Source organism: Bos javanicus, chromosome 11, assembly GCF_032452875.1.
Source record: "Bos javanicus breed banteng chromosome 11, ARS-OSU_banteng_1.0, whole genome shotgun sequence".
NCBI classification, from domain to species: Eukaryota; Metazoa; Chordata; class Mammalia; order Artiodactyla; family Bovidae; genus Bos; species Bos javanicus.
In genome coordinates this window covers 98,517,932-98,636,202 of record NC_083878.1, presented here as the reverse complement: position 1 = coordinate 98,636,202, position 118,271 = coordinate 98,517,932, and the positions used below count along the sequence as shown (strand labels likewise).

Sequence of the window (118,271 nt, the reverse complement as noted above, 5' to 3'; positions counted from 1 at the left end):
TATGAGTTACTTAAAGCAGACCTTCAAAGGGCCAGAAGATAGAATGGTGGTTGCCAGGGGCTGGGAAGTGGGGAGTTCATGTTTCATGTGTATAGAATTTCAGTTTTGCAAGATAGAAAGAGCTATAGAGAGGGACTTCCCGGGTGGTCCAGTGGCTAAGCCTCTATGCTCCCAGTGCAGGGGGTCTGGGTTCAATCCCTGGTCAGGGAACTAGATCCCATATGTCGAAACGAAAAATCAATCCTGTGTGCTGCAATTAAGATCCGGTGCAGTCACATAAAAATTTTTTTAAAAAAGTTATAGAGATAGTTCCTGGTTTGATCCTGGGTTTTGGCACCAACACACACACACACACACACACACACACACAGCAACAGCAACAGCAACAAAAACAAACAAACTATAGAACTAGAAAGTAGTGGCATTTGCATAACAGTGTGAATGTGTTGGGTTGCATTGGATTTCCAGAATGGAAAAACCTGAACAAACTTTTTGGCCAGCCCAATACTTAATGCCACTAGATTGTACACTTAATGATGGTTAAAATGGTTAATTTTATAAGTACCTTATGTATATTTTACCCCCCAGTTTTCATTCCAATCCCAAAAGAAGGGCAATGCCAAAGAATGTTCAAACTACTGTGCAATTGCACTCATTTCACACGCTAGCAAGGCAATGCTCAAAATCCTTCAAGCTAGGCTTCAACAGTATATTAACAGAGAATTTCCAGGTGTACAAGCTGGATTTAGAAAAGGCAGAGGAACCAGAGATCAAACTGCCACCATCGGCTGGATCATAGTAAAGGCAAGAGACTTTTGCTTATCCAGAAAAACATCTACTTCTGCTTCACTGAGTATGCTAAACCCTTTGACTGTGTATTAGTAGTGAAAGTTGCTCAGTCATGTCCGACACTTTGCGACCCCATGGACTATACAGCACATGGAATTCTCCAGGCTAGAATACTGGAGTGGGTAGCCTTTCCCTTCTCCAGGGGAAGCTCACAGCAAACTGTGGAGAATTCTTAAAGAGATGGGAATACCAGACCACCTTACCAGCCTCCTGAGAAACCTGTATGCAGGGCAAAAAGCAACAGTTAGAACCAGACATGGAACAACAGACTGGTTCAAAATTGGGAAAGGAGTACATCAAGTTTATATATTGTGACACTGGTTATTTAACTTATATGTAGAGTACATCATGCGAAATGCTGGGCTGGATGAATCGCAAGCTGGAATCAAGATTGCTGGGAGAAATATCAAAAACCAGATATGCATATGATTCTACCCTAATGGCAGAAAGTGAAGAGGAACTAAAGAACTGCTTGATGAAGGTGAAAGAGGAGAGTGAAAAACCTGGCTTAAAACTCCACATTCAAAAAACTAAGATCATGGCATGCAGTCCCATCACTTCATGGCCAATAGATGGGGGGGAAATGAAAACAGTGGCAGATTTTATTTTCTTGGGTTCCAAAATCACTGTGGACAGTGAATGCATATTCATTCAATGTTACTTGTTGAATGAATAAACATCAATATCCAGATAACTGCAGTTTTCAAGATATGAGTTTTTTTACATTTCCCAGCTCACTCTCCCTGCCCCCCACTATTGTACCAAGAATGTTAGCTCATTAAGGCCCCACTTTGAACTATAAGGACCTTACTTTCCCAGAGGAGCCAGGAACATGCCTAGCACACACAAATGTATCATTGTAAGAATGAGCTGACATTTGCCTATTTCATTATGGTCATTAAACCAGCTTTTATATCTGTGATCACTTGTGAAGTGGCCACAGCAGGTATTATTTTACCTACTTTATAGATGTAGAAACTGAGGCCTGGGGTGTTCAGCCACTGGCCCAGCCTCCCACATCTGTCTATACGTGCCATGGCCTGCTGAGCATTAACTCTGTTTGGCCACAGAATAAAAACAAATAAAACCCGGTTTCCACCACTGTATCATCACCTGATTTCTCTGCAATATCCTGTCCGACCCTGACTGATCCCCCTGCTTTGAACACTTCAGCAGGAGGCATGGGACTCATCTGGAGGTGGGCTGGTTAGGCAGAGGGACCGATATTAGTCACTCCAAGAAGTTCCCCTCTGGGTGAAACTTGGCTCACCATGCAGTGAGGGCGGTGGAGGTTGACTAAGAGAGGCAAGCATCAGGTGGGTGGTCAGGTGTGATGGTTGGGTGATGGGCTATCCCAGGGCCTTCTAGCCTCCTCAGGGGTCTGCAAAGCAGCCCATGATCAAATTGACCCCTGTTGCCCAGCTTTCTTCTCGCTGACCCCAACCCTATCAGTACTTCCTGATCCCCTAGCAAATCAGAAGCCAGAAGAGCCCTAAGATGGCAAAACAGGCCGCCGAGTTCCTCCCAGGTAAACCAGCTGGGCAGGTCTGCTGGTGCCAGGGTGAAGGGTGGAGCTGCAGGTCAGCTCCAGCCCAGGAGCAGAGCTAACTAATGCTGGGCCTCTGGGGAGAAGCCAGATACAGTCTCACCTGGTTTTGATCCAGGGCTGGCTCTTAAGGTCCAGTGGCTCTCTAGATGAGTTGGAAGATGGCCAGTTTGGAGGTAGCATTTGATGGACATCATTGCTGGTGGTTAGAAGCAACTTGTCAACTATCCAAGAACACTAACCGGGGAGCTCATATATCAGAAACACTTTGGGAGCTTGTTAAAAAAAATACAGCCCTGTTTCAGGCCTGCCAAAGTGCAATCCCTGAGGAGGGGTTAGAGACCCAAATCTTTTTCTTTAAAATCCCTCTCAGGTAATTGTGACACTCAGAGGTTTGGAAATTATTGTTGTTCAGTTGCTAAGTTGTGTCCCATTACTTGCGACCCCATGGACTGCAGCATGACAGGCCTCGCTGTCCCTCACCATCTCCCAGAGTTAGCCTAAGTTCACGTCCACTGAATTGGTGATGCTATCCAACCATCTCACCCTGTGTTGCCCTCTTCTGCCTTCAATCTTTCCTAGCATCAAGGTCTTTTCCAATGTGTTGGCAGTTTACATCAGGTGGCCAAACTACTGGAGCGTCAGCTTTAGTATCAGTCCTCCCAGTGAGCATTCAGGGTTGATTTCCTTTAGGATTGACTGGTTTGGGGCTTCCCTGGTGGCTTAGCAGTAAAGAATCTGCCTGCCAACTCAGGAGACAAGAGTTCAATCCCTGAGACAGAAAGATCTCACATGCCACGGAGCAACTAAGCCTGTGTGCCACAACTGTTTAGCCTGTGCCCTAGAGCCCAAGAAGTGCAACTATCAAGCCCATGGGCTGCAACTGCTGAAGCCTGCGTGCTGTAGAACCTGTGCTCTGCAAAAAGAGAAGCAACTGCAATAAGAAGCCTGTGCACTGCAACGAGAGAGTAGCTCACTGCAACCAAAGAAGAGCTGGCGTAGTAACGATGACCCAGCACGGCCAAAAATAACAAAGAAATAATTAAAAAAAAAAAAAAAAAGATTGGTTGGATCTCCTTGTAGTCCAAGGGACTCTCAGGAGTCTTCTCCAGCACCAGAGTTTGAGGGCATCAATTCTTCCGCGCTCAGATTTCTTTATAGTTCAGCTCTCACATCCATACGTGACCACTGGAAAAACCATAGCTTTGACGAGATGGACCGTTGTTGGCAAAGTGATGTCTTTGCTTTTTAACACCCTGTCTAGGTTTGTCATAGCTTTTCTGCCAAGAAACAATCGTCTTCTAATTTCATGACTGTGGTCACCATCCGCAGTGCAGTGATTTTAGAGCCCAAGAAGAGGAAATCTGTCACTGCTTCCACCTCTTCCCCTTCTCTGGGAAAGGAGCAAAACCTCCTACTCAGAGGGAATCAGGACAGAGGGGCCAACACCAAACTCAAGGCTGAGTGAGGCTGTTCATTTTTGGTCACTGGCCTGGCCTCTAGGTCAGATCTTTGGTCAGATATGCGCGTGTGTGCTGAGTTGCTTCAGTTGTGTCCGACTTTTTACAACCCTGTGGACTGTAGCCCACCAGGCTCCTCTGTCCATGGGATTCTCTAGGCAAGAAGAATGGAGTGGGTTGCCATGCCCTCCTCCAGGGGATCTTCCTGACCCAGGGATTGAACTCATGTCTCTTAAGTCTCCTGCATTGGCAGGGAGGTTCTTTTCCACAAGCGCGACCTGGGAAGCACTTGGGCAGGTATAACCTTTTCTTTTCTTTTTTTTTAAATATTTATTTATTTATGGCCATGCTGGGTCTATGTCACTTTGCACAGTCTTTAGTTTTGGCATGAGGGCTTCTCATTGCAGTGGCTTCTTTTGCTGCGGAGCACAGGCTCTAGGCACACAGGTTTCAGTGTGTGACTCGCAGGCCCTAGAGCTCAGGCTTAGTAGTTGTGGCTCAGGGATCAAACCCGTGTGTCCTCCTTTGGCAGGTGGATTCTTATTCACTGCGCCAGCAGGGAAGTCCCAGGTACAACTTTTAAGAAGCGCAGCAGAGATCTGTGGCTAAGACCTTGGGCTTAAAGGCTCAGAGTTCTGGATTCAAGTTCTGACTCCTTCTGTTAATGCGTGACCTTTGGTGAGACTCAGCTGGGAGGCAGGACAGCCCACCATCGGCTAGGCTTTGGAGCCAGACAGTTTGGTTGCTTCTTGGGTCTGTGACCTTGAGCAAGTTGCTCCACCCCTTGGAGCCTCAGTTTGGAAATGGGGACACTTGCCTCCTGGCAGTCTGGTGGGGAGGTGCTGGAGACAAGTTCTTATCTCCCAGCTGATCCAAAGGGTTTCAGAAGTGTTAGGTTGTTACTGCTGTCAACCCTGCTCTGGGGAAACCTTCAGCTTCTGACTGGTTTGGGTGGTGGTTGTCACCTTTCCCCTGATTGGCTACCCACATGCCTGACGGTAACCAGCACTTTCATCACACTGGGTCCAAGCATCAAGCCTGGGGCCCCACAGGCTCCATTCTCCCATAGAGGAGGGCCCCAATCTGGCCTTCCTCCCCTCCCCAAAGTGTCCTACTGTTTGGTGACACTGCATTGGTGAGGTCAGGCTGCCTGGAAATGACCCCTTTCAGCCCTCAGGGATGAAAATACAGATTGCCCTTTGTTAGTGTTTTGAATTCCAGTGGACATGTCAAATGACAAATGTTTTGGGGTAAGGTTTACACTGGAGATGATCAAACAACATTTCCACACTCACAGCGTCAATTGTCCTTTGCAGCCTATTCCCTAGCACCATCTGGGCACATTCTGAACAATGGCACCCGTCACTGTCCGCATTCCACCACCAGTTGGCTCCCTACTGCCTGGGATGACAGTTGGGATCACTTCAGACTCGGGGCGGGGGAGTGCTGCCACAGAGAACCCCCTCTTCTCTGTGGGGCACTCTGAGGATCTGCGGCCAGTGGCTTGGTAGGACCTTCCCAGCCAGGGCCCTTCTAGAGGCAGCATCCCTGGCAGTTGGGCATATCTCTGAGTAGACACTGCCCCCTTGAGGCCTCTTCCCACCATGACACCTGGGAGTGCTGACCTCACACAAACGGACCTGGGTTATACTTTCCAAGCCAAGGGTGCCTTTAAAATTGGCCCCAAATGCAGAAGTCTCTGGAGGACTGGCGGTGTAGTCCTTCTCAACTGGAGAACTTGGAACCTACCTTAGTGCCTTATATTGCCTTCCGGAAGAAATACAACTCAGGGCAATCATCAGAAAACAGGCACACAGGACTTCCCTGGTGATCCGGTGGTTGAGAATCCTCCTGCTAACTCAGGGGACACAGGTTCGATCCTTCACCCAGGAAGATCCCACAAGCCCTGGGGAAACAGCCCGTGTACTGCAACTACTGAGCCCATGTGCCTAGAGCCCGTGCTCTGCAACAAGAGAAGCCACCGCGACGCGAAGCCCAGCCACTGCAACTGGAGAAAGCCCATGGGCAGCAACAAAGACCCAGTGCAGCCAAAGACAAACAAACAAAATACAGTCTTAAAAAAAAAAAAAAGAAAACAAACACATAATTGTTAGAGATCTATAATTTGCAAAGAGACAGGGGGAATTCCCTGGTTGTCCAGTGGTTAGGGCTTTGCGTGCTCACTGCCCAGGGGCCCAGGGTTCATCCCTGGCTGGGAAATTAGGATCCCACAGGCTAGTTGACGAAGACATAAACAAAAGAAAATACGACAAAATGTGAAAAGGCAGGCGTTTTAGTAGACTAGGGAGAAGTGTCCTTACTTTCTAGTAAGTTTTGAAATTGAAGATAAGGTTCAGTTCAGTTCAGTTCAGTCACTCAGTCGTGTCCGACTCTTTGCAACCCCATGAATTGCAGCATGCCAGGCCTCCCTGTCCATCACCAACTCCCGGAGTTCACCCAGACTCACGTCCATCGAGTCGGTGATGCCATCCAGCCATCTCATCCTCTGTCGTCCCCTTCTCCTCCTGCCCCCAATCCCTCCCAGCATCAGAGTCTTTTTTCCAATGAGTCAACTCTTCGCATGAGGTGGCCAATGTACTGGAGTTTCAGCTTTAGCATCATTCCTTCCAAAGAAATCCCAGGGCTGATCTCCTTCAGAATGGACTAATTGGATCTCCTTGCAGTCCAAGGGACTCTCAAGAGTCTTCTCCAACACCACAGTTCAAAAGCATCAATCCTTCGACGCTCAGCTTTCTTCACAGTCCAACTCTCACATCCATACATGACCACTGGAAAAACCACAGCAGTGACTAGACGGACCTTTGTTGGCAAAGTAATGTCTCTGCTTTTGAATATGCTGTGTAGGTTGGTCATAACTTTTCTTCCAAGGAGTAAGCATCTTTTAATTTCATGGCTGCAGCCACCATCTGCAGTGATTTTGGAGCCCCAAAAATAAAGTCTGACACTGTTTCCCCATCTATTTCCCATGAAGTGATAGGACCAGATGCCATGATCTTTGTTTTCTGAATGTTGAGCTTTAAGACAACTTTTTCACTCTCCACTTTCACTTTCATCAAGAGGCTTTTTAGTTCCTCTTCACTTTCTGCCATAAGGGTGGTGTCATCTGCATATCTGAGGTTATTGATATTTCTCCCGGCAATCTTGATTCCAGCTTGTGCTTCTTCCAGCCCAGCGTTTCTCATGATGTACTCTGCATATAAGTTAAATAAGCAGGGTGACAATATACAGCCTTGACGTACTCCTTAGAGTTAAGCAAAATGACTAGTATAAAGGAAAGAGGTAAAGATATCTTGTTATAAGATTTGAAATTAGATACCAAAATGAGGTGAGAGAAATAAAAGGATCAATTAACTACAGAAAGGTCAACATGAGCTAGACTAAGAACTTAGCAAGGGAGAAGTGGTGAAGGTGTGGAGACATGGTCCTGCAACTGCTGTACTGGTGACAGTGTAACAACTTTGCATGCTGTATGTGGCACTTGGGATCTTTAGCTGAGGCAAGCGAACTCTTAGTTGCCACATGTGGGATCTAGTTCTCCAAGCAGGGATCAAAGCCGGGTCCCCTGCATTGGGACCACAGAGTCTTAGCCACTGGACCAGCAGGGAAGTCCCTGTCAGTGCTTCTTCCTTCCTGCTGGCAGATAAGCGCTGTGTGGCAGAGACCCAGGTCCTTTGTGTTCAGACAGAGGCAAGACAAGCCAACTGTCTGCAGTCTGCAACAGGACCAGAGTGTGGGCCTGGGTCATGCCGTCCTCTGAGCAGGACAAGTTGCTGTCCAGCATTAAAGGGGAGCTGGACTCACGTTCCCAGGCTCTGGGTCCTAGGCAGTTGCTCATTAAATCCCTGAAGCACTCTTTGGAGGTAGTACTTGTGGCTCCAACAGCAGCAGCTGCTGCTAAGTCGCTTCAGTCGTGTCCGACTGTGCAACGCCATAGACTGCAGCCCACCAGGCTCCCCCTTCCCTGGGATTCTCCAGGCAAAAACACTGGAGTGGGCTAGTCCCCATCAAATATCCGGGTGCTCAGCTTCATTTCCCAGGTGCCTTCAGTCAGTTTAGACCACATAGCTAGCTCTGGAACATTTGTCTGTGAGCAAAAGTGACGTCTGCCCATTTGGGAGTGAGTCAGTTCAGAGCTGATGTGTCTTCTCCATCTCTTTTACCCCCACTGTGGATTCCAGCAGTGAAGCTCTGAAATGTAGGAGGGCTATCAGACACTCATCAGACTTTGTGAGACAAAGGAACCTTGATCACATTCAGCCAAGGAGTCTGGTGGCTCAGATAGTGAAGAATCTGCCTGCAATGCAGGAGACCCAGGTTCAATCCCTGGGTCAGGAAGATCCCCTTGGAGAAGGGAATGGCTATCCTCTCCAGTATTCTTGTCTGGAGAATCTCACTGACAGAGGAGCCTGGCAGGCTAGCCCATGGGGTCGCAGAGTCAGACACGACTGAATGACTAAAAGGAGGTCTGACTGTTAAGGCAGCTGAGGCAAATTGCCTTGATGCGTACAATACTATTATCATTTCTACTTATGGAGGCCAAGCTAGCTGCCTGTGGTCACACCGCTTGTAAGTGGGCAGAGCTGGAATTCAAACCCAGACCTGACTTGCATGGCTGGTTTTTATTGATAGAGACTATACTTACCTCATGACAGCCTGTCCCTAAGCACTGCTATTGCATCTGAAATCTTGAGAATGTTCAGCATGGACCGGGCAGAGGGGCAGTGGGAATAGCCAGGGTAACTAGTTAATAGTGAGATCCTGCTATTCTTGTTTGCACTGAGCAGTCACAACACTCAGGCTGCACTTCTGCCAGTTGATGGCTGTTCATGGTGAGCATCGCGCAATGAAGAAACGACCACGGCTCACCCACGCTTGGCAGAGGGTTTCAACTGGGGACTGGAACCCCAATTCTGTGGATTAGGGACGAAGTCCTCCAAATGTTGCTATTTCACTCTCAGCTCTTACCTGCTCATTTCCCAGCTCACAAAGGCAGAGTTGCACACTAGAAACTCCAGAGTTAAGACTTGGGCTCAAATCCCTGTGGCCACTTACTGGGTGTCTAACTTTAGGCAAGTCACTGTGCCTTTCTGAGTCTCAATTTCCTCATCTGTGAAATGGGGATAGTAATACTAATTCCTCTTAGGATGGATTGAAGCATTGGAGGTAATGGATATAAAGCACTTAGCACAGTCCCTGGCATGTGGAAATCTGTTACCACATAGGGCAGGCTCTCTTTTTCCAGGTTAGGATCAGGGGGCTATCAGAAGAGAGGGAATCAGCATAGAGATTTGAACCAAAATCACTCATGTTTATTTATAAACAGGATACACATACACAGGTATCATTAGAATGTTTCAGGAAACTTGGAGCTGGTTCGGCTCCTCCTGACTCGGCTTGGGCTCTCTAGAAAAAGGGCTGTTGATGTTTTCTTGCTGGAAAGCCTGTGGGTTCGCTGGTTGGGCTTTCACTGCTTCTTATGTCCACATCTGCCTGTCCCAGTGGGCCGTGGACAAAGGGCTGTGAGCTCAGTCATTCATGTCTAGGCCAAATTCTGGATACAACTCCTTGGTGGTGACACCTCGGATCACAGCTGGAAGGAAGGAAGGATGTCCAGTGAGCGAAGTGGGAGGGAGAATGGCCAAAGCCCTGGCCCACCCAGGACCTCCTCCTGGACTTTCTTCCTGCTCCCCTTGTTGGCCACATAATCTTCCTGCCATTCCTTCCAGGCTCCTCCACTGTGGGCCCTGTCCACTCACTCCAAACTGGACTCACTGAACCCTCACCCACTTGGCAGAGGAGGCAAAGCTCCCCAAGAACCCTTTCTCCACACAGAGCAACAAGAGTCACCAGCTGCAAATGTAAATCTACACTGACACTGTGCCTGTGACTAGCTGCAAACCCTGCCCATGTGCATGTCTGACCACTGTGTTTTTTTTTAATGTGGACCAGGTGCCACTAGTGGTAAAGTGCACTTGCCAACGCAGGAGATTTAAGAGATATGGGTTCGATCTCCAGTATTCTTGCTTGGAGAATCCCATGGACAGAGGAACCCAGAGGGCTTACAGTTACGAAGAGTCTGACGTGATTGAAGCAACTTAGCAGAGCACACAGCACATTTTAGAAGTCTTTATTGAATTTGTTACAATATCGCTTCTGTTTTATGACCTGGAGGCATGTGGGATCTTAACTCCCCGGCCAGGGATCGAACCCGCACCCCCTGCATGGGAAGGTGAAGTCCTAACTGCTGGACCACCAGGGAAGTCTCTGCCCTTGCCATTTGGTGATACCATTCCTCCCGCTTCCTCAAAGACTCGTCTCTCCTCCCATGGAAAGGGGTCTGTCTCCTGAGAGGCCTGCCCTGACCACTTTCTTTCATCCCCACCTACAACCCTGTGAACACTTGAGTATTTTCCATCTCTGACCTTTGTTTCCTTCATGGCACTTCACGCATTTTATAATTCATTGATTTGTGTTTGTTTAGTTCGTGACTATTCCCCTTCCCAACTCCAACATCAAAACATAGTCACGTGAGAACAGAGACATTCAGATGTCTGGTTCACCAAAGTGTCCCCATATCCAGTGGAGTAGCACAGAGCAGGTCCTCAGGAAATACTCACTGAATGAATGAAAGACAGTAGGCTGCCTGCTTCAGGTCCTATGACCCAGAGGGACAGGTCTCAAGTTGGGTTCTGTCTACCGAGAGCTTACTCCCCTCGGCCTCTAGGCTACAGTCCCCTCGCATTCCTTTCTTCTTTTTTTTATATTTGGCTGCGCCAGGTCTTACTTGCAGCACATGGGATCTTTAGTTGCAAACTCTTAGTTGCGGCATGTGGGATCTGGTTCTCTGACCAGGGATCGAACCTGGTCCCCCTGCATTGGGAGTGTGGACTCTTAGCCACTGGACCACCAGGGAAGTCCCCACATTCCATTCTTCTTGGGCCCAGGTCATCCTCCTCTCTTCACTTCTTTTTCCCTCTTTCCGTTTTCTCCCTCCCCTCCTGTGGGACCCATTCCCCAGTGAAATACAGAGAAGCCCTTCCTGCTGTGGAATCTCAGATGTTGACGGGGAATTCTGCGACAAGTGCTACCAATGAGGCAGCCGGTGGGCAGACAGCCCAGCTCTGAGCACTGTCCCAGATGGTCACTGGCAGTCAAACATCAGCGTGTCCAACAATGGAAGCCAGGTGATGGGACCGAGGCCACGTACACATTTCCTTACCTCCAGGTGCCTGTGCCCTGGCTCAGATCTCCGGATAGTGGGTACTGTGCTCAAAGAAGAACAAAATACCCCTTTGAGCCAAGAGTCACCCTTGTACTTTCGCCTCTGTACCATGCCAGCCACTTGAGGCAAGGCTGGGGTCTCCATTGGTCTGAGTAGACTCTGGGGCACTAGGAACCCTAGTCCTCAGGCAGGCGGGCGAGTCCCAGATTCCAACCTGCCTGCAGCTCCAAAGCAGCCTCTACATGAGGGGAAGAACCCCAGGGACTCAATGAGAGCCGTACAGCTGCTCTGCTAGGAAGGGCAGGGGCGTTCGGGGAGCACAGCAGCTGAGAACACTGCGGGTGGGGGTGGGGTGAGGGATGGTAAGTCAGAAGACCCAGGGGCAAAATCCCACCAGCCTGGCCCGTGGGGACTCTCTCACCTAGTCTTCCCAGCAGCATCTGGGCCGCATCCTTGATGTCATTATACTCGTGGAGCTGGGAGATGTGGTCCTCCAGTTCATCTACACTGTAGCCTCTGGGGTGGGAAATGGGGAGAGAGAGAGAGAATCGTTAAGAAAGCTGATAAAGCCCCCAGCTTCAGAGGTAATAAGGCCCTTACTCACTAAGGGCCTACTGGGTGCTCAGCACTGGGAACACAGCAATGCCAAGACAGACCCCGCCCTCGTGAAGCTTAAGGTACGGCAGGGGATCTGCCCACTGTCTCACTCCTGGCAAATTCTCCCTGTATCCTTAGGGAGGGGTCTCCAGGCACTACTGGTACTATGTAACCCTGGTTAGAGCTGAGGGATTCACAGATGGGCACATGAGTGGTTAGTCAAATCCCCTCAAGCGTAACACGGCTATTCAAAGGTTCCTTGGTCTGTGCTCTGTGGCTGGAGCAAGAAGCGTGGGAAAACCCAGGAGGTATGGAAGAGCCAGTGTCCCCTTGGCACTGAAAACCCACTTTCAGAGGGAGGGCAGGGCCCACGTGTGGACAGAAGCAGAGGCAGAGACCGTGGGTTCCAGACAGAGAGTGGGAGACCCATAGCTTTTCAGCTCCCAGTTCCCCTGGTCCTCCCAAGCCTGACCACGCCTTACCTGAGGCAGCTGCTGAGGCTGCTGGATGCCAATGGCACAGTCCTGTTTTTATGTTAAGGTAGGTTTCAGTTACTATTGCTGTTGTTCAGTCGCTAAGTCCTGTTGGACTCTTTGAGACCCCATGGACTGCAGCAAGCCAGGCTTCCCTGTCCTTCACCATCTCCCTGAGTTTGCTCAGACTTATGTCCATATCGAGTCAGTGATACTATCTAATCATCTCATCCTCTGCCACCCACTTACCATCAGGAAGCTTGCACAAGCCTCTTATCCTCATCCATGAGTTACTGGGCACTAGTTAAAAGTTTTCTAGAGCTTCCCGGGTGGTCCAGTGATTAGGACTCAGTGCTTTCACTGCTACGGCCTGGGTTTAAACCCTGGTAAGATCCCACAAGCCACATGGTATGATCCCCGCCCACACACACACACACACACACACAAGTTATTCTAAGCACACTGAGGAACCCAACCAGACTTACTCTGATAATAGTTGGGAGATCTCCTTGTCCAACATGTCCTTCTTCTCCTTGAGTTTCTGAATGTCAAGCTGTAGAGAACCCTCGCTGGTCCTGTCAGCCTGGCCAGGTTTGGGAGATGGCCGCTGAGTGGCACAAAAAGTCAGAAGCTAGACTAACCAATTATCTACAATTCAGAACCTCCACATTGTCCCCCCAAAAGCCACTCCCTGTTTCAGTGTGGTAACAGACAACCTCTACCCAGAATAAGACTACATTTTCCAGCTTCCCTTGGAATTAGATGTGGTCCTATAACTAAGTTCTGGCAAGTGGAACTTAATCAGAAATAGTGGATTCTATGTCTGGGAACTGTCCTTCCGGGGAGGGGATACACCTTTCTGTGGCCCTCTTCCTTCCTGCTAGTGGAGGGACGATGGAGTTGAACAGTGTCTTGGATGATAGAGGCATGGGTCCCCGATGACTGTTTTAGCCACCACTATTCAGGGTTTCCTTTCACTTTCAGCCAAACCCAACTTTAACTAAAGGGCTCTTCCTGGTTCCCAATCTGACCCTAGCGCATCCACTTCAGGTCTACCTCTTGGATTCTCCTCTCCAGTCTACGATTATAACCTCGCTGGGGGATTTCCCTGGTGGGCCAGTGGCTAAGACTCCATGCTCCCAACACAAGGAACCCAGGTTTGATCCCTGGTCATGGAATTAGAACCCACATGCTGTAACTAAGACCTGGTGCAGCCAAATAAATAAATAAATATTCAAAAAAAATCTACTTGGGTAACAAAATGCTTCCTTGGGGCTACAGTTCATCTTTGTCCTTTCTGCATCTAAAAGCTGCGAAGGCAGTGCCTGACATGCTGCCAATCTTCAGGAAATGTTGGTTGGGGCCACATTGGGGTTTTTAACCAGTCAACAAATCATAAGTAAGTACTAGCTGCCAGGCACTGCCTAAGGCTGCAGGGGTTTAGCAATGGAGAAGACATCAAGCCCGGCCCCCTGCCTTCATGGAACATAGAGCCTAGTCCCAGGCATACAACACCCAAAATGATGCTCTTCCTCCAGATAGTTCCATGGAAAGCTGGACTCACCAGTCACACTTCATCAAAAAGACCTTCCCTGACCACCCCATCTAACCACCTCACACACTACCCCTTGTCCTGATGTTTTCTAACATCTATCACCACCTGGCACGTTGTACATTTCATTAATAATATTATTTTCACTGATGGCCTTATACCACTGGAGGGTGAACACCATGAGGGCAGGGACTCTGTTTTTTCACAGCTGATGGCCTTGTGTCTACAATAGGACCCAGCACGTAAGTAAGTCGCTTCAGTAGTGTCAGACTCTGTGACCTCATGGACTGTAGCCCGCCAGGCTCCTCTGTCCATGGAATTCTCCAGGCAAGAATACTGGAGTGGAAGAAAAAAAAAAAAGAATACTGGAGTGGAAGAAAAAAAAAAAAGAATACTGGAGTGGAAGAAAAAAAAAAAAAAGAATACTGGAGTGGGTAGCCATTCCTTTCTCCAGGGGATCTTCCCAACCCAGGAATCGAACCTGGGTCTCCTGCATTACAAGTGGATTCCTTACCGTCTAAGCCACCAGGGAAGCCCAGACCTGGCACATAGAAAGCACTATTTCAAATGAATTCATCAAATGAATGAAGGAAGGAAAAACAACCAATCAACTAACCAGCCGTCTGGAAAGTGTTTTGAAGTTGAAGTACCGTGTGCTAAGGGGGCACCTAACAGAGCAAGTGGCCTGAGCCTGAAGTGGAGCTGTGACTCCTCCAAGGAAGCTCAACTTTAAAGGCTGAGGAGGCATCAGTTTGGCAAAAAGCTGGAAAAAAGTATTCCACACAAGGGACAGCATATGCAAGTGCTGTAGGGCAGGAGAGAGCACCTGTGTTTGAGGGAATGAGAGTGGTTTCCATGTAGGTGAAATGGGTGAGGGAAGGAGGGTGGTGTGAAAAGCACAAAACCAACCAACCACTTGTGGCGATGTCAGGGAGGAGGAGAGACAGAGCCCCTTTGTAGGGTCTGGGGTAACACTGACAAAGGACAGGAACGCTGTTTCTTCTCTGAAGCCTGGCGGGCAGGAGGAAAAGATGATGCGGAAGGACAGAGAAATGACCTGGAGTTTCTCTGTGGAATAAGGTCAGCTGGGGGGAAGACCCTGAAGAGGGCTGGTGGGTGGGTCAGCCGCTGTTAGGGAAGGAGGGAAGGGCTGGGAGCAGCATACAGGGTGGAGGGCAGGGAGGGGGCACAGGTATACTCACAGGGGATCGGAAGGCCCCGCCGCAACTTTTGGAAAGTCCTGGTTGAATCCTGGAGAGGAAGCCGAGGGAAAAAGTCTGATTGGACCTAGAGGCCGCCTGGGGAGGAAAGGGGTACTGTCGGGGTGTGGAGAGGAGGAACAGCTATGAACCGGGACTGGATCCGGTTGGGAAGGGGACAGAGAATGGTTCTGGGATCAGGGTAGGGATTCTCGGAAAAGGGGGGGTTTCTGACAGGGAGGAGTGTTGGAGGAGTGGATGGCGGGGCGGGGGGCGCGTCTCTGGAGGTATCTGAGGAAAGTCTGAGGCAGAGCTACAGGGGCGTCACGAAAAGGGACTGGGAAAAGATGTGCTTTCCCCCTGCTATCAGCTCCTCGCCCACCTCCTCAGCCCTGGCGTCCGGGGCCCCCGACTCGGGGGGCGCTGCAGAGAAGGAGGGTCCAGGGCGAGGACGGAAAAGAGCCTCCTCAGGTCTGCCAGGTACTTGGAATCCTGTGACGGAGACTAAGAACGTCACAAAGCGTAGCTACGCACGCACTTGGCAAGAGCCGGCTCAGTCCTCTCCGCCGCGGTGGGCAGGACAGAGGCCGCTTACTCTGCGGCTGCGCCTTTAGCCTTTTTTGTGACTCCACCCTCTCTTTCGGGCTAGGCGGCGGCTTTAGCCGTGCGTCTCCGCCCCGTATCTTTTCCACTATCCAATGGGGCTAGAGAATTGAGGCCACCCCCCAAACACCGCGGCCTCCTAGTACCGCCCCGGTACCGCCTTCTCTTGGCTGAGTGGCACCGCGGCGCGGTGGCTGCCGGAAGCGATTCCGCAGAGGTTGACGGGATCGTGCTGATGTGGCCCCCCCTTCCCCCGCCCCGTCCCGGGATGTCGGAAGAAACCCGACAGAGCAAATTGGCTGCGGCCAAGAAAAAGGTAAAAATGTGCGGGCTCGCGGCTCCCTGACCCCTCCGAAGGCCGGGCCATGGCCAGAGTTTCTGTGCTGCCTCCAAGGCACACGGGGTGAGCCCCTCGGCGCCCCTTGGCGCCCCCCCCCCAACCAACAAAGTCTTCGCAGCCAGTCCCGCCCCCCCCACCCCTCCACCCCCCGGCTGCCCAGTCTCCGCCGCCTTCACTCGTCACCCCCAGGTGACTTTGGACCGGTGACCCCCGTGGCTTCCCACACCAGGCTTGGCCTTCGTCTCCTGTCGCCCAGAACCGGACCTCCGCAGCTCCCTGGTCTCCCTAACTCCCTGAGTCCGAAAACCTTGGTCCTGGCCTTTGCATTTTCCCCCCACCAACCGCCCCCTCCCCTCAACGCGGAGCGGCTACTCGGGCGTTGCTAGGGATGAGTGCCATGTGGCTACGTCATAATGCCCCTCGGAACTGTCATTAATGCCTAGAAAACTCGGTGTTAAATTTTACCACCCAGTTCCCACTGTTTTCACATCCTTTCCAGTGTCTCTGGGTCGTGGCAGCAGCTTGAAAAAGGGGACTCGGGGGGCTATGGGACCTAGGTTTCAGAGGGACCTGGGTTTCAGGCTCCCTCACCTCTAGACTTGTTCCCCCATCGTTTGATGCTGATAGTGTAAAAAGCCTACATTTCCCCCAGTGATCTCCAAACATTGACAGTATCTCTGGGTGACCATGGGAGGTGTTTGGTTTAGTTTGGTTTTCTCCCAGGTCTCTCTATCCAGAGAGACTTTAACATTTTTAATCGGAAGTTTCTACTTCACATTGTAATTTTCTGTGATTCTGAGACCAGAGGGCCGGTCACTCAGCATTTAGTGCTCCTCTGAGGAGCACATCCAGGGAAACTGAACTTCACAACTGGGAATCTTTCACAAGTCATCACCTCAACGTGGGGCAGCCCAAGTGCCACAGGATAAATATGGGACTGATGGGTCAGTTTTGCTTGATTTTCTTGGGAGAGAAAAAGCCTTTTATACTCAATATACTTAGGGATGACATTTGCATAGATCGGGATGATTATAATGGACTTCTCTCTGAAATGTGTTTGGGTTGTCCTCTTTCTGTTACATTCCCAGATTCACTAGGGATGTGTGTCTTCTCTACCTTCTGCCATTAGGATACATTGATGTAAAATTTTGAGACGTACTGGTGTGAAGCTCTAATAGAGATGGAGGAAGGGACCCTGATGCCTGATTAAATGTTTACTTTTCCTCTTCTGCTGCTGATTTTGCCCCCTAGCAGCTGCGGATTGATGTTGTAATCCAGAACTCAGTCAGAAGGCTGAATTTAAATTCCGTTGTTGCCTTTTATTGCCACCTTTTGCTCCTAGCCACGATATCAGTCCATTTCAAGTCATTGAGGATGACAGCCCTTGGAGGGTTGTTGTGGCGTTAAATCAGAAGGCGAAGAGTATTTTGTAAACTTTGAAAGTAGGATGTGGATCCAAGGGGCGTATAGTTCTCATGAGCCTCACTGCTTTTCCTTTTTACAGTTAAGGGAGTATCAGCAGAAGAACAGCCCTGGTGTTCCTGCAGGAGCTAAGAAAAAAAGAAAGATCAAGAATGGCAGTAGCCCTGAGACAACCACTTCTGGTGATTGTCCGTCACCTGAGGATGTGAGTCTTGCCTGACCGCCTTCCGGGGATGAGGCACTCACGGGGCAACAGTAGAGGGTAGTGGTTAAGATTGTGGAAGAAATGTCAGATATTGGCTAAGAAGTTTGGGTTTGAATTCTCCCTCTCCCTCTGCAAGGGATATGGTTTTGGGCAAATTGTTTAAGCTCGTTGGATCTGTGTCTCCACATTAGTAAAATTGGGGTAATACTGTCTTACACCAAGGAAGTTGAAATGAGATTGTCGTCGTTTTTATAATAATCCCCTAAAATAGAGCCTGGTGCAGAGTAAACTTTCAATAAAGCGTAGTTGCTAGTTGTCTTAACTGCTCTGGTGATCTTCCCCAGCCTCATGGGGAAAGCCAGGCAGTGAAAACAGCTGCTTGCCCTCAGACTTTCCATTTAGAGGCCCCAGTAGAGCCCCAGAGTGTGTTGAGGAGAGGGCCTCAGGCACTTGGATTAGGAGACCATCTGAGTTTTAAAACCATCTTTGCCACCAGCTTGCTGGGTGGCCCTGGGAAAATCACTTCCTCCCCTGGGCCTCAGTTTCCTCATCTGTAAAATGATACTGGTGGATCAGATTATTGTCTTTCAAGCTTATTTTTCAGCTGTAGCCCCTCTCCCCCAACTTTGTTCAAATGAACCCTTTTTCTGAAGTCTGGTTTTTAAGAGTCTAGGCCTGATGGTCTAAGAAGCTTTTAAGAGCTGCATTGTTCATCTGAGGAGCTATGTGACTGCATGGTTCAGGGGACTTTTCCATCTGTTTGTTTCCCTTGATTTCTGCCTTTGGCAAGGCAGCAAGTGGCTACTTGGAAAAATGACCCAGGCGGGTATTGATCCCTTTTGACCCCTTTCTCTCTTCTCCGGCATTCCATTGCCCCAACCCAGTGTCTTCCTTCCTTCCTTGACTCTCTTGCCTCTCTAAGCCACTTTTCTCTTTCTCCCCTGCCCTTGTTTTTCCCCTTTCGCCTCCTGTAGATTCAGGACATTCTGGAGGTGCTGGTGTCCGACCTTAACCGCTCCAATGGGGTAGCGATCCCCCCATTGGACAAGTGGAAGGTGAGGCAGTGCCAAGACCCCCTCTCTGGCTTGCTCCCTCCCAGCTCTGCATGCCCTGAGGCGTCTTTGTTGTGGGGGAGACTTTGTCTCTGGCTTATTTTATGTTGCTGTCATTAACCCTCGGCCTGTTCATGTCTGCTTTTTCACCTGCTTGGTTGATTGGGTTCTTCCCCTTGCCTCCCCCCCACCCTGCCCCCACCATCTTTTATCATCTTGGAGAAGGTGAGATGCTCCTTGGAGGTTAAAGGTAACTTGGGAATAGTTTCTGGAGCAGGTGTGTGGGATTAGGGCTCTTTGAGCCTTCAGTTTGAACGCCCAGTGGTGGTCTCAGACTAGGAGAGGTTAAATAAAACCATACCTTCAAGTCTTGCCCCCTGGGCATCTGTCCCCAAAAGACCAGTAGACCACAAAGCAGTTTGTGATTTTTTTTTTTTAGTTCCTCAGTTCCTTTTGGTTTGGCAGTAGGGAATGTAGGGTTAAGAGAAAAGGAGCTTACTTTATAATAGTTACAAGGATTGAGGTTATTTTTTCAATGGAACTCACTGTAAGGGATATGAGGTTCATCAAACACATGAGTGATCAAGACATTCTGCCCCTGTTCTCTTTTAAGAATCCACTGGACACAACTGTATTCAGTGGGCCATTGAAAGCAGACAGCTAGTGCTAGGTGCTGGAGAAGACAGGTGAAAGAAGCAAGCCAGGACGTGGCGGCATTCCAAATGCTCAGCGGGGGCAGAGGTTCATTCTAAATGGATTCCAGGCTGGAGAGGGTGGCAGCTGGTTTGAGGATTAGAAGTGGGGAGCATTCATCCATATTGCAAGTAGGGGACCCAGGCAGAGGGTGTGGTCACAGGTAACCGCCAGGACTATGAGCTCACAGAGTACTTTCGGGAAAGAAGGGGAGCCTGGGATGCACGTGGACTAGGAGATGACCTCCTCCAGACATGATGTTGGCACTTCCTCCTTAATTAACTTCCTCAGGGAACATCTCCCAGGCCAGAGGAGTAGGACTGGAAGGGGGCCAGGTCCTGCTGGAGGTGGGCAGGGGGAGAGGGGTGGGGCCAGGGCCCTGGTGGCTGGGGTGAGAGAGTCTTCAGTCATCAGGCCTGCTCACACCCAGTCACTCAGGTCTGTCCAGGTGCTGTGACTCACCCTGTTGGCTCTCAGAGGAGACGCTGGGCGGCCTGGGGAGGGAACATGGGCCTCCAGGAGTCCCGAAGCCCTGGCCCGCATCTGTCTGTCCTGGAAATGAAGACCCATAACCCCATGTTCCCTTCGTGTTTTATTTGTCTTTTTTTTTTTTTTTTTTTGCTGCACTGCACAGCTTGTGGGATCTTAGTTCCCAACCAGGGATTATTAAACCCATGTCCTTTGCATTGGAGGCATGGAGTCTTAACCACTGGACCACCAGGGAAGTTCCCTTTCTTGTTGTTTTAAAATCCTCTCTTATATCAGTAACTGTTTCCCACTTAAGTTTTCTACTCTAGTAAAAAAAAAACAAAAAACACTAGGCCTGTGATTACAGTATCCTAGGCAGAGTTGATGACATTTCCAGAAATGAGGAATAATGGATAGAAAAAAGTGTGTTTTTTTCTTTTTTAATGGAATAGGACATTTGAGGGGAGTGGACAATGTGTTTTGAAATTCCATACTTAGTTTTATGATTCAAAATTATGAAATAACTTGGTTGTTCACTGAATTGTCATATTTTGTATATTTCAGTCTTCAGACAAGTCCTTTTTTCCCCTTCTGAGCTCTCTTGTTTCTAATGCTAGGGATCCCTGGGTGCCAAGATGCCAGGAGGGGCCCAGGGCTCCCCAGGGCCCATGGCTAAGTGTGCTCCCCCCACCCCCGAAGTCTCACACCTCGCCAGCTGCCGAACCCCTACTCTTACCCATTAGATTCAGGAGTACAGGTTGGCAAGGCAACACCAGGTTCTGGGGTCAGAGGTTGCAGTGTGGACAGTTACCATGCCGACAGTTTGATTCTTCTTCAACTCCCCAGGCTCTGTGGTGCTTGCTTTAAGGCGGACAGTAGATTTGAGTTTTCAGAGGCCAGGGCTGCGGCGTCCAGAGAGTAGGCTGCCTTTTCCCTCAGGAGAGGTGCAGCCTCTCCCTTCCAGATCCACCTTGGCTGCCTGGCACTCTTCCCTGGTCAAGCTTCAGCTGGTCAGTCTTCTTCAGTCTCACCTGTTGAACGTTAGCTCTCAGGAGCCAGCAGCTTGGACTCAGTGTCAGTCAGGCCTGAGCCTGGAGAGAGGCCGAGTGGGGCTCTGGTCAAGCAGGTGGATCCACCTGGGTGGGGGAAGAGGGGACTTCTCTGTGGGCCCTGGTCCTCAAACCCACGATTCTTCTCTCGGAGGCCAAGAGTAGATGTCTTCTCTCTGGTTTTCAGCTGTTCTCGGTTGGGTAGGTGTTTAGGAGCTAGGAGCTTGGGGTGGGGTAGTGGCCAGTTTTCTTTCCACCTCCAGGAGCAGGAGGAGCCTTCTTGTTTGGCGGCTTCTTTCCCAAAAAAGGCATGACTCAAGGACACGCCCAGTGGTTGGGAGGAGGGATGGAAGGGAGAGCAAGAAGGAGGAGGCAGATGCTCTCTTCCTTTACCACTGCCAGGTTCTGCACAGCAGGGTCCCTGGGGAGGGTCACTCTGGCACAGACTGACCCTCTGGAAAAGCAGTGTCTGCCTCTCCCTGACCCGGCACACCTTCCTCTTACCTGCTGCGGCTGCCACAGGGCAGCCTGGCACTGCCTCTGACTGAGCTCCACAGAGGATGACACCCCATGTTCAGGAAGCAGGCCTCACGGCCCTCGCCCTGAGCCTTGGTCCAGGAGGCGGCAGAATGGCCCGAGTTCTAGGCGAGCCGTAGCCACACCCCTGCGTGGCTCCCAGCACGTGTGACTGTCACGACTGCACAACACCAGTCCTGCCGGCTCTGCACCCCTGCACTCATGACAGCGAGGCGCTCTTTGCCCTGCATGGCCCCCTAACCCCCTGCTCTGTTCTGTGACAGGCGCCCAAAGACCGCGCCGCTCCTGTTACACCGTCTGCTGATGACACCGTGTCACCTGGCGGTGTCCCTTCCCCCAGAGCTAGTCCCCCCCGTGTCACTAGCATGGCATCAACTCAGGTTTGTGCCTCTTCCCCCTTGGCCAGCTCTGTGTTTGCCCCCCTCCTATCTCCCGGAGGACTGGACCTCCTGCGGACCCTCGTCCTTTTTTTCCAGGTATCTTGGCTCTGTGAGCCAGGTGCCCTTCCTGAGGACTGGGATGGGGGAGCCCAAAACCAGACTCCCCTTAAGCTTCAGGGAGATGGAAGGTGGTTGGAATGAGCTTGGTGCCTGTGGGTGGTTCTTACTAAAAATTGAATGACCAATTCCTGTGTTTCTTCCCAAACAGAACCATGATGCCGACAACGGTTCTGGTCCCATTGACGAAAGCACGTGAGTGTCTCCCACGAGGGCAGCAGTCCCTAGGCCACTGTCCCATGACCCCCTCTTTCCCATCGAGCCTCCTGCACCCCTGACTGCTGTGTTCATCCCCAGATCCTTTTCATCCACCGAGGGCCTGCGACAGCTGTCTCAGCAGCTCAACGGTCTTGTGTCCGAGGTACCCTGAAAACTGGAGCTCGGCATGGGTTAGAGTAGGAGGGAAAATATGCTAGAAAGAAACTGAGGCAGAGACTCCCCAAAGGAAGGGAAGATCCTGGGACCAGGCAGCTTGGCTGGATAATGTTTAGCTGATCATTACTTCTCTGAGTCTCCTCTTTGAAGCCATGCAAATGAAGGGGTTGGATGATGAGATTGGTTACATCGTTTGATCCTGCAGATAAGAGCTCTTTGGGAGGGGAGGAACAAGGGGGAACTAAGAACCAGGAGAAACTGGCACAGGGAGGGATTAAGGGGCAGGAGGCAAGTTAGGCGGAAGAGGAAATGTTGCCAGTTGATGGGGAAGGCAAGGTGCTGGAGGAGGTCAGAGAACATCTCCATGTGAGCCCTTTCGTCTCTCCTAGTCTTCATCTTACATCAATGGGGAGGGCCTAGCATCTCCTGCTAATATAAAGAATCTGGAGGTAAGTGGGCCTACACTGTGGCCCAGTGACCCTGCAGGCCAGCCCTGCCCCCTACCTCCTCCCATGGCGGGGGCTGGGTGCCCCACCCAGCTGACAGCCCAGACACCCCCCAACCCTAATGATTGCTCTCTCTACCTCTCCCCCACCCCTCCTCCACCTCCTCCTCCTCCTCTCTGCATGCGCCTCAGAGCCGGTACCAAGAACTATCAGTAGCCCTGGACTCCAGCAATCTAACAAACAAACAACTCAGTAGCAAGATAGAGGAATTGGTAAGAGTCCGGTGTTGTCCCCTGATCCATGCTGCCAATATGGGGCTCCGGTCTCACCCTGGGGCTCTTGAAGAAAGGGGCTGGGGATCCCTGGTGCCAAGGGAGAAGGGGGTGCTGGGGGGCCTAGGTCTCAGCTGGAGGGACCCCGGAGCATGGCATGCAGCATGGCTCTCTCTGTGGCTGCCCTCTTTGCCTACTCTGTTCTCCAGACACCTCTGCTCGAGTCCTCCCCACCTTGCCATGGGTCTGTTGCCTGTAGGGGAGGCACTAGCTTGACTGATGTGTTCCAGCCCTGACCCAGCCCCTGATTTGTTCCCACTTCGACCTTGGACAAGTCACCTCTCCTCCTTGGCCTTTAGTTTCCTGAGGAGGTAGAATCAGAGGGTGTCCAAGGTCCCTTTTAAGCTCAAAAAAAGATTTCAGGGTCCTTTTCATTCATGTCGTATCGGTGTTAAGAACAGAACTTGGCCAGTGGTGTGTTTGCTCAGCAAACATTCCTTGAATTCGAGCTGGCAGAGGGTGGTCTTCACCTTCTCAGACTCCATCTCTAGAGGTTTATGTCATTGTCCCTTCAAGGGAATCAGATCCAGACTCTTGCTGCTGTAGCCATGAGCAAAACCTGCCAAGGCTCAAAGTCTCTTAGCTTGAGAAGCATTCGTTCATTCATGTCCCCGTGAACCCTCCCTTTCTAACCCCTTCCTGGCCCCTGCCTGTGGCCCCTCCTCCTTGGTCTGAGGATCATGGGGGAGAAGGACAACCTCAGTCACCTTCCTTTGCCTCTCCCCGCAGAAACAAGAGAACCAGGAAACTTTGGATCAGCTGGAAAAAGTAATGCGATTTCTTTGTTTCTTCCATGGCTAATGGGGCTTCCCTGGTGGCTCAGTGGTAAAGAATCCATCTGCCAATGCAGGAGATGAGGATTCAATCCCTGGGTCAGGAAGATCCCCTGGAGAAGGAGATGGCAACCCACTCCAGTGTTCTTGTCTGGGAAATCCCATGGACAGAGGAAGCCTTTTGGGCTGTAGTCCATGGGGTCGCAAAAGAGTCAGACATGACTTAGCGACTAAACAATCCATGGCTGATGGGTTTGGGGGAGGATTCAGATGTAGAGGACCATTCTCCTCTAGGCTGCTTACAGCCTGGAGGAATAGGTGGCTTCCCTCTTTCCCTCCTCGCCCGTCTTCCACTCCCTGGGTGCCGATTATCTGTTCTCATTGGTGGGCCTGTCCTGGGCCTATGGTGGCATCCCCGGGCGGGGCACATGTCCTTTTCTCGTTCACTTTTGCCTCCTCCCAGTAAGAGTTGTTTCTTCTCTCTTTCTGCAGGAAAAGAAGGAATTTGAGCAGAAGCTTGCAAAGGAGCAAGGGGCTCTGAGAGAACAGCTCCAGGTGAGTGGACTCTTCCAGGGTCCCTTGCGGCCCCCAGGAAACATTGCTTTTGCACATTCTCAGCACTCGTTTGGCCTTTCTCCCAAAGGTCCACATTCAGACTATCGGAATTTTGGTGTCAGAGAAGACAGAGTTACAGACAGCTCTGGCTCACACCCAGCAGGCAGCCAGGCAGAAAGCAGGTGGGAATCTAGGCACCCTTTTACCCCTGGGCTGGCTAGGCCTTTGGTGGGATTCCTTCTCTGGACTTCCCCTCTCTGCTGTCATTTTAGGGGAGTCAGAGGATCTTGCTAACCGCCTGCAGTCTTCCAGGCAGCGCGTAGGAGAGCTGGAGCGGACGCTGTCTGCAGTCTCCACGCAGCAGAAGCAGGCCGACAGGGTGAGCCCGGCAGCCTGCGCATCCCCTGGAGGTCATGTGGAAGGGTTGTGAGCCTAACGGTCTCTGCGGCAGCATGGAATGACTGGCTGCCCACACGGCAGCACTGTCCGTTTCTTGCTGCCTTAGAGTTGTGTGGTTGTGAAATGCGATCTGGACACGAGTTGGTTGCCGTGGGCGAGTTGTGGCGAGGGGTGGGGGAGTGCCACCTAGAGCGAGCACTAGATGAGCCCAGAGCCTGAGTGCCAGCCAGCCCTGCCTTTAACTGCATGGGCTCTGGCTCAGGTGCTGGGTGTTCAGGCTGTGAAGGTTCAGATCAGTATTTTTAGTCCATGACCACACTAAAAAGGGAGAAGTACATGTGTGTAATATATATGACATGTTGGAAAGGACTCATATAAAACCCAAGGAAGGAACTTCCCTGGTGGTCCAGAGGCTAAGACTGTGCTCCCAGTGCAGGGGGGAGCTAGATCCACATGCTGCAACTAAGACCCAGCGCAGCCAAAGAAAGAAATATTTTTAGAAAGCCCAAGGGAGAGGAACAGGGTGCTTAGAGACCCGTCACTTTTGTACCTTCTGAGTTTGGGGTTATGTGAGCGTCCCATCCATTCAAAAAATGAACAAAAGATTACAGTGCAATTTAATCCATCCCTCGTAGTCATTCCCCAACCCCAGGGCAGAAAACAAGGTTGAAGAATCCCAGGTCTAAGTGATTTTAGGCGAGCTCCTTAACCTCTAATATTCTGCATTCACCGATAAAATGGAGATAGTAGCTGCCTTCCACGGTGATTGTGAGTTGGAAATGGGAATGTTGGCTAAGAAAGTGTTCAGAAAAGGTTCAGATGTGATGCTGCTAACAGTGAGAACGGTGGCCAGCCCAGAGTCAGACTGCCCCACCTGTCTCTTCCAACCTTCCCGAGTTCTTACTAAAACCACAGGAGAGCATGAGCTTGGATGTGCTTTGAAAAAACGTAAAGCCTCACACCAGGTGAGGATGTGTTGCTGGGAGTCGTTCTGTTGCTGTTGTTGGTCTGCATTTTCCGCCTGCCTTCTCCTGACCTCGCCTTTCTGTGTTCGCAGTACAACAAAGAATTGACCAGAGAGCGAGATGCCCTCAAGCTGGAATTATACAAGAACAAGTAGGATGGGGAGTGATGGGGGGGACTGGGAAGTAGGGGAGATCCAAGGGAGTGGGGTGAGAAAGAGGGTACATGTTTGGACGTGTGCAGAGCCAGGCTGTCAGTCAGCCATGCCCCTAACCCCTGCTATGGCCTCAGGCAGCTTGTGTCTTCTCTCTGGGCTGCCACTTGAGACTTCTGGTGCTGGGGTCCCTTCCAAAGTGACTTTTATGGCAGGAGTAGTGGGTGGATCACGGGAGCATTCCTCTCTGTTCAGTACTCACACCTCCCTCCGTCACCTCTGGCCACAGTAAGAACAACGAGGACCTGAAGCAGCATAACTCAGAGCTGGAGGAGAAGCTGCGGCTACTGGTGATAGAGAAGTCAGCCATGAAGCTGGGCATTGAGGAGCTACAGAAGAAGCTGGAGATGTCGGAGCTGCTGCTGCAGCAGGTAGGGCTGAAGCCCTGGGGTGTGCGAGACCCACCTGGCAGGGCCAGGGCCTCTCGGGGTCATTGTGGTGCCCTCCGACCAGGAACCAGAAAGTGTGGATCCTTGTTCTGGTTCTGCCATAGACTTCTCTAGAGACAAGAGAAAGAGTGGGACCTTGCCCAGATCTCAGGAATCTGATATGGCTTATTTGTTTATATATATATATTTTTAAAGCATCCTAATTGAAAACCGTTGTTTTATGGATGATATTGGGTTGGCCAAAAAGGTCCTTCGAGTTTTTCCATAACATTGCATGGAAAAACCTGAACAAACTTTTTGACCAAACCAATAGTTGTAAGGCCAGCCCATGAGTTTCTGCTTCCTTCCTCTTGAATGCCAAGCCTCCAGGTAGACAGAGTGCCCAGGTCAGTTTCTTCTTCATTGTTTTGGCATGCCCAGCAAATTTCTGCCTTCCTGCCACCTGTAAGGGTATGACACATTCATATATTGGAGTACTATGTAACCATTATAAAAACTTAAAGTTATCTTGTTTTCAGCAAAGTGAAATTAAGTTGCGGAACCATATATGATACTATCCCTGGCACTATGCATCAATGAAGCATGTTTGCATACCTGTGGAAAAGGGTCAAGAAGGATACACACTAGATTGGGGAGGCTGGGAGAACTTTGAACACTTACTATCAGAATTGTTTACATTGAGTATTTAGTGAAAATAAAGCTATTTTTTAGTGAAAATAAAGTAGACATGGTACTAACAATATTAAGGATAACCCTGAGTTGTATGTTGACCTTTTGGGGGTGGGCGTTGTGTGGATCAGCCTGGGCCCCCCAATCTAACTTTGTTTTTCACCATCCAGTTTTCTAGTCAACCTGCCCCTGATAGCAGCCAGCAGTTACAGCAGGCCCTGGAGGAGAGGGCACAGCTGGAGACCCACATGGAGCAGGTGAGGCTTTACACACAGAGGGGTACAGGAGTCCCCAGATGACCATGAGTAGGTGAGGCCCCCCCTGTGACAGCCCCTGCTAACTTCTGCACCCCTCTTGCAGCTGAAGGATTCGCTGAGGCAGCTGCAGGCAGAGAGAGACCAGTATGCGACAAATCTGAAGGAGGAGAATGCCATATGGCAGCAGAAGATGCAGCAGGTGTTGGAACAGGTGAGGTGTGACCTTCAATGCCCCCCGCCCCCCCACCTTGGATAGGTCACTTGGTCTTCCTGGGCATCGTGTCATTTGCTGTGCATAGCTGGAGGTGGACGTGTGTATCTGGAGGCGGGGGTGGACAGGGCTACGGTCAGCCAGCCCTTACTTGACCTCTCCTTCCATGTGCGTCCCCACCCCCATCTTGGTGCTTTGAGCAGATGAGCAAGTTGAAGGAAGAAAAGGAGCGCAGCGTGTGTCAGGCTCAGGAGCTGGAGACCAGCTTGGCCGAACTGAGGAACCAGATTGGTGAGCTGGGCCCCAGGGACCTGGGGATGGAGGCCGGCGTTGGGGCTGGTGAGGGTGGCCGAGATTGGATGTGGGTGGATGGAAGGGCATCATGGCCCAGGGAAAGAGATCCATACCAGCAGTTGGCAAGGCTTGCAACTTCTCTGAGCCTCAGTGTCCCCATCTGCAAAAAAAGGGGTGAAGTGTGCCCACTGTGGTCTGAAGCATAAAGAGTTCTGAACGTGTCTTGAAAGATTGAGCCAGGAAGCCAAGACTGGGGGCAAGGAGGCTGAGTTAGGAGCTGTGGACCCCGAAGAGGGTGCTTTGGACGTGGCCCAGCCAAGAGACCCTGTTGGTGTGCTCCCTTCCTCAGCTGCGCCCCCGCCCCAGGAGCCCCCGGCAGGGCCCTCGGAGGCAGAACAGCGGCTTCAGGTGGAGACTGAGCGGCTCCAGAAGGAACTAGAGAGCCTGGCTGGGCAGCTGCAGGCGCAGGTGAAGGATAACGAAAGTCTGAGTCACCTGAATCAGGAGCAGGAGCAGCGGCTGCTGGAGCTGGAGCGGGAGGCCGAGTGCTGGGGGGAGCAGGCGGAGGAGCGCAAGCAGATTCTGGAGACCATGCAGAGCGACCGCACCACCATCAGCCGTGCGCTGTCCCAGAACCGCGAGCTCAAGGAGCAGCTGGCCGAGCTGCAGAACGGATTCGTCAGGCTGGTGCGCGGCCCCGCCTGCCCAGCCCTCTCTCCTCCCTGGCCAAGCCCTTTGGGGGTGGGGTGAGACTTAACCCCTCTGGTGGCCTTGGTTTTCCCACCTGTAAAATGGGTGATATGGACCTTTCATGACTGGTGCCCACAAAGGCACCCTGGGAGCCAGAAAGCCCCGCTTGGAGGGACGTGGGAGGGTATGAAGGTGGGTGATCTTTCCTACCTGGCTCCACACTTACCTGAGCTCTGTGAGCTCCACACTTCCACTTCCCCCGTGGACAGATTCTGGAGTCTCCAGCTGCGTAGGGTGGCCACTCACTGCCCTTCTCTCTGTGCAGTCCAATGAGAACATGGAGGTTACCAGCGCGCTACAGTCCGAGCAGCACATCAAGAAGGAGTTGGCCAAGAAGCTGGGCCAGCTGCAGGAGAAGCTGGGGGAGCTGAAGGAGACGGTAACCCCTGCCCCCAAAGGAAGGGCTAGGAGACAGGCACCCCTCCAGACAGGTGGGTGGGGGGCAGCCAGAACAGGTGACCCTGGGGTCCTTCAGAGCCTGTGACTGATTACCCCCTGGCCTCTGACTTTCAGAGTTGGGTAGCCCTATGCCGTAGGTCCTTGTCCCTGCTAGAGGCATCAAGCCCCTAATTAGAGAAAAGAGACATACGGTGGCTAGCTCCTTGGGTTCAGCCCTGGATTCCAACCTCGCATCTCTAAGGCTCAGTTTCCTTATATTAAAAGGAAGTTAGTATTTTTCTCCTAGAAGCATTGGGGGATTAAAGGAGAATCCTGCAGGGAAAGCCGCAGGCATTCAAGTGTGCACCTCACAGCTGTTGGCTGGAAAAGCTGTTCTGCTTTTCCACTCATCCACAGCCTCGAGTTAAGATAGAAAGAAGCTTGCTATGAGGGGTGAGGCTCGGTGAAGGCGGCACGGGGCTCTGGGCAAGGAAGCCGGGGCACAGGCAGCCGGCAAAGCCCTGCACAGTGTCTGTCTCCGACCGAGGGGTCTGTGCCCGGCCTCCCCGGCCCAGGGGCTCAGACTGTGGAAGCAAGCCACCCCCCGCCCTCACCCCCCGGGGTCTGCCCGCAGGTGGAGGTGAAGGGCCAGGAGGTTCAAGATCTGCAGCAGCAGCGGGACGAGTACCTGAACCACCTGCAGTATTACGTGGCCGCCTACCAGCTGCACATGGCCGCCTGCCAGCAGCTGGCCTCGGATAAGGAGGCGCTGCACAAGCAGGTGCTGCTGCAGACCCAGCTCATGGACCGGCTGCAGCACGAGGAGGTCCAGGGCAAGGTGGCGATGGAGGCGGCCCGCCAGGAGTTACAGGAGACCCAGGTGAGGGCGTCGGAGCACTGGGCCCCTGAGGGAAGGCCTGTGGCCTGTGTCCCTCCTCACTCTCTTCCCTGGCCCCTTAGGAGCGCCTGGAAGCTGCCAACCAGCAGAACCAGCAGCTTCAGGCCCAGCTGACCCTCATGGCTGTGCCTGGGGAAGGTCAGTGGGGAGGCCTGGAGGGAGGACACCGGCCCGAGGAGCAGGGGGACGTCTGGCAGCATGGCACCGAGTGGTTGTTCATTCCTGAGTTACATGAGGCCACGGGGACTGCGGGTCCCCTTCCCCCCGGCCACTGGCTGGCCCAGGGCTGCAGAGTGAGGTTGGGGGCAGATCTGGGCTCCGAGCTTTCTTCCAGGCCTGCTCCGCCTCCGTGATTGGGGGGCCTGAAGACCCCCTATCTGTCCCCAACAGGAGATGGACTGGAGAGTGAGGAGCAGGATGAGGAGGCTCCGAGGCCTAAGCTGAGCGTGCCGGAGGAGCTGGAGAGCCGAGAGGCCCTGGTGAGGGCCTGTCTCACTCCCCCCACCGCCACCCCACCCCACCCCCAACGGTTCCTCTCAGACACCCTTTGCGGTTTCCTCCCTCCATCTCTGGTCATCCCCCAACCTCCCCTGGGAGCCATGGTCAGCCAGCGTGTCATTCTCCAACCACAGGCGTGCACCCCGAGACCCTGAGAAGGGGCGTGTCTCTTTGCCTGCCCGCCCACCCCTCTCTGGTCCTGCGTGTCTGCCAAAAAAGCATGTGTGCCCTCTCCCCCGCAGGTGGAATTTTTCCACTCGGCCTTGGCCAGTGCTGAGGATGAGCAGGCCCGGCTACGCAGGCAGCTGAAGGAGCAGAAGCTACACTGCCAGCGCCTCTGTCACCTGGCGGCCACAGCCCAGGATGGGGTGGAAAAAGAAGCCCCCGCCCCCAGGACTGGGGGAGACAGTGTGCCCGCGGAGGCCCACCAGGCCCTCCAGGTGGCCATGGACAAGCTGCAGGTGCGTGAGTTGCCCCCCAGTGGGGTCCAGGAAGGGTGGGGGGCCCTGTGGGCAGGTCGCTGCTGAGCCCTGACCCTGCCCTTCTGGCCTCAGGGCCGCTTTACAGAGCTCATGCAGGAGAAGGTGGATCTGAAGGAGCGGGTGGAGGAGCTGGAGCATCGCTGTATCCAGCTGTCTGGAGAGACGGACACTATTGGTGAGTGGGGAGGCCGGGCCCGGGGTGGGGGCGGGGGGCTGGATGCGGGCAGTGCCACATCGCATCTGAGCCCGTCTGCCCTCCTCGCCTCCCGCAGGAGAGTATATCGCCCTCTATCAGAGTCAGAGGGCGGTGCTGAAGGCCCGGCATCAGGAGAAGGAGGAATACATTAGCCGGCTGGCTCAGGACAAGGAGGAGATGAAGGTAGGGGTCCTTCTGCCTGTCTCTGCAGGCCAGGGTGGGGTGCGGCAGGGCTGCTGAGTATCTCTCCCTCCAGGTGAAGCTGTTGGAGCTCCAGGAACTGGTTTTATGCCTGGTGGGTGAACGAAATGAATGGTATGGCAAATTCCTGGCTGCCCAGAACCCTGCTGGTGAGCCCACTACAGCGCCCCACACCTGCCAGGAGCCCAGCACTGCTGACAGTGAGGGTGGTGAGTAGCACCCTTGGGGGAGTGGTGGGCAGGCAGGGGCGAGCTGGTACACCACTCTAAGCTCTGCCGCCCTCTCTCCCCAAAGGTCTCCAAGAGGTGAGCCTCGCCGACACTGTGGAGCCCCAGCAGGGGACCCTGCCGGGCCAGACCACCCCTGAGAACCCCACCGCGCAACAGATCATGCAGCTGCTGCGTGAGATCCAAAACCCCCAGGAGCACCCAGGCTTGGGCAGCAACCCTTGCATCCCCTTCTTCTACCGAGCTGATGACAATGACGAAGTGAAGATCATGGTGATCTAGTGGCCTGACACTGGCAGGCAGAGACCACAGCCGTGGGGCCCGGGGGCTTTGCCCCCACCTGTCCCTGCCTCCCCGTCCCTCCTTCCTGGCCCCCCCTCATCCCTAGACTAGCACGCTGAAACCCTTGAAGAAAGGGGTATAAGCCCCCCATCCAATGAGGGGAGACAAACAGGTGCAGACCCCTTGCCATCTTGGCCAGGGCTGTGTCTTGATATCTGGACTGTTACTAGTTCCAGAGAAACAAAGAGCCAGAGGCTCAGTTAAAGGCAGTTTATTTAAGAGGTGGGCCTTCTTGGGGAGCAGGGGCTCCCTGGTGGCCTCCTCACCCCTACCAAGCAGTCCTTTCAGAGGGGCTCATCCATCCTCTATTCAGAGGCACTTTGGGGCCAAGTGCCCCCTCCTTGCCCAGCTTGACAACTGGGCAGCACTCTCACAGGCCTTGGGACAGTTGGGCAAATTGAGGCTAGGCAAGGACATAAGCTGGTGGCGGAGTGGGCTCCCTCCCCAGTGTTTATACTGTAACTGTGTAACATTTTGTATATTCTGGAGGTAGGGCAGCACCCCCGTATCTCAGCAGAGGTTGGAGCTGGTGAATGGGGAGGAACTTCTATTAAATATTTGGGGCTGGGGAAACTTATTTATTAATAGTATAGGGTAGAGAGAGAAGGTGGAGGCGGGGACGGGTTTGTGCCCGGGTGATTCGACTCCTGTTTCGTTTCACTTTTTATTTCTGAATAAATGAATTTAGCCATACTGCTTGTCCTGGTGTGTGCCTTTTTTATGTCACTGGGCCCTGGGGTCTGTGCCATGAGCACTGAACAGGGAGCAGGTCCTGCCAACAGAGGGCAGGCTTCTGGTTGTGCCCACCTCCAGGGTGTCTGGGCACGTCCAGCGGGGCTGAGATCTTTTGAGGCCTGTCACCCACTGCCGCCTGGTGAAGCCTGGGGGACCCCAGGGGGACTCCCAAGGGGCTCTCAGGGGCCGTCCTGCCTTAATAGCGGAGTGACTCAGAAGCTGGATCTGATCTCAGGGAGGGGAAGCAGAGTGCCACAGCACCAAGTGCTGACTTCTGGCTCAAGTGTTGTCCATTCCATCACCCTGTCCCTCCACAGTGCCTAGCTGGCCCGTGCCTCTCCTCCCGGGCCCCCTGGTGGCCAGAGCAGGGTTCGCAGGATCAGCTGACTCCAGGTGCTTTCCCAGTAGGCCTCGGAAAGGATGGGGCTTTCCCTGCCCCCAACATCTTAAAGCATCGTATCAATAGCTGGGCCCCTCAATCCCTCACCCCAATGTTGAAACCTTTACCTCCCCCCAAGCACCACAGCGAACACAAGGCTGCAGAGGACACGCTGTTCCCCATCGTCCAGAAATGGGTTTTATTCTCAGCTGAGAGACAGCAAGACTGGTAGCAGTCAGAGAACCATACAGCTGCCAGCACGGTACCCCCACGCTCGAGGAGGGGGTTGGGATGGGAGGATGGCAGAGGGGGGCTGGCTGCCCACAGGCTGGGCATGACACTGGGGCTCATTGGAGGTGGCACGCTTTGGAGGGGGATGTCAGGGTGACAGGTGTTCCCTTGTAGTTGGGCTGCAAGACTCCTCAAGGACAGCACGGTGATTGATTCCCGACACCAGAGGCGAGGCTTGGCCATAGATATGTTTGTATATATATATATATATGAGTATTTATAGATATTTATAGAACAGGGCAGGAGCAAGACCACAGAGGGGCACAAAATTTCACCAACGTCACGCCTGGATGTGTCAGCTCACCACTACAACAGACTAAGTCACAGGTGGAGGGGAGGCTCTGGGGTTGGGTAGCCACTGTCAAGTCACAGAACAGCCGTCCGGGCAGGCTTGGAAAGGGAAGTCTCCGAGGAATATGAGGGATCTGGTTAGAGGTCGAAGGGGGGCCTGGGGCTCTCAGGACGGGATGGACTTGCCTGACCCGATCGGCTGGCAGTTGGAGAGAAAGCAAAGAGAGAACGGGAGAGAGAAAAGCAGGAGAGAGCTGGTAAGGCAAAGGCAGCCAAGCCCGGAGGTGGCGGGGGGAGATGAGGGCATGGGCAAGGGTTCTGGAAGAGAGGAGAGAGACGAGAGAGGGAAGGTGGAAGGGAAGAAACGAGATGGGCAGGGGCCAGAGCTTCATGGGGGCCTGGGGTAAGGCTGGGGGCAGCCCCCACCCCACCACTCACGCTATTCTCTCACACACCACCAGGCAGTGCACCCATAGCTCCAGACACGTGCTTGGCCCCCTCTGACATCCCTCTTCTCTGGTCTCCTCCCCCATGTCTTTCAACTCACTGGCCTGGGGCCATCCCTAGCCTCAGAGCATGTGGGACCCTGAGCCCCACGCAACAGCCCCCAGGCCTGATGGAGAAAGACAGGAAAAAAAAGAACACTGTTTGAACCAGGAGGCTAAAGCTAACAGCATGGCTGGAGGGAGCACTAGAGGCCCCTCTGGGTGGGCAGAAAGCCCGAGAGTCCCCCGAAGGGGCCCTGGGGAGGCAGGGAGGGCAGGCGGCCGGATGCCAGTGGCCACAGGCTTATAAGTCTAAGAGGGGAGCCTCGGCTGGTCGGGGGACCGCAGGTCGTGTAGGTGAGGCTGGGCCCTTCCTGCTGGGGAAAAGCAGAAGAGCGAGAGTCAGCGCAGGTGCAGAGCGGCAGGTGGTTCGCTGGGCGAGTTTGGGGGGGGCCCAGCCGGGGCAGAACTTGGAGAGGCCGACTCGCCCAAGTCCGCAGACACTGTCACCCCTGTGGCCGAAATGGGTAGGTCACCTCTAGGAGCAACAGGTCCAGGTTGGGGGGAGCCTGCGGGCTACCTAGCATGCTCCACCTGGGGCCGAGGAGGACGCTGGAGTGATGAGACCACGGAGGCCAGGGAAGGGGCTGTGAGACCTGCCTGGCCTGTGAGGTGTGCTCTGGGCTGACAGTGTGGATGGGACACCTGGGCCCTCCAAAAGCATTCGACCGTCAGAGCCTTCACCCCCAGCTGCTGCTCGGCTGCTGGCATGCTTGAGGAGGTGGGACTTGGACCGCCCCTGCCCTGAAGCTCTTCGGGTCTGAAGAGCTCCCAGGCTGGGATCCGGCTGCCCGTCTTGGCAGCAGGGCTCACTCAGGTCGGGGAAGGAGTGTGGCACCCCAGGGTGAGGTTCCAAGGCCTCTCTGCCGCCTGAGTCCAGCCCTACACACCACCCTCGCCAAGCTCCCTGCTCCTGACACCGTGAACTATGAGCTCTGAGCTCTTTGTGACGGCTCCAGAGGGCACCCCGGGGGGCTGCCAGCTTGGGTGTGGAGCCTGACCCGGGACCTCCCCAGGCTCTTGCCAAGGAGCTCGTGGGCGGCGGCACTGAGTCCCGAGGCTCGCTGAGAAGGGAGGTGAGAGAGCCAGCTGGCAGCGAGGACAGGAAGAGGAAAGAGTAAGTCTGGAGCTGTGGAAGGGAGACGGAGGAGGGTTGGGGGGGTCCTGCCTCTGAGGTCCCAGGTGCGCCCTGCAGTGCGGAGCTGGTGCGGCAGGGGGCAGACACACCGTTCATGCAGCAGGCGGAGAGGCCTGTACCTACCGTGGCTGACGCTCCTCAGGGGTCACTGATAGTGATTCTGAAAGACAGCACGAAATCAACATGGCAGTTCACACGCACAGACGGGGCGGGGCCTGGGGCTGGGGGACACGCATACGCACACGCCCGGGCGTGCACACACATGCGGTGAGGCCCCACGGCCCCGCATGCACACGCTGACACACATGCCCACAAACAACACGCATACACCGCCCTCCCCCCACCAAGGCCCAGCAACCTTGCTGGCTGGCGGCACGTGCAGCGTGGATCTGGGGCATGCAGCCACTGGGCACACTGAAGCACACGCGGGGCTGCGGTCACAACACAGAAGCTTGCTCGCCTGCCCGCACACAGGAGGCAATTTGCACCAGCTCCCTGCATACTCCTGCCTGGCGTGCTCAGAGGGCCACCTGCATTGCTCCAGAGGGGACAGGCCTTGCTTTCTTAGGGTCCAGCTCTCACATCTCCACCCAAGAGCCTTATGTGGCCCCCTACTGCCCACGGCATTGAGTCCCAACAAGACAACCTCTTCAGCGGACTTTGAAGTTTCTCCAACCTGCTCCACCCCACCCAGAGCAATCTTTTTCGATTCTTCCTCATTTTATCTGCACTCTGCTCTGGCCAGCAGCTCTTAATGCATTCCACACTAAATCTTTGCCCACCTGCTGCTCCTTATCCCAAAGCCCTCCCGGCTCCTCACCACCTGAACCTTATCTCAATCAGCCCTGGGATCTCACTGAAGTCAAGCTGCCTTGAAGCTCCCCAGATTGCTCTCTCCCTGAGGCCATGACTTCCCATGTGTCAGTCAGATCAGAGTTGTAGCAGGTACCAAATATTACAGCTCTCATGTCACACCTCAGCACAGGCCTGGGCATCTCAAATACCCTTAGGGATCTGAACTCAGGTTGGAAGTTGGCAGAGAGTTTCTATGGCCACTTTTCCAGTTAATGTGGTATCTCTATCTATAGTCACTGTCTCCCCTGATCCCGACTCCAACCCTGGGAAGGAAGAATGTTAAATATCATTTCGTAGAAGGGAAACTGAGGCCCTGGAAGGGAAAGCGACTTGCCGAAAGGCCTACTCCAGTCCAGTGTCCCTGAACACCACCATGCTGCCTGCTTTAACCCCTCCACCTTGGCCCTCAGGTCATCACAGAGCAAGCCCCATCTCTGCTCCATTTTAGATCCATGGATGTTAGACCCATGGCCCTCCTCTCCAGCCATCTGGAAACATAAATGGATGCTATTGGTCTGATGAGTTCTTCCTCAGAGAACATGGCCAGTGGAGACAGGGCAGACTGAGTTAGACACCAGAGTGACCTTCCTTGAAAGAAGGTCATGGGTCAAGAAGGCAAAGGCAAGGGATGACACAGAATCCTTTTCCCTGGAAATTTCTGGGAATTGGCAGCCTTTACCCACTCCTGCTCTGACACCCACCACCTTGGTCCAGGCTGGGTGGGGCCAGAGGCAAGGGGAAGCAAGAAAACCATCAGGCTCCCATGGTTCCCAGACCCCTTTCCCAGCTGCTCCATGCCCTACCACATGCCTGGGTGCCATTCTCACACTCTCACACCCGTGTGCACGCCCACACATACATATCCCACACCTTGCTGGTCACACAGTCACAACCTGGCCTCTTTTCCTGTGGGACAGAGGCCGGACAACCTCGAGGACAGGTCCAAAGGTTCAGGACTGGGGAAGTGGGGGCACCAGGATAGCCCTGAGTATAAGTGAACAAAATCTACCCATCCAGATAGGATTTGGGTTCAGATCCTCAGACCTGAGGTAGGCTCCCTAGGGGCGGGGAGACAGCAGTAAAGGATGGAATGGAGATCGAAGGACAGCGGCTAGAAAGGAAAGAAGGGATGCAGTGTGGGGGAGAGAGAGAGTGAAAAAGGAGGGAAGCGCCATGCAAGTGCTGGAAAGAAGAGGGCAGGTGGGATGAGCCCCACGGCCCCCTTCCCAGAAATGACCACCTGCGGGACTCAGCGCTCCCTGGGGGCAGGCTCCGCCAGCCCTTGGCCACACCCCCGGTGGCTCTGGCACCCACGGTCCGAGTGACTTGGACGGAGAGGCCCGGCTCTGGCGACCAGGCCGATGCTCCAGGATTCGGCCCCACCTCCCTCCCGGCCTCGCCCGCCCGGCGATCTCTGCCACCGCTTTCAGCCCCTACTCACCTGGGGACCCCGGGCGGGGCGCGGTTGGGGCGCGAGGGCACCTGGGGGGGAGGACCGAAGGGGTCAGGGGAAGCCCCCGGCCTGGAGGGCACGGGGGGCGCTCCCCCCAGGGCGGACCCAGCAGGCGGAGGCCCAGGAGCAGGGCCCCGCGACCCGGGCCGGGCTGGGGGCACGGCAGGGGCTCGGCGCTGCGGCGTGGGGCTGGACGTGGGTGACCTGCGGGCGACAGAAACAGAAGGACAAGCAGGGGAGAGATGAGCTGCTCTGCCCCACACCGAGGCCCCGCCCCCAGGCTGGTGCCGGCCACGCCCATGCGCGCAAGCCCCCGCCCCTCTCTTCCCTGGGTTCACTCGGGTGTTTAAGCCCGCCCCCGCTCGGAGGCTCCAACTTCCCTGCTCCACCCTGCCCGGCAGCCAGCGTTCCACGGCAAGCCCCGCCCCGCGACAAGCCCCGCCCTCTCTAAGCTCCGCCCCTCGCTCCAGGTGGGAGCCGCCCCGGTGACGCGGGCGCGCCACTGCCCGGTCCCGGCCCTCCTCCCGCGGGCCCCGGGCTGGGGGGCTTTGGGGCCGTGGGAGCCGGCCCTGATACCTGCGTCCGGTCGGTACGCTCTGCACCTGCAGCCAGGAGTCGTCCACAGGCGGGGGCATGGGCGTGCTGACGGTGGTCGTGTTGATGTCGCCGATGATGCTGAGCGCCTCTTTCAGTGCGTGGTACATGCGCAGCATCTCGTCACGCCGCTGTGCCTGCTCGGCCGACTCCTCCATCAGTGTGTTCTGGTCCCCGCACGAATACAGGTTGGCCAGCAGCTCCGAGAAGATGAATTCCTTGGTCTGCGAGTGGGCAAAGAGAGGAGAGGGTTGGACCCGGAGGCCTGTACCAACCAATTTGCCCTCCCCTCCCCGGCCCTTCTAGGAATCGGAGCTCGGGTATGGGGCTCTGCCACTGCCTAAACTTAGAGATCTCCCGTGCTTCCCCCACTCCCCCACTTGCCCTTTATCTCAGATGATCCAGAGAAGAAAAGTGAACTGTTCAGGTCATAGATCTAGGAGGGACACCCAAGGGCTATTAATATCACGCATCAGGAATGATTACTCCGCTTTATTCAGCCTCAGTTTCCACATCTGTAAAATGAGGTGAATGAGTACTAAGTTGCTTCAGTCGTGTCTGACTTTTGGCGACCCCATGGACTGTAGCCCACCAGGTTCTTTTGTCCATGGGATTCTCCCGGCAAGAATACTGGAGTGGATTGCCATGTCCTCCTCCAGGGGGATCAAACCTGCGTCTCTTATGTCTCCTACATTGGCAGGCAGGTTCTTTACCACTAATGCCACCCGGGAAGCCCCAAATGGGTAGTTACACCCTTTCCAAAGACTTGTATGTTCCACTGGACCAAAATAAGGAAGATGACAGTTTAAAATGTTCTGAGCCCTTGAGTACCAGGTGTGAATGTGGGCCAGGACTGGGTGAAATGCCAGTCTCTGTGTTTAGGAGGTGGGTTAACGTTCTTAAAAATCCCTCATTGTTACCGGGTCCAGGCTCTGGAATATTTGTGGAGAGAATATTTGTGGAGGTTTTTTATGCCATTGGCTTGTGTCTCATTTATTCGTTATTTAAATATGCGTTGAGCACCTAGCACATGCTGGGCACCGTGTTGTTAGGCACTCTATACTCATTTAATTCTCAATTCTATTATTATCCATATTTTACAAATAAGGAAACATAGGCTCAGAGAGGGTAGTTGTTTGCTTAGAATCACACAGGGAATTTGTGGCAAACCCAAGATTTCAACTCAGTTCTAATTCCCCTAGGGCCATGCTTTTTCATTAAGCTACAGGTGGAAGTGGTTCTGGGGGGTATGTATTTCAAAACATGGTCTGGGAGTTCTCAAAAGATGCAGATTCTGAGCCCTTTCTGGAAAAATTTAAGCATGTCTGGAACAATTTGGTTGTGTGAATCTACAGAGTAATATGTGAAGCTCACAGGACGTTTCTATCTGACAGCTCTGGCATGGACCCCTGCCTCCCTCCCGATTCAGTCCCACGTGGCTGGCCTGTGTCTACCTGAGGCCAAGCCAGCCACCCACTTCCCGGGTCCTACTGCCCCCCACATGGTGGTGAACCCACATTGTTGATCATGAGATGCATGATCGTCTTGGGCATGAGGTCCCGGACAGTCTTGTTGACGATGGCCATGTATGAATCCACCAAGTTCCGGATGGTCTCCACCTGCCGCTCCAGCTGTGGGTCCATGGAGTGCATGAAGCTGTCCGAGCCGTTCTCCTCCGTCTCACTGGCCTGCAATTAAGAACAGAGGGCATCAGGGTGGCTGGGCCCTCAAAGCCAGGTTCGAGGCATCCCCAGGGTCCCAGCCCCTTCAAGGATGGCTAGAATGCTGGAGCACAGAGAGATGCAGCTGGCCTATATACAAAGACACCAGCTCCCCCATAGCTCTGGGTCTCTGGGCACGAGTGCCCACCCTAGTGCCTCTCAGGACCCCAGGCCCTCATTCAGTCTCGTCTTGGCTCTGACTCTAGTACCTAGAATTTGCCTTACTTTTCCAGTCCGTAAATTAGGAAAAGGACATCTCCAAGGTCCCTTTGGATTCTAAAGACCTGACCAGATCTGGCCCTAGGCTAGAGATGCCTGGCAGAGGATGAGGGAGGGGCACACTCACTTTCTCTTTGTCCTGGGAGGCCCACACCAAAGCCACAGAGGTCACCACATCAGCATTGCCACCACCGCCACCGCCACCAGTGAGCATAGCCGAAGCAGACACACATGGAGAGGAAAGAGGAGGGACTGAGTAAGCAATCTGGGCACTGCACCTCAATTCGAAGGCAACTCTCGACTTTGTCACAGTGAAAGAGGGGAGAAAAGTGAGGGCAGTCACAAGGAACCACCATTATATGAAAGGCATACAGGAAATGCCATCTGCAGCAGAAAAAGGGTCATGTAAAATGGCATTGGAGAAGGATGGGAGGAAGGCTTAACTGATCCCACCCTGGGGCAGGTAGGGGGAGGATTCCTGCTATTTCTGAGCCCAATATCTTGAAAATATGGCACGACCTGGCATCACTGAGGGTGGCTCCACCACAGGACCCCTTATTTAAGCAGCTTGCCCCTCCTTTACTTCCCCTGCCACTCACCCCAACACGCTCAGGGTACACGCCAGCCCTTAGAAAGGAGGCCTTCCAGCTATCCACCTCCTCCTGTGTCTCGCAGGCCAGCTCCAGCTGCCGATAATCCTTGTAGACATTCCTGCAAGGTGGGGCCGGTGGTGAGGGGAGACAGGGCAAAGCCCTTTCACCTTGGTAGTTAAGGGCACGCGTGGACAGGGGTCATCATGCCTGCAGGGCCAGTCCTGGCTTTCTTATTTCCCAGCTGTGGCAAGTCCCTTCCTCTCTCCCAGCCTCAGTTTTCTCATCTGGAAGATGGGTTAATAATAACAATTCCTGGGACTTCCTTGGTGGTCCAGTGGTTAAGACTCCATGCTCCCAATACAAGGGGCCCAAGTTCAATCCCTGGTCAGGAAACTACATCCCACATGCTGCAACTAGAGAACTTGTGTGCCACAAGATCAAAGATCTTGTGTGTTGCAACTAAGACCCAGCACAGCCAAATAAATTAATAAAAAGTTAAAAATAGTAACAAGTCCTGCCTTTTAGGGTCATTTTGAGAATTCAGTGAAATAAGCAGTAAAATACTCTATTAGAAAGGGACTGAGCCCTCATCAAAGGGGCACCCATGACAGTGCAGTCCTTGGTTTAGATAGCAAGCCCCATTGCCCCCTCCCTGGCTTTCTCCTCTTGGCAGCTGTATTGAACCCACATCTCTGAGTGGGAGAAAGGCCCCTAGAGTCAGCCCTGGGTTGGGAGGTGAGAGGCCTGGTACTGCCAGTATCTTACCCAGGGCAGTTACTAACCAAGTGCTTGCAGAAGGGGAGGAAGGAGGGAAGGAGAGACAGAGGGGGAGAGGGAGGGAGGTCAGGTGGGAAGGAGAAAGGAAATGGGGGTGGGGAGCACAGACCAGGAATGAGATCTTGACATGAGTCTAGCACAGAGGAGAAACTCAACAAATGTTTGTCAAATGAATGACTTGTTGGGGGGCTCGGGGCAGGTCCCTCTCCCTTCTGGATCTGTGGGCCCCATGGGGGAAGGTGGGCACCTCTGCTCCGTGTTGAAGAGGGCAAAGATGTGCTTGCTGGACATGAAGCCCTTCTCCACGTCCCGCAACTTCAGGTTATCCACGGACAGCATGTACTTCTTCTCTTTCTCCTGAGGGAGAGCAAGGAAGGAGTGATGGTGAGGTTGGCGCTGTTCTCTGCCCCCCCTCACTCTGTAAGGATGCTCTGCGTTGGGGCGAGGGGTTGGGGTGGGCACCTGGGACTAGGGACCACCAGCCCCCTAGAACTGTGCAGGCTCTATCTGGTAAGAGCCTGGCCCCAGAGCTCTGGGCCTGCCGGACACCTTGGCTCAAGCCCTTCCCACCACCTCTGCATCTGTGCCAGAGCTCAAGAGCCCGGGGTAGTGAGGCTGAGCTTGGCTCCCACATCCAGCCCCAAGCAAGCCCTGGATACAAGCCAGGCCAGCCCCAGCCAGGGACCGCCACACTCAGCCTCTCTCGCCCCCGGCCTGGCCAGTGGGGCCTGCGTTGGATAAGCCTCTGACTTCATTTCCTGACTAGAGAGACAGGGAAAGAGGGGGGGGCCACCAGGGCCTGGTGTCTTCAAAGGGCTGGCTCAGCAGCCCCCCCCACAGCCGCCCATGTGTTAGCAATCAGACAGACACACAGCACAAGCCTAGAAGTGGTGAGTGTGTGCAATGTGTGGGGTTGTGTTTGTGCAAATCCATGCCCGCCAGAGCACGTGCCCTCTCACCATTGTCCCTGTACCCGTGTGTCCTTGTGTGTGCATGAGGGTGCCTGAGGAGGTGCCAGTCCGACCATGTGGGTGAGTATGTTTGTATGTGTGCACAGTTTTTTTGGTGTGCACGGCAGTTATAAATATCTGTGTGTTTGCACAAATGTGCCTCTGGGACATGTACATATCGTTTACATAATGGGCTGAACCTGGTTTATCTGTATCGTCTAGGAGGAGATATGCTTATCTGTGGGTGGCATGCGGGTGGCAGGCCTATGTGCACATGTGTCTGTAGGCTGCTCTGTCCTACAGACAGAAGGGAGGAGCTCTGGAGTCTGCAGAGGAGGTACCCGGGGATGGGGCTCTGGGAGGAGGGGAAGGGTGTCTGCTGCCTGTACCCCATTAGCCCACCCGACTCCTCTGGGCCCATGCCCCCGGGTGGGGCGAGGTGTCTGTGTGGGTTTGGAGGACTCCGGGCCTCGCCCAGGATCTTGGGCGGCGGGGTGGGGTAGGGGAGCTGGGTTTAAGAGGACCCTGCTCCCGGTCCTGGTGTCATCCTACCCACCTCCCTCTGCCTGCCCCCACCCACCACCCACCCGCCTGGACCGACCAGCCACATAAAGCCCTCTTTATGCCAGGCGGGTGGCCGGGAGCCCCGGAGGGCGGCTGGGGGAGGAGAGGAGGAAGTCACACACACGGCCAGGGAACATCTGGAAGCATTCGAGGGAGGCCCCGCCGCCACCCGCCCTGGGGTTGGATCCAGTGAGGAGCAGCCTCCTCCTTCCCGCAGGCCGGCCCCCTCCCCAGGCCCCTCCTTCCCAGCCACAGCTCCCGCTCGCCCCTGCCACGTCAAAAGAGGCAGAAGGGGAGTCGGAGCAGAGAGGGGACCCCGGACCGGTTGGGCTGGGCTGGGGGGCCTTGCATCTCCGGGACACGGGGCCGAACTCACACCCGACGGACAGACACTGCTGCCTGGATGGATCGTGGGACCCCCTCCACTCCGTCTACCCAGTGTTTAGACTATCTGTTCAGGACTCCCAAATTGTACAGTAGTCTGCACATTGGTTAGGCTGGGCTGGGTTAGACCCTCGGCGCCGCCGCTGGAGACCTGGACCGACCCCCGGCCGCCATCCCACAACCGGAGCCTGGAGCCGGGGCAGGGGGCTTGGGGGGCACAGGGTGGAGGCTGGGAGGAGGCACCGAGGGAGGCAGGGCGGGGGGGGGTGCCACGCTGCTGTGGGATGGGGTGGGGGTGGCGATGGGTGGCGGAGGGAGACTGAGAAGATGGGGGGTCAGTGAGGGCTGGGCTGTGGGCGACCGCCTGTCTGCCCAGAGGGTAGACAAGTCCTGAAGAGCAGACGGCTGGTGGCTGGGTGGAGAAGGGGGACAGATCAGCCTCCCCCCAGTCCGGACCACCTCCGTGACCCCAGCAGTTTTAGTGCAAAAAAAAAAAAAAATCCACTCACATCCAACACACACAGGCACCCTCACCTCAGCACCAATACCCCACCCCCAACTCAGAAACATACATTCCTGCATTCAAGTTTTAAATTGCACATCCAATGTCCCACACACATACAAGTGCACACACACACAAGCTCCCACAGACACACACTCATATCCACTCACAATGGAACTCTGGTCCTCTCCCATCCTTACATCCCCAGTACATACGATACATATTCTCAAACGTGCCACACGCACGTCCTTGCTCCTGGAGCCCACTCGCCGCACATACACACCGGCATTTACACACTGAGCACGGGCACACGTGGTCTGCCCCCAAACGCACACACAGACCCTCACATACCAAACACGCCCTGATGCTTATAACCCAGATGCTCTCCTGTCAAACACCCACACGCCGCGTCCACCAGGCTCCCACCTCCCGGCATTCTCTGCCCACCCCCTCCCACCCCCACAGACAGGCCAGCATCACATGTGACTCAACTCAGATGTACACACAAAGCTCCCAAAAGACACCCCGCCACGTACACATGTACAAGGACGGGGTGGGGGGGCCCTCTCAGATACACTTCTTTCTCCCCCACAGTGTAGACAGTCGCTGGCCCTCAGCCCCAGCTCACAATGTCCCCCGGCCCTGTGTAAGGAACTGCAGCATAGGGGCACCAGTTGTGGGGGCCAGCAGTCGGCACCCCCCCATCCACGGCACACGTCTAGGGAGCCTCCCTGGGAGGCAGAGCAGGAAGCGACCCCCCCCCCCCCCCCCGCATGCCCCGCCACCTCACGCTCCATCCCTTCAAGGGGCCCCGGGCTCTGGGAGAGGCCAGGGTTGGGGTAATGAGGTCCAGATGGCTTGGCGCCCCTGCCAGTGACGACAGAGGGGGCCCGCCCAAGGTGGGGAGGGGGGCCCTACCTCGGGCAACTCAGAGGGGGCCAGGGATCACCGAGAGGGGTTTGGAGACCAAAATCGCAGGCCACCACCCCAAGCTCTGCTCCCCGCTGTCCTTCAACGGCCCCCTCAGGAAGAAGAGGGTCCCCTCCCCCACTCCTTGGCCAGCTGGAGTTCATTACCACAAGCCATCCCCCCACCCCCCTCCCCACTCCATCCCAGCCTTCCCTGCTCTCTTTGGTCACCTCTGGAATCCAGATGTGGAAGCCAAATAGACTGGTTCTTAAAGGAGACCAACAGCAGGGGAGGGAAGTGGCAGGGGGTCTATGCCTGGCGGGCAGGGAGAGGTTCGGTGTGGCGCCTCTGTGGGCCCCATGGGTCTTGGACCCTCCGGCTGGAGGCACCCTGGGCATCTTGCTTGGACTGCGGGGCCTGGGGGACTGGGGTGCAGGGGTTAACACTGTGTCTGGCAGCTGGACTGTGTGTGTCATGGGCCTGTGGGGGCCACAGAGGAGCAGGCACGCCCTGGAGCAAGAAAACAGGAAGGCTGCGGGCCTGGTGGGGTCAGAGAGGGACGCTCAGCACCCCTGCCTACCCTCTCCAGGGCGCTCAGCCCCCAAGCTCCCCCATCCGGCCAAGCCATCTTCCCCATCCTGCCTGGATGAGCCCCCAGAACTGCCTGCTTATGGTCCTTACTTCCCAGCTTCACTCAAAGCTCCCTGTTGGGAGACTTCCCTGGTGGTCCAGTGGTTAAGAATCCGCCTTCCAAGGCAGGGAACATGGGTTTGATCTCTGGTCAGGGAACTAAGATTCCACATGCCCTGGGGCAACTAAGTCCTTGCACTGCAACTAAGTACTGGACCCAGCCAAAAATAAGTCAGTCAGTCAGTGAAATAGATACCAAATACTCCTATTTGGTGGTCCAGTCCACTCCAAGCCTGTGGTAGGATCTAAACCTGACTCTGGCCATCAGACAAATCCCTTGATGACAAGTGTCCCTTTACTTACCTCGTCATCCTTGTACCAGGACAGATTCTCGGCAGTCAGCACAAACCAATACTCCTTGGAGCCTCCCTTCATGATGCCGATGTTGTTGATGGTCAGCCAGCCCTTCCGGATGACCTGAAAGGTGGTGTGGTGGGGGGACAGGAAGTCACTGGACAGAGGCCAGGATTCCCCATGGAAGATAGGTAGGCAAAAAGAGACACTCAAAAGGCCACCCCTCTCTCAGCTCTTGGAGGCCTGGCTGGTCAGGGACGGTAGGGGCCAGATCTACCCTGGTTTGAACCACAAGTGAACAGAGTGGAAGACAGAGGTCAGTTCAGGATAAACAGCCTCTGTCAGTTGGAGCCATCTGAGTAGGCAACTGGTGGCCTTGGGAGGGGATGAGCTCCCCAGCACTAAAAAGTGTGCAAGCTGAGTTTAGGTGGCTGACTGGGCAACATGAGCCAAAGTATATCTTCTCAGCTTAAGAGTCAGCTTATTCAAAGACTTGTCTCAGGGACTTTGCACATGCTGATGTTGACTCTGCCTAGAAAGCACTTCCCCCTGTTTGTCTGACAAATCTGACTCCATCCTCAGGGTATAGGCTCAGAAGTCACATTCTCAGACAGGCTCTCCCTGGCTCCCAGGATAATCAGAACCCATATTATAATCTTTCATCATTCCCTGAAGTTTTCTTCTATGATGATGACTGGGATTTTGAATCTGTGTGTGTGTGTGATTATTAGTTCATGTCGTCTGCCTTGCTAAACTGTGAACTCTCTCCTCTACTGGTGTATCCTAGTACTTGTCAGTGTGCTCCGCAGACAGTAAGTGATCAATAAATATTTGTGGCATGAATACACAAAGGCTGCCACAGTGGGATTCTAAGAGTTTTTGTCTCCAGGTCCCAGACGGGGGGTGGTGGTGGTAGAGTGGGAGGCGGGAGTGGGGGGTTGCTGAGCACAAATTGTCTAGACTCCTCTTCCCCGGGGAAACCCAGAGTAATGGGCAAAGGTCTCTTTTCACAGCAGGAAACAGCTGGCCCTGGGACCGTCCTGAGCCATCAACACAGATCTGGGCCTGTGGATTCTGGTTCAAGGGCAGGGCCATCGACTAGACCCTGGTGGCGGGCCAGACTGAGGGGATGAGGGAGCTGCTCCCACTCCCTCCCCCAAGCCCTGGCCTCCCTGGCTTCTCCCCTGAGAAGACAGAGGAGACTTAGGCTAGCAGGAAAGCCCTCTGGGGTCAAGCCTGCTTGACCCTCTGGCTTCCCTGAGAAGCCTGAGAACCCAAGTCACACAGCAGATCACAGCTAATAGCTGCCTTAGCGGTTAACAGGGACGAAGAGCCAGGCGCCTCCATGAGCCCTGTCCCACCCTGTCCCATCTGGAGAGGACCCCCTTGGCATCTTGTCACTGTCTTTGGAATTGAGTCCAAATGCTGTACCCTGGCTCTCCATCTGCAGCATCTGACCAGCAGACCTCTCTGCCCTGCTCCCGCCTTGACTCCCAGCCTTTGTGCTCCCTCGGCCACCGCAGCTCTGCCCTCCTCCCTGCTCATTCAAAACCCCTTTCCAGAGCCTGGGCACCGGGAACCTCCTGTTCCCCCTGGGGCCTGACTGCAAGCCCAGCCTACAAGGGGCAGGACTAGAGTCTGACTCCTGTCTAGGGGCCAGCACAGTGTAGGTCCCAGTGAGTGTGTGCTGAATCAAATTGCCCTGGGATATTGCATTCATGAACTCCTTCCTTCTAATGAGCACCTATTGGGTGCCAGGCACTGCGCTGGGGGCCAAGGATTTACTGGTAAACAAGACAGACCCAGCCCTTCCCCTTAGAGGGCTCAAGAGGGAAGTGATTATCACAAAGACACTATGGCCTCTGGAAAAGCTCGGACTCTATGGCTTGGGGTACAACTGGGGCTGAGAAGTGATGTTTCAGCAGAGATCTGAAGAACAGAGCAGGTGAGGAGGCCCCGGTTTCTTGACATTTCATTCATCTCTTTCCTCAACTCTCTGGTAGGGATGCCAGCTTAAAAACATTCTCTCTCATCCATCCATCCATCCATCCATCCATCTGACAGATATTAAAGAGCTCCTACTCAATGCCAGGTCTCTGCCAAACATTTTGGCCCACTCCAGCCCATGTGGTCTCCCTCTGGATGAAGGAGATGCTTAGCTCATGCACACCAAAGGACAGATTGGTAGGACTCTGTGTGTGGCTAAGCCTTGCCTCTGGCCTGAGTGCTTGTGTGGACACCCATGTGTTGCTGTGTGCAAGCAGCTCAAACCAAAAGGTGTCCTCTTGACCCCTGAGCATCCCCGCTACAAATGGGTCCCCTCCTCCCCCTCACTATACAAACCAAGAGCCCCAGTCCTGGTACTCACCAGAATCTCATCCTGCAAAGAGGTAACCATAGCAACCACGAGAAGCATCGGGAGAGAGGAGAGAGGGTTACTGAGGCAGAGTGGGAGGCTTGTGGCTGGCATCTGATAGGCTCCCTGGCCCCTGTGGGACCCTTCCCCTCGGGGGAGGGGGCTCTCAGAGCTTGGCGTCCATCCGGCACCCTCCATCCCTCCGGCTAGGGCACTGGAGTTCACTCACCTGGTTCCCTGAAGCCTTCTTCTTGTTCATCTGGTTGCTTCTCTGCTGAGCACTAGTGAGGAGAGAAGGAAGAGTCCCAGAACCTCTCTCCAGAGGTCCAGCTTCATTGCTACTGTTCAGTGGGCACCAGACCCAGAGGCTTGCCCCAGCAGGCCTGGGCCCTACAAACACACACACACACACACACACAGTCACACAAACTGTCACCTTCTCTGACCAAGGAGCACTCACTTGGCAAAGCCTATGAAGTCCTCATGGTTGGTATTCATGTAAGCCAGCTCAATATCGATGAGGAGCATGACCTTCAAGGATACACAGGTCAGCAGGCAAATGGAAAAGATACCATAGAGTTTTAAAATGCATGAACATCTGGGAGAAGCACACTTGCAGCATATATAGAATCCATAAGAAATAAATCTATAAACCATAATAAACAAAGATATCCATAATAGTATCCATAATAAATAAAGAGTTCCTAGAAATCAATAAATGGAAGACAAGAAACACAAACCAAAATAGTCAAAGAACCTGAATGGGTAATCCATAGAAGAAATGCAGATAACCAATAAGGATATGTAAAAAATGCTCCCTCTTGTTCACAAAGAAATGTAAATTAAAATGGGACCCTTTTTGACCTTTCAAATTAATAATAAATATTGGGACCAATGTGGGCACAGTTGTAGGAAGACATACCATAGATGGAAGTATAAACATGTATCATCTTCTTGGAGGGCAGTTTGGCAATATATGACAACATTAAAATGCATATACTTGGGACTTCCCCAATGGTCTAGTGGTTAAGAATCTACCTTCCAATGCAGGGGATGTGGGTTTGATCCCTGGTCAGGGAACTAAGATCCCACATGCTGTGGGGCAACTAAATCCTGTGTGTCTTAACTACTGTGCCCATGCGCCGTAGAGCTCATGCTCAACAAGGGAAGCCTGTGCATGCCACGACGAAGATCCAGCACAGCCAAAACTGAAACTGAAAAAAGTGGGTGGCTGAGGACAGCACCATTGTGGAGAAGGAGTGTATAAGGATGAGGCTGGGGACTGGGAGCCAGAAGTGGGTACAGATGGAAGGATGACAGGGAGATGGACAAGGAAAAAGGACTCACCTGTGAGCTCTGTGAGAGCTGTAAGGGGGCCTGCTTACTTCTGTTCCTCTCAACCCAGAGGAGCACTCAGTGGACATGCCTCTTACTGAATGAATGAATGAGTATTTGATAGATGACTACATAAAAGGAAGGGAGGGTGCCTAGGAGGGGGTGTATGGTGACCCAGAGAAACAGGAAATAGAGAGAGAGGCCCAAATAGGGGTGACCAGAGTATAGAAAGTTGAGAAGCAGATGGTAGGATTGTAAAATGGAACAGCTTCTGTAGAAAACTCTATGGCAGATCCTCAAAAAATTAAACATAGAAGTACCATATGATCCAGTGATTCCATTTCTGGGAATACACTCCAAAGAATTGAAAGCAAGGTCTCAAAGAGATATTTGTGCACCCATGTTCATAGCAGCATTATTCACAATAGCCCAAAGGTGGGGGGAAAAAACCCAACTCAAATGGATACGCAAAATGTGGTCTACCCAAACAATGGAATATGATTCAGCCTTAAAAAGGAGAGTTATCCTGACACGTGCTACAACATGGATGAACCTTGAGAACATTACGCTGAGTGAAGCAAGCCAGACACACAATGACAGTTGTTGTTTGCTTCCATTTATACGAGGTACCGAGACTTGTCAAATTCATAGAAACAGAAAGGAGAATGGTGGTTGCCAGGGGCTGGGAAGAGGATGGGATGGGAGTCATTGTGTTTTGTGTTTTTTTTTTTGCTGTGCCATGCAGCATGCAGGATCTTGGTTTCCCAACTGGGAATCAAACCTGAGCCCCCTGCATTGGGAGCGCAGAGTCTACACCACTGGCCTGCCAGGGACTGTTTAAGGTCGAGGCGGGCAGAGTTTCATTTTAGGAAGATGAAAAAGTTCTGGACATGGATGGTGGTGATGGTTGCAATCTGAATGTCCTTAAGACCGCTGAACTGCACGATTTGAAGTGGGTAAAACAGTGAAATGTATGTTATGTGTATTTTTTTCTCACAATAAAACAGAGTAAGAGAGACGCATAAAGTTAATATGGGGAGAGAACGTATACGAGAGACTGAGACAGAAGAGACTAACGGGGAAGAAGGAGGTGAGCCCAGGGGCAGGAGTTCAAGGCCAGGAAAGAGTGGGCAGTGCCAAGTGGGCTCACCTGCTCCTTGGTGCGACCCTCGCGCTCCCGGATGTGGGTGGTCACAATGCGCTCCATCTCCTCCCGCAGCCGGGGGTACTGCTGGAGCTGAGAAAGGGTGGCAGGGTAGAGAGCCAGGTACACAGCGGGCACAGGCAGAGGGCACCCAAAGCCCACCAGAATCCAGGGTGGGGTGGGAGGGACACACCAAATGCCCAAGACTTGGGGGCCCAGGAAGCTGACGGCACCAAGCCACGGCCACCCCTTTCCCTCAGTCGTGGGAGCCAAATGGCAATTCAAGGGTCTTCCCGGGTCTGGGCCCTCTTTACTAGCCTACCTGGGCAACTTCATGGGGGCTGGTAGTTCCCATGCGCACAAGTGCCTTGGGAATCAGCCTGCTCCTCGGCAGCCATCTTGCTGGCAGCCATCTTGGAAACAGACCTATTCGATTGAGGCCTTTGTTTGGGGGCACAGTTAGCTCCCCAAACGTTCACTCATCCTCAGGGCTATGCTTTGCCTTTTCAAAGGCTTGCAGACACGCTCAAGTGGGGAACCAGGCAGGTAACAGCCTGCAGATTACTGTCCGGGGAGAATCTGGGGAGGGCAGGGCCCAAGGTGCCAGCTGGCCTCCTGAGTCAGGCTGGGGACAGGCAATGCTCCTTGTAAGAGCTGGGGGAGGGGAGGTAGGGGAAAACCAACAGTCACACAAGGGCCATGCAGGAGGCACAGGCATGCTTGGGGGGTGGGGCGGCATGCGGAGTTGGGGGGGGGGCAGCAGCATGAGCAGTACCCTGCGGGGGGCCTGGTTGGGCCCCAGGCCTTCATGGTAGAATCCACCCAACTCTTCTTCCCTTTGCATGCCTTGGCCTGGCACTACCACCCCCCAGACACATTTGCCTGGCTCCAAGCTGGCTGGCCAGCCTGCCTGTGTCTGCCCCACTCCTTTGGGGTAGAAGTTCAGCAGCACCCCTCTTCCGCTCCTAGTTTTTAATCAACTGAGGCTAAAGGGGAAGTTGTTCCAAATCCTTGGCCTATGAACTCTGTCCCCAGCTCAGCCAGGCTCTGGACAAAACCCAGATGGACTCCCCCTTCAAGATTCTGTTGAATGTCACCTCTTCCAGAAAGTCCACCATGATAACCTCTATGTCCCCTCCCCCACCCCCTGCAACACACACCCTCTTCCCTCACCAAACTGGACTGTAATTGCCCTGAAGGCAGAGGCAGGGTTGGGCACACCACGGTGCTCAAAGAGGGCAATGTTGACGGAATGAGTGAATGAATGAAGGATGGATGTCTCTGCCCTCCTTGCCAAGGTGAGCAGACATGGGCTCCTTTGCCCTGTGGCTCATGAACCAGCAACTCCTCAGAAAGGGGGACTCGCTGCACTGCTGAGGACAGGAGTCTACTCCCAGGGACCTGCTCCTCTGCCGGGCGGGGCTCAGGCCGGGCAAAACTAGACCCACACCTTGTCCCTCTTCCTATGCCTGGCTCAGGTCTCTCAGGCGGATCCCCCTCTGTGGGAAGAGAGTTGAAGGTTAGTGTGCCTGGGTCACAAGTAGGGATTCTGAGGGCAAGAAGGAGGCCAAGGAGATGGGGTGAGGTCTTCCGGAGAGGCAGGAGGGTGGGGAAGAAAGCAGCGTCCTGGGTGTCAGCCCAGGAGAAGCAGCCTTGAGAGGTGCCACATCCTCCCAACCATCCCATGACTGTGCCAAGGGTGTGGCTCATGTGGCCAAGCTCAGGGGACCTGGGAGAGAGGCAGCCTGAGACCAGGGGCTTAAAAACAAATGCTGGCTGGAGGGGTCCGGTGGACCCTGCTGCCCCACAAAGCTCGAGGATGCGCTGTCACTCCTTTTCGAGACTGAGTCACGGCCACCAGAAAAGCCTCCTCTGAGATGGTCCCAAGTGCTTCCTCCCAGGGTGGGGTTGGGGTAGGGGCAGGGAGGGAGGAGGAGGAGCAGTTTGCCAAAGAGCATGACCAGTTCTCCCACTAACCTCCTGGACGCTACAGTGGTCAAGTTTTCCACGTGTCACAAGTGACAGGGCAGCCTCAGCCCCTTTGAGCAGTTCTGTTCCCTTTGAGCATCTTTTTCCATTCTGGCTGCCTCTGCGCATTTCCAGGACTTTCAGCCAGTTTTTAAAATGGATCTTTTCTCTCTCAGTTCCTGGCTAAGTGGGGCAGTCAGCCTGGAGCCCACTGTTTAGGAGTCAGGAACGCAGGCCGTGGAGCCACATGGCTCTGGGTTCAAAGCCAGCCCCCTGCCCTGCTGACTGTCCTTGGGAAAGTGATTGGACCCTTCTGAGCCTCAGTTTTTCCATGTGTGAAATGGGGTAATAATAGCACCTTCCCTCTTGGCATTGTCGAGAGGACTGAGCAGCACATCCTGTGCTGGACAGTAAACTCCAGATTTCATCCAGAGATGAAAACGCTTAGCCCAGCAGGGCTAGGGATAATTAGCAGAAGGGTGTTGCTAAATTTGGAAGACTTAGGGAGGAAAAAAAAAAAGATGAAGATGGGTGAATTTCACTATGTAAACCGAAAAACTAATTAAATCAATCAAAGGGCATTTTTAAAATAAATAATTTACAAGCTTTCCTCTCTAAAGTCTTTGTTGATCAGTTGTCTACTTACAAAAACTTACCAACTCACTATAAGAAATCTGAATATGACTGAAGTTTGTGAAGTAGAAACAGAAAAATTCCTATGTTCTTTGCCTTCTCAAAATAATGGTTAATAACTATGCCTTTAGAACTTGATAATTTATGTAGGTTATTATATTGTATTTTACTTTTTGTATATTTATCATTTAAATATATTTCTTTCCCCCTAAATTCTATATATTATTTTCTGAAACCTGCTTTTCCCCCCACAGTACATTGTGGAAGGACATATGAATGGAAATAAATATCCCTTGCCCGTTTAACAACTAGTCTTTCATTGTATAATACTATAATCAATATCCTCTTGATGGACATCTGGGTTGTTTCCAACATATTACAATTTACCCTAATTACTGCTTTTTTGGAATGCAATTCAGCAGTGTTTCACAATTTCTATATCTAGTAATCAGTCTTCAAGGAATCTGTCCTAAGGAAATAATCCTAGAGAAAGAAAATTAAAACTACTTATACACAAAGATATTCATTGCCAGGGTATTTATAATATTGAAAGACAGGAAACAATTTCAGCATTCATCAATAGGAAAATGGTTAAATAAACCATGACAGTAATAAATCAATTCAATAGAATATTATGCAATCATTAGAAATGCTCACATTGACTTTGTAATAACACCCACCAAAATGTTGGGAGAAAAAGAAGGATACTAATATATTCACAGTGTGAGTACCTAATAATGTACATAAGTCTATGTATAGAAAAAATAGTTTGGAAGAATAAATTGGTTAAAACATTTTGGAGGGCAAATCTTGCAGAAGTTACCAAAAGTGTGAATGCTTACATCCATTGCTAGCTAGTTCTATACTAGAAATTTGCTATAAAGAAACAACAGGATAAATGTGCAAATACATTTATAAAGCTATTCACTGCAGAACTGTTTGTAAAACGAAAAACAAAAAATTGGGACAACCTAAGTGTCTGTCAATAGGATATTGAATATGTAAATCATGTCATATTTCTACAGTGGAATACAGTACAGTTGTTCAAGGGCATAGTCTTTATGTAGCTACTGCAAGGATTTCAGTTCATACTATTCAGTAAAAACGAAGAGCCCATGGATCAGTGTGGTCAGTGTGATCTCTGGTTAAAACTGGTGAATATGTGTAATTAGTTAAGGAAGGAGTGCTGCCAGCAGCTATCTCCAGGGCTGTGGGGTTATAGGGACTTTTGCATTCTCTGTGCAGTTTGAGTATTTTGGTAACAGTCATGTATGATCAGAATGAAATCAGTACTGCTAATTTCATTCTTTTTAAAGGACCATGTGTGTGGCAGCCTGGATGTGAGGGGAGTTTATATATGTAGTTTATATGTGTACGGCTGAGTTGCTGTGCTGCACACCTGAAGCTCTTGCAACACTGTGAATTGGCTATACTCCAATATAAAAGTAAAAAGTTGAAAGAATAAATTAACTAGTTAAGTCTAAATAAATAAAAGAGGAGTGTATTTACAGAAAGTGTATGAAAGTCTCAGTGTGGTTCTCTTGAAAGGGAGGGTTGTTGCCTCCTTTTTATTCTTAGGGGTTTTCCATATTTTATCTATTTGAGAATGTATCACTTTCACTAGGAAAAACCAAAATGAAAAAAAAAAATTAGATATTGTCTTGTTTTGTAAAGAGATTTGAGGCAGCTTGAAATAAATGCATGGGACTTCCCTGGTGGTCTAATGGTTAAGACTCCATGCCTCCACGGCAGGGGGCTTCGGTTGGATCCCTGTTTGGGGAACTAAGATCTCACATGCATGGTGCAGCCAAAAATTAAAAAAAAAAAAAACTCAGTATTTTTTAGTTTAACAAAAGTTAAGATCATATCACTTAGTAGTCATGATGTTGTGGGACCATGATTTAGATATCATGATATATACTCTACAATAGAGAATCCAGCTCAGATTTGATTCCACCTGGATCAGGCACTGAGTGGACGCTAATTTGCTTAATCCATTCCCATCTGGCACAAAAGTGAGCAAAAGTGAGACAGGACTGTGAAAGGGGCGCACAGGACTAATTGTGTACGAGCCACAAAAACTGTGATACCTTACTTGAGACATGAAGTTAAGGCAAAAATTCCCCCACCTCCCAGCATAGGAGCTTTCTCAAACACAAGCAAGGCTGGACTCATGCAGGCCTCTGGGAAGGACTGCTTTAGATGATCTGGTGAAAAATCCCCCAAATGCCCTGAAGTAGACAAACAGGAAAAAGGCATCTGAAAGGTCAGAGACTACTCAAAAGAGGCTGACCCTGGCAAACGTGTATGGATTGCAATCAAGGGAGTAATCCAATATGCTTTTAGGCAAATTAGTGTTGGGACTGGGATGGCTCCCCTGGCCCAGGAGGCCCTGATCCAAGACCTCTTCCCCTGGTCTCCGTAAACCTGAATCCCATTCTGCTGTTCTTTTCTGAGATTCGGTTTTGTCATCTGTAAAATGGGGATAAGACTATCCACTGCTTGGGGTTGTTCGAAGGATGAGGTTAGATAACAAGGGCAGGCACTTAGCCTAGTGCTTAGCACACAGTAGGTGCTCAATAAACAGCTCCTTATTATCATTGTTGTCAAAGGCACCACCGAGGGTGCTTGGGTGAGAGCAGTCTGCTAGGCGGAGGTGGGGACCTGAAGGGATTATGAGGACTGTAGACCCAGGGTTAGAAGCTGGCACCAGATCTCAGAGCCAGGAGCCACCCGGGCTGGCCTGGGTCCACCTGAGTGCTGAGAGGTCGCCAGGCTTGCTCAGCAGCTGGTTGCGGCCCACCGCAGGAGGCCCTGGCCGTGAGGAAGCCATGGCCAGGCCCAGCCCCTCCCAGGCGGCCATCATACCTTTTCACTACACTTTCTGATGGTGGCCGTGAGCTCACTGACTACCATATCCACACACTTGATACTGGGCTCTTTAAGCTTCTGCACCTGCTTTTTCACTGTGGCTTCAAAAGCGAGGTCAGGTGTGAAGAGGCCCGTCCTGCACCCGGGAGGAGGAGGGGGGCAGGACGGGGTGCAGCCAGGGGTGGGAGGGCGAGGAGGTGGAGGGGAGTGAAGGCCAAGCGGAGCCAGGGTGCAGGGTGGAGGATGGCAGGGGCACGAGGGAAGAGAGAGAGACACCAACACAGAGAAAGAGAGAGAGGAGAGAAGACAATGTGAGCGCTGGGCCTGGCCCTCCTGTTACCACCCAGACTGGCACCTCCCAGGTGTTGCCAAGCGCCGCACCTCCCCCTCCAGGGCTCTGAGGGCATGGGAGGGGTCTGAGGGACCAAGCCCCGGCACCATCCAAGGGCCCTTACTGAGTTCATATTCTTTCCCAGGGCTTGGCTCCGCGACTCTTCAGCTACCCTGAAGCCTGCCCCCTCTCTCTTTTCCAGCGCTGTCTTTGTCACAGCCCGGGGTCCTGCTGAGGAGCTGACCCAGGCCCGGACTCCACTCACCTCCATTCTGGTCAATGCTAGGTTTCCCAGAACCTCCTGTATTTGCTTCGTCCCGCCTCCAAAGCCCAGCACCATTCCCTATTTGCCAAGGTTGTGGCAGCCCGCTGCCCAGGCGGCGCACTGCACAACTCCAGGGGGCGCCATTTACTAGACTGTGGAGTAGAGGACGCCTCCCAGAGTTGTGTGTAGCTGCCTGGTCTCCATTCTCTATTTCCTGCTCTACTCCGGCCCTTCCCTTTCGCCTCAAGGGGCATCCTGTGCCTCTCCTCCAGTGGAGTCTGGAGGAGCTCAGTTTGGAAAGACAGAGAGAGAAGAGGAAAGACAGAAAAGAGTGAAGATGGTGATAGAGAGGGGCCAGGACAGCTGTGGGGAGGGGAGAGGAAGGGAGGCTAGGGGGTGGAGTCCAAAGCCTTGGCTCGGAGTTATAGCTCTGCCACCTCTGAGCTCACATGACCTTGGGCAAGTCACTTGATCTCCCGAGCCTCAGTCTTCCTGCTGTGAAATGGGTACCATCTTCCCTGCCCTGCCCTGCCCTCCTTGAGTGGTTCTGTGAGGCAGATGGAGGAGGATTCTGTCCCTGGAAGTCTGGATGTGGATGGAAGGGACAGGGAAGGTCCTGAGTGAGGGTCCTGAGTGAGGGTGGGGGTGAGATGGGGAAGATGAAGGACGGTAGGGAGTTGGGGTACCTGCTTGACCTGGGTCCTCTGGATCCCTCTGGCTGTCCAGGCCCCTTGGGCGGCACCCAAGAAGGTCCTGTACCTCTTCTGTCTCCAGGGCCAAGACTTCCCTGAGACCCCTCCCTGGAGACCCCAAAGATGACTCCACCTCTGGGAGCAGGAAGGGGACTGAGTCCCTTCTTCTCCCTGAGCTGGGGGAGCTCTTGGTGGGCTCTCGGAGCAAATAACCACTGCCATATCTGTCTTTCCAATGTCTAATCCCTTGGTCCCCCCAGCCTGGGGGCCAGGGCTGGTTGAGGCCCCCTCAGAGAGTCCCGCTCTCCTGGACTGCGGTGGCCTGCCTCCCCCGCCCCGCTGAGGTCTGTACATGCTACTAGGGGGCAGTGGGGTGGGGTGGGGAAGGAGCGCCTGGCAGCAGAGCAGGGCGGGGCAGAGGTGGGAGGGGCTGGCCGGGCGCCAGTTACCTTCTTGGTGCACTGTCTAACGGTGCTGATTAGCTCCGAGATAACCATGTCCACACACTTGAGACAAGGTTCTCGGATCTTCTTCACCTGCTTTTTCACAATGGTCTCAAAGGCCATGTCTGGGGTAAAGAGCCCGGTTCTGAATGCCCAGAGCAGGAGAAGGGCACAGTGTCACAGGCCAGCTCCTGCCAGGAGTACCAGGCCAGGGCCCCATCCCGACCCCCTGAGCTCTGCCCTTGGGGTCCTCCCACTACCCCTCTCTGGGCTTCAGTGTTCCCATCTGTAAAATGGGCAGGAGGGACTCTAATGAAGGTCTTTCAATTGATGCTTTTCAGGGTAAGGTCTGCTTATAGTTGGTGCATATGTCCTGTTTTGTCTTCAGATTCTGTTCCTACAAAAGGTTCTGTGGCTAGAAATGGTTTGAAAACTGCTGAACTGGGTTGTCTCTGAGAGCCTTACTGGGAAGAAAGCATTTTATTTTAAGACTAGGAGAGAGATTTTTTTTTTCCTGTGCCTTAGCCAATGCAGTCTGTAAATTCATGCCAAACCTTGGAATGGAACCTGCATTAAAGCAGTGACATTTTGGTCTGGTTCACTGCCTAGGCACATAGCGGGTGTTTTAAATTTTCTTGTTGAAGGACCAGTGTAGCTCTGGATCCCTGGAGCAGAGGCTAAGATTTTAAGGACTGGTCTATTTCCCAGTCTTCCTTCCTGCTCCACTGGCCTTGGTGTTGACTGGAAGGAGGGAAGTGGGGCGGAATGGGGCCAACTTTGGGCTAACAGGATCATGGGAGGGTCTGGAGGGTTGAGAGGCCTCATTCCATCACAAAAGGTTCACAGACCAACACGTGGTAGCCTATCTCAGGCCCTACCCATTGGTTTGGGCAACTTTGTGCTGGAGACGACTGATGGGAGCTGTCTCACCTTGGGGATGGGCAGGGGACCCAAGCCCAGAGGGTGCTGCCCCTGCCACCTGTACCTTGGGCTGTACCCAACTAGTCTAGCCGCCAAGCCTTGTGCCCAGGAACAGGCAAAGGCAGGCAGCAGGCGGCAGGTATTGGGGTAGCCCGGGTCTCCTATCCAGTGCCCCTCGCCAGAGCCTGTCCAAGTTGGAAGCCGGAAAGTTGGGGTTGAGGAGACTGAGCACTAGGGCTCTTCATCCTTCCCGAGGGGAGCTCACTCCATCACTCCCTCTACCTCTGCGCTAGACCCTTTCTGCCTTCCAGGGTTCGGCTTCCCTCCCCAGTCCCCATACGTGCCTAATGCCATGGATATTCTTGATGGCATAGCTGATCTCCCTTCGGAGTTCCTTCTCGTCAAACTCCATCTGTGTAGGAGACCAAGAGATGGCTGGTCAGGGCCTCTGTTTGTACTTGGGAGGTCAGGACAGGCTCCACCCCACTCCCAGGACTGGCACCAGGGCCTCTAGTTAAGTCAACCAACATACGTGTGAGAGAGTTCTAGGTAGGTGAGTGGGTGGGAGGGAGGTGAACCCTCCTGCGCCAGGGTGGGGGGCTGCCTACCTTGACCAACTCGAAAGGGAAGCGCTCATGGAAGATCCGGTTGATGCGGGCGCCCCCTGACAGTTCATAGGTGTCAATCTGGTCCCCTGAGCCTTCAATGCGCTTCTCAAAGTCTACAGCGAACTGCTGGACCATCCTGGGGAGAGTGGTGTCACCTGAGGGGGCAGCAGCAACCCAGAGCAGGGAGCCCAGGGAGAGACCCGGTGGTGCTGAAAGGCTGCAGGAGGGGCAGCTCCTCAATGGGGAGTCAGGGGTTGGGGAGGGCCTCACTGCAGCAGAGCCTTGGTCTTTCGTGCTGGGTCATCAGGGCGGAAGTTTTTGTACTCCTCCACCTCCTTCTCGATGGACAGCAGCTGGCTCTGGAGTTTGTTTCGCAGCCCTGGCAGCGTGTCCCGGATGTGGTTTGTCAGTTGCTGGGGGTAGGGGTGAGGAAAGCATGAAGACCATGGTCACAGAGACCCAGAAAGCCCACAGGACCAGGCAGGGACCAGGATGTCTGGGGCCCGTGTGGACGTGGTGAGGTGCAGAGCCACAGCCCTGCCCACCACTGCCCTGCCCACCGGAATGAAAGCTGCCTGGCACACAGTAGGTGCTCACAGAGGTGTTTTAATTGAACTAATGAGTCAGTAATGCCATTTTTAATAGAAGCCAGAAATTTAGATTTTTATTGGAAATCACCTGGTTTTGATTAATTCAATAGTGTTAGACACCACAAGAACCAGATGAAATAAATCAGGGGCAGTGATGACTGGAAGACTGCCCCCTTGTGCCCTCTAGGTTTAAGGCCTCCCTTAAGGTAATTCTCAAGTTCTGGGACTCTGGTTAGGTCACCCCACACAGTATCTCCCTGAAATGCACAATGACTGTAAGAAATGAGTCTTATCACAATTTTACAGATGTAGAAATAGAAGCTCAGAGAGCTGGAAAGTCTTGGTGGGTGAGGCGAAGCTGAGATTAGAAACAAGGTGTATGGCCTCCAGGGACCCCAACTTTGCCCCACGTCACACTGCCTCCCTACTGTCAACACACACACACACACACACCTCAGTGATTCTGGAAGCCCCATTCCAGGCAGAGAAATATCCAAGGAGTCCCCTGGGATCACCTGTCCCCAGATCAGCCTCTCCCCATTTCAGAAGGTACAAAGGTCTTCAGCCAAGTACGCTCCAGTCCTAGCCCCTAAGCCCAAGCCCTCGTCAATGACACCCTCCATCCTGGCAGGGTGCCAGGGCTCCCTTCCTGGCCCCAGGAAAGGGGCAACGAAGCTCGGGTGCTACCTCACTGTGGGACAGTGGGCAACCCTCCCAAAATACACTTCAATGACTCTGTTCTCAGGCTGGTTTCCCAGACTTCATCCTGGCCTGAGCCCCTACCTGGTTGAGGACCTTCTGCAGGTAGGGCGTGCCCATGCGGTCAGCCAAGTGGCGGTAGGAAGGGTGGGAGAGGAAGAACTTGCGTTCAGCAGCCAAGGCAGCTGTGATATCTTTCTTACCATCGATGTCCTTCTGGCTTCGGTTCACGACTCCAATGTAGCCTGTGGGTGGGGTGGAGGTCAAGGGGCATTCAGTCTTGCAGGGAGTGAGGGGCTGGAGGTGAAAGGGAAGGGCTATCACGTGGGTCAGGGGCATGGCCTACCTACCTCTGCGCAGCGGGAGCAGCTTGTTCTCCAAAACATCGCGGGCATCTGTGCCCTCGTCCATCAGATCCAGCTTAGTGATGACCCCGATGGTTCGCTGACCTGGTGGGGAGGATGTGGCAGGAGAGAGCTGTCTACATCTGCACTCGCCCTCATACAGAAGACCCCAGGCACTCCCGATCCCACCACACTCCCGCTATCTCCCAGCCCTCTCCCTCCTTCACTCACTGCCTGCCTGTGCTCCGCCCCCATTCATTCTCCACGGTGGCCCAAACGACTTTTAAGGGCAATAAATATGATCCCACTGCTATTCGCTTAGACCCTCCAGTGGCTCCCCCTTACCCTGTGAATAGACCCCCGGGGCCCTGCGTGTCGGCCGCCTGTGGGAACCTACCCTGCGGGTCCACCTCCTTGGCGACCTTGAGGGCATCAGAGTTGGCCAGGTCAGAGTTGGCCGGGGACACGGCCAAGATGAGGCAGTTCTCCTTGGTGACGAACTGCATAAGCATGTCCCGGATCTGGAACTCGATGTCAGGAGGTTGGTCCCCCACCGGGACCTTGGTCATTCCAGGCAAGTCCACTAGGGTCAGGTTCAGCACTGGACAGGGTGGCGAGAGGGCGGGCTCAAGGCGAGGGGCGTGGCCGTAGGCGGGGGGATTAAGGAACAGGGCCGGGTTTAGAGAGGACGTGTTTGGGGGCGTGGCCGTAGGTGGGTGGGGTTAGGGAAACGCGGAGGGCTAAAACGGAGACCCGTTAGAGGCGTGGCCAGAGGTGGGCGGAGCCACGGCTCGGTTCGGGGGCCAGAATACGACCTGCCGAGGAGTGAAGCCCGTGAGGCATCGGCTAAGGGGCGGGGCCAAGGAGACGGTTTCCTAAGGGGCGGGACTCGGCGAGCGAGCTGAGAGGCCGGGGGCGGGGCCAGGGTCAGATCTCACCGTGCGGCGAGTAAACGCGGAGGTTGATGGGCACTGGAGAGATGCCCTTGTTAGTGCCGGTCACCCGGTCGGTCTCAGCCTCAATCTCCAGGCGCACCTCTTCGAAGTCAGTGAATTTCTTCCCCTTGCAGTGCAGAAACTCGGCATATTCTGCCCCAGAAGGAGCCGGGCGCGGGGGAGAAAGCATCATAACCAAAGCTTACCTGGGTCTCATCTCCCACTGGGAAAAGACCCCTCACGTACACACACACACACACACACACACAAAACACTGCCTTATTCTTCCTACCCCGACAACAAGGCCTCCTCTCCGTTAGGCATTTTTATCCCTGCTGTTCAGATGAGGAATGAGGTCCAAAGAGGGGAAGCCCATACCTGTAGTAGCATTGACCAGCTGCAGGACCAGGGGGCGTCGCGTGACAATGCCAGATCCTCGGGGCAAGAAGTCCCTGCAGTGAATTGAGGGTGAGAGGAGAGTCAAGGTCTGAGGAGGCTCCCTGTGTCCCAGGGACGCCTGTCCTGCCACCGGGGGCCTCAAAGCTCCCCGGAAGTGCCTCACCACACCTCAGCCCAAGGGATTCATGAAGGGGAGAGGGCAGCTAAGAAAGGTGGAAAAGACCACCCTCAAGTCCTCTGGGTCACAGAATTTGTGAGTCTGAACTGACCCTCAGACCTCTCTCACTCTGCCCTGTGTTGGTTCTGAGCCAACAGGAAGTCCCTGCCCCAACTCAATCACTGCCATTCAACTCAGGAGAAACTGAGGCATGAGGTGCACCACCCCAATGCCCAAATGTCCGGTGGCCACAGAGTGGGTGCCAAGGAAATGGAGCTGCACTTCGTCCCCTCCTTTCCGCTGTGGGGAAAGGCAGGATCTCACTTCCCCTTTTCTGGCCCCATCTGGCTGGGGTTGAGGATGAGGGGGATGAGGGAAAGGAGGAAACAAGGAAAAGGACTCATGCTTCTTAAGTGCCTACCACATGCCAGGCTCTTTGTGGGCAATATTTCATGGACTCTACACAATAGCATCACTAGGAAGACAGTATTATTATCCCCATTTTACAGATGAGGAAACTGAGGCTCAGAGATATTCATGTTGCCCAGCCTGTATCTACTAGACCCTGCAGTAGATCTGTTTGACCCTCTGGTGAAGGCTTTCTGCCCATCATCTCCCAGCAGACCCAGATCCCTTTGAATAACTGGACTGAGGGGGTCTCAAAGTCATTTCCTGCCTGTAGACCTGATGTCTATTCCTCAGACATCTGCTATGTCAATTTCAGCCTCAGCAGTCCTTCTGGCTAACTCTTCAGGGTGCCACTTCTCTCTGTCCTGTCAGCTCTTTTCATCACTCCACCTGTTTACCCACAGCCCCACCCAAGCCAGCACAAGGGTGATGGTGGAGGCCTCTTCAGGGATCAGGCTACTGGGATTAGAAACAGGGGATTGCCAGGATTCAGGAAAGAGGGGAGCTAAGGGGCCACAGAGATCTCCTTCATGGTGAGGCACGTGAAGGCCCAGGGAGGGGAAAGCATACACTCAAGATACTATAGGGCTGGGACAGAGCCAGAACAGAAACCTGGATGCCCTACCCGGAGCCCAGAGCCTGACCTGGACTCACAAAGCTTTCTGTGCCTCAGGTTAAGGGCAGAGTGTCCCCGGAACAACAGAATCAGCCCAGGCTTCTGGGTTCAAGGCCTCATCTGGGGGCCCTGGGGAGGGCTCTTCCATTCTCTGTCCTCACCCTGCCCCACCTCTGGGGAGAGCAGAGACTAATGAGGAGGAGTCAGCCACTTTGTGGGGAAGGAGCATGATAAATCCTGCATTTATCCATCATTTCTAGGTGCCAGGCAAATGCTTTTCATTTGCGCAAGACTGTGAGGTTCAGAAGGGCAGGGCTCGCACTTTTCCATTACAAGAGGTGCTTAATAAATGGGCACTGAGGGAGCGCGGGTTCAGTTCCTTGTCAGGGAACAGAGAGCTCACATGCCGTGTGGCATGGCCAGAAAATTACATTAAAAAAATGGGCGCTGAGGACTTCCCTGGTGGTACAGTGGATAAGAAGCCGTCTATCAATGCAGGCAGGAGATACAGGTTTGATCTCTGGTCAGGGAAGATTCCACATGCCACAGAGCAACTAAGCCAGTGCGCCACAACTACTGAAGCCTGTGCGTCTAGAGCCCGTGCTCCGCAACAAGAGAAGCCACCGCAGTGAGAAGCCTGAGCGCTGCTACGAAGAGTAGGCCCTGATCACTGCAGCTAGAGAAAGCCCGCGGGCAGCAGTGAAAACCCAATGGAACCAAAAATAAATAATAAAAGCGAACTGAATCCCCAAGTCCTCAAAAAGTGCTCTCATATGGAGAAGATAACTTTACGGATGAGGTAACCAAGGCCTCAGAGAGGTGAAATGACTCATTCAAAGTCACCCAGTCAGGAATGGCAGAGCCGGGGAATCAAACCCACTGCTGTCGGACCCCAGAGCCTGGGAACATCAAACTCTGCTGCCCTCTAAACCTGAGGAGCCAGACTTGGCTTTTTATGTAATTCAATTAAATTCAGTGTAGAACATATTTGGGAGCAGCTGCTCTGTGCCAGGCCCTGTGCTGGGCCCGGGGGATGGGAGGTGATGAGTCAGACGGTTCCCACCCCAAGGCACTCACAGCGTGGTGGGAGAGACAGACAAGTAAACAGATAATGTGATGCAGTGTGACATGTGCTGGAATGGAGGTGCACCAGGCAGCACAGAGGGGGCGGTGGTTAACTGGGGGGGGGAGGGACTTCCTGTCTCTGTCTTTACCCCTTACTCGTTGACTTCTTTGCAAGGGTGACCCTCTAGTACTTGGGACCCGCCCCCCAGGACTAGAGAGATAGGGCATCTCAGCTCACAGAGGCTGGGGAGGATATGGGGACCTGGGGTCTACCTTCTTCCCCACCTTCTCCTCACCCAGCAATACCATGGCAACAGTGGTTGCCATGGAAACTGCAGGCAGGGCTGGAAAGGATGGGACTCCCCACAGAGAGCCCCTCCCCAGGCAGAGACATGAACCTTCCCTGGAGCTCTAGCCTGAGAGCACCACCCCCCCTCACCCCTTTCCTGCACAGATGGACCCACTTGGCCCTGGCAGGCCTGAGGGGTGGAGGTTCCTGAGGTGCCACATAGAGGGTGTGGGGAACCCAGAGCCCAGCTGGAGGGGTGATCAGGGGTCTGGGCCAGCCTGCTCCGAGTTGCTGCCTCCCAGGGCTACTTAAAGGACAAGCAGCTTATGGGAAGCAGAGATTAGAGCACAGAGCATGTGTGGGAGCAGTGCCTACTCAGACCCAGATTTCCCAGGCTGGGGTGGGGATGGGTGCCCAGGTGGCGAGGGGCCCCATCTTGGCCCTGGCCCAGGCTCTCAGAATTCCCTGGGTGGCTTGTTCAAATGCACATTCCTCAGACAGGCTGGGTTAGAATCTTCAGGGTTGGGGGGCGCAGGGGAGGGGAGGAGGGCATCTGGATTCTAAACACAATCCCCATGTTCCCATCAAGTTTAAGGCTCCTGGCTCGGTGACGAGGAACCAGCGCCAGGCAGAGGCCCTGGGTTCGAGTCCTGACTTGGCCATTCCCCAGCCTGGTGCCCCTGGGCAAGTTGCTTCACCCTCAGGGCCTCAGGGTCCTCAGTTGTAAACCACATGATCTAAAGGAGGCATCATAAATGACCACACGTGGCTGCACAATGATTCCTAGAGCCTTAGCCCATGCCTGGTACACAGTAGGCACTCAGCAGCTGGAGGGGGCTGCCAAGGAGAGCCTCCTGTCCTCAGCCCCCCTCCTTCGGAGAATCCTCCCAAAATTCAGCAAGGAATCCAAGATCCTGAAGAACCGTCTGCCTCACCTCCTCCAGGCACTGAATTGGATCTCAGGATCCTGACCACATAATGTTGGCTGGAAACGATGGACCTCAAGGAAGAGGAGTTTTCAGAGAACATCTCATTCCCTGTCATTGTCCAGGGGGTAGGACGGAGGCCCAGAGACGGGCAGGGAGCTGTGAGGCTGCACAGCAATGGAAGGGATGGCTGAGATGGGCCCAGGACCCGGAAGCCTGCTTCTCAGCTAGGCTCATGCCTGGACAGGCAGTGATGAGCACAGCTGTTCCCACATCCAGACTCAGTGCCTCACTGGCCTCTGGATTCTCACGCTGGGCACAGGATTCTCATGCTGGGCACAGGATGGGCTATCGTAGGGGCTCAGGCAACCCTGGAAGGAGCAAGCATGGCTGAGCAACTCCACAGCTTCCTCCTTTCACCTGGACAGACTGCCCCATACCCTCAGTTAAAGTGCCCCCTGGGGACTTCCTGGTGGTCCAGTGGTAGGGGGCCTGGGTTCGATCCTTGATCAGGATCCTACATGCCACAACTAAACGATGACCCCCTTGTGCTGCAACTAAGACCTGGTGCAGAAAAATAAATAAATATTAAAAAAATAATTAGGTGTCCCCTGGCGCCTTCGCACTGGAGATTCGGGCCTGATCTGGTCTCCCGCCACAGCCACCTCTGCACCTCCCACTAAGCTCCTGGTTTGCCCAAGAGAGGACAGAACAGGTGCTCAGAGAAAAGTGTGCCAGGCCCACCAGCCTCGACTGACGTGTGGGAGGGGTGGATGGGGACATGCCAGCTCCTCCCACTCATTTTGGACAGATGGTGGTTTCCTGGGGAGGCCTTGCCTTGCCATCTGCAGAGATACCTTCAAACCTGAAGCACAGGGGGGATGAAATAAACACATCTCACCACCTCCAGGCACCACATACGGCCTATCTGAACTGGCACTGTCACCCCAGAGGGGCCTGGAGGAATTATACCCAGAGCTGCCGCTCCTAGTCTGACAACTGCTCTGGGACCCTGGTTCCCAAGTCCTGCTGAGCTCAAATACCACCAGAAAGTAGCATGCTTGGGCTGGCGTGCGCCCAGCGGTGGTCATCCTTGTAAGTCTCTTGTTTCCTGGACTCTGATGTCAGACAGGCCCGGCATTGGATGTCTGAGCTGTGTGACTATGGATAAATCATCAGACGTCTCTGAATCTCAGTTTCCTTATCAGCAAAATGGGTTTCTGCGAGGCCTATATAACTTAATGTCTGTACTCAGGCATGGTAGCAATGACGAGAAATAAAAGTTGAGGGAGCTGAGCACACAGCCTGGGTTCCCAGGACCATGTCATCAATTGATGCTGCAGGGAGGGAGCTGGAAGATAGGTTTCCTGGGGGCTGGCCAGAAGAGTGGGTGGAGGCCAGAATATTTCCAGCCCAATCTTGCCTTGGAAGTGGAAGGGAAGGGGCCCAACAGACTGTGAGGTGCCTTCTGAAGCAGGGAGCCAGGGTGGAGGCGAGGGAGTGGGTGGGCCAAGAAATACAGTGGGGAGGAGGTGAGACTGCCCCCAGGCAACAAGTCCCTCTCTGTTCCTGCCGCCCCAGGAGGCCCTGGGCTGGCCCATGTCACACAACCCATGAATTTCCAGCTGAGGTTTAAAGATTTCAGGGCAGCCCTGGCCTTAGCTTCCCCTGGTATTCTAATGTCCTGAGAGCAGGGCCTGGGTTGGCCCTCTTTACCACGGTATTCCCAGCACCCAGCTCGGAGCCTGGCACGGAGCAGGCGTTCGGGACACCCTTGTTGGCCAAAAGACTGATTGGAAGGAGTTTCTCCATTTTTCCCATCACCGCCCTCATTGTACAGATGTGGAAACTGAGGCATAAGAAAGAGGGTCGCCCAAGCTCACAATGCGAGTTGGTGACAGGGTAAGACTGGTGCCCTGGGCCCTGGATTCCAAGCCTGGCACTCTCCCCACAACAACCATTCTTCAATATTAAAGAAAACATGCCATCTTGCTTTTCACCTTATCCTTCCATCCCTCCTACCATTCTTCTTTGCCTCTTTCCTTCCTCCCTCCCTGTCTTCCTCCCCCCTCCCTCCCTTTCTTTCAAGTGTTGATGACTTTATACTTTCAAAATGGAAACGATTTCTTCTGCTCCTGCTTTAAAAAAATCATATGCTCTCTCATTAAATTTTTTTTCAGAAAATACATAAGATGTTGAAAAAATAAAAAGCCACCATCACCCCCAACACCTGGGCCTCAGCATTGTAAACATTTTTATCACTTATAAGAACAGTCATGGCAAACCCTGATGGATTGTTGATTGCTGGCCAAGGATGCTTCCGGGGGCTCTGAAATCTGCATCGTCACGAGGTTTCTTTCGGGGGTGATGGAAGTGGTCTAAAATTGGATTGTGATGATGGTTGCACAAATATGCTAAAAATCGTTGAAGTGTGCACTAAAGATGGGCGAATCTTACAGCATGTAAATTCTACCTTAATAAAGTTGTTTAAGAAACCTGCAGCCTCTTGATTGATGCTCAAACGGCTGTGTGAGGTTGGCATGGCCAGTTTTCCCAACTTGAAGGGGAATAAACAGGCTCAGAGAGACAAAGTCAGGTGCCCCTCATGGAGCCGGGCTCTGAGCCACACTTGGGTAGCAGCTCTGTCTAACAGTTCAGCATGGACTTTTCCCAAGTCGCTCAATATGGAGTTACTTCCGGATCCTCATTTCTTTCATTTATTTCTCTGTGCTGGGTCTTTGTTGCAGCATGCAAACTCTTAGTTGTGGCATGTGGGATATAGTCCCCTGACCAGGGATCAAACCCGAGTCGCCTGCATTGGGAGCACAGAGTCTTAGCCACTGGACCACCAGGGAAGTCCCTGGCTTGTTATTTCTTACCACAAACAGCCTGAGGTGAAGGAATCTCAGCTCCACTAAATGATCTCCCTGCTCTGAACCTCAGTTTCCCCATCCATGAAATGGGACACAATACAGCAGCTCCCTCCTATGGCCAATGAGGGGATGTCTCGAGACCCTGACTGTAGAAGGATCTAACTAGCAGACTGCCCATTGGTGCTGTCGTGAGTCACCTGAGTGCCCATCCTGGGCTTGGTGCCTACGTGTGCCAGGGAGCATTGCATTCACCTGCTGAGATGTTTCTCCTCTTCTGGGCTGGTGGCCTCATTTCCCTGTGCTAAGATTGGGGACAAAAGAGTGGCACAGTGATAAACAGGTAAAACGTTCATAATAACCTTGGTTGGATCTCCTCTGCCAGGAGCTCTCAGCCCAAGGTCAAGGGCCTCTTTCTTCCTCTGTGATCCCTCATTCTGGGAGAAAACTGAGTCCTGCCCCACACGCCAAGGTCACGGGCTCGAGGGTGGTCAGGGAAGGCATCCTAGAGGAGGTGTTGGCTGATGTGAGATCTGGAGGTTGAGCCAGTGAAGGAAGAAGACAGAGGTGGGGTGAGGCACCTTCCTGGCAGAGAGAATAGGAGAGTGAGGGAGAGGGACAGCCCATTTCCGCATGAGCTGTAAGATACTTAGGTGGCCCCCGGAGGGGAAGCCCAGCTGGGTACGGCCAGCCTCAGGGGCCCAGCTCAGGAGATAAGGCCCTGCTTGGAGGGCAGGGAGCTAAGAAGGGCTTCAAGCAGAGGCATCGGATTGGGAAGCCCTAGAAAGTTCTGAGCTGCCCGACGGAGAATAGCAAGAGAGTAGTCTGTCCTGGGTGTTGGGTAGGACAAAGGTGATGATGGCCCAGGCACAGAAGGGATGGACTCGGGCAACACCCGCAGGGTCTGTAGGCCGCACTGGATGGGGAGGATGCGAGAGGAGCTGGGACCCGACCCTGGGCCTCCGGCTGGGGCACTGGGAGGGCGACAGAGGATGAGCTGGTTGGATGGCATCACCGATTCAACGGACACGAGCTTGGGCAAACTCTGGGAGATGGTGAGGGACAGGGAGGCCTGATGTGCTGTGGTCTGTGGGCTTGCAAAGAGTCAGACACGACTTGGTGACTGAACAACAACATAGGAATTCCAAGTTGCTAGAGCTGACTGCTGCAAACGGTTGGTACTCCTTAGCCAGAGTTCAGTCCAGGAAGGGGGCAAGAGTGCCCGAGAGACAACCAGGAGAGCAGAGGAGGAGAAGCCGAGGTGTATGGAGAGGCACGCACGGGGGTTGGGGTGAAGAGGGTGGACATTCACGTGGAGACAGAAGACCCATGCTGGTTCCTGTCCTGCCTCCGATGCACTGCTGTGTGACTTCAGGCAGGTCCCTTACCCTCTCTGTGCCATTTCACCACTTGAAAACTGGGGATGATGCTCCTCCTGCTAAGAGGTTGCTGGTTCCAAGAAGACGATAAGCAGCACTGCCCTTGGGCCTGGGGGCTCGGGGCCCTGACCTTGGGCCCCATCCTTGCTGGGATCTCTGGCCTCACCTTCCCATGAAGCAAGGGGTTCCTGGGGACGGAGGGAAGGTGCCCAGCTGGAGCCTGTGCACCCCTCCTTGTCGTTGTTGTTTTGGTTGCTCAGTCAAGCCTGACTCTTTGCGACCCCATGGACTGTGGCCCGCCAGGCTCTCTGTCTATGGGATTTCCCAGGCAAGAATGCTGGAGTGGGTTGCCATTTCCTCCTTCAGGGGATCTTCCTAACCCAGGGATCAAACCCGGATCTCCTGCACTGGCAGGTGGATTCTCTGCCACTGAGCCACCAGGGAGGCTCCTGTGCAGCCCTCCTAGGCCACACTTAAGTGCCCTGGAACTTTCTCTCAGTCTCAAGTGTACCTCTAGGTTCTTTCCCACCTGCGGGCTGCCCTCAGTGCGAGGAGGCAACCTCGAGGCTAAGGCTGATAGAGCTGGAAGATGAGGGCAGCCCGGGGAGTCCCTACCCCGTCTCAGAACTGAGGAGTCTGAAATTCTAAATTCCACACCATCCTGCCAGGTTGCTTTGAAGTTGTGTTTGTCAAGGTGGGAGGGCAGAACACACTGTAGTTAGCAATTCCTTAGCTTGATTTATAACGGGAATATTTAGACATACGGCACGTGGGCTCCACTTCTGCCTCCTGTTCCAGGCCTGGTAGCACTGCCTCAGTGACTGGCAGCCTCTGCTCCCACCTGACCCCTCCGCACTGGCCTGCCTGTGTCCCCTCCCTGTTTCTGACCCTCCGACCCCAGCCAAGGCAGGGAAACTCGATTCTCCTGACGCCGGGATCAGATGCTGTCTGCCAGAGTCACCTTTCATTCCCAGTTCCTTGGGGCCACTGGGTGGGGCAGGGGGTTGGAGAAGACGTCCTCTGGCAGGGATGGGCACACAGGTCTGGCTGAGGGCATGTGCCAGGAGCATGCTCTGGGCAGGGAGGGGCACAGCATCATGGGCTCTCTGGGTCGGGGTGTCTGAAGGGCCCAAAGCGCCTCCCAGACCAGCCTGATCTCATTGCGATCTCTGTTCCTCACTGCCCTTCTCTCCTCCGGGTTCCACCTCTGGCTTTCCTCAGGGGGGACCCTGCTCCTGGAGTGGTTCACTCTTTTGCCTGACCAAGTCCTATTTTCGCTCAGGTGCAGACCTAACTGCTCAGATGCCTTCTCTGGCCCCCTGACGACTCCTGCTCCCTACAACATCAGGCTCCTGGTACCCTTCTTCAAACCCACAACATAAGAGCTGTTTGTGTAATGCAGCCTCTGTCTGTCCCGCTCAGCTGTGAGTCCCTCGAGGACAGGGATGGGTCTGGCTTGTTCACAGCTCTATCCTCAGGGCCTGGCGCACTGCAAGTGCCAAGGAGATGTCAGTTCCCTCCGCCCCTCTACTTGCGATGTCTCAATTATGTCCTAATCCTCTTTGGCCTCAGTCTCCGAATCTGGGAAATGGGATGTAGCCTGAAGTGTTCAGAGGAAGAGACAGATTCTAGTAGTGGAGAATGGTCTGTCCCCCATGGCAGGGGCTGGGGCTGACCAAGAGAAGCGCTCTCAGAGGCCAGAGACTGGCACAAGGTCTGTGCTGGGACCAGAATGCAGACACAGGGGATTGACAGGAGGCAGGGGGCCTGAGCAAAAGGCTTCCCAGCTGGCTCAGGGGTAAAGAATCTGCCTGCCAACACAGGAGCCATAGGAGATGCTGGTTCGATCCCCGGGTTGGGAAGATCCCCAGGCTGCAGTCAGTCCATGGGGTTGCAAAGAGTTAGACACGACTCAGTGACTGACCAACAACTCAGTAAGCCTGAGCTGGGGTAGGCAGAGTCAGCAGAGGAAACCAAAACCCTATCCCCCAGGCTGCCCTTTGGACTCTGGGCAGAGGCTCACTCACCAGGCTCCCTGCCCCACCTGCATCCTTGCCTCTCCTCCCAGCTGGTATCTATGCCCAGGCAGGAACAGAATGGGCACGTCCTCTGGGCCAGACCTGACCCTGAGTGCTTTACGGGCATGATGTCAACACTCGCCACAGTCCCGTGATGGAGGTGCTATTATTATCCCCATTTTACAGATGAGGAAGTAGCAGCTGGGCAGGGTTTAAAAAACATGCCCAAGTTTGCCCAGAGTGTAAGTACCAGAGCTAAGCTGCACACCCAGGTCTGATTCCAGAGCCTGAGCACTCAGCCCCTCTGTCACACTCCTGCTGGCCCTGGCCTGCCCGGGGGGCCAAACAGGAGGGAAGATGGGCAGTGCCCGATGGTCAGCATGCCTGGGCCTCAGAGTGAGTGAGGCCAGGGGTGCTGGAGCCTGGAAGCCTATCCCAGGACACCTGACTTGGTGCCGGATGGGTATAGTGGGGAGGGGGCACGCAGCTGGGGGCAGATGAAGGGAAACCTGGGGCCCCAGACATCTGCTCACAAAGTGCTGGGGTGTCCGGGGTGCCCACGCACACTCCACTGTCTGCGCTCACCACCGAGATGATCTCATCTATGCTCACGACTTGACATCCCATCTCTTCCAAATTTATATTTCCAGCCTGCCTTCCCTCTGAGCTTCCGATTTGCATCACCACACTGCCCACCTGACATCTCAGACTCAATGAGTTCAAAACCAAACTCCTGATCTTATCCCCCGACCCCCAGCCTGCTCCTCCCAGACTCCGTTAATGGTACCAATGCCCACCAGGGTCGAGGTGCTAAAGTCATCCTGGATTCTTCTTTCCTTACCTTCTACATCTCATCCCCCAGCAGGTTTTGTGGGACCATCCTCCAAAATACATCCTGAACTCCACCATTCTCCCCTTCTCTCTGCTAACGCCCTGGTCCAGCAGCCCCTCTTTGCCCAGCGCAGCAGCCTCTGCTCCTGTTTCCTGTCCCCCTTCCCAAGTCACACACTTGCTGGAAGCAGCTCAAGTCATTCCACTACTTATGAGCTTCTGATAATAATGAAAACAAACGTAGTTCCTCAGCTTAATCTGAGGCCCCTGCCTACCTCTCCCATGCTGTGTTCTCTTTGCTCACCAAACACCAGCCACAGCGCTTCCTTTCTGTTCTTCAGATACCAAATTCGTTACTGCCCCAGGGCTTTTGCATGTGCTGTCCATCAGCCTAGAATGCTTCTCCCCAAATAGTCACATGACTTCTTGTCCCTCAGTTCTCATCTCAGATGCCACGGATTCCCAGACACCTTCTCTGACCTCCCTGTGGAAAGTGACCCTTTTCACTCCTAGCGTTGACTATGGCCCCCAGTTTTCTTCTTCACGTACATCTGCTGGATGGCTGAACGAATCAACCTCAGTCTTCCTTTCTGTAAAAGGGAGACAAAGAAAAAGCATAGACCCAGAGCAGCCCTGCCAGGGTCCTGGGCAGCTGCCTGGGCCACCGCCACTGCAGAGATGACAACAGGGCCCTCTTGGGTGCCCGGAAGCCTGGAGCAGCCTCTGCTTCCTCTGATATATTTTCCACTTCCTCTCCATGGGGGGTTGACTCCCGGGAAACCCCAGGAGATAGGGCGGCTGTTACCATGCACACGGGTCTGGGGACCTGGGCCAGGGTGGAGAGGTGGGGATCCATGGCGAGGCAGACTGTGGGGACCCCAGTGGACCTGTGTCCCACTCCAGTCCTGGTCTCCTCACTAGCTTTCATGAGAATCAATTGATGCATTCCCGTGCATGCCACTGCATGCCGGGCCCCTACTCTGCCCCAGACCTGCAGTATCCTCCCTGAGTATCCTCCCACGGGGCCGCAGTCAAAGGCTATTGGATTGTGGAGGGCAGCAAGAGGGTCCAAGCCTCTGGGGGCAGAGTCTGAATCTCACTTAACCCCTCAACAAGCTAACAGTTGCAGAAGTCAGCTGTGGCTGGCCTGCTGTGCTGTCTACCCCAGGTACCTCTCTCGGTTGGATGGTGGACTCCGAGAGGGCAGTGGCTAGGTCTCCTGGCCCACACAGGCCCCAAACCTAACTGAACATCAGTATCTCCCTTCCATGTGTCTATAAAAGGGGGCTTTTACACTCGTGAACTTGCTGGAGCCCCATACCCATGTCTCAGGAAGGCAGGGCAGCAGCTGGCAGTAGGCCCATTCCTCAGATGGGGAAAGTGGGGGCCCATGCAGCTGCACGTCCCTGTGTTCAGTGCTGAATTGGGCTCTTAGAGGTGGTGTGGGCCCCAGATTGGAGCCTGACAGACACGGTCCTTCTTGGCCCTGTGACCTTGGACAGGGCCTCTAACCTCAGTGCCTCAGTTTCCTCCCCTGCAGGGTGGTCATCACAGTACCCGCCTCACGGGGCTCTTGTGACCTGTCCCATATAGCCTGGCAGGAGGCACAGGGGAAGGGCCCGGCAGACGGTGGCTGAGGTCAGCTGCCCTCTGGTGCCCCCTGCCCAGAGCACGCAGCAGGCACGGAGCATGCGTGAGTAGAGGGGGGAAAGGCAGGCCTGTGGTTTGTACCCTGAAAAGTGCAGGATGTCCACGACTGTCATCTAAAGCATGATGGGCTCAGGGGTTGTATTACCTCCAGGGTCCTCCCACCCCCCTCGCTCTGACTGTCAGGCCATAGGGACAGGGACCATCTCTGTGTCTCTTGTCTGCATCTCTGCAGCTCTGGGGGGAGGTGGGGTCACATGAGCAGGAAAGAGGTTCTCTGGAAGCCCTTCCCTGGGAGACAGACGGCGCCCCCCCCTGCTGATCAGATGGGCCCAGCCGCCCCCACAGTGGCTCTCCCACGTCCCACAGATACATCGTTCAGTGCAGTATCCTTCTCTCTCATCCCTGAGGCTGACACTGGGCCTTCCCAGGTCATTTGAGGCTCGGGGACAACCATCCAGTCTAATCGCCCATATTAGAGATGGGGAAACTGAGGCTCAGAGAGGGCAGTGACTCGCTGGAGATTTCACAGCAGAAATGGCTTGGGACCCAGGATGTCTCAGCCCAGAACTGCCATCCCTGGGATGGGGGGAGGAGGAAGCCCTCTCTGCCTGCCTCCCTCTCTGGCACAGGTCATCCGCTTCTTTACCCATGAAGGTCATTGGAAGAAAGCTAGGGTTTCTGAAGGAGGTGAGGAAGGCAGATGACAGAGTGGGGAGGTCAGCGGCAATTCTCTTGCCTCCTCCCTCAGTCTGCCCAGCCCCCCCAACTCCGCCTCCAGCCCCCCCCGGGAGAGCGCCGGCCTCTCTCTCCTTCTCAGCCCCCGGAAAGCCCGTCTCTGTCTCCCCTTCTTGGGGAGAGCCTGGGGGGTGGTCACGACCCTGCCTGCCTCCCTAAACCCAGGGCTCTTTGTCTTGGTGGTGGCCCCTGACTCCTTGCCACCTGGCCCTCCCGGCGCCTTGTGGGATCCGAGGCAGGAGGGGGATTAGGTCGTGCAAATGGCTCCCCCCACCCCTCCCAGCCAGCCCGCCTCCCTCCCTGTCTTAGTCATCTCTATACTCCACCGCTTTCTCCCTCCATTCCAATCCTTCTGCCAGGCCACGGGGAGGACGACACTGACAGGCGCCCCCCCTCTCCCCCCCAACTCAGGGGCGGCGGCAGGGCAAGGGGCCGGCGGCTCGGGGAAGGCTCAGAGGCGCTGGCTCCCCCCACCCCTCTTCCTCATCCTGCAGTCGCGCCTCCCCCCTCTTCCGCGCTGCGCACGGATGGCGGCCGGAGCCGCAGAGGTGTGTGTGACGGGGGAGACTGTATCTGGTCCCCGATGCTCAAGGGGCCATGTCCTCTCCCAGGGGCGACGGGAGGGGTGTCCCCCCACCGCAGTCCAGGAATCCCCACGAGAGGAGGGGGAGCTGTCCACAGAGCCTGGGGGCACAGGCCCAGGGGTGCTGCCCGCTTCAAGAGACCCCCCCAGAACCTAGGGGAGTCATGCAGGCCCCTCGGTACCCATGAGGGGTTCGGGGTGGGGGAGCAGCCCTTTGCCCGAGTCTGCTGTCTTCCTAAAGGATGGAGCAGAGGAGGGGGGCGTGAGCCCGCGGCCGCAGGCTTGACGTTTGCGGCCCAGCGTGGGTGAGGGGGGTGGAGGGCGCTGCGCCCCCGAAGGGCTCTCGTCGCGGGGGAGGGCCGCCTCCTCCTTCTGGCTGGAGGTGGGGGCGGGGGGGGCCGAGCTGTCCGCCGTGCAGCGCCAGGGGCTCCGAGGTCCCGGCGCCGTCGGGGCCGGGTCCCGAGACCCGGAGGACCCGGGCGCGAGGAGTCCGCGTTCCAGGGGCGCGCCGCTTCCTACCTGCCTACGAAATTCTCGAGCACCGAGCTCTTGCCGGCGCTCTGGCCGCCCACCACGGCGATCTGCGGCAGGTCGAGGTCCGCGTTCTGGCCGATGGCGGAGAAGGCATCCTGCAGCCGGTTGACCAGCGGGATGAGATCCTCCATGCCACGGTTGCCCATGGCTGCGGCTGGCCCAGCAGGCTGCGATCCGGCCGCCGCTTGGGCTCCCGGCTTCGGCTCCGCGGATGCAGCAGCGCGCTCCGACGCTTTTCTGCGCCGCGGGTCCCCCCGCCCCTCGGGGATCAGAGCGCCGCGCTGCGCCGGGGTGCCGCGAGGGGGCGCCCGCAGCGCAGCGGGTCAGCAGCCGTGCGCAGGCGCCGCCCGTGGCACTATGGGGACTGTAGTTTTCAACTTCTGCGGCTTTTGGGGGCGCTCGAGCCGTGTCTGGGGGAGGCACAGATGCTGCATCGCACGTTATCTTTCCTGGAAATGGGCAAGGTCTCCTAGGTGCCCTTAGTACCAGACCCCTTGGAGAGTAGTCGTGGCTGCCTCACTCCCTCTTACAGATGGGGAAACTGAGGCTTGAAGGCACAGCCTCCTCCAAGGTCATAGTCTTCTGACCTTCAGTTTCACTCGGCTTCATTGCCTTCTACTTTAGGTTGTAACACTAATTTATCTCCTGCATTTCCCTTCCCGCCTTTGGGCCTCAATCTCCCTGTTTCTAGAAGGAAAAGATATAGAGCATTAATTTAACAAATATTTACTGAACACGTACTGTAAGCCATATCCTGTTCTAGGCGTTAGAAATATAGCAGTAAACAAGACAGACCAGGTCTCTACCCTCATAGATCTTACAGTGGAGACAGACAGTAAATGAATAAACAGATAAAGGAAACAGTACAAGTGAAGATAGTGTATACTAATAATGACACGAGAAATAAACAGCATATGAAGAGTTCTCTTTAGCCTGGCAGGTTAGGAGGGTTCTCTGTGGAGGTGACAGTTGAGAAGAGACCTGAATGATGAGAAGTAGCTGCTGCTGCTGCTGCTAAGTCATTTCAGTCGTGTCCGACTCTGTGCGACCCCATAGACAGCAGCCCACCAGGAGAATCCACTGTCCCTGGGATTCTCCAGGCAAGAACACTGGAGTGGGTTGCCAGTTCCTTCTCCAATGCATGAAAGTTAAAAGTGAAAGTGAAGTTGCTCAGTCGTGTCCGACTCTTAGCGACCCCATGGACTGCAGCCTACCAGGCTCCTCCGTCCATGGGATTTTCCAGGCAAGAGTACTGGAGTGGGTTGCCATTGCCTTCTCTGAAAAGCAGCTAGCCAGGCCAAATGAACAGCAGGTACAAAGGCCCTGACACTTGGAAGGGCCTTCTTGGGACAGTTGGAACGTCTTGTCCTGGTAAGTGAAGTCTTCTCCCCAAACCATCAGGGTGGTGGTAAAACAGTAGGGCTCGAATCCAGGACTCTTGAAACCCTACCCTATTTATTTTTTTCACATAGAAAGACCATGGGACCCCAAGCCAAGCTGTCCACCTCTGCATTTAAGGAACCTAACTGGGACTTCCCACAAGGAGACTAGGGAAGAGAGAACAGAGAACAGAGAGAGAACCCTGGAGAACAGAGGAGCCTGGAGAGCTACAGTCCATGAGGTTGCAAAGAGTTGGACATGACTTCGAGACTGAGCAACAACAGCAGCCCTGTTCTACTGGGGGTCAGTAGGTCACCATCTGTGAACAGAGTCGGGGCCACTGCTGGGAGATCAGTAGTCTGTAAATTGGAGACTGTGGTTCATTCACTCATTTAAGACATATTTATTAAGCCAGGAACTTTGCTACACCTCAGAGATAAAGCAGGGAGCAAAATGGATGAAGCCTTTACCTTCATGTGGCTTATAGTCTAGTAGAAAAAGAAGGACAAAGTACAAATGAGCCAATGAATATGACTGTCAGATAGTCATGAGTACTTTGGAAGACAAGAAAGCTGGAGAAGCTGGAGGTGGGGGCTGTGTTGCTGTTTTGCATATAGTGGTTGGAGGAGGATTCTGGGAAGGTAAAAATTTGAGCAGACCTGAAGGAAGTACGGGAGTAACCCATGTGGACATCTGGGGAACATCTGGGCAGAGAGGAAAAAGCGGATCCCATTCCAAGAGCATGACCTGGGTCTTAGATGAGCTGTGTGATCCAGGTTCCTCCGTATCTTTGAGCCTCAGTGATCTAATCTGGGTAATGGGGATAATGACAGACTGAAATGCCCGTGAAGGGCATGGCCCTGGCCTGAGGCTCAGGCGACCCTTATTAAACCACTGCTTTGAGAATGCTGATGATCACAACCTTCCAGAGAGCTGGATGTGGATGTGGAACTGCACATCCTGTGTGGCTGCTCCCAGCCAGCCCGTTGTTATGCTCTGAGAACCAGAGAGGGCAGAGATGAAGCCTGGATTGGTGCCATTCATTTATTTAGAGGGTGCCAGTTACACTCTGCCTAGAGGGGCGCCATTGTGGCTGGTTTGTTTTTCCTAATTACAGTAGAGAAACATATTGTATTAATCAGAATTTACACAGTATTTGAAAACTTCTGAAAATCCTTCCACCCAGAGATAACCACTATTTAGAGTTTATTCTCTGGTTTATCCCATGTATATTCATTTTGTTTTTTACAGAAATGGGATCATACTATAAATCCTGTCTTGCTGAATCACCCATGCCAGACGAGCAGCCTGGGTATCACCCTGAGTTGGTCAGAAATACACAATCTCATGCTTCACTCATGACCTGCTAGATCACAACCTGCATTTAACAAGAATCAAGAGCCCCGGAGATTCCTGTGCACAGGAATCTCATCAGAGCTGGAGAAGCTCTAATATATATTATTATATGCAACTTGTTTTTTTTTAGCAACAGTAAGTCTTTGAGGTCTCTCAGTGTAAGAACAGATTGGTCAAGTTCCTTGTTCGCAGATGCATAATTTCCCGCTGTTTAGTAGTGCTTTGGTTTTGTTCTCGGGTTGGGTGAAAATGATTGTGCCAGGCTTGAAGAATGGATGGATAAAATGCCACTTGGGGGTGTGTGTGTGGAGAAGGGTTGATGTTCTGGGCAGAGGAATCAGCATAAGCAAAGGCATGGAATCAGAAAGGAAATGAACCTGATATCTACATTGGCCTCATTCCCATGGGGCTTCCCAGGTGGCTCAGTGGTAAGGAAACCTCCTGCCAATGCAGAAGATGCAGGAGACAAAGGTTCAATCCCTGGGTCAGAAGATGCCCTGGAGGAGGAAATGGCAACCCACTCCAGGATTCTTGCCTGGGAAATCCCATGGACAGAGGAACCTGGCAGAGCTACAGTCCATGAGGTCAGAAAGAGTCGGACATGACAGCGACTGAGAGCACGCACACACACACACACACACATACTCATTCCCACAGGGCTTGGTGAGGACCAAAGGAGGGATGCTGCAGATGGTTCTCCCAGGTGCTGAGAAGCTGGGAGTCCCGAAGGCCAATGAGTTAAATGAGAGAAGTGGCTTTGACCCTCTATTTTGAGCCCTAATGAGGGAGAATTCTCTCTGGAGCCCTTGAAGCTGTAACCACCACTGTACTGGCAGATCAGCAACAGGAACACTCATTGGACATTTCTCCCTGGGCCAGATTACTGGGCTGAGAGAGTCAACCCTCAGGACGGGGGAGGAGTTCCTATTAGTTCTCCTTGACAGATGAAGCAACTGAGGCGCAAAGAAGAATGTGGCTGAGGGCACAAAGCCAGAAAATGATGGAGTGAAGATGTGAATGGAGCTTGGTGAGACTCTGGGCTTCCATGTTTATAGCCTATACTGCACCAGCTGTTGTAATCTGCATGCTTTTAATGCACATGAAATGCAATGCTAGTCCCTTCTGATGGGGTTTTTGTTGGGCATACAGCAGGTGCTCAATAAATGCTGACTGTATTGAATTTCTCAGTGGCTTTATTATGCAGCACTTGAGCCAAGCCATTATATTTAGTCATGACGTCTGCTCAGAGTCTGGCCCTTTGGATTCATTCATTCTTCAACAGGCTTTTAAAAAAAATGTTTACTTATGTATTTGGCTGTGCCAGGTCTCAGCTGTGGCACGTGGGGTCTTCAATCTTCGTTGCAGGTGTGATCTTTTTTTTCAGTTGCTGAATTCAGGATCTTTAGTTGTGGCATGTGGGATCTAGTTCCCTGACCAGGGATCAAGGCTGGGCCCCCTGCATTGGGAGCTTGGAGTCTTAGCCACTGGACCACCAGGGAAGTCCCTCTTCAACAGGTATTGATCAGGTACTTCATGCCAGGCCTCAAACAAGACATAAGGGGATGAAGAGGTTAGCAAGATGCAGAAGTTGAACCCTCCTAGAATGTGGATCACAGGGGAGAGAAAGACAAGAAAGTAGTCCAGGTGGATGAAGCCAAGACACCTGGCTGTGTCAGGCAAGGTCACTGTGGAAGCCAGCTGGGCCAGGCTGGGGCTCCACATAGTGCCTTTCTCCGTGTGGCTGGGGGCTGGGCACCAAGATTTCCCAGGGGCTTTGGGGCACCAGTGGTCCAGGCATCTGTGCTTGCACTGCCTCATCTTACAATGAGGAGCTCCCCATAAGTCTGGAACAAGGCACATACTCTTGTGTACTGAGGATCAAGGGTACAGTTCCGTTGCTAGACTGCCCGGTGTTCAAATCCCACCCCAACCACTATCTAACCCAGTGACCTTGGACAAGTCATTTCACCTACCTGGACCTCAGTTTCTGCATCTGCAAAAAGGGGATAAGACTATTAACTATCTCATAGGGTTATATGAGGAGGATTCAATGATGTAATAATTCAGAGAAAATATGAGAACAGTGCCTGAAACAGTGAATAATTAGAGCCACGATTACTGTGATTATAATCATCATTACCACTGTACTGTCTAAAGAAACTTCAACCTCATGAAGGTAGCAAAGGATGTCACCTCTTTTTTTTTTAATTTATTTTATTCATTTAGCAGTGCCGGGCCTTAGTTGTGGTATGAGAGATCTTTAGTTTCGGCATATGAACTCTGAATTGCAGCATGTGGGGTCTAGTTCCCTGAGCAGGGATCGAACCTGGGCTCCCTGCATTGGGAATGTGGAGTCTTAACCACTTGGCCAACAGGGAAGTCCTGGGCTGTCACCTCTTGGTGGGAAGGTTAAAGGATTGTAGACACGCCAGGATTTGTCCAGGAGAGACAGAGCTAGGTCTGGAGGCATGGACTGGGGGCCAACTCTATCCCTGGATGGCGCAGTTTGTGAGAATCTCAGGCCCCAGTGAGCCCTAGAGTCCAGTTATTCCCCATGTGGACAGAGAGCTTTGAGGGTATATCTGACAATCAAGAAAGGCCTTTTGGGCTTCCTTGGTGGCTCAGTGGTAAAGAATCCACCTGCTAGGGCAGGAGACATGGGTTCGATCCCTGATCTGGGAAGATCCCACATGCTGCAGAGCAACTAAGCCAGTGCACTCAACTGTTGAGCTTGTGCTCTAGAGCCGGGGAGCCACAGCTACTGAAGCCCACGCCCCCTAGAATGTGTGCTCTACAAAAAGAGAAGTCACTGCAAGGAGAAGCCCGAGCAGCACAACGAGAGAGGAGCCCCAGCGTGCTGCAACTCCAGAAAAGCCTGCACAGAAAGAAAGACTCAGAATAGCCAAAAGTAAATACATAAAAATTTTTAAAAGGAGTTAAAAAAAAAGAAAGGCCTCCTGAGAAGGTGATGTTTGAATGGAGCAGTGAAGACTGGACAGGAATCAGCCTGGTAATGAGTGAGAGGAGAGGGGAGATTGTGAGGGAGATTTGGTTCCTCTGGGGACAGAAGGTTGCCACTGTGGCTGAAGCTGGTAAGTGGGGGGTGGGGATGGGCGAGCCTGTTACACACAAGTCAGTCCTGTCCAGCAGAGATGGCCACACTCAGATCCCAAGTAGGGAGGGGCCCTGCCCTAGGTCACTCTGAAGGTAGGGGCAGCAACAAGGGGCTGCCCACCCTGCCGCTCCCTACCTCTGTTCTCTGCTCCCCTCAGCTCACTTAGTAGTAGGTAAAGGCACAAATGGATGAAAGCTTCTTGCCTGAAGAGTCCCATGGACAGAGGAGCCTGGCAGGCTAGAGTCCATGGGGTGACAGGAGTCAGACACGACTTAGCGACTACACCACCACCGTAATAATCATACTATATGATATCATCGTGAGAAGAGACAGATTCCTGGAGCAAATAGGTCTGGACATGGCGCCACCTGAGTACAAGCCTATTTCATGGTGAAGGTGCATCTCCACGTGGAGGCGAGAATGGGGCCTCCAGGTGATGCCACATCCTCAGGCCTCATTTGGGATGCAGAGATGAGGCCTCTCTTCTCCCTCTGAACATACCTCATTGGGGGGCTTTGCTTGCAAGGGGTTGATTTAAAGGAATTAACACGAGGGACTTCCCTGGCAGTACAGTGGTTAAGAATCGGTGCTTCCACTGGAGAGGGTCTGGGAACTTAGATCCCACATGCCCCGAGGTTCAGCAAAAAAAAAAAAAAGCAATTAACATGAGTCTAGCCCCAAACAGTGTCCTCAGAGCATTCTCTGATCTCCAGGGAGGCAGCGCAAGGTCACATACATTCCAAAAAATGTTCACATCCTCCTCATGAAAAAGTCATCCAAACGGATCATAGCAAATTATTTTTAAAAAGGAAAGTGAATCTCCGCCCCCATGAACCCACTACACACATTTATTCTTTCCAAAAACTGGGATCATAATGTGTATGCAGATTTGTAACCTGCTGAGTTCACTTCATACCATATCGTGTTTAAATATCCTTTGAAGACATAATTTCTAAAGTTCAGTTCAGTTCAGTCGCTCAGTCGTGTCCAACTCTTTGTGACCCCATGAATCGCAGCACGCCAGGCCTCCCTGTCCATCACCAACTCCCGGAGTTCACCCAGACTCACGTCCATTGAGTCAGTGATGCCATCCAGCCATCTCATCCTCTGGAGTCCCCTTCTCCTCCTGCCCCCAATCCCTCCCAGCATCAGAGTCTTTTCCAATGAGTCAGCTCTTCGTATGAGGTGGCCAAAGTACTGGAGTTTCAGCTTCAGCATCATTCCCTCCAAAGAAATCCCAGGGCTGATCTCCTTCAGAATGGACTGGTTGGATCTCCTTGCAGTCCAAGGGACTCTCAAGAGTCTTCTCCAACACCACAGTTCAAAACCATCAATTCTTCAGCACTCAGCCTTCTTCACAGTCCAACTCTCACATCCATACATGACCACAGGAAAAACCATGGCTTGACTAGATGGATGTTTGTGGCAAAGTAATGTCTCTGCTTTTTTTTTTTTTTTTTCATTCTATTTTTAATGGAATAAATTGGCATGAAAAGGTAGGAAAACCAATTACATGTATGGTTTTAAAGTGAAAGTGAAGTCGCTCAGTCGTGCCCAACTCTTTGCGACCCCATGGATAGTAGCCTGCACCAAGCTCCTCCACCCATGGGATTTTCAAGGCAAGAGTACTGGAGTGGGTTGCCATTTCCTTCTCCATGTCTCTGCTTTTGAATATGCCATCTAGGTTGGTCATGACTTTCCTTCCAAGGAGTAAGCGTCTTTTAATTTCATGGCTGCAGTCACCATCTGCAGTGATTTTGGAGCCCCCCAAAATAAAGTCTGACACTGTTTCCACTGTTTCCCCATCTACTTCCCATGAAGTGATGGGACCAGATGCCATGATCTTTGTTTTCTGAATGTTGAGCTTTAAGCTAACTTTTTCACTCTCCACTTTCACTTTCATCAAGAGGCTTTTTAGTTCCTCTTCACTTTCTGCCATAAGGGTGGTGTCATCTGCATATATGAGGTTATTGATATTTCTCCCGGCTATCTTGATTCCAGCTTGTGTTTCTTCCAGCTCAGCGTTTCTCATGATGTACTCTGCATAGAAGTTAAATAAGCAGGGTGACAATATACAGCCTTGACATACTCCTTTTCCTATTTGGAACCAGTCTGTTGTTCCATGTCCAGTTCTAACTGTTGCTTCCTGGCCTGCATATAGATTTCTCAAGAGGCAGATCAGGTGGTCTGCTATTCCCATCTCTTTCAGAATTTTCCACAGTTGATTGTGATCCACACAGTCAAAGGCTTTGGCATAGTCAATAAAGGAGAAATAGATGTTTTTCTGGAACTCTCTTGCTTTTTCCATGATCCAGCAGATGTTGGCAATTTGATCTCTGGTTCCTCTGCCTTTTCTAAAACCAGCTTGAACATCAGGAAGTTCATGGTGCACATATTGATGAAGCCTGGCTTGGAGAATTTTGAGCATTACTTTACTAGCATGTGAGATGAGTGCAATTGTGCGGTAGTTTGAGCATTCTTTGGCATTGCCTGTCTTTGGGATTGGAATGAAAACGGACCTTTTCCAGTCTTGTGGCCACTGCTGAGTTTTCCAAATTTGCTGGCATATTGAGTGCAGCACTTTCACAGCATCATCTTTCAGGATTTGAAATAGCAGTTTCTGAAGGCTGTGTGCTATTCCTTAAGAGGCAGACACCGTGATTTATTTAGCTATTCTCCAAAGTTGATTATTTCCCCGACCACTATTATAGATGTTTTCTGTGCACCTGCTGGCTTTTAAAAAGACTTGTTTCTGATTATTTTCTTGGGCTAGATTCCTACAAGTGGAGTTACCAGGTCAAGGGGCAGAACATGTTCAAGAGTCTTGATAGAGAATTTGCAGATTACTTTCCAGAAAGATGAAGCAACACAAGAAACCAGTGCTGGCGCCCCTATTTTCACCAACATGAGCATGAGTTTCAGGTTTATATATATATTTTTTGAACTGTGGTGTTGGAGAAGGCTCTTAAGAGTCCGTTGGACAGCAAGGAGATCCAAACAGTCCATCCTAAAGGAAATCAGTCCTGAATATTCATTGGAAGGACTGATGCTGAAGCTGAAACTCCAGTCCTTTGGCCACCTGATGCGAAGAACTGACTCATTTGAAAAGACCCTGATGCTGGGAAAGATTGAAGGCAGGAGGAGAAGAGGACAACAGAGGATGAGATGGTTGGATGGCATCACCGACTCAATGGACATGACTCTGAGTAAACTCTAGGAGTTGGTGATGGACAGGGAGGCCTGGCCATGCTGCAGTCTATGGGGTCGCAAAGAGTCAGACAGGACTGAGCAACTGAACTAAACCATATATATTTTTTTACTTTGGCAATTTGCTAAGCTCGCCCTGTGCGAGATGCCAGTGCGAAACATTATGTAATATCATACAGACACACACACACCCCGGGAGGGGCCACTCATTTTACAGACGAAGAAACAGGCTTAGAGAGGACTCCCGCGTCTGCCAGGGTCGCCTAGCCAGGAGGCAGAGGAGCCCCAGTTCAATCCCGGCTAGCGCCGAGATCTGCTTGGTTGGAAGCCCGGGGGAATCTCGAGCCGTGTCCGAATCTGGGCGGATGTGATGCTGTCACACAAAACGCTGTCGCTTCCTGCCCTTCAGGTATAAAACCGGGCTCTGCTTCAAAGTCCGAAGCGCCCGGGCCGCCCTTCCACCCGTAGGCGGGACATCCCCTTTAGTCCCACCCACGTCCAGCCCCGTTGGCGCCTAAATCCAGGCCGAGTTTAGGCACCTGTGCTGCCGCCCCAGGGGCCGTAGTAGCACGGGTCCCTAGCTTTAGGGCAGCGCTGGCCACGTGATTGCGATGCCTGGTTGCCCCTCCGGTCTCCGCTGGGCCAACCTCGGGCCTGCAGTCCCTTGCCCCAGCGCGTGCGCCGCGGGGCACACTGTCGGCGCCGGATACAAAGCGAGCGAGTTGCCTAGGGCTGTTACAGCGGTGGTCGGCTTTGCACTACGGAAAAGAGAAAAAGGATCCCTCCCGAGTAACCGCACACTGTGACCCAGTGTGGGGACCGAGGAGCGAGGCACCGGGACACCGGACAGAGGCGAAATTAAAGGGTCTTTGAGAGTAGGACGATGAGCGCCGTTTTTTTAATCTTTGAACTCTGCCCTCCTCCCCGGCTCCGCGGCCAAACCCGAGAAAAAAAAAAAAACACTTTCAAACCGAGCCCCCACCCGCACCCCTCGCCGGCCCCACCACCCTTTCTAGGGCAAATTCTTGTGCGGGGCGTCCCCTCGCTGGGTCTCGGTCCCCGAATGTACAGCGGATGGCTCCTCACCCCCTCCCACCCCCAGCCCCACGCGGGACCCCCGGGATCGCGGGACAGTGGGGTCTTCGGGGAGGTCGGTTGGGGACAGTGCTCCTCAAAGCCCCCCGCCAAGTCCCCGCCAGACGACAGACCCCCTTCTGGGCGACAGACGGACCTGGGGCTCAGAGCCCTCCCTTCCTGATGCGGAGGTTGCGGGGCGGAGGGTCTGCTCGGTGCCCGGTGCCGGCTCGCAGCCGGGAACCACTCCCGCCGCCGGCCGCGTTGCCGGGTGAGCCGTCTTCCCCCTCCCCCAATCCCCACCGCGCACCGCCGTCCCCGCAGCATGACCTGGACCTCCCGTCCTCCAGGGGGCGCTGCCCTGGCCCGGCCCGCAGACCGACCCTCCGAGTGGATAGGCCGGGGCGGAGCCGCGGGAAGACACGGGGACCCGCGGAGCCGCGAGCCGGAGCTGCCCGGCCCGGCCCGGCCCACCCCGCCCTGCCGGTGAGGGCTACGAGACGGCAGAGCGGGTGAGGGGAGGTGGCAGTGAGGTTCCCGGGGCGGGGACGAAGTGCGCGAGTCCGGGCACTGTTCGGGGGGACGGCCGAGGACCCAGGGGCCACTCGGATGGAGACTGAGGGCTTCGTGGGCAGGTGGGGACGCCGCATTTGGATGTGATGCTGGATCTGTCGGTAGAGGAAGAGGCTGGTAGAATGGGGTCGGGGGCGGCGGTTGGGTTAGAGTGGAGGGAAGCCTTCCTCCTACTTTGTTCGCGTAAGACAGTCAAAGGTGGCAGCAGGGTGGGGGTGGGGTGATGTTATTGACGGAACGCGCGCACCCGGGACGGGGTGGGAGCATTAGAGGGGTGTGAATGGCCCGGGGCTTGGCTTGTTCTGCACGTGATTGGCCTAAAGAAAGGCCGAAGGGTGGGGTGGGAGGTGTATCAGTGTCAGGCACCGCTCCTGGAGGCACCGGAGTGGAGAGTGGAGAGACGGAGGGCGGGATTGGGCGTTTGGAGGAGGAACTGTTGGGAAGATTTGGAGGCAGTTGGCGGGAGGGTGGTTAAACCTCGCGGCTGGTGGGATTGGAGGAGTACTGAAGGGACGGAGCGCACGCGTGGCGCGCTCTGGGCCTAACCGGGAGGGTAGCCGTGTAGCTCAGTCTGCAGCGCGCGAGGGCCGCGGGCTGGGACTGGGCGACCGGGATCCATCGACCTGACTCCCTCCCTTCTCGCAGCCACCATGTTCAACCAGCAGCAGCAGTTCCAGCAGCTCCAGCAGCAGCAGCTTCAACAGCAGCAGTTGCTGCAGCTTCAGCAGCTGCTCCAGCAGTCCCCACCGCAGGCCCCACTGCCCATGACCGTCAGCAGGTGAGCTCCCCACTGGAGGGCTGGGTGACTCTGGCCCGTGCCTTAGAGTCGCCCCCTTTCCAGACCTTTGGCCCAGGGGCAGCCCTGTCTGAGCCCTGGAGGTCATCAGTTCCCAACCCAAGGAGATTCTCTGCAGTAGAGAGGGGCAGAGAATGGAGGGGAGGGGGGTCAGAGAAGAGGGAGGGTCTGCCTCTCCCCATGACCCTCTGACCCCCGCTCTCAACACACAGGGGGCTCCCCCAGCAGCAGCCACAGCAGCAGCTCCTGACTCTCCAGGGGACCAGCCCCACCTCCCTCCTCAACGGCTCTGTGCTGCAGAGAGCTTTGCTTCTGCAGCAGTTACAAGGTATGGCTGCGGGCTCACTGAATCTCATCCAAGCCACACAGCAACTCTGAGAGGGAGCTACTGTCAATATCCCAGTTTACAGATGAGGGCACTGAGGCTCTGGGAGGTGGAAGTCCCTAGGTTGCTCAGCTGAATGCAGGTCTGTCTGATCACAGAGGAGTGCCCTTGGCCGTGGTGCTAGCTCTGTGGGCGCTACTCAGCACATATTTTGCTGACATTGAGAGATTAGATGATATGATGGATGGAAAGATCTATTTTGACCACCCTCCTTTGCATCCTGTTTGACAGATGAGGACACTGAGGTCCAGAGAAGGGAAGTCATTCTCCCTGGGTCACACAGCATCAGCAATGGCTGAGCTAGATGGAGGCCTGGGCCTCCTGACCCCTGGATCTCTGAGTAGGTGTCTGTAGCCCTCTGCATTAAGCCTGTGCCCTCACCCGGGTTTCTCCACGTGGAGAGCAGTCTTTCAGCTTTTCTTTCCATGATGCTGCTCGCAATACTTCAGCCACTGTGGGAGGAGGCAGGGGTCCAGAGACATGGAGCCAGCTCTTCTTCAGACCTAGCCCCTCCCACAGGGTAGCTGTGACATGCTGACTGGTCCTTCAGGGCTGAGCACTATGCTGAGCCCCTTACAAATCCAGTTTCTTGACTCTGCTGACAACCCTAAGGGGAGATACACTCATGGCCCCATTTTACAGATGAAGAAACTGAGGCCCAGGTGTTGATTAGAGGTCTTACTACAGAGCTTTGTTCTGAGACACCGGGCTATCCTGCCTCCCAGCAGGGTATGCAGCCAGGTCAGAAGATGTGATATTGTCACTCTTCAGCCCTCCCGTTGCCACATGGGTGTGGATGATCCTAGGAGCCGGCTTATACATTATAGAGGGATGGATAGAGAGATAAGACCACATACGGAAACCCACAATGTTTACATTTTTTTTCCACTCTTTTCTTTCTCATTTTAAAAGTCACACTTCAAAGAGCAAAAGAAATATTTTAAAAAGAGGACAAGAAAATCCAAATCATATGTAGACTCACTTCTAAAGAAAAAGAATACCCATTAAAGTGTTGGTATATTTCCTCCCATTTTTTTTCTCGCACAGAATTGGGGCTTTATATATGACTGTGATTACTGATATACATGAAAAGCTGTATTTTGTTTGTTTTTCACTGATCAGAATGGCTTGTTCATTTACCATATGATTTGACAGTTCTATAAAGATTATTTTTAACCGCTGTTTAATATTCCTCTGGAGGTGTGTGCCCTTATGTCCCTAAACTTTCTCAGCTGTTTCCTTCTTCTACTTCTTTTCTTTCTCTTTTTTGCTGCTTTAAATAATGGGGTGAATATCATGTTTGAGAATATTTTCTTAGAATGGATTCCCAAAAGTAGAATGACTGGGTCAGGGAGGATGGGTGTTTTATGGTTCTTGATAAGTATTGCCAAATTGCTTTCTCAAAGGACTGGACCAATTTGCAATGCCACCAGCCACGTATGACAGTGCCAGTTTCACCATGCCCACGGCAACACTGGGTATTATACTCTTTTCTAATATATATGTGTATATACATCTAGTCTAATTGCTTGGCAAAAAAGCTATATCACTAACGCTTTAGTTTACATTTCTTGGAGTGCTTTTAGTCACATTTCTTAGTGCGCTTGAACATTTCTCTGTGTCTGCTGAACGTTTGTAATTCATGTTGTGACTTGTCCATGTTCTTTGTCCATTTCTCTTTTAGAGTGTGCCATCTTTTGTCTCACTGTTTAAGAGCTGGCTGGCGTTTTCTCTGCACATACGTGTATATGTGTTTAAGTTAATGATCACAAAATGCTTAGTAAATACCAGGCACACTTGTATATTTCACTGAATCCTCATAAAACATTGAGTCAAGCACTATTACTATACCCATTTTATAGATGAGGGAACTGAGGCTAAGACAGGGAAACTTATTTGCTCAGGGTCACAGAACTTGTACTGTGGAACCTGCATTTGAACCATTTCTCCCAGCACATCTGACCCATACATGCCTGTAACCCCTGGGTTTCCCATCCCAGCACTGGGGCAGGGATTTAAACTGTCCTTTATTGGATCAGATACTTCCCCAGTGCTCTGAATCAGATGAAGTGCCTGCCCTTAAGGAGTTCCCAGGGTGGTTAAGTGGTGGACAGTGGGAAGCGGACAAGGAAATTGTGCAGCTGGCCTGGGAACAGGGAAGCTGGGTTTCTAGGGACAGAGAGAGGATCTGAGAAGCCCTCTCAAAGGAGAATCACCTAAAGGGGGGAATGAAGGATGACTGGTTATGCAGAGGCAGAACACACCAAGCAGAAGAAAGAGCATGTGCAAAGGCCCAGAGGCAGGCAGACCCAGGCTTGTTTGAGGCAGACCCATGCATGGGAGCGTGTGGCTGGAGCACAGTGGGTGTGTGTGAGAGAACTGCAAGAGAGGGGGTCGAGGGGAGCAGGGCTGGACCTTGCAGAGTGAGGAGTGGGCTTCCTTCCTGAGCATCAGGAAGCTATGGATGGGTTCAGCAGAGGGAGGGGCAAAGTCAGAATGTGATTTTTAGAAGGATCACAGTACAGAGACTGTGGCTGAAATTCACACATGGGATGAAGCGGCTTTGGAAGGAGGAGGGGCGATAGGAGTGGAGATCCGAAGGGGAGTCAGGCTAGAGGAGGGTAAGGGTCAGGGTTAAGAGAAATGGTGTTGGCTCATATGGGGGAGGGTAAAGAGAGAGGGGAGTCAGGAGGACCCCCAGAGTCCCACCTGGGAGCCAGTGAGTGGACAGCAGTGCCGCTCCCAAAGATCCTGGACAAGCCACTCCTTCACTTTGTGTCTCTGTTTATCATCAGTAGAGAGGATAATAGTTACCCTGAAGGTGGCTGAGTGGTGTGACTAAGGCTGTTTTTAGCAAGTGCCCAGTCACCAAAAGACATTTCCTTTTTTAAAAAATATTTATTTATGTATTTGACAGCACCAGGTCTTAGCTGTGGTCTGTGGGATCTAGTTCCCTGACCAGGGATGGAACCCAGGCCCCCTGCATTGGGAACGTGGAGTCTTAACCCCTGGACTTCCAGGGAGGTCCCCAGGAGACTTTTGATGAGGGGTAGCTGGTGTTGGTAGGAGAGTTATCTTGTTATTCCAGAGACCAATCATCTTGCTGGTTCTCCCTTTGGCTCCTGTGCTGAATCTTTTATATACCTGAAAGTGTACCCTAAAGCATGCATGGGGGTGAGCAGAGTTTCTGGGGGTGCCCAAGCCACTGACTAGGGAGGCATTTGAGGAGGGAAAAGGGCCCCTTCCCTCACAAGCTGGAGAAGAAAACCAGCCTGAAAGCCCCCTCCCACCAGTGCTTCAGGTGGGACTGGGCCTTCAGTTCTCATCTCTTCCCCTCTGGCTGCCCTTGGGTGTGAACAGTCCCCTTTGAAGTTATCCGTGATGCCCCCATAATGCTTGGGGGCACTGACCCCTGACCCTAACCTTTACCACCCGACCACAGTTGTAACCCCCCTTCTGCCCTCTTTTCACCCACAGGTAACCTCCGTGGCTACAACCTGGCCACCCCCAACCTGACACCCCCCAGCCTCACACCTCCACAGCTGGCCACCCCAAATCTCCAGCAATTCTTTCCTCAGGCCACTCGGCAGTCCCTGCTGGGTCCTCCTCCCGTCGGGGTCCCCATCAACCCCTCCCAGCTCAACCTTTCAGGGCGAACCCCCCAGAAACAGACTCGGACCTCCTCCTCTACGACCCCCAATCGCAAGGTGAGTGGTGTCTGGGTGCAGAGCAGGTGTGGATGGGAGAGGACACATCTGGGGACCCACCAGCAGTACCCCCTCCAGCTCACACTGGCCTTGGGGCTGATCATAGCCCTCTCTGTGCCTCAGTTTCCTTATCAGTAAAATGATAGGAGAGAGAGTTAGACTTGTCTAGTGTTTCTAAAACTTTAAATATTTCTGAACCCCAAAGTGATTTTTGCTATATCCGAACACCACTCAAACTATTTATTCCCTTTTTATTTACCATTTCTATTATTTACTAATACTATTTGCTAACAATTCTCTCTTTTTGAAAAGACTGAGGTGTAATTGACATATAATACTGTATTCATTGTAGGTATATTTTACCAACTTTCTTTAAATCAGCACTGCCCAGTGGAAATTAAATGTGAGCCACACAGGTAATTTAAAATTTTCTGTATCCTGCATCGAACCTGGACTGGCGATTTGTTTCTTATATGATATTATATATGTTTCAAAAGTAATTAGCTCCAGTTAATATAAATAAATTTAAATTTAAAAAAATTAAAAAAGTAAAAATTTCTGGTAATCACAGTAACAAAGTAAAAAGAAACAGGCAAAATTAATTTTACTCACATATTGTATTTAACCTAATATATTAAAAATGATCATTTCAACATGTAATCGATATAAAAAATGAACAAGGTATTTTATATTCTTTTGAGATTATTTTTTTAATACTAATTCTTTAAAACTGGTATATATTTTATGCTTACATCTCGACTCAGCTTGCCGCAATTCCAGTGCTTGAAAGTCAGGCACATGTGCCTGCTGGCTACTGTCTGGGGTAGTATAGCTTTAAATGAACACTGCTTTTCTGTTACATTTATTTAAAAAAGAAACAATCACTATCTGAAAATTTTTTTTAAAAAAGCAACACAGTAACAGTAACTCTGAATAAATCCCCAAGCATAGAAGTAAAAGAAAAGTGACTGGGGTAAAACAATGTTATAAAATCCTAAACTCTACCCAGTTGCCGGAGAAGGCAATGGCAACCCACTCCAGTACTCTTGCCTGGAAAATCCCATGGATGGAGGAGCCTGGTAGGCTGCAGTCCGTGGGGTTGCGAAGAGTCGGACACGACTGAGCGACTTCACTTTCACTTTTTACTTTCATGCATTGGAGAAGGAACTGGCAACCCACTCCAGTGTTCTTGCCTGGAGAATCCCAGGGACGGGAGCCTGGTGGGCTGCCGTCTATGGGGTCGCACAGAGTCGGACATGACTGAAGTGACTTAGCAGCAGCAGCAACCCTGTTGCCAGCTGAAGTTTCTGAACCTTTAGTGAGCTCTCCCTGACTTGAGCAGGAAGAACCAGGGAGGTTTTCAAAGGAAATAATATGCTCCCTATGTCTGTCCTGTCCCCGGATGTCCAGACAGCTCCTCACACACACCACATTCCTGAGAGTACCCCAATTGGGAGAGGGGGCAGCACCCACCTTTTCTGGCTCTGACACCACCCACATCCAGAGGTGAGGCATTTCCCTCCAGAGAGGGGTCACAGCCTCTGACCTTCCAGTTAAGCCTGTCCTAACATGGCCCTCTCTAGTGTTTACCTTCTTGCCCCATTTTACATATGGGAAGACAGAGGCTCAGAAAGGAGGGTGGAGATTGTCCTGGGCTGCAGAGCTGTCCAGGCATACCAAGAGTCCGGCCCTCCTGACTCTCAGACCAGTGCCTGTGTCATGCAGGGTGAGCTGGGTAGTTTCCGAAGGGCATGGAGCCCTGAAGTGGTGCATGTTTCCACTCACTGCTGGTCCCTTGGGCTTAGTAGGAGAGAGGGAAGCGGCAGGTGGACCCCTGGGGCTCCCTGGGGTACCCTGGAGCCATCCGGAACCGTGTTCACTTAGCAGATGTCTGTTAAAGCCTGGCAGAGGACTCTCTGGGGCAAGAAGGCATCTGGCCCGGCTCTCCTGGAGATCCTGGGCTGGGAGGAGGTTGGTAGTGATGACAGGACCTCAATATACATAATTCTCCAGCTGATGAATGATGGCCGTGGGAAATTCCACAAAAAGGAAGTCCAAGGCCCCGGGGAGCCTGTACTGTGGGTTAGGAGGGCTTCCTGCAAGAAGCGACTTTGAGGCCCTGGGAGAAGATCCAGGGCTTTGGGGAGCCAGAGAGGCCACCGTGGACACAGAGAGGAGAGGGGGCATGAGAGCTGAGGCTGGAGGAACAGGCCTGAGGTAGGGGCCAGACTGTGCAGGGGCCTGGGGAGGGGAGTTAGTTTCAGGCTTGGGGTAAGGAAGGAATAGTCCAGGGCTATGGGAAGTCATGGCAGGATCTCAGCCTGAAAGAGACAAGAGGCACGATCAGGTCTGCATTTGAGAAGGGTCCTTCTGGCTGCTTCGTGAAGAAGGTAAGGAATCAGGGGGCAGCATCATGGACCTGGAGGAAGTATTGCGTCGCCCAAACCTGCATTTACTTAACAGGCTGGCAGCTAGATGGAACTCCTGGACGTGATTCCCGGGGTGTTGAGGGTCTTCCCTTGGCAGCTCTGGGGCCAGGCTCCTTCATCCCCTGGAGCCTACATGTTGGAGCTGCTCTTGAGCAAGGGGGTATTTACTGGGGTGGGTGGCAGATATCAGAAATGGTTTCTGAAAGGAAGTAGGATTCTTCTTCTCAGACGACGCCTGTGGAGGACAAATCGGACCCCCCAGAGGGGTCTGAAGAAGCCGCAGAGCCCCGAACAGAAACACCCGAAGGTGAGGGAGAGAGGGAAGCTGCTGGTCCTTTGGAGGGATGTGGGTTGGGGGGAGGTGGGTGCGGGGAGCAGCCATGGAGGCAGATCTGGGAGGTAGGGCTCTTATAGGGGGTGGGGGGAATTGTGAGACCAGGCCCCACCTCCTGGAACTGGGAGCTCATACGTGCTCCACCTGGCATGGCAGTCTCTCACCTGCCCTCCATCCCAGACCAAGAACCTCCCCAGTGCCCAGATGACATCGCTAAGGAGAAATGCACTCCAGCACTTGAGCCTGAATCTTGTGAAGCCTCTGAGCCGCCAGCTAAAAAGTCAAAGAGGTAACTGAGGCTGAAAACCTGCCTGGTACCCAGGTGTTCTCTACCCTCATTCCTGCAAAGGCAAAGGGTAGGGGTAGGTGGGGTGAGATCCTTCAAGGGAACAAGGCAAGGACCTTGGTTTCTGGCGTCGGGGGAGGTCAAACCTAATTTTGCATCTTGCCTGGGAAGGCCCTTGGCCAAATGGACTCTGGCTTCTTCACTGTGACTGGGCCATGGTGAGGTGAGGGGGCCATTGTGGAGGGGTGAAAATGTGTACTTGGAACCTCAGAGCATGGCCAGAGGGTAGGCAGGCTTCCAGGGCCTTGAATACATACTAGCAAGCTGTGGGAGGTGGGAGCAAGTGATCAGTTTGCTTAGAGGAAGCTGGGACCTGGAGAGTCTAAGGGGCTTGCTTGTACATGGCAGAGCCAGGACTGGAGCCTAGGTCAGGGCCTTTCTTGGGAGCCCCTGGGGCCAGTTGGCAGACATGAATATGATCTTCTGACCCTTCCCAGCTCAGAGGAGCCCACAGAGAAGGGGCCCCCAGGGCAGCTGCAGGCAGAGGTCCGGCTGCAGACCCGGATGATGGCACCCAAGCAGACACAGACACCCGAGCTGCTGCCTGAGCCCCTGGAAGCCCACGTGCAGCCACGATTTCAGCCCCGGGTCCTGCAGATCACAGCCCAGGTGCAGCCACAGGCGCTCCCCGTAAATGCCCAGGTGCAGCCAAAGCTACAGAAGCAGGCACAGACGCAGACCTCTCCAGAGCACTCAGCACTGCAGCAGGTGCAGCGGCAGCCGCAGGAGGAGGCAGAGCCACGGCGACAGGCGCAGCCGCAGCCCCCCAGGCACGTGCAGCCGCTGCTACAGAAGCAGGCACAGACGCAGACGTGCCCACAGGTCCAGGCGGAAGCACAGCCGAGGCTCCAGCCGCCGGAGCAGCCACCCAAGCAACCTCTGGTTCAGTTACCGGTGCAGCCACTGGAACCGGCCCAGGGACGGCCTCAGACTCAGCCACAGGTGTCAGTGCCAGCGTCAGAGAAAGCCCCAGTTCTGGTTCGCTCTGCAGCGCTGGAAAGATTGCCTGATACAGTAGAAGCTAGAGCAGGTAAGTGAGCAGTGACTCCCAGCCGGCCCGGTGATGGGACTTGCTCTGCTGGGACCCCGCTCCTCCCCCAGCACTGTCCAGCCCTGACTGGGTGCCGCCTGGTACTGAGGGTTGGGCTTGGATCCAGGGTTCTGGTCCATGTGCAGTGGAGGCTTCCAGGTCCTGGCCGTGGGCAGAGAAAGTGGCTCTCAGGCCCACATCCCTCAGGGCCCCGGTGGGAGATGGACTGTGGGAAATGGAGCACGCCTCTGTCATTTCAGGCCCAGAGGAGGCCCCACCAGAGCCAGGGGGCGCCCAGGCCAGCGTGGAGGAGAGCCAGGAGGAGCTGACCGGTGGCCTGGATGTGGCAGAATGTGAAAAAAGAGCGAGAGAGATGCTGGGGGTGGGTAGAGATTCTGATGAGGGCTGCACTGTGTGCCCAGTGGTGGGATGGCCTCCTTCTGCCCCAGCCATGCCCCCCCTTCCCGGGACCCCTGGTGTTTCCCCTCCTGTGAAATGTGACGGCAGCCCTCCTCCTGGGTTTGCGGGCAGACCAGATTGGGTTTGACAGTGTTCCTCAGCTCTCATATGGGCCTTTATGTGCCTTTGCTCTGACAGTCTGGAGGCACTTTTGGTGATAAGGGTCCCTTCCAGCTTGCTCACCCCAAAACTAGAGCCCCCACATGAGTTACATTGCTCCAGCGGAGAGAGCGTGGTGTGGAAGCCTCCGTCTGGGGCCTGGGGCCCAGTCCTGCCTTCCACTTTGTGCTGTGTGCTAAGTCGCTTCAGTCCTGTCCAACTCTTTGCGACTGTATGGGCCATAGCCCACCAGGCTCCTCTGTCCATAGGATTCCCCAGACAAGAATGCTGGAGTGGGTGGCCGTGCCCTCCTCCAGGGGATCTTGACGCAGGGACTGAACCTGCATCTCTCGTGTCTCCTGCATTGGCAAGCGGGTTCTTTACCACTGGCGCCACCTGGGGAGCCTTACCGAATAACTGTGGCCAAGCCCCTTCCTTGCCTTGCGTCTTCGTTTCTCCATCTGTCACAGGAGGCAGGGAGAACTGAGGGGGACATGGGTTTTTGAATACTGACTGCAGTGCTGCCTGGCTGAGCGAGCCTGGGTGATCACCTAACGGCTCAGAGCCTCAGTTCTCCCACCTGTAAAATGGGCTATCGGGAGGGCTCCTAGAAGTTTAGCACAGGGCTGACTCACCATAAGCGCCCAGCTGGTGGTAGCTCTGCTCCTGCTCCCCGTGCAGGTGTGGGGGGCTGGGGGATCCCTGAAGGTCACCATCCTGCAGAGCAGCGACAGCCGGGCCTTTAGCACCGTACCCCTCACACCCGGTCCCCGGGCCAGCGACTCTACCTCTGCCACCCCTGCGGCGGCCAGCACACCCTCTAAGCAGGCCCTTCAGTTCTTCTGCTACATCTGCAAGGCCGGCTGCAGTAGCCAACAGGTACCCTCCGGTGGGGGGGTGGGAGATCTCGTGGGCGGGTGGAGGGTTTGGGGGCTGTATGTGATGCCCAGCCTGCCTTTCCCAGGGCTGCCTCTGTGTCCACTTGGGCCCCCAAGCCCCACCTCCGGCAGCTGTACCTTAGATCACAAAACATCTCCGGACCAGCCCAGGGGGCAGGGTTTCAGAGTTGGGTGGACCTGGTGCAAATCAGCCCTGACTGACTATGTGGGTTTTGGAAAGTGAATTCCACCTTCCAAACTGAGGCATTGGTGCCTCGGTTTCTGCATGCATCAGAAGAAACATTTAGAACCCACCTCTAGAAAAAGAAAAACTGCCTCCCAGAGGGGTTCTGGGGATTCAGCAACTTGACATTGAAGTCATGAGTCGCTGGGCTAGCGCAGAGCGAGTGCAGCCTTAGTAACAGCATCACACTGGTGCGATTACTGTCACTATTGTTAGCGCTGCCCCTCTGTGCCTGGCCTGAGCAGAGCCACGGGGACCTGGAATTTGATCACACTGCTCCTCACCTCGGAGGTGCTCATGGTCTCCAGCGGGAGCAGAGGCTCTGGCTGGCATGTGCTCACTCTGGGCCCCAGTTTACCATCCTTCTCTGGCCCATACAGGGTCATGAGAGAGAAGTCCTCCCGGCAGCAGTGGGGTGGCCAGGAAGCCCAGGTTGGAGGCCTCCTCTAGCCCCAGTGTTCAGGGGCTCACTCCTCACGCCCCTTTCTCGCTCCCGCCTGCTGCAGGAGTTCCAGGAACACATGTCGGGAGCCCAGCACCAGCAGCGGCTCGGCGATATCCAGCACATGAGCCAAGCCTTCCTGCTGTCCCTGCTGCCTGTGCCCCGGGACGTCCTGGAGAGAGAGGACGAGTGAGTGGGGGGGTCTCAGAGGCTCTGGATGGTGCAGGGGAGGTGGTCTCACAAGCCAGCCCAGGCATAGGGGACCCCTGATCTACCATCCACAAGGTCTTAAGGCATTAAGATCGCCCTCTCCCAAATACTTCTTCACTAACTGTGTGGCCTGGGCCCTCAGTTTTCCTTATCTGTAAAATGGCCTGGCGAGGGGTGTAAGGCAGGAACTCATGAACTAGACAGCCTCTATGTTTTTAAAGGAAATTTGTATTTATTTATTTCTGGCTGTGCTAGGTCTTTGTTGCTGCGTGCAGGCTTCCTCTAATTGCAGCAAGTGGGGCTACTCTCTGGTTGTGGAGTACGGGCTTCTCGTTGCAGTGGCTTCTTAAACAGCAGGGCACAGATTCCCTAGAGCATGCCAGCTTCAGTAGTTGTGGCTCTCGGGCTTGGTTGTCCCATGGCCCGTGGGATCTTAGTTCCTGGATCAGAGGTTGAACCTGTGTCCCCTGCATTGGCAGGTGGATTCTTAACCCCTGGGCCAGCAGGGCAGCCCCTAGACAGTCTCTTAAGGCTCCATCCAGGCAGGAACAGTTTGACCCCCTATGTGGGAGGGAATTGGGTTGTGGCACAGACCCCCCACTCCCCTGGCATATGTGCTGCCTCCGACCACAGGGCCTGATGGTCAGGTGGGACCTGCTCATCTCATGGGCTGAGATTAGAACGTCCCTGGGTTTTCTCCTTTCTTAGTCATGGGGGCTTGCTCCATTAGAAATGTCAGCCCTCCAGAGTCTGGGACTGGCTCTTGGGATGCTCAGTGGGCAACCACTGAGGCCTGCAGGAGCTGGGAGGCCTCAGCAGTGAGAGAAACAGGATGGCATTGTCTCAGTCCATCCTAGGGGACGTGGGCTCTGTCTCACCAAACAGCTGCCACTCAGCTCCAGATTTCCTGGTTTCTCAGAAGCATCTAGAAACCGATTTGTATGTGAATCTCCCAATTTCATGATGTTAATAGCTAGTTCAGAGTTAAAACCAGAACAGCAGACTTCCCTGGTGGTCCAGTGGATAAGATTTCACCTCCCAATGCAGAGGGTGTGGGTTCAATCCCCGGTTGGGGAACTAAGATCCAATGTGCCTTGTGGCCAAAAAACCAAAACATAAAACAGAAGTATTGTAACAAATTTAACAAAGACTTTAGAAAAATGATTCACACCCCCCCAAAAAAAATCTTAAAAAAATAAGAAACGAGTCCTGTGGAGGCCAAATCAGATCCTTTCCCTGGTCGGATAGGCCCTGAGTCAGTGGTCAGGGGCTCCGCCATGAGGATTTACAGAGAGTCACAGCTTGCAGCTCCCTGGGTGGGGTGAGGGGACAGGAAGGGCCCTTGGGTGGCCTCTGCTTGCATTCCCTGAGTGACGGGGAGCTCTCTCTAAAGGCTGCGTCTCTGTTAGCTGGTCTCAGTTCCCTGTGGCTTTGTGGGATGTTCTCCACCCTTAAGCCTCCCCTGGCTTGCTGACCTAGGAGTTACACTTGGGCCAAATTAGCATAAAGCCAGGAGAAAGGTGACACAGAGATGTTCCTTGCAGAGTTCATGCAGTGGTGAAAACATTTACTTGGAAATGATCTAAAATATCCCAAACTATGGACTTAGATCAGTTCTTCCACTTGGTAGGAGAACTAATAATATATAGGACAACGGCAGGGAATTGCTGACAATGTGGAAACATATGCATGATGCAATGTCAGGACCAAACAGGATCCAAAATTGCATTTGCAGAATGAGTTTGACTATATAAAAATAGATCTTGCGACAGAATGCAGAGCTGTAGCCCAAGCTGTAAACAAGCTTCAGGTGGAGAAGATTCGCTACACTGCGTCCTGACACTGCTGGATCCTGACTCGGCCCCACCCAGAATGCGGCAGTCCTTCCTTTGGGCTGTCTGTCCTTCCCTCACAGTCAGAAGCTCTGAACTGATCCCCTGCCAGACCCCAGGGATGCCGGGGTGCTGTGAGGGCAGAGAGGGAATCAGGTCCTCTCAATCCACTGTGCACAGTGCTATGGCAGTGGGACTTTGGGGGTCCCAGAGCGGGGCCTGACTTAACAGGCATGGAGACAGGTCCTGGAATTGGGGAAGGGCTCAGACAAGCTCTGGGAAAGACAGGGCATCCAAACTGAAGGATAAAGAGTTCTCAAGGCCAGATATTTTCAGCTCTGTCACCTGTCCTGGTGGCCTCTTGGTGTCCCCAGTACTTCTAAATCTCATCCCTCCCACCGAGTCTTCTCTCTTATTCTTAAGCATTCTTCTAGATGAACCCTAGAATCCATTTGTTAAGGTTCCAAAAAAACCCGATTCTGTTGGACTTGTATTCCATTTATGGAGCATCCGGAAGAGCGGCTGTCTTTCCAACAAGAATGCGGTGTCACACATACTTGTTTTGATTGTCATCAGAGAGCCTCCACCCAGGCGCTGGTGCAACACCTGCCAGCTCTACTACATGGGGGACCTGATCCAGCACCGCAGGACGCAGGACCACAAGGTACCAGGGCGCCCCTGCTGCTGGCTGTAAAGGCACCGCGTGTGTGGTCTCCAGGCCCAGGGCTGGGGAGGAGGGAGCCCAGGTTGGAAGCAGAAAGTAAACGTCAGTCTTTGTCCCTGCATGGCTGTAGCTCGTGATGAGTCAGTCGTGTTTCCTCTCTGGGCTTCAGTTTCCCATCTGTCCAGTGTGGGCGAGGCACCATCTCACCCCGCATTCAGCCTCGGGGCTCATGGGGTCCTCTGGCGCCTGCCCTGTCTGTCTTCTGACTGTCCTGTCTCTCTGTTGCCATCCGCCATCCCGTCTTGTGTTTGCCCGTGTTCTGTGGAGCACAGTCTGCTGATTGCAGAGTGGCCTGACTCTAACCCTAACCCTGAGACTGGAGGTAGCACACCTGAGGCCTGCAGGTGGGGGGTGGCGTCTTGCTGGGCCCTGCCCGCTGCACCTGGGAACACTGGCCGCCCCCACTGCCTACTGGGCCTGCCTTCCATTCCTCAGTTCGCCAAACAATCTCTGCGACCTTTCTGCACCATTTGCAACCGCTACTTCAAGACCCCCCGCAAGTTTGTGGAGCACGTGAAGTCCCAGGGCCATAAGGACAAAGCCAATGAGGTAACCCCAGCTCCCTCAGAGGACAGGGGCCCAGAGCAGTATAGAGCCTTGGGCAAGGCCACACAGCAGTTGAGGTGTATCCCAGTCCAAATACACAGCAGGGCTGGAGGGACTGGAGCTCTCTGGGGTGTGAGGTGCTTGGGGTGTCACACTGTGGCTGCCCAGAGCTGACCTGAGCCCTTACGCTCCCCGGGAAGCTGAAGACACTGGAGAAGGATATAGCCGGCCAAGACGAGGACCACTTCATCACGGTGGATGCTGTGGGCTGCTTTGAGGGCGATGAAGAAGAGGAGGAGGATGACGAGGAGGAAGAAGAGATCGAGGCTGAGGAGGAATTCTGCAAGCAGGTGCTTGGGGAAAGAGGGCATGGAAAGGAGGCTGGAGGCTGGACTCCCAGACCAGGAGAGACCTCCCCCCACCTCCCAGGGGCCAGGAGACGCTGTGCTGGCTTTTGCAAGCACAAAGACATGCCTCAATCTAGTATTATGAGGAACCGGTTTCAACATGACAGTGTGTAAATATGCATCATGACGACGGTAGGGTGGCAGGTGAAATACGCAAGGTCTTGAAAGCCTGCTTGAAATTTTTTCTTGTGTTGCGGAAGAGAAAGGCGTCCTAGGCCAAGAGAATAGCATCGCAGAGACATGGAGAGGGGAGCTACGTGGTACATATGGGAAAGTCCGTGAAAGGTGATGATGGTGATGATGATGGTGGCGAGAGCAGTCAACTTTATTTTTTTTTAAAGTACTTATTATCAAGTTCTTTACAGAGAAAGCTTGCCAGATTGCCCAATTTTTAAAATAATTTTATTTATTTGTTAATGTTTGCCTGTTCTGGGTCTGCATTGCCGCATGGGCTTTCTCTAGTTGTGGCGAGTGGCGGTTCCTCTCTAGCTGGGTGCACAGGCATCTCACCGGAGTGGCTTCTCTAGTTGCAGAGCACAGGCTCTAGAGCGCTAGGGCTTCAGTAGTTGTGGCACGCGGGCTTAGTTGCTCCTCGGCATGTGGGATCTTCCTGGACTGGGGATTTTTTATCACTGAGCTACTAGGGAAGCTCTCAACATTTTTTTTTTTTTTTTTGCCATGCCACATGGCTTGTGGGATCTCAGTTCCCTGACCAGGGATTGAACCTGAGCCATGGGAGTGAATGCCTGGAATTCCAACTTCTAGGGTACCAGGGAACTCCCGCAGTCAACATTTGTTGAGCGCTTACTATATGCTAGGCGTGTAACCAGGCACTTTCTTGGCAGAGTCTCACCCATTTGGATGCAAGGAAGCGAGACTCCACAGCCTGTGCTTAGAATACATCAGCTCTGCTGTCTCCCATGAGTGAGGAGCTGGAGGAGCTTTTCAGTTTAACAGGTGTTTCTGGAGCACCTGTTCTGGGCCAGGCCCTGGTCCTGGATACCAGGAATACCCAGGACCAAGGCCTGGCCCCTGTCCTCATAGAGCTTTCCAGTCACAATCCAGGGCGGTGAGGGGGCAGCCAAAGAGGGCATGCACAGAGGGGCTGTGGATGGAGGGTTGCAGGCGTGGCCTCCAGGCCTAAACAAATTGGGGGTGATGCCAGCTTTGCTGCTCAGAAATCAGTAGTGGCATGACCTTGGGCGAACCCGTTGGTTTCTCTAAGCCTCCGTTTTCTCTGCTTAGAAGTAATAGTCCCAGCTCAGACTGTAAGGAAGGGCCACAGCCTTGGGTGTGGTCATCATTTTTAGAGGCTGTATTTGTTTGCCTGGTAAGTGGTGGAGGGCACTGCTAGGCATGGCCTTGTCTGGAAGGGGCTCATGTCGAGCAGGTGACCACCCCGCCCAAGACTGTGGTCTCTGCAGCCTCTAGGAGCTGGCAGGGGTTCATGGTAAAGGCTAACCACGGCTTGGGGCTCACCAGGGTTCACCACCCTACTCCTCCATCAACCAGCTGGGTGACCCTGGGCAAGTGAGTTAATGAGCCTGGGCCTTAGTTTCCTCATATGTGAAATGGGTGAACCATAGAAAGTTGTTACGAGGATTCGATGAAATGCCACGTGTGATGTGTTGGGCATGGATTATGGCCACTGTGGGAACAGGAGGGCTTCCCGGAGAAGGGGACAGATTGAGCTGCACCTGGAAAATATAGATTGGGAAGGGCACTCTGTGGGACAGGCCCAGCACGGGCAAAGGCCTAGAGGATGCCACCCACAGCCTCCTCCTGGAAATCAAGGGGCTGGCACTGAAGAGCATGGGTGGGTCCAGGCCCCGCCTGTGTTTAGGAGGAAACTAAGGGAAGCCAGAACCAACCGGGGCCCACACTGCTGTGTTTCCAGATGAGATCCAGAGACATATCCATAGAGGAGTGGAAAGGCTCAGAGACCTACAGCCCCAACACCGCATACGGTAAGACCCCAGCCCTGATGCCACCTGCAGGAGCGGCGGGCCTCGGGTCCCAGTCACAGCGTCCTGGCCAGGTAGCCTGGCCCCTCGTCCTGGTCTCTTTGCCCACCTGGAGGGTATTAGGGGAGGCTAGGCCCCTAGGTTGGGGGGAGGCACCAGTCTGGCGTGGGGATGTGAGCGCTTAGACCCTGCTGTCCTTCAGGGGTGGACTTCCTGGTGCCCGTGATGGGCTATGTCTGCCGCATCTGCCACAAGTTCTACCACAGCAACTCGGGGGCGCAGCTCTCCCACTGCAAGTCCTTGGCCCACTTTGAGAACCTGCAGGTGAGTCCAGCTTCCCGCCCCGCTCCGCCCTGCCCAGGGGGGTCAGACTGTCCGAGCTGATGGGAAGAGCCGGTGGCCACCTCCCTTCTAGGCTTGGCCTTAGCCCCTGGGCACAGCCCCCAACGAGAGGCTCTACCCACAAAGGGAATCCAAACCAGGTTGGGGCCAAGGTCTTTTTGCAATTGTTCTGGAGTGGGTGGTGCTGAGGGATTAGCACTAGAGGTCCGCCCAGAGAGGCTGAGCACGTCACACAGGATCACACCGCATGTCCAACGTTGTCTCAGCGGGGCCAGGGAAGCAGCCTGTGGCCAGGAGCACGCCAGGTGGGGAGGAAGCCCGGACCTCACCTGCAGTCTCTGTGTCTAGAAATACAAGAAGGCCAAGAAACCCAGCCCCACCACCAGGCCCTTGAGCCGCCGGTGTGCCATCAACGCCCGGAACGCCCTGACCGCTCTGTTCACCGCTGGCGGCCGTGCACCCAGCCAGCCCAGCACCCAGGACACAGCCAAAACCCCCAGCAAGGTGATGCCCACACCCCCTCGGCCCCCACTGCCCCGGCGCTCCAGACGCCTCAGAACCTGATGGAGGAAGCACCCCATGCCCGCCCCATCTCAGTCCCAATCGGCTAAGCTTTTTAGGAGTCTGTGTGGAGACTTTGATATGGTCGGTATTTTTACTGAAAATCCAATAAAGGAAGGAGTTTGGCCTGTATAGTCTCCACCAGCATTTCTGTCTGCATGGATAGGGGTAGGGGGGCCCTCAGCCGGCTCCCAGCTGGCGCCCAGCCTCTGCAGGTAGTGAGGAGGAACAACTGGAAATCTGAAGACAGGGTCCCTCACCAGGGACTCTGGGAGTATGAGGTATTTCACCTCCTGAGCCTCAGTTTCCCTCTTAAGCATGTACCCAACCTTGGAAAGTACTACCTTCAAGTAAGATCTCATTTAATCTTCACAGTGTCCCCAGGAGGGAAGTCTTGTTGTTATACCCAATTTACAGATGAAGAAACTGAGGCCTAGCAAGGTCCAGTGCCTGCAGAAAAGGTCATACATCTGGTGACAGACCAGGATTTGATCCCAAGCCTGAGCTCTGGACCCCCATCCTGGCCTCTCTCCAGCTGGACCTTACCAAAGTTGGTGTGGGAGTGGGGGGGTCCTCACTGCTCAGGCCCTCTGGCTCCAAGTTCATGTTCATTAGTGGAGGCCCCACCCTTCTTGTCAGGAGACCTTATGATGAATCATCAGTGAGTGGGGCCCTGGCTGAGCAAGCTCTTTAGTTCTACTTCCCCATCTGGAAGGACCCTTAGAGACAGACAACCAGACCAGCCCTGTGACTGGCCAGATGGGGAGACTGAGGACCAAGACTGAGGATCAACAGCCAGAGGGCAGAACCCAAGGCTGCACAGCATGTCTTGGTGAAAGGCCCTAGAGCCCAGAGAAGCTGAGCACATCACCCAGGGTCGCACAGCATGGCCGATGCTATCTCAGCTGGCCTGGGGAAGCAACCTCTGGCCAGGAGCATATCCAGTTGGGAGGAAGCCCTGACCTCACCTGCACCTCTGTGCCCAGAAATACAAGAAGGCCAAGAACCCCAGCCCCATGTGATCAATGCCTCCACTGCCCTGTTCACCTCTGGCAGCCACTGGGGTGCTCATCCCAGGATACAGAAGAGAGAGGAGGCGCAGCTGTGTTGGAGACCCGTTTAATGTGGACACTCATGGCCTGGGCAGAGTGGGGAGTGTCCAGGAGTTGGACAGGCAGGCATGGTGGGTGAGCCACTGGCCCACACCTGGCTCCAGGAGGGGATGCTGGGAGGTGGGGGCTGGCCTAGGCACACCAAAGGAAGTAGCAGAAAGGTGGCCTAGGCAGGCAGAACCCCCAGGAGATCTGTCAGCCAGCCCTTGAGAAAGTATCTAAGCCAGGTGGTGAGTGTTCAGGCCAGAGCCTGAACCAGCAAGGCAGGGTTGGGGCCTGGCGGGGGGCTCCCAGAGCCTAGGGGCTGGCATCACTGGGGGTCTCCCCAAGCTGCTGCTGGAACTCAAGGCGTGTCTGCCGGTTGGATTCAAGCAGTTCCTGGAGGCGGGCATGGAGGTGGTCATTTTTCTCCTCCAGGTGGTCCAGACAGGAGTTGATCTGGTCCAACATGGAGTTGATGGCAGCGTATTCTGGAAGAAAGGGGAAAGACAGTCAAGGTCCCATGTTTCCTCAGGGCTCCCAGGCACCCTCCCCACCACCACTATGTGCCAGCCTGTCTCTAAAAGGGCTTCGAGCAAGTCCCTACTCCTTCTTGAGCCTCACTGTCACCATCTGGAAAATGGGTGTATATCAAAAGAAGAAAGGCATTGGAGAAATAGCTTAGTGTGCCATCTTTTTCTAGGGTTAGGGTGGTCATAGGGAGGTCAGGCAGACAGTGCAGCCTGGGCAGTCCTGCCAGATGCCAAGTCTCTCTACTTCCTGCATCAACTGCCTAGAGGCCAGAGCCCATGTGCCTGAGTCGGGCAATCCAGGCCTCTGTCCCCAGGCAGACCCTACTCTCTAGCCCTGCTTGGCTCCCCTGCCCTCAGAACAGGGCTCCTGGCAGACTCCCAGGCCCTGCTCCCTTCTCTCACACCTGCCTTTGCCCACCTCAGGCCCCTTGAACCTGCTGTGGCCTCTGCCTGGAGTGTGCTGTGTCCTCCTCTGTCTGTCTTCCCTCCTCTTCTCCTGGAGGAGCCCCACCCATCCTTCAAGTGTCAGCGTGGATGTGACCCCAGCCTGGGTCAGGCCTCTATTCCTGACCCCTTGCTCTCACAGCTCCATGGCCTTCACCTCCAGCTCGACTGCTGTGATCAGGTGCCGGTCTGTCTCCTCCAGCCTGTAGTGAGAGCTCCGTGAGAGGGGGCTTGTGTCCACTGCCGTCCCCCAGTGCCCTCACTGTCACACGGTGAGCATTTGTTGAATGAATGGATGAATGAGTGGAGCCTGACTTTCCAGCCTTCTGCCTTTTCTCAACTGACCCTGCCACCCTGAATGCTTCAACCACAACAGCCATTCAAGGACCAGCTCCAAATGCCTCTTCTTCCAAGAAGCCTTCCCTGGTCTCCATCAGAAACCATCACTCTCTCCTCCACTGACCCGTCTGATCTGCCTCTCTCAGCAACACAGTGTCTCTTAGGAGCCAAGGTCTGGGCCTGTGCCCACTGCGGGACCCAGTTCTGAGCCAGCCCATGACTCAGATACACCCAGATGCCAGCTTGGGACAAAGGGGAAGTGGCTGGCGGTGTGTGGGAATGGCCAGTGTCAGAAAAGTGTCTGGGATAAGGGTGCAAAGGTGTCTGCCTTCTGGGGGAAGGGTACCCATTGCTCAGTTGTCCTAACTCACAGAGGACAGAGTCCTGGAAAGCCTCTGTTGGATCTTAGAGTCCAGCTCCCTTGTGGTACAAATGGGGAAACTGAGGTCCAAGAAGGAAGAGACCTGCCTAGGGTCCTGCAGCTGGTTGGTGGTGCTAGCGGAGCAGGGGCCCTTGGGTTTCAGTCCCAGTTCCTCTCCATCCCGGCAAGTTACTGCACTTTTCTGGGAAAAGGGGACAAAGTGGGTTATTGTGAGACATCAAATACATATATCAAGAACTCAGGGTCTGGCCACAGCAAGCACTTAGTAGATGGTCACTATTAGCAACATTTCACATTCTGGTTAAGAGACCCAAGTGGAGAGGAGGCTGGGGAGGAGGGTGTCTCCACTCCTGGGGCTGGGCTTTGTCTGAGTCAAGTGTCAAGGGTACCTCTCAGTTCCAAGTCTTTGCCTTCCTTCCATTGAGGACACCCTCCTCCTCTATGTCCTAAATCCTGTCAATCTGCCAACTTCCACTCAACATGACTCCCGGGAGGTCCTTCCGGATGCCCCATCACAGCTCCCAGCACCTCACCTGGCTGCTCTTCACCAGCAGTGGCCGGGGGGAACCTGGCAGCCCACAGCTTACCCCATTCACTCTACCTCTTTATTAATAAAAATGTAGATCTTGAGTGAGGAAGTATTCTATAACTATTGTGGTCTTGATGGATGGGTGCACAACTCGGTGAATATCCTAAAACCCACTGAATTGTACAATTTAAATGAGTTAATTGTATAGTGTGTGAATTACCGCTCAATAAAGCTGTTATCCAAAACAAAGCCAAAAGCAGAGTCTATACTTACCCCGCATTTACTAAGTCCTGACCTCTAAGTTAATACGCTCATCTTTATTACACTAAAGGGACTAACCATTTACAGAACACTTGCATGCTTGGAGCCTACTATTCATTCGTTTTCTCATTTAACCCTGATACATCTCAATGTGGGGGGACACTAAACCATTCTTATTTTACAGATGGGGAAACTGAGTCTCCAGAAGGTGAGAAGGGAGCCGATCTTTCTCTCTCCCCAGCCTCCTACCTCCACCCCCACTCCTTCCCCCGCGCAGTGCTGTGCAGGCAACAGGATGCTGGGTAAGCAAGTCACATTCGCCAGGGCTCCAGACCACTACCAGCAAAGGTGGCTGGGGATGCTGACTCAGCAGGGCGGCACGCCCACCCTGATAGCCTCCCGTGCTAACCCAGGAGGGTCCACACCCAGCTCAGCGCCCTTAGGAGTCCCCATCTCCACAGGGGCTGAAAGAGGTGGCTGAAGCAGGTCCTAATCCACCCCCTCGCCCCAAAGCGAGTGATCCCTGAAGCAGCCTCAGTTTCCTCATCTGTAAAACAGGCTCGGCTGACCACAGTTCTCCAGGGCTGCGGTTTCCAGGGGCCAGCTCGCAGGTGCTCGCCCCGAATTTCAGGAAAGCGCCTGCAGCTCCGGACCCTCCCTGGGGCGGGGGATGGGAGGGCTCTGCAGTTTCTTCCCGGCCCCGATTCCCCCTCCCAGAAGGACACCCTCGAGAAAGCAAACGTAGCTTCAGCAGCTCCCCCCACGCCACCCTACCCTACCCCGAGTCACCTGCTTCCCCGAAGCCGTCTTCCTCGCCTTCCGCGCCCGGCTCCACCGGCGTGCCCAGGTCCCCGTTGGGGCCCGACATTGCGGGCTCGGGCGCCGCAAGGGCCGCGCGAAGATGGAACGCGGCGACGGTCTCGCGGACAGCCGGCGCGGGGCGGAAGGCGGAGGCGGTGAATGGAACTCCGAGCCGGAAGGGTGGAACGCCGCCGCAGAACGCGCCGGGGCGGCCGGGACCCGCCCCCAAGGCGGAGCCCGGAGGCTGGAGCTCCGCCTCCACGGTGCCCTGCCCCCAGAACCCCGCCCCCGGCCGAGCTCAAGGCTCCGCCCCCACAGAGCCCCGCCCACACTCTGCCTCACAGTCGAGCTCCGCCCACTTTGGCCGGTTTCCCAAGGCCCGCCCGTGTCCTGGCGGCCAAGTTGGACCATCCTGGGTGACCCCCAGAGAAACAGGCGGTGGAAGCTCGGCCTTCACCTCGGGCGAGCGACCTGGCACGAGGGCAGGGCAGCTGGGACCCCTATTCTTCCCTAGCTAGCCGGCGCCACCCCGTGGGCGAAATCGGAGACGCGTTTCTAAGGCCCCAATGTATAGAGCCTATAATTTTTGCAGTAGTCATGTATGGATGTGAGAGTTGAACCATAAAGAAGGCTGAGCGCCGAAGAATTGATGCTTTCGAACTGTGGTGTTGGAGAAGACTTGAGAGTCCCTTGGACAGCAAGGAGATCAAACCAGTCACTCCTAAAGGAAATCAACCTTGAATATTCATTGGAAGGACTGATGCTGAAGCCGAAATTCCAATACTTGGGCCACCTGATGCAAAGAGCCGGCTCACTGGAAAATACCCTAATGCTGGGAAAGATTGAAAGCAGGAGGAGAAGGGGAAGACAGAAGACGAGATGGTTGGACAGTGTCACCGACTTGATCAATATGAGTTTGAGCAAGCTCCAGGAAATGGTGAAGGACAGGGAAGCCTGGCACGCTGCAGTCCATGGGGTTGCAAAGAGTTGGACACGACTGAGCGCCTGGACAACAACAACAATGTATAGGGACGATATCCATTCACAGCCTCCTTGAGAGTCATGGTCAGCGGAGTGCAGCTTGTGGCTGTCAGTCAAGGAAGCCATCGAGGTAAGCTCTGCCCAGCTGCCATGATACCTTACCCTTTTACCAGCTTGGAAAGGGAGCCCTGCCCCAAACCATCCAGCCAGAAATTCTCTCTCCTGAGCTGGCCCCACCGGTGTGATCTTGGCCAAGGACACAGCTGAGTCAGGCTCATATCCAGGGGAGAGGGGCTTACTTACTGGGACTCCTGTCACTGTAGCTGCTCTGAGGCCTGGTTCTGGTCTCACACTGGTAGTTCCTGCTAGAAGGCCATCCTTCAGGTGGGGGTCAGGCCCAGGTGTGTTCCCTGATGATGACAACGAGGAGGGATCCTCTCTGTCCCGGAAGCTGCCTTGCTGTTTCTCCTGAGGAACGTGGAAGATGCAGTCATGTCCTGCAGTCAGCACCACCACTGACTTGCACGATGGCAGCCCCACCTTCTCCCTGAACCAGGTGGAGTGGAGGCGAGGCCCATGCTGAACCAGGTGGGAAGAATTGTAGTGAACAATCCCTCACCCGGGTCAGCTCACCCTCCTTGACTATAAGGGGTGGGTATCCCTCCTCTTATTCCCCTGCCTGCCAGGCCTCCACTTACTCCCCACCACCTGTGGCTGGCCACACTCCCCAGCCCTCTCTTAAGGTACTGTGCCCGTGGATGGAGCAGGTGGCAGGTAGCACCTGGGCACCTCTTCCACTGGAGAGGGAAGAGTCTTGGCTTTGGAAGGGTGCTGGGAGTGTGCCTGGGGAACTGGGCACTCAGATGGGTGGACATGTGCCATCAGGTGTCCCCAAACAAGCTCCATGCATGAGCATTCCCATCCACCTGCCATGTCTGTATGGTGTGTATCCCTACATGCGTTGGCATGTTTCTGGGAACCTGTATGTCTCTCTGAAGGTCTGCTGCTCATTGTGCCTGGGTATCCTTGTGTTTCACCCCTTGTCTGTGGACTCACACACAGAGTGGGCCCTTGTGATCCCAGGTATGATTTCACATCTGGGAGAAAACATGTGCCTGCGTTTTCCTTTGGGTGTCCTGTGCTTGTAAGGATACATGTGTTTGGATTGCATCAGCATGTCCACATATGTGATCTGTGTTTCTGCCGTGTCTCTGCACACTTGTGTGCCACACACAGATGCAGGTGTTTCTGTACCCGTCAGAGGACACAGGGCTCTTCTGTCTTAGTGAAATACCATGGTCGCTGGGAGGGTGTCTCACCAGTCAACCAAAGGCAGGTGCCCAGCCCTCCTTTCTCAGCCTTGCTCACGCCTCTGCCAGGCATTCAACCCCCTCTTTCCAGGGAGACAACCCAGCCCCAGAGAATACTCTCCCCAACCCCAGGACTCCCATCCGTCAGGGGAACCAGGCAGGGGAGGCCCTTGGCTTGTCCTCTTAGAAGCTGGACTCCATGGAGAACGGGGCATGGCCCCCACCATAGTATTCAAGGAGTGGCCTTTCTTTTGGACCTGAGTGTATGCCTGGGGCCTGGGGCTAGAGATCTGGGAAGAGGGAGGCAGGTGGGAGGAAAGGAGAGGAGAGCCCAGCCAAAGCCTCACCCCCAGGCAACTGAGTGAGGGTGGGAGGATGGGGAGCTGGGTAGTGCAGGTGATGAAGCCCAGTACCTGGCAGGCCCCTTCTCTACTCCCAGAAGCCAAAGCGAACCCGGACCCTGCCCACGCCACTCCTGTGGTCAAGGTCCACAAACCAGACCACAGGACAATGCAGCCGCTACCCCAGCCAGCCCCGATCAGAGGTGGGGACCTGTCTCTAGGGTCCTCATTCATCTCTCACTCCCCATCTCACAAAGTCTGTCATCATTCTGTCCCCAGGCCCAGTGTGGCAGGCTGAATAACAGTCCCCAAAGACAACTGGGTCCCAGTCCTTGGACCTCTAGAGTCCCTTAAACAGCAGGGAGATCAAATCAGTCAATCCTAAAGAAAATCAACCCTGAATATTCATTGGAAGGACTGATGCTGAAACTAAAGCTCCAATGCTTTGGCCACCTGATACAAAGTGCCAACTCATTAGAAAACACCCTGATGAAGGGGCCTTTGCAGAGGTGATGACCTTAAGAATTTGAGAAAGAGCTTATTCAGGATTATCACAGTTTCAAAAGGTGACTGGGTAGGTGTGCAAGTCTGAGGGTGGAGAAGCCTGGGTTTCTTCAGAACCCCGCCTCTCCAGCCTCTGATCTTGCAACTGGAAGAAGAGGCAGGGAGGGGAGTCCTGATGCTAATAAGGAGGGGTTCCAGCTCCTTGTGGGTGAACAAGGGCTTGTCAGGCCCAGCCAAGTGGTGGGTGCAGGCCTGGAGCCCTTAAGTCTTTAGAATCTGAATTCCTGGTGGTGGCGTATTCGCCTCCCTGTCGTCCCCAGCTCTGCCCCTGGTGGTCTGGAGGTCATTATGGAGGGGAGGTGTGGGTGAGGACAGGACACTGAATGGGCTCAGCATGGTCACAGCCACTCACCAATAGGAGCCAGAGAGTGATCCCTGGGCCAACCAGGGGCAGGGAGGTTTGGCTATCAGAGGGGCAGGGGACCATGCCTGGAGACCTTCCTTCCCCTGGCACAGCCTCAGGCTGGACGTGCCTCTGCCCCACCGACTGTGCACCCCTCCTGGCCTAGCTGCCATCTTCCAGCATCCACAGGGGTCCTGAGGAAGTTGGGGGTGACAGCACCTCAGCCCTTGCAGCCCCCCTCCAGCTCCCCAGCCCTGGCTGAGCCTCTGCGGTGATGCCTATTGCAGGTGGCCAAATGTGGAAATGAGCTGTGGCCCCTTCAGTGTTTCTGCTGGGCCAGTCACTCCTTGAAGTCAGGGTCGTGTGAGGCCTGCTGCTGGCCTGGGGTGGGGGACGAGGAATGGTCCAGCCAAAGCTGGCCATGGGCCCTGGGGCCGCCGTCTCTTGTGAGGATCCCAGGGGCTCCGGGAGCCATGCCAGTGTGAGCCCACCCTTTGCCTGTCCTCCTCCCAATGGCCCAGGAATCCAGGAACACAGAGTCAAGCAGGACAGACTGGGGGCAGGGCATGTATTTATTTAGCAGGCAAGGCAGGGCTGCATCTTTGGGGCTGCAGGACCCAGAGAAGGGTCTCTGGGCTCTCTCCTGTCACTGGTGTCCAGGCTGGTGCGGGGGTTAACTGGGTGCTGTGCCAGGCAAAGGCTGGCGTGAGGTGGGTGGGAGAAAAGAGAGACAGGAGGCACCTGAGAGGGAGATGGGAAAGTAGAGACAGCAACTGTCCTGGGTGGGGGGCACAGAGGTAGTTTGAGACCCCGGACCCACTGCACCCCCCTGGCTCCCATCCGCCCCCCCTCCCCAGCCATACTCACTGCAGGCTCACTGGTCATCGATGCACCGGTCTGTGGGGGAGAGAGTCTGTCAGAATGTGCAGGGGTGTGTGTGTATGTGTGTGTGTGTGACTTCTGCCCACTGGGATGCCTGCCCTGCCCCTGGGCACCCCAGGCCCCAGCCTGGCCCAGCAACTGCAGATCTGGGGGTTCCCTTCAGGGATGGGAGCAGGGGTTTGGGAGGAAGGCCTGAGGATGAGCAGCTCGGGGGGACCCCGTTCTCCAGAGCAGGCCAGCGAGGCCCTGCCACACATCTGCTCGGGCACTAGGCCGCCACCTGTTTACCTGCTGAGCCCCGGCAGTCTCCCAGCTCTGGGGGGCTGCTGGCTCCCTGGGTGGCCGGCTGGAGCCCCCTGCCCAGGCCAGGCCCCCTGAAGACAAGGCCGCCTTTCAAGTCAGTGGTGAGCAGGCCTCAAGGGAGGAGGAAAGGGGCCCCAGACAAGAGGGAGGGAGAAGGAAGTGGCCAGATGGTGAGGGCCTGGGTTGTAGGGGGAAGGGGCCCTGGGGCTGAGAGACTGGGAAAATTTGGACCTGGGCCTGAAATCCTCATCTGTCAAGGAGGAACACTTGGGGCCCAGATCCCTGGGTGCCCCACAGATGCCTGGGTTGGGGTAGGGTCTTCCTGACCCGGAGTGGCTCCCAGGGAGGGGCTTCAGTGACTGAGCAGAGGGCCAGGCCCCTCCTCCGGCCCCTTTCCCCGGCAGGTGGGGGGACAGCAGCAGGCCTGGACAGTCCGCACTGGCCATTACCAATCGGGACAGTGAAGACGATGTGGTCATCGGTGAGGCCCAGGGACTTGGCGAAGTTGATGAAGTTTTCCCTCACTTCAGGGGTCAGCTCCTTGGTCCTCCCTGTGGTCAAGGTGGCCAGCGAGTGGCCAGCAAACACTCTATAAACATTGCTGAACGTATGAACAAGGCCTCTGACCCCTTCCTCATGGAGGGTCTGCAGAAGGGCCTCCCTCCCTGGACCCCCACAGAGGCTTGGAGCTGAACTGTAAAGGACCTCTCCTGAACCAGAGAGGACCTGGGGGGCTGGGTGGGGGTGGGTCCCCGGGGTCACAAGGGAAGGACCCACCGTAAAGGGTGATCTTGAAGTACGTCTTTTTCCTTTGAACCTTCTTGAAGTACACTATGGCAAACTGGTTGTAGTCGGTGTTCACCACCCGCACGGTGTAGCTCCTTATCCCCCGGTAGCCTGCGGGGAAGATGGGAAGGACAGGGAGGGGTCAGCCCGCCCTGGGAGGAGGGAGCTGCTTTGTTCCCCACCTGTGTACAGGGGCTCTCCACGTCGAACAGCATCTGTGTGGAGGGGCGGGGAGGTCTGTGCCCCTTCTAGGAGGACCCTGCCCCCCCACCTCCTGGAAGCCCAACCCCAGGGCCCACCTCCCTCAGGACTCACTCTTAATATTGCCCAGGGTGAACTGGCCAGGCTGGGAGCTTGGGACAAAAGTTCTGATCCGGTAGTCACAGAGGTCATCCCTGTGGGCGAGAGATGGGTAAGTGAGGGCAGAGGGGACAGGGGCTTGCACTCCTGGGGCTGGACATGGTGGGGGCCAGGGCTGCAGCTCAAGGAGCTGGGATTCTGACACCCCTGGTCTGGCCCAGCCCAAGACAGCCCATCCCCCACCACAGCAGGAGGTCCCCTCCCCACCAGCTCAGATGGGCCTCTGAGCCTACCCATGTGTGTCCCTGCCTGGTCTGCCCTGGGCCACCTGACCCTGCTCAGGTCCTCCCTTTAGCACCCACTGCCCTTTGCTCTTCAGGGCTGTCTCTCCTTGGTGGTCTTCCCTACCCCCACCCCATTCCTCAGGCATTTATCCCCTACTCCTATCTTCCCTCTGCTGCTTCCCTGTCTGTAATCTCTCCTGGGGGACTCACCCTCCAAGATTCCAGTCTGTTCCATGCCAAGGACTCCTCTAGCTCCTGGATCAACCCTGACCTGAGTTCCACCCTCTCCCCTGGTATTCCAGAGCATATCTCCCCAAACCCATTCTCCCTCTGCTTCTTGCTGCACACATGCTCCAGCCTTAGTCTCCCTGGGTGCCAGAGGGGCTGGGTGTTCCTTGGCAGCCACCTTTTCTCTCTCCACCACACCCAGAGGGACCCTGCTCAGACCCACTCCTCCCCAGATCACTTCTGCACTGGTGTCTGAGGACCTGGCAGTGTGTGGGCTGCCCCCGCTGCCAAGCCATTCATCAGCTCCTGCTGGGTAGCTGGATGATGACTTGCTGCTTCCTGAAAGAGTGCTTCCCTCTGACTCAGAGTCCACCAGCCCTTGCTATGGATGCTCTGTGCCTCCTTCCAAGGCAGAGTGGCTCCTTCAAGGCCCAGTTCTGGAGGCTACCTCCCTGTAAACCCTCGATGAAGACTTGGGTAGGTCTCCAGGCTGGATTCAGGGACCCTCTTCTCCATCCAGGAGACCCCTTCTCTCTGTGTCTTGTTTCCTGATGCCTGTGTCCATGTCTATTTGCACTGAAATGACCGATAAATGTTGATCGGATGAAGGAAGAGGGCTTCCCTGGTGGCTCAGCGGTAAAGAATCCACCTGCCAAAGCAGGAGATGCGGGTTTGATCCCTGGACTGGGAAGATCCCCTGAAGAAGGACGTGGCAACCCACTGCAGTATTCTTGCCTGGATAATCTCATGGACAGAGGAGCCTGGAGGGCTACAGTTCAAGGGGTCGCAAAGAGCCAGGCACTACGTAGCGACTAAATAACAATAATGCAGGAAGAAATGAACAAATATTAATATCTGAATCCACTGCTGCGCAGAAGGATGAGTGACTGCCTCTCCTCTGGTCAGCCCTTGACTGTGACATGAATCTGCCTCTAGACACTCAAGCAGCCCCTCGAGTCTCCCCCACTTTCCCCAAGGACGTGGCAGCTCTCACTTTAACAGGATGGAGGTGACGTTGTAGCTGCCGTCTTCCTTCAGCTCGTAGTTGGAGCTGTACATCTTAAGCGGGTCTTGCTCTTCCTTCTTAATTGCATTCCCTGCCACGCCTACAGTGTACCACTTCCCCTGGAACTGTAATAGGGGGGCTGTAATAGGCAGAACCCACAAACCACCCTAGGGCCCCTCTACAGCACTGTCCCTGCAGGCACCCCTGGCAGCTTGCCCCCGAGCCAGGAGCCCCTCTCACTGAGCAGCAGGCCTGGGACTGGGCATTCAGTTCCTGGATTGGTGAAGCCAGTGGGAGCTAGGGGAGGCCAGGCCAGGAGGGAGCCCTGAGGATGGTAGGGATGGGGTGTCCTCCCTGGGCCTCAGTTTCCTCCTCATGCAGAGGACTGAAGGTGTTCCCGTCATCCACTCACTACAGAGATGATGGGAGAGAGTGTGGACCTAGAGAAGGTCTGTCCAGGTGATCTTCTTGCCAGCAAGGTCAGGGTCAATGTGGGGCCATGGAGCCTGGCTTCCATCAGAGGGCCAAAAGGCAGGCTGAGCTGAATGAAGCCTGGGCATCCTGCCCTTGCAGGTTTGCTAAGACCCTTCACCTCCCATCCCCTCTGCTCACACGCTTCCCTGCCCGCCCCCTGCTGCTGTCCCTCCGGGGCCCTTACCTGGTCAGCCTGGAAATTGGGCTGCAGCGGGATCTTGGACAGAGGTGGGGCCCGCAGCAGTCTGGAGGAGGAACTCCGGGCCTGGGTGTGCAGGGCCCCCAGCAGGGTGAAACCCAGCCACAGGAGACCTACAGACATGGTTTCAGGGCAGAGGAGGCTGGCGGTCCAGGCAGCAGCTAAAGGAGGAAGCGAGTGAGCAGGCTCCCTGGGGGGACCCTATTTATGGCCCACCTGACCCGTGGCCCACCCCAGGGTGGAGTGATTCAAATTTTGCCAAATCCCGGAAGCGTGAGGCAACTGCCAGCACTCCTGCTGAAACACCTGGCAAGATTTCTGCCCCTTTCCCCGCTGGTCAGGATTGGGCAAGACCAGGGGCAGAAGGCCAGAGGGTGGGGAGGGGACCTTCCCCGGAGCTCCGCAACTTCTGGCAGGGACAAGGGCTCCCTCCACACCCGCTCTGTGCCCCTTCCCTTCACTCTGCTTGGCTCTGTCCATGGTTGGTGGTCCCTGATCCAGATGAGCTGTCATTTCTGGCTTCCAGAAGGCCCAGCTCAGCCCTAGCCCAAGTTGGGGTATGTGTGATGAGACTCCTGCTTCCAACCCCCCAGTGAAAATAGAGAATTACTCACCCTCGTAGCCCATGTAGTCAATTAGGCCTGGTTCTCAGAAGGGACAAGGAAGAGTGGGGCAGCTGAGAGAATTCTGACCAGGAAGGACAGAGTGTGCGGTGTGAGCCCTGAGCTCTTGGAGCCCAGATCCTGCCCCCTGACCCCCCACCCAGGGAGCCCCACACCAGGCCAGAGGCTGAAGGACACGCATCTTCCTCGAGTCGGCCCTTCCTCTCCTCCAGCCCCTAAAGGACTTGGCCCCTGCTGTGGGTCCAGTAGATGAGACCCCCAAGCTGGACACCAGAGCCCCACGTGTGGATGCTCAGCAAAGCAGAGCGTGGATGGTACAGTCCAGGCACCATGCTGCTGGGGGTGGGGACAGCACAGGGCGAGTTTCTGCACTGAGTATGGGGGCAGGGGGCTAGGGCCTGAGGGCAGGCTATCCACTGGGCTGCTCCGGACACCAAGTGCTTTGAGTCACAGGGAGTGCAAGGACTTGGTCTTGTCTTTTTATTTTTTTTAAGATTTTTTTTTTTAAGGTGGACCATTTTTAGTCTTTAAAGTCTGTACTGTAACAAACAGTCACTTGTTACAATACTGCTTCTGGTTTATGTTTTGACTTTTTGGCTGAGAGAGGCATGCGGCACGTGGGATTCTAGCTCTCCAACCAGGGATCGAACCCCCACCCTCTGCCTTAGAAGGTGAAGATTTTTTTTTTTCATTTTGGCCACACTGGGTCTTCTT

At 54.1% G+C, this 118,271-nt stretch overlaps 6 protein-coding genes and 1 long non-coding RNA gene across 46 annotated transcripts; 3 read left to right on the top strand and 4 right to left on the bottom strand.

The window, feature by feature from the left end:
- Positions 1–9,163: 9,163 nt before the first annotated feature.
- SWI5 (SWI5 homologous recombination repair protein) lies at positions 9,164–15,417 on the bottom strand (the record flags this gene model as incomplete). Its single annotated transcript, XM_061431405.1, has 5 exons — positions 9,164–9,466; positions 11,520–11,614; positions 12,654–12,775; positions 14,923–14,971; positions 15,302–15,417. Coding segments are annotated over 5 exons (447 nt in total), but the record flags the coding sequence as incomplete, so codon positions are not given.
- Positions 15,414–32,327, top strand: GOLGA2 (golgin A2). Of its 9 annotated transcripts, XM_061433637.1 has the most exons (27): positions 15,414–15,838; positions 17,367–17,489; positions 18,464–18,544; positions 21,552–21,668; positions 21,937–21,980; positions 22,083–22,146; positions 22,550–22,609; positions 22,798–22,878; positions 23,668–23,706; positions 24,204–24,266; positions 24,355–24,448; positions 24,539–24,645; positions 25,723–25,781; positions 26,072–26,213; positions 27,071–27,157; positions 27,261–27,368; positions 27,572–27,659; positions 28,012–28,349; positions 28,678–28,791; positions 29,425–29,670; positions 29,751–29,826; positions 30,079–30,167; positions 30,429–30,647; positions 30,741–30,843; positions 30,941–31,047; positions 31,121–31,274; positions 31,360–32,327. In XM_061433637.1, the coding sequence occupies exons 1-27, from the start codon at positions 15,758–15,760 to the stop codon at positions 31,572–31,574; spliced, it is 3,099 nt and encodes a 1,032-aa protein (XP_061289621.1). In that variant the 5' UTR covers positions 15,414–15,757; the 3' UTR covers positions 31,575–32,327. The 9 variants fall into 9 exon arrangements, with proteins under 9 accessions (XP_061289621.1, XP_061289624.1, XP_061289625.1 ...); XM_061433640.1 differs by lacking the exon at positions 18,464–18,544; XM_061433641.1 differs by lacking the exon at positions 21,552–21,668.
- Positions 32,328–32,923: 596 nt separating this feature from the next.
- DNM1 (dynamin 1) lies at positions 32,924–76,360 on the bottom strand. Of its 19 annotated transcripts, none has more exons than XM_061433658.1 (23): positions 76,099–76,360; positions 62,032–62,105; positions 61,657–61,806; positions 61,116–61,319; positions 60,725–60,823; positions 60,459–60,619; positions 59,356–59,498; positions 59,086–59,221; positions 58,822–58,889; positions 55,823–55,961; positions 50,360–50,446; positions 48,335–48,405; positions 48,104–48,155; positions 47,887–47,898; positions 45,528–45,641; positions 41,473–41,582; positions 40,455–40,566; positions 39,983–39,994; positions 39,433–39,603; positions 37,898–38,139; positions 37,310–37,525; positions 35,137–35,173; positions 32,924–33,529 (listed from the first exon to the last, which is right to left on the bottom strand). In XM_061433658.1, the coding sequence occupies exons 1-22, from the start codon at positions 76,257–76,259 to the stop codon at positions 35,152–35,154; spliced, it is 2,556 nt and encodes an 851-aa protein (XP_061289642.1). In that variant the 5' UTR covers positions 76,260–76,360; the 3' UTR covers positions 32,924–33,529; positions 35,137–35,151. The 19 variants fall into 19 exon arrangements, 15 of the variants coding, with proteins under 15 accessions (XP_061289642.1, XP_061289644.1, XP_061289632.1 ...); XM_061433659.1 differs by lacking the exon at positions 32,924–33,529 and adding an exon at positions 34,102–34,189; XM_061433655.1 differs by lacking the exon at positions 32,924–33,529 and adding an exon at positions 34,104–34,192.
- On the top strand, positions 75,301–80,029 carry LOC133257585 (uncharacterized). 2 transcript variants are annotated; one of them, XR_009739613.1, is made up of 3 exons: positions 75,318–75,544; positions 77,586–77,796; positions 78,745–80,029. It is a non-coding gene; the product is annotated as an uncharacterized LOC133257585 (long non-coding RNA). The 2 variants fall into 2 exon arrangements; XR_009739612.1 differs by having other exon boundaries at positions 75,301–75,544; positions 77,586–80,029.
- Positions 80,030–86,626: 6,597 nt separating this feature from the next.
- On the top strand, positions 86,627–104,685 carry CIZ1 (CDKN1A interacting zinc finger protein 1). 10 transcript variants are annotated; one of them, XM_061433671.1, is made up of 17 exons: positions 86,627–86,731; positions 87,464–87,596; positions 87,827–87,942; positions 89,406–89,477; positions 91,477–91,706; positions 94,364–94,442; positions 94,650–94,758; positions 95,253–95,845; positions 96,106–96,227; positions 97,085–97,282; positions 98,032–98,156; positions 100,586–100,673; positions 101,169–101,282; positions 101,480–101,629; positions 103,584–103,653; positions 103,853–103,974; positions 104,341–104,685. In XM_061433671.1, exons 2-17 carry the CDS (start codon positions 87,469–87,471, stop codon positions 104,554–104,556), a joined length of 2,532 nt encoding a protein of 843 aa, XP_061289655.1. In that variant the 5' UTR covers positions 86,627–86,731; positions 87,464–87,468; the 3' UTR covers positions 104,557–104,685. The 10 variants fall into 10 exon arrangements, with proteins under 10 accessions (XP_061289655.1, XP_061289651.1, XP_061289653.1 ...); XM_061433667.1 differs by having other exon boundaries at positions 94,626–94,758; XM_061433669.1 differs by having other exon boundaries at positions 94,349–94,442.
- Positions 104,686–105,656: 971 nt separating this feature from the next.
- On the bottom strand, positions 105,657–109,935 carry BBLN (bublin coiled coil protein). 3 transcript variants are annotated; one of them, XM_061433675.1, is made up of 3 exons: positions 108,922–109,925; positions 107,429–107,523; positions 106,047–106,135 (listed from the first exon to the last, which is right to left on the bottom strand). In XM_061433675.1, exons 1-3 carry the CDS (start codon positions 109,342–109,344, stop codon positions 106,066–106,068), a joined length of 588 nt encoding a protein of 195 aa, XP_061289659.1. In that variant the 5' UTR covers positions 109,345–109,925; the 3' UTR covers positions 106,047–106,065. The 3 variants fall into 3 exon arrangements, with proteins under 3 accessions (XP_061289661.1, XP_061289659.1, XP_061289658.1); XM_061433674.1 differs by lacking the exon at positions 106,047–106,135 and adding an exon at positions 106,596–106,824 and having other exon boundaries at positions 107,425–107,523; positions 108,922–109,935; XM_061433677.1 differs by lacking the exon at positions 107,429–107,523 and having other exon boundaries at positions 105,657–106,135; positions 108,922–109,208.
- Positions 109,936–113,026: 3,091 nt separating this feature from the next.
- On the bottom strand, positions 113,027–117,233 carry LCN2 (lipocalin 2). Of its 2 annotated transcripts, none has more exons than XM_061433678.1 (7): positions 116,920–117,233; positions 116,250–116,386; positions 114,759–114,838; positions 114,435–114,554; positions 114,107–114,208; positions 113,340–113,369; positions 113,027–113,213 (listed from the first exon to the last, which is right to left on the bottom strand). In XM_061433678.1, exons 1-6 carry the CDS (start codon positions 117,055–117,057, stop codon positions 113,347–113,349), a joined length of 600 nt encoding a protein of 199 aa, XP_061289662.1. In that variant the 5' UTR covers positions 117,058–117,233; the 3' UTR covers positions 113,027–113,213; positions 113,340–113,346. The 2 variants fall into 2 exon arrangements, with proteins under 2 accessions (XP_061289662.1, XP_061289663.1); XM_061433679.1 differs by having other exon boundaries at positions 113,027–113,172; positions 116,920–117,201.
- Positions 117,234–118,271: the final 1,038 nt, after the last annotated feature.

Coding starts and splice junctions, on each gene's coding strand:
- GOLGA2 (XM_061433637.1), top strand. CDS start 15,758: ATGTGGCCCCCCCTTCCCCCGCCCCGTCCCGGGATGTCGGAAGAAACC. Junction 21,981..22,082: donor GGTCCCATTGACGAAAGCAC/GTGAGTGTCTCC, acceptor GTTCATCCCCAG/ATCCTTTTCATCCACCGAGG. Junction 24,449..24,538: donor GGCAGCCAGGCAGAAAGCAG/GTGGGAATCTAG, acceptor CTGTCATTTTAG/GGGAGTCAGAGGATCTTGCT.
- DNM1 (XM_061433648.1), bottom strand. CDS start 76,259: ATGGGCAACCGTGGCATGGAGGATCTCATCCCGCTGGTCAACCGGCTG. Junction 61,320..61,656: donor CCGCGTTTACTCGCCGCACG/GTGAGATCTGAC, acceptor CACCCTGTCCAG/TGCTGAACCTGACCCTAGTG. Junction 40,567..41,472: donor CTCTTCAACACGGAGCAGAG/GTGCCCACCTTC, acceptor CCCACCTTGCAG/GAATGTCTACAAGGATTATC.
- CIZ1 (XM_061433663.1), top strand. CDS start 87,469: ATGTTCAACCAGCAGCAGCAGTTCCAGCAGCTCCAGCAGCAGCAGCTT. Junction 97,283..98,031: donor CCGGCTGCAGTAGCCAACAG/GTACCCTCCGGT, acceptor CGCCTGCTGCAG/GAGTTCCAGGAACACATGTC. Junction 100,674..101,168: donor GCAGGACGCAGGACCACAAG/GTACCAGGGCGC, acceptor TCCATTCCTCAG/TTCGCCAAACAATCTCTGCG.
- BBLN (XM_061433674.1), bottom strand. CDS start 109,344: ATGGTCCAACTTGGCCGCCAGGACACGGGCGGGCCTTGGGAAACCGGC. Junction 107,524..108,921: donor AGACGGCTTCGGGGAAGCAG/GTGACTCGGGGT, acceptor CCCTTTTCCCAG/AAAAGTGCAGTAACTTGCCG. Junction 106,825..107,424: donor AGCTGCAGGACCCTAGGCAG/GTCTCTTCCTTC, acceptor CTCTCACTACAG/GCTGGAGGAGACAGACCGGC.
- LCN2 (XM_061433678.1), bottom strand. CDS start 117,057: ATGTCTGTAGGTCTCCTGTGGCTGGGTTTCACCCTGCTGGGGGCCCTG. Junction 116,387..116,919: donor CCAATTTCCAGGCTGACCAG/GTAAGGGCCCCG, acceptor CCCCTATTACAG/TTCCAGGGGAAGTGGTACAC. Junction 114,555..114,758: donor CACCCTGGGCAATATTAAGA/GTGAGTCCTGAG, acceptor TCTTCCCCGCAG/GCTACCGGGGGATAAGGAGC.